Source organism: Prionailurus viverrinus, chromosome B3, assembly GCF_022837055.1.
Source record: "Prionailurus viverrinus isolate Anna chromosome B3, UM_Priviv_1.0, whole genome shotgun sequence".
NCBI lineage: Eukaryota > Metazoa > Chordata > Mammalia > Carnivora > Felidae > Prionailurus > Prionailurus viverrinus.
This window is the reverse complement of record NC_062566.1, coordinates 19,305,701-19,449,479: the sequence shown is the minus strand read 5'-3', so window position 1 is coordinate 19,449,479 and position 143,779 is coordinate 19,305,701. Positions and strand designations below refer to the sequence as shown.

General features: G+C 46.3%; 1 protein-coding gene, 1 long non-coding RNA gene, 19 other non-coding genes and 1 pseudogene across 21 annotated transcripts; all 22 read right to left on the bottom strand.

Annotated features, from left to right (window-relative positions):
* Positions 1–47,014: 47,014 nt before the first annotated feature.
* On the bottom strand, positions 47,015–123,574 carry LOC125168024 (uncharacterized). The gene is made up of 37 exons (XM_047863007.1): positions 123,414–123,574; positions 123,057–123,198; positions 120,786–120,917; positions 118,156–118,290; positions 115,521–115,655; positions 112,682–112,816; positions 112,312–112,404; positions 109,841–109,975; positions 109,471–109,563; positions 107,000–107,134; positions 106,630–106,722; positions 104,159–104,293; positions 103,789–103,881; positions 101,318–101,452; positions 100,948–101,040; positions 98,477–98,611; positions 98,107–98,199; positions 95,636–95,770; positions 95,266–95,358; positions 92,795–92,929; positions 92,425–92,517; positions 89,954–90,088; positions 89,584–89,676; positions 87,113–87,247; positions 86,743–86,835; positions 84,272–84,406; positions 83,902–83,994; positions 81,431–81,565; positions 81,061–81,153; positions 78,590–78,724; positions 78,220–78,312; positions 60,118–60,250; positions 57,895–58,012; positions 49,725–49,808; positions 49,141–49,282; positions 48,276–48,379; positions 47,015–47,594 (listed from the first exon to the last, which is right to left on the bottom strand). Exons 1-32 carry the CDS (start codon positions 123,572–123,574, stop codon positions 60,218–60,220), a joined length of 3,702 nt encoding a protein of 1,233 aa, XP_047718963.1. The 3' UTR covers positions 47,015–47,594; positions 48,276–48,379; positions 49,141–49,282; positions 49,725–49,808; positions 57,895–58,012; positions 60,118–60,217.
* LOC125169262 (uncharacterized) lies at positions 73,574–73,658 on the bottom strand (annotated as a pseudogene).
* Positions 78,244–78,337, bottom strand: LOC125169259 (small nucleolar RNA SNORD116). The gene has a single exon (XR_007153575.1). It is a non-coding gene; the product is annotated as a small nucleolar RNA SNORD116 (small nucleolar RNA).
* Positions 81,085–81,178, bottom strand: LOC125169258 (small nucleolar RNA SNORD116). Its single transcript, XR_007153574.1, has one exon. It is a non-coding gene; the product is annotated as a small nucleolar RNA SNORD116 (small nucleolar RNA).
* Positions 83,926–84,019, bottom strand: LOC125169257 (small nucleolar RNA SNORD116). Its single transcript, XR_007153573.1, has one exon. It is a non-coding gene; the product is annotated as a small nucleolar RNA SNORD116 (small nucleolar RNA).
* On the bottom strand, positions 86,767–86,860 carry LOC125169256 (small nucleolar RNA SNORD116). The gene has a single exon (XR_007153572.1). It is a non-coding gene; the product is annotated as a small nucleolar RNA SNORD116 (small nucleolar RNA).
* LOC125169255 (small nucleolar RNA SNORD116) lies at positions 89,608–89,701 on the bottom strand. The gene has a single exon (XR_007153571.1). It is a non-coding gene; the product is annotated as a small nucleolar RNA SNORD116 (small nucleolar RNA).
* LOC125169254 (small nucleolar RNA SNORD116) lies at positions 92,449–92,542 on the bottom strand. The gene has a single exon (XR_007153570.1). It is a non-coding gene; the product is annotated as a small nucleolar RNA SNORD116 (small nucleolar RNA).
* LOC125169252 (small nucleolar RNA SNORD116) lies at positions 95,290–95,383 on the bottom strand. The gene has a single exon (XR_007153569.1). It is a non-coding gene; the product is annotated as a small nucleolar RNA SNORD116 (small nucleolar RNA).
* Positions 98,131–98,224, bottom strand: LOC125169250 (small nucleolar RNA SNORD116). Its single transcript, XR_007153567.1, has one exon. It is a non-coding gene; the product is annotated as a small nucleolar RNA SNORD116 (small nucleolar RNA).
* On the bottom strand, positions 100,972–101,065 carry LOC125169249 (small nucleolar RNA SNORD116). Its single transcript, XR_007153566.1, has one exon. It is a non-coding gene; the product is annotated as a small nucleolar RNA SNORD116 (small nucleolar RNA).
* Positions 103,813–103,906, bottom strand: LOC125169248 (small nucleolar RNA SNORD116). Its single transcript, XR_007153565.1, has one exon. It is a non-coding gene; the product is annotated as a small nucleolar RNA SNORD116 (small nucleolar RNA).
* Positions 106,654–106,747, bottom strand: LOC125169247 (small nucleolar RNA SNORD116). The gene has a single exon (XR_007153564.1). It is a non-coding gene; the product is annotated as a small nucleolar RNA SNORD116 (small nucleolar RNA).
* LOC125169246 (small nucleolar RNA SNORD116) lies at positions 109,495–109,588 on the bottom strand. The gene has a single exon (XR_007153563.1). It is a non-coding gene; the product is annotated as a small nucleolar RNA SNORD116 (small nucleolar RNA).
* Positions 112,336–112,429, bottom strand: LOC125169245 (small nucleolar RNA SNORD116). The gene has a single exon (XR_007153562.1). It is a non-coding gene; the product is annotated as a small nucleolar RNA SNORD116 (small nucleolar RNA).
* On the bottom strand, positions 115,177–115,270 carry LOC125169244 (small nucleolar RNA SNORD116). Its single transcript, XR_007153561.1, has one exon. It is a non-coding gene; the product is annotated as a small nucleolar RNA SNORD116 (small nucleolar RNA).
* LOC125169243 (small nucleolar RNA SNORD116) lies at positions 117,831–117,923 on the bottom strand. The gene has a single exon (XR_007153560.1). It is a non-coding gene; the product is annotated as a small nucleolar RNA SNORD116 (small nucleolar RNA).
* On the bottom strand, positions 120,446–120,538 carry LOC125169242 (small nucleolar RNA SNORD116). The gene has a single exon (XR_007153559.1). It is a non-coding gene; the product is annotated as a small nucleolar RNA SNORD116 (small nucleolar RNA).
* On the bottom strand, positions 123,081–123,172 carry LOC125169260 (small nucleolar RNA SNORD116). Its single transcript, XR_007153576.1, has one exon. It is a non-coding gene; the product is annotated as a small nucleolar RNA SNORD116 (small nucleolar RNA).
* Positions 123,575–125,700: 2,126 nt separating the features above from the next.
* Positions 125,701–125,793, bottom strand: LOC125169261 (small nucleolar RNA SNORD116). The gene has a single exon (XR_007153577.1). It is a non-coding gene; the product is annotated as a small nucleolar RNA SNORD116 (small nucleolar RNA).
* A 7,425-nt stretch (positions 125,794–133,218) lies between these two features.
* Positions 133,219–140,264, bottom strand: LOC125168181 (uncharacterized). Its single transcript, XR_007153037.1, has 3 exons — positions 139,873–140,264; positions 136,463–136,600; positions 133,219–135,418 (listed from the first exon to the last, which is right to left on the bottom strand). It is a non-coding gene; the product is annotated as an uncharacterized LOC125168181 (long non-coding RNA).
* On the bottom strand, positions 135,884–135,950 carry LOC125169361 (small nucleolar RNA SNORD109A). The gene has a single exon (XR_007153665.1). It is a non-coding gene; the product is annotated as a small nucleolar RNA SNORD109A (small nucleolar RNA).
* Positions 140,265–143,779: the final 3,515 nt, after the last annotated feature.

Genomic DNA, 143,779 nt, shown 5'->3' with positions numbered 1-143,779 from the left:
AACTGAGGGTTGATGGGGGGTGGGAGGGAGCGGAGGGTGGGTGATGGGTATTGAGGAGGGCACCTTTTGGGATGAGCACTGGGTGTTGCATGGAAACCAATTTGAAAATAAATTTCATATATTGAAAAAAAAAAGATAAATAAGGTTTAGGGATCTAAAACACAGCAGAGTGATGATAATCATACTGTGTGTATTACATACTTAAAAGTTGCTAAGAGAATAGATCTTAAATGTTCTCACCACAAAAGAGAGATGGTAATTATGTCACATAATTGATGCAGGCTAATTATGTCACATAATTTAGCTAAGGCTAAAGTGGTAATCATTTTGCAACATATAAGTGTATCAAATCAATACTTAAACTTACACAATGTTACGTGTTGACTATATCTCAATAAAGGTGGGGAAAATAGAAAAAAATGGAGAGGCTCAGTAGTGTATTCTGATTTTCACATGGATTTTATCTTTAAATTTAGGAAATGCTTAAATAAAAGTGTGAAAAACAATGGAGGACTCACTCAGCTTCTGAGTGCAGTATTTACCTTCTCCAAGTTCACCTTCTGTAGAAATATTTCAAGGACTCTTGCCATCAGTCCCTCATGTTGGGTTTCCAAGATACAAAAAATAGCCTGGGTTGTTGCAGGAAGAGTAGATTTGGATTTGTGAGGATTTGTTGCTTACTGATGTGGGGGTTACCATTTTGCCTCCATTCTGCCTTTTCAATTAGTCAACCAAAGGCAACAATTGATGTAGAATCCAGTGTGCATCCCAATGTATAAAGCTTTAGAATGAAAACAGCAGAGCACTTCAGGAAAGTTTTCTGGATATCTCCAAAATACTTGAATTTTTAGGATAGTTCATCTTAGTTGGGGAAAAGGACATATGGACTCTTAACATGTTCCATTCTTTCAGCAGTCTTGGATACATTCTAAAAAAGATTTGAATTGCTGGATTTACAAAAGAATAGGGCTGTTATACTGTATATCAAAATGAAAAATAAGTTGGTTTCCATGGCACTGTAGTTTCAGTTCCAATTTTGCCATTTATTAGCATAACTGTTTTATTCCATTTTTTTCAGTTTACTAGGGAAAACACAGTCAAACTTGATGCTTTAATTCTGACAGTGTCTTATCCAAATTTTCAATGACTATTTGTTTTTTTCTTAATTATATCTGCTTTCATAGCTATGTTTTCTTAGCCTAAGACACTACTACATCCCCCCTTAAGAATGGCACCTATGCTGGGTGTCACCTAATTTTTTATGTTGTCAAGTTTCCTTCTGACCCAAGTCATGGTATTTCCATTATAGACCTATTCGATCCTGAAAATTCTCACTAGGGTTGGAATTCTTTTTTTTTTTTTTAATTTTTAACGTTTATTCATTGTTTGAGGGACAGAGAGGGAGTGGGGAAGGGAAAGAGAGTGGGAGACACAGATTCTGAAGGAGGCTCCAGGCTCTGAACTGACAGCATAGAGCCCGATGTGGGGTTCAAACCCATGGACCATGAGATCATGACCTGAGCCAAAGTCGGATGCTTAACCGACTGAGCCACCCAGGCACCCCAGAATTCTTTTTTTATTCCAAAAATTCTTTACTCTTCTTTTTCTTTGAAGAAAGAAAGAAAGCTTTGATTTTATTGTCAGTTATTTAGTGATTCATCACTGAAATATAACTCCCAGTGTTTTTGCCAACAAGTGCCCTCCTTAATGTCCATCACCCATTTAGCCCATCCCCCCCCAAAATGCTCCAGCATCCTTCAGTTTTTTTCTCTGCATTTAACAGTCTCTTATGGTTTCCCTCCCTCTCTGTTTTAATCTTATTTTTGCTTCCTTTCCCCTATACTAATCTGTTTTGCTTCTTAAATTCTACATGTGACTGAAATCAGATATTTCTTTCTCTGACTGACTTATTTCACTTAGCATAATACACTCTAGTTCCATCCACGTTGTTGCAAATGGCAAGATTTCATTTTTTTGATCACCAAGTAATATTCCATTGTGTATATGTATCATATCTTTTTTATCCATTAGTCAGCCAATGGACATTTGGGTTCTGTCTATAATTTGGCTATTGTTGACAGTGCTTCTATAAACCTCAGGGTGCATGTGCCCCTTTGAATCAGCATTTTTGTATCCTTGGATAAATACCTGGTAGTGCAATTGCTGGATCATAGGGTAGTTCTATTTTTAATTTTTTGAGGAACCTCACTAGTGTTTTCCAGAGTGGTTGCACCAGTTTTCATTCCTACCAGCAGTGTTGGCATTCTTAAGCCCTTGTGACAAAGTAGATTAGAGTTTGGGAAGATTCAGTAAAGTTAGTCTGGATAGTTTTCATGTATCCCTAGTGTAAAATTTCAGAAAGTACTCTTCTTCAGTAGTCTTTATTTAAGAGGACAGGAGTAGGAGAGAAGTCAAAGTTGAAGACTGTATTTCTTGGGCACTATTGCTAAATAGTAAAGAGTATACCAAGAATATCCTAATTTTATTGTTTGTTACATCCACGGGCAAACAAATATAGGGCTGTCAATTCTTTGGCTATAATTGTCAAGAGACTTAAATATTCATAACCCCAAAATGATCCATAAAAATAGAAAAACTGAAGTAATGTAAAAGGGATGATTTGTCTACTTGAGCATTCAGACCCTAGCAAATATTGCAACATAGAAATGCCAATGAATCATAAAAGTGTCTTAATTTTCAGTTAAAGCAAGCTCAGATGAAAAGTAAAATTCTTCTGTTGAAAGTCCCATCATATACATGACCCAGGGTGAAAAGGACACCATAATAATATTCATGTTGTTTGAAAAAATAAACCTAAATGCCTTAGAAGCAAGTCTTTACTAGTTTAAAAATCAATTTAGAATTTTTCAGTTACCAAAGGTAGCCCTAATTCATGTAATGGTGTACATCATTCCAGTCAAATTACCGGAATATACAATATAAAAAAGAAGTGCAGTATAATTTCCAAAAATTATGAGAATGATGCACCAAAATCCAGTTAATATAAAAGTATTTCTCACTTGGAAGGAGACAGGAAGAGATGGGTGGAACAAGTTTCTCACAGGGGATTCATTATAAAAATACCTTTATTAGAATTTTTAATAAAGCTAAGAGCCCCCTCCTCCACTTCACATTCTGGGATTATCATTTCTGCTGAGCGCCAATGTAATACTAGTGAGCATGATTTTTCAGTTATCAAGACATCAAGACATCATCATTCATTCACAGCATAGTATGTCCTACACCTATAAATTCTTTGTCCTGAAAACTCTTATTAGATAAGGCATCATTAATCTCTGTTCCCAAGTGGATAGGATATATGAGAAATTCAGTGCAAGGCAACTGTGTATTTAATGGTGACTCAGGGGAAGCAGGCTAAATGGTTCTTTTCTCCATTTGTATTTGTCCACAAGGACAGTGTTGGAACAGGAGTCAAAGTCATGTCTGCATTGTTCAAGTGTTACTCTGTGATTTCTACATAAGGGGTATTTGTTGTCCTTAGTAAAAAAAAAAGCCATATTCCTTTTAATATAGAGCAGAGTTTCACTAAACAGTCAAGTCAAAGCAAATAAAGTACCTTGGTCTCAAAACCTTCCAGGAGCATTTATATAGAAACAGTATCTTACTATTAACTAGCTCTTTGCTGTATCTTCCAGGAAGCCAGACCAGAAAAAACTGGCATTTCTCACAGCATATTTTTTCCTCCTAAGGTAAACCTAATGATTTCATGTGATAATAAGAAGCTAGATATCAGGTATCAGCATTCTTATAATTTTATTCTATCTCATGTATCACGGGCAAAGCATATACCTAAATCTCAAACTTCTGGCTGCAATTTCCAAGGTCCTTCAATTGTGATTTGTTCATTTATGATCCACAAATTTCACAGCACCTTAGAGAACTCAAAATAATCTAACAGAAAAAAAATCTATATATAAATTTAGATACAACCCAATAATGTATCATAGAAATAATATCAATGAATTATAAGATTTTTCAACAACAATCAAAGCAAAGCTTCAGGTATTAACTTCTCATGAGGATATCATCTATGTGATTCACTCATGGAGAAAAATTAGCCATAATAAAACCTATGTTTCCTTAAAGAATTAACCTAAACATCTTAGAGACTACTCTTTCTTAGTCTGTAAGTATATTTGTAATTATGTCTCTCTGTAATTATTTAAAGGAATTCAGATTAATTTTTATGTTTGGTAATTATCATTTTACCCATTTTTCATACCTGTTGCTACTGCAGTTTTTGTTTTCAACTCAACTCTGTAAACCATGGATAATTTATCCCTGTGCTAAAAAAGATTTTAGCTTAGCTCTTTGGCTTTTTATTCCACACAGATTAAGTATTTATTATACATTCCTCTGCAGCCCAGAATTTGTAAAACAGCATTGTTCTTATTGGTTTAACTTCAACAAATGTGTTCATCATGTAAGTGATATTTCTATTTTCTTCAGAACTTCCCTTCATGGGTGAAACATATCATTTAATTTTCCCAGGATAAGAAAAAGTACTGAGGACAGCTCCCCTGTAGATGCTCTTCCCCATCTGCTATGTAACTCTCCCCATTTGTATTTCCCTTGTATGGCTTGAAAATGAGACTATTTTTTTTTCATATTGATGTCTAATGTGCATAGAACCAACTATTGAACACACCATTCTTTACTTGCAACAGTAGCACTTTATTATAAGTAAAGTAATCGTATATCCATTGATCTGATTATAGAGTATTTTTCCCCCACTGGACGAGTTTTCTATCTTTTGTCAGTAAATAATCTTAACTGCCATAATCTTACAAAAACCTTTAAAATTTTGTCATTTAATTCATGAAATTTTGTTTATTTTCATCAAGATGACTTTGGGATTTTTGGATCTTTGTATTGTATATAATTCTTGAAATTACATTGACAATTTCCAAAAAAACTTAACAGGATTTGGATTTGGATTTGGATTTGGAATGGTATTACATTGTATCTTTAAAGTTAAAATGAATTTGGGGAGGGAACTAATATCTATATGTAACTGAACCTGCCAATTTAAATATGTTATATCCCTTCATTTGTAAGATATTACTTACTTTCTTTCAGAGATGTTCTGTAATATTATATGTAGGTCTTTTCCTATGCAATTGATGTTTCTGATATTTCTGAAAGTGTTATATTTGTAAATCTTCATTTTTTAATTGGTTGTTATTTCACGTAGAAGTGCATATCATTGTAGTTATTTGCTTATTAATAAAATTTGCTAAACTAAGTCCTAAATTTAATTTTTCATGTTCATATTATTTTAGTAGATGATATATTAGATAGATGTTAGATAGATTGATAGATTATACACACACACTATTTTATTGTCTATAAATAAAGAAATTTATACCTTTCCATTTCTAATCCTTATACATTGTTTATTCCTTTTCCATAACTTATTACATTAGGACATCCAGTATAGTGTTGAATGGAAATGGTGACAGAAAATTATTTATTCCCAATCTCAGAGGAAAAGCTGTCAATGTCTTCATTATCAATGATTTTGCAATTTACTTCTTTTGTAAATTATTTTATCTCATTAAATAATTTTGTTCAATTACTAGTTCCCATGAGATTTATGAGGAATAGCTTTTGTACTTTATAAAATAATTTTTTCTTTATTTTTCAGATGATCATATGTTCTCCCTCTTTTGTGTTCTATGATGAATTACATTGAATGGCTTTTAATGATTTTTTAAAATAAACTCATTTTAAAATAGTTTTAGATTTATAAATGAAAGTTGTGAAGATAGAATAAACAGTTCCAAAATATACCATACCTTATTTCATCTAGTATTAACATCTTATATTCGTATGGTATATTTGTCCTACAACTAATCGATATTGACACATTATTATTAACTAAAGTATATATTTTATTCATATTTATATTGTTTTTACCTAATGTCCTACTGCTGTTTCAAGATCCTATACAAGGTGTCACACTACATTTAGTTTTAATGTCTACTTAGGATCCTCTTGACTGTAACATTTTTTTCAGACTTTCCTTTTTTTTCTTAATTTTTATTTCTTTGTTTGTTTATATTTTTTTAAGTAGACTCCATGCCCAACACAGGGCTTGAACTCATGACCTGGAGATCAAGAGTCACATGCTCTACCGACCAGCCAGCCAGGCACCACAGATTTTACTTGTTTTGATGATCTTCACACTTCTTAGAATTGATCAAGTTTTCTGTAGAGTGTCTCTCAAATGGGCTTTGTTTAATTATTGTCTCATGATTAATACTGGGGTGCGGGTTTTGCGGAGAAAGATCATGAAGGTAAAGTACCATTCTCATCATATCATATCATATCATATCATATCATGTCAAGGGCACATATTATCAAAATGATTTATCACTATTTATTTTAGTCTTTATTACCTGGCTGAAGTAGTGTTTGTCAGGTTTCTCCACTGTGAAGTTACTTTTTCTTCCACCTGCAATTTTCATATTGTATTCTTTGGAAGGAAATCACTATGCAAGCCCACATTTGAGGAGTGAAGACAATGATTATTTTTAATTCTTCTGCACAAGCAAATTGTCTATTCTCCCCAATTTATTTCTTCATTTTTAATATTAGTATCAATTCACAAATATCTATTATTTACTTTGGGTAAAGTAAAATAAATAATAAATAAAGTAAAATAAATGCCATTTATTTTGTTCAAATTGTTCTAGCTTTCTTTGACAATAAGAAGCCCTTTTGGTTGCTTCCTGTGTCACTCAGACATGTGTGTGTGTGTGTGTGTGTGTGTGTGTGTGTGTGTTTAGCACTTCTTTACTTTCTGGTACTGTAAGTTGTTCTAGGTCATCTTTTATATTTCTTGTCCATTCATAGAATCAGCCATTTATTTTTAAGAATCCCTGGTTTGTTTTATGGGAGATTGGTATTAGAAACCAAGATCTGTGTTTTTGATGTGCCTTTTATTACTTAATTGCCATTTCTTTCTCAACCAACAGAGAAAGGAAATATGTATATGTACAATAACTGCATATATAAATATTTATATGGGTAGTCATATACACACACAAATATGAGTTATTCTGAGTTAAACATGACTTATACTGATGTTTCTACCTCAAATCCATTATCACATGAATTATTCTAAGCTCTCCTTGCTTATCTGTAACCTTCTACCCCAGTGAGAAAAGACACCATCTGCCAACCATTTACTTAATTGTTCACTTCCAGTGTGTGTATACAATGCTTTCAAAGTTGTTAACCTAAACAACCATGAGAAACAACTTTATCAAATACAGTGTTAATGTAAAGTGAGAGACAACTTTAACACAGTACTATGTACAGTCACTTTGCCTTTAGTCTTAGATTCCATTGAGTCCCCTAGTTACTTAAATCAGCACCTTTTCCTTCCAAACCCATCAAGCGAGGTTGTTTTATACATTGATAATGCAGTAGGTTACCTTTTTTTTTTACATTCTGTATTTATCTTAGGATCCCTTAACCACTTTTTAATTTGCATATATTAGTGCTGTAAACTTCTATGGGTTTTGACAAATGCATAGGGAGATACACACACACACACACACACACACACACACACACATATGCCACTACACCATACAGAATAGATTCACTGCTTCCTATCTATTCAGGTTTTAACCTCCCACTGCCAACCATGTATATGATTACTGTAACTTTAGTTTTGCTTTTTTTGGAATGTTATATAAATGAGAGCACACTATGTATCCTTTTCCAAATGGCTTCTTTACCTAGAAAAATGCATTTAAGATTCATCTGTGTCTTTTTTGTAGATGTTGATATTCCACAGTGTTTTTTTTATCCATTCACCTATGAAGTATCTCTTAGTTACTTCTAGTTTTGGGCAATTACAAATAAAGCTTTTCTAAATATGCATGTGGCAGTTTCTGTGTGAATATGTTTTCAACTCATTTGGGTAAATACCTAGGAGCACAGTGGCTGGTTGGTCAAACATTTGGCATTCTAAGAACTTCCACACTGTCTTCCAATGTGGGTGTCCCATTTTTTATTCTCATAACGAATGAATGATTGTTTCTGTTGCTTGCATCCTCACCAATGATTTACACCGTCAGTTGTGTGGATTTTAGCCATTTTTTTTTCAGGTGTGTAATGTGTTTTTTTGTTGTTGTTTAATTGGCATCTCCCTAATGATAGATAATGTAGAGCACTTTTCCATATTGTTACCATCCATCTGTATATTTCTGTGGTGAGGTGTTTATTTATATCTTTTGTCCATTTTAAAATAAATTGTTTATTTTCTTATTGCTGAGTTGTAAGAGTTATTTACATATTTGGATGAAAGATCTTTATCAGATATGTGTTTTGAAAACATTTTGTCACAAATCTGTGTCCTGTCCTTTCATTAACAATGTATTTTGCCAAAGCAAAGATTTTAATTTTAATACATCCAACTTCCTTTTTATCCATCCTTTGTTCTTTTGGTGTCATAGCTAAAAACTCATCACAAAGCCCAAGTTTACAAAGATTTTTCTCATTTTTTTCCTAGAGGTTTTATAGTTTTGGATTTACATTTATTTCTATGGCTTATTTTGAGTTAACTTTTGTGAAACATTTAAGGTCTGTGTCTAGGTCCCCTTTTCACATATAGATATCCCCTTGTTCTAGCATCATTTATTAAAAGACTATTCTTTATTCATGGAATTAGTTTTGTTCTCCTGCCAAAGATCAGCTAGCTATATTTGTGTGTATCTATTTCTGGGGTTTCTGCTCTGTACTATTAATTGATGTGTTTATTCATTTCTCAATACCATGTTGTCTTGATTATTGTAGATTTATAGTAAAAGTCTTGAAATAAGGTAGTATGAATCCTACAAATTTGTTCTTTATATTGTGTTCGTTAACCGTTGGAACCCTCAGATTCCTTGGAATTTCCTGTACAATCATGTTATCATTAAATACAGTTTTCTTTATCACATTTTAAATCTGTATGTCTCTTCACCCCTTTTCCTGTCTTATTGCACCAGATAAGTCTTCCAGTATGATGTGGGATAGGAGTGTTGCAAAAGGATATCCTTGCCTTTTCCCTGAAATTAGCATAAAGTCTCTCACTGGTAGATCTCATGGTAGTTATAGAGTGTTTAGATTTCCTTTATCAAATTTAGAAAGTTTTCTTGTATTATTAGTTTTATTAAAGTTTTATTATGAATGAGTGTTGGATTTTATCAAATGTTTTTACAATACCTACTTAAATAATCATATGATTTTTCTTTGATAGACTTTTGATGTGATGGATTACATTGATTGACTTTTGAATGTTAGAAAAGCCTTGCATACTTGCAAGAAATTCCACTTGGTTGTATAATTTTTTTCCCTATACATTGTTGGGTTTAATTTGCTAATATTTTGTTGGTGATTGTTACATAAATACTCATGACAGATACTGGTCTATAGGTTTCCTTTCTTATAATGTCTTTGTCTGATTATGGAATTAGGGTAATAATTGTTTCATTTGATGAGTTAGCAAGTGTTCCTTCTCTTTAAATATTTTGGAAGTAATGGTGGAGAATTGGTATTATTTCTTCTTTTAATGTTTTGTAAATTTCACCAAGAAAAGTATCTGGGCTTGATGCATTCCTTTTGGAAGTTTATTACGTGTTAATTCAATTTCTTTAATTCATTTAGGGCTATTCAAGATATGCATTTTGCCTTGTGTGAGTTTTGGTAGTTTTTGTCTTTCAAGAAATTGGTCTATTTTATCTAATTTTTCCAATTTGTGGGGCATAGGGTTGTTCTTAGCATTTTGTAATTATCTTTTTAATATCCATGGAATCAGAACTGATAAGTCTTATTTCTGATACTGGTTATTTGTGTTCTTGTTCTCTCTCTCTCTCTCTCAGTCTCTCTCTCTGTCTCCTTATTTCTTCTCCCTTTGCTTAGCCTGGTTAGGTATTTAGCAATATTATTGATCTTTTAAAAGAACTACCTCTTCTCTTAAAAATGGAGAACAAACAGAGGGTTACTGGAGGGGTTGTGGGAGGGGGTATGGGCTAAATGGATAAGGGGAGTTAAGGAATCTACTCCTGAAATCATTGTTGCACTATATGCTAAATAGGATGTAAATTTAAAAAAGAAAATAAATATAAATAAATAAATAAAAGAACTAGCTCTTGTTTTTATTCATTTTCTCTATTGTTTTCCTGTTCTTAATTTGACCTATATTTTAATTTTTATTATTTATTTTCATCTATTTGTTTTAGGCTTAAAGTGTTATTTCCTTATTTGTAAGGTAGAAAATTAGATTATGGATTTTAGATTTTTCTACTTTTCTAATCATTAATTTAATATTATTTTTTTCCCAAATGCATTGCTGTAGATACATCCTACAAACCATGATAAGTGGTATTTTTATTTGGATTTAGTTCAAAATACTTAAAAAAATTTTTTCTAATGGCTTTTCCTCTGATATACCTGTTGCATAGTAAGTGTACTGTTTAATTCAAATATGTAGGAATTTTCCAGCTATACATTTCTTTATTGATTTTTAATTTTAATCCATTATTGCCAAAGAACTTACTTTGTATTTTTAATATTTTAAATTTGTTAAAGTCTGTTTTATTGCATATAACATGATATTTTTTGGTGAATGTTTTATATGAGCTTTAGAAGAATGTGTATTCTCATTGATAGATGGAGTAATCTGTCGGTTGACAAATAATTGATAGTGATATTTATATCGCCTATATCCCAAATGCTTTTTTTGCCTATTTAATCAATTATTGCCAAGCAGATGTTGAAGTCTCCAAATTTAATAATGAATTGCTTACTTTTACTTTTAGTTCTTTCAATTTTTACCTCATGTATCTTGACATGATGTTTTGAGGCATACACTTTTATGATTGCTATGTCTTCTTTAATGATTGGTCTTTTATCATTATGTAATGCCATCCTTCATGCCTGATCATCTTCCTTGTTCTGAGATTTTCTTTGTCTGAAATCAATATAGTTTCTCAAGTTAGCTTTTGATCAGTGTTATCATGGTATATCTTTCTGAATCCCTTTACATTCATCCTATCTAAATTTTTAATTTTAAAGTAGGTTTCTTGTTGAATGGGTATTGAATTTCTATATTGTACAACTGAAACTAATATTACAGTGTATGTTATTTAACTGGAATTTAAATAAAAACTAAACCTGTTGGGATGAGCACTGGGTGTGGTATGGAAACCAATTTGACAGTAAATTTCATATTAAAAAAAGAAAATAAAGCAAGAAACAATCTTCAAAAAAACAAATATAAACTAAAACCAAGGTAATAACCTTATCTCAAAGGAAAAAAAAATAGGTTTCTTGTAAGCAACAGTTAGTTGAGTCTTGTTTTTCTTAATCCATTCTGACAACCTTTGTCTTTATTTTTAAATTATATATATACACATATATATATATATACACACACACACATATATATACATATATGTGTGTGTGTGTATATATATATATATGTGTGTGTGTGTGTGTATATATATATATATATATATATTTGAGAGAGAGAGAGCATGCAAGCAGGGGAAAGGGGCACACAGACAGAGAGAGAGAGAGAATCTTAAGTAGTGTGGGTCCACACCCAACATGGAGCCCAACATGTGGCTCAACTCCATGACTGTGGGATCATGACCTGAGCCAAAATCAAGTCGGACGCTCAACCAACTGAACCACTTAGGCACCCTATCTGCCTTTTAATTCAAGATATTCATAGTTAGTGATACTTTGACTTCTTTTCTGCCAATTTGGATGCCTTTTATTTCTTTTTGTTGTCTGATTGCTGAGATTAAGACTTCCAGTACTATATTAACGGTAATGATGTGAGTGGACATCCCTGTTTAGTTCTTGATCATAGGGGAAAGGCTCTCAGTCTTTCCCCATTGAAAATAATATTAGCCATGAGTCTTTAGTATATGGCCTTTATGATGTTGAGGTATGTTCCATCTATCTCTACTGTGTTGAGGGTTTTTATCAAGAATTGGATGCTGTGTTTTTTCAAATTCTTTTTCTGCATCTATTGAGAGTAACATTGTTCTTATCTTTTTTTTTAGTAATGTGGTGTATCAAGTTGATTGATTTGTGAATATTTTAAAATATTTATTTATTTTTGAAAGAGAGAGAGATGGAAAGGGAAAACATTAGTGGTGGAGCATCAGAGAGGGGGACAGAGGATCTAAAGCAGGCTTTGCACTGACAGCAAAGAGCCCAAAGCAGGGCTTGAACTCATGAACTGTAGAATCATGACTGAAGCCAAAGTCAGACACTTAACTGACTGAGCCACCCAGATGCCCCAATTTGTGAATATTGAACCAACCCAGGAATAAACCCTGCTCTAAAATGATTATTGTTATAGTTGGATTAATATTTTCTATGTTTACAACTTTTTTAGTCATTTATTTTTTTTTACTGCCTTCTCTGCTTTTAGTTGATCCTTTTATAAGGTTATATTTTATCTTCTCTCTTAGCATATCAATTATTTTTTTTTCTTTTTGATTTTTTCCACTGGTGTTCCTAGAATTCACAATGTACATTTTCAACTAATCCAAACTCACTTTCAAATTACACCATACCACTTCATATGAAGTGCAGGTGCCTTATATCAGATGATTCTCAACTTATCCATCTCATCTCTTATGATATTGCTGTAATTTACTTTATTATCCATATGGCATAATCACCCAGTATATTAATATTATTACCTTGTAAACATTTAATTATTTAAGAACGATGAAATAATAATTTCATTTTATCTCCTTTATTCCTTCTCTGATGGTCTTTTCTTTATGAAGACTCACATTTCTAACCTGTAGAATTTTTATTTTGCCTGAAGAACTTATTTTTATTTAATTTCTTGTAGGGCAGGTCTGTTGGCAAGAATTCCCTCATTTTTGGCATATCTGAGAGTATTTATTTCTCCTTTACTTTTGAAAGATAATTTCGCTAATAAAGAGTTCTAGAGAGATTATTTTTCCTGCAACACTTCAAACATTTCACTTCTCTTCTTACTTTCATGATTTCTGATGGGAAGTCCACTATAATTTACAGTAACTCTGTACAGATAAGCATTGTGGATTTTTCCTAGCTCTATTCATGATTTTCCTTTGACTTTGTGTTCCTACAGTTGAATATTATATTCCCAGGTTTTATTGTTGTTGTTGTTTTCATTTTTTCTCTTCTTTTTATTTTATGAGCTCCCTGCATCTGTAGTCTGAATGATCTATTGGTCATTCATTTTGGAACACCCTTAACCATTATTAATTCAAAAAATCTTTCTGCTCTGTACTTTCTCAGCTCATTCTAGCATTCTAGTTATGTCTGTTACACTTTTGTTCAACAGCTCTTGGATGTTATGATCTGGCTTTCCATTATTTTCTTCTCTTTGCATTGCATTTTGTTAAATTTCTATTAATTATTATTCAAGCCCACTGATTTTTTCTTCTACAGTGTTGAGTCTAGTGATGGGTCTGTTAAAGCATTCTTTATTTAGGTTACAGTGGTTTGAATTTTTTTTATTCGTTTATTTATTTTTGAGAGGCACAGAGAGACAGCATGAGCTGGGGAGGGCCAGAGAGAGAGGGAGACACAGAATCAGAAGCAGACTCCAGGCTCCAGTCTCTGGGCTGACTCGAACTCATGAACAGCAAGATCATGACCTAAGCCGAAGTTGGGCACTTAACCAACTGAGCCACTCCTAGATTACAGTTATTTTGATCTCAAGTATTTACTTTTGGTTCTTATAGTTTTCATCTCTCTGCTTACATAACTTATCTGTTCTTCTATTTTGCCTTTTTCCATAAGAGCCCTTAACATATTAATCATAGTTATTTTAGGTTCCCTATTTGATAAATCCAACATATGTGCCCTGAGTCTGGTTCCACTAATTGCTTTGTCTCTGCAGACTGTTTTCTCCCCTCATCACATGGAATGAGTTGTATTTTTGTTGTTGTTGCTTCTTGTTTTTGAGTTGTATCTGGTATCAGGGATTGAGATAAATAACCCTTTAGTATGATATTTATTGTAATCTGACTAGGAGTTTTTCTGTTTAATGATTGCTGTTGGTAGAGGTATCAATAATGTCAAACTCCTTTAGTGTGTTCTTTCTCTCTCTCTCTCTTTCATTCTGGGCTCCTCTGCTTTTTCTGAGAGAGTTATTTTTCAGTTTTTTCAACTGTAATCCACTGTCATTATGCTGAAAACTGTGGGATGGTAAACTGTGGGGGAATTTAGTAATCCAAAACTTTTTGAATAAGTCTGTTTTTGTGCACCTGTGTGTTTTGGTTGTGGCCTTCATGAGTATTTCTCCAGTATCATATCTGTTTTTTTCTTCTTGTCTTCTGTTTTCCCTGACTCTAGTGTCCCCATCCATTTCCTCAAAGCACTAACCTCTGTTGACTTGTGTATTTGTGTGTGTATGCATTTTCTGATTGGTAAGATAGGATGGCTAGAATAAGATGGAGTGAGAGGAATACCCTTCCCTCAACTGGGATAAGAGTTTTCCCAAGTCTTTCTCCTGGATATTAGACTTTTGTTGTGGAAAATTCTCTGGGTATATGTCACAATAATTACTCTTCTCTTCATCCCAGAGTCATTAAGGGGTCTTTATCAAATCTTTACCATTGTAAATTTGTGGGGTTCTTGTAGGTAAAGTCCCCAGAAGTGTGGAAATTCCCAAAAGTCTTTCCTTTTAATTCTAGTCCACACTCAGTCCACCTACTTATCTAAATTGTCATTTAAGTTTTCTTATCAATTTGTGGCTTCCATTTTGACAAAGAATATCTCACCTATATCTCAGTGGGTGACTGTATCTCCAAATTTTGGGGTGTTGGTTTTCCCTGCAGCCTCAGATCTCTGATAGATCCAAGGGAAGTATTGGTTTTTCAGTTTGTTCACCTTTAACTGGTTGCAAGGACAGAAATGGTGGCTTACAGCTCTTCACATGTTAGAGTTGAAACCAGAAGTCTTGAATAATTTTTTTAACATTAAGGAAATATTTCATTACTTAAGTAAACCCAAAATGGCTCTGATGCATTTAAAAATATTTTATTTAATTAATGTGTAATATTATTGCATTTCAGATGTTTGCTTCTGTATTCATAGTAGCCATATTCTATAAATTTAATTTTAACTGTTATTTTCTGGTTTGGTTACTAGAATTAAGCTAGTCTGAGAAAATGATAGTTAATATAGTTTTTCTTGGGGAGCCTGAGTGGCTCAGTCGGTTGAGCATCAGACTTTGGCTCAGGTCATGATCTCACAGTTCATGAGTTCCAGCTCCACCTCAGGCTCTGTGTTGACAGTTCAAAGCCTAGAGCCTGCTTCGAATTCTGTTTCTTCCTCTCACTTTTCCCCTCCCCTGCTGGCTCTCTCTCTCTCTTTCTCCCCCTCAAAAATAAATAAAAATATTTTTAAAAAGTAAAAAACATAGTTTTTCTTAAATACTTATAAAAATTCCCTAGAGTATTTAGGTCTGGAATATTCTTGTTTGGAAAGATGTCTTTGTCTTTAACAGATATAAAATAATCTATATTTTCCATTTTTTAAAGTTTTTATTTAAATTCTGGTTGGTTAACATATAATATTAGGTTCAGGTGTATAATTTAAAGACTCAACACGTACATACAACACCTGGTGCTCATCACAACAAATGCACTCCTTAATAACCATCACCTATTTAATCCACCCCACACCCACCTCCTCTCTGGTAATCATCAAATGGTTCTCTTCCATTTCATTTTGTGATTTTTTCGCTAGTTGTATTTTAATTCCCCCCACTTTATTAATGATTTTTAAATAACTGGGAAAAATTCCTCTTCAAATTTTCTTTATGTTTTAAAATTTTTAAGTTAGGAGATTTTCCAATAATCTACAAAGACAAATAGATCATCGAGATGACTATGAACATTGTTCTGTGTTTTTTACATTTTACCAGGTTTTGATAGTGAGATGAAAATGCTACCCTTGACTAAAAGACACTATACATACGTACAAAATTAGCAAATTCTGCTATCACCCAAAAAACAGGATTTCCCAGTACTCAGGAAGCTACTAAAAAGGTCAAAACTTGTTTTAGAAAAATCCCACTGCAATCAGCAAATACTACTTTAACTGACCTACTATATAATTGTTTCAATTATCTCCATTTGCCTTTGATGAAATAAAACCAATCCAATCAGCTCCATCCTTATCTTACCTAACCAAAATACTGCTTATTATAAATTTAACCTAAATTCCACACTTTCTCAGGATTCTATATAATATTGCTTCTTTCTTCAAGAAGCAAGAAGTTGAAATTTTTCTTGCAGTTTCTCCCTTACCTGATCAATAAGTTGAACTAATTTAGCTCCTGATTTTCAAAGTTGAGTTAATTTTTATTTCTTTTGCAGAGTCAGGAAATTGGGATTCATGCAGGAAAAGTAACAGTCCAAAATCTGTATTCTCAGCATGCTTACACTCTAGTACAAGTAACCAATAAGTTAAAAATATTAAATATACTTTATACTAGATGATTAGTGTCCAAAGTCATGGAAAGACATATAAATAAACTTAGGAAATAAATAGAGGATTTAATATGCAAATAAAAACTAGAATGAAAACTTGTGACATTATCAGATCTACAACTCACTAAACATATTGAAAGAGTTTTATAATACAAACAAAATCAGAGATCAAACTACACCCTCCCATTCCAGACAGTTGTAAACACTAAGTACACTGGAAAAATAATTTGTCCTGCATTAGTTGAAAATCTAAAAGAAAAAAATGAAATAGAAAATCTATGGGTGCCTGGGTGGCGCAGTCGGTTAAGCGTCCGACTTCAGCCAGGTCACGATCTCGCGGTCCGTGAGTTCGAGCCCCGCATCAGGCTCTGGGCTGATGGCTCAGAGCCTGGAGCCTGTTTCTGATTCTGTGTCTCTCTCTCTCTCTGCCCCTCCCCCGTTCATGCTCTGTCTCTCTCTGTCCCAAAAAGATAAATGTTGAAAAAAAAAAAAAAAAAAAGAAAATCTAGGTGCTTAAATCAAGAACTTAATTATCCATTTTATCTTAAAAGTCAAAAGAAACTTTATTATTAAAGTAAAAAAAAACTTTCTTTAAATATTAGAGGATAAATTTACAATTTTTCCAGTTGTATGGGTGCCACAATGTTAATTTTAAAAACCCATTATTACTCTTCTTCCTCAGAAATTACAAATAATTTAGGTGGTAGATTTATCCAATAATCCTCAGCTGTTCCCCATGTCCCAGACTATCAGAAATTACCCTCAGATTTTTAATTGAATTATTTTATTATACTGTAATACCATAACTACTTACTTGATAGGTAGGTGCTTACTGTGAAAATGGAATTGCAAATTAAACACTCTGGATGGTATAAGCTTCAAGACTTTGAAGACTCCCTTCTTCATAAAAAGTCCCTAGATAATTGGCAATTGATTTACTACTACTTTTGTATCTAAATCAATCCCAAAATTACGATCTCCAGGAACTGGGGTGCCTGGGTGGCTCAGTCAGCTGAGCCTACGACTTCGGCTCAGGTCATGATCTCACAGTTTATGAGTTCGAGCCCCGCATCAGACTCTCTGCCTTCAGCGCAGAGCCTACTTCAGTTCCTGTCTCCTTCTCTCTCTGCCCCTTCCCCAGCTCGTGCTTTCTGTCTCAAAAGTAAATAAAAATACCAAAATAATAAAAAAATAAATAATGAAAAAAGATCTCAAGGAAATACTCAATATTTTTGTGCACAAAAATTTCTAATAAGTAGGGTTATCTGGAATAAACACAATAAGGTTTAGATTTATCTATATAAACTGCTACCCAAACTTGCAAAACATCATCTATAACCTGGAACTAAAAGGGACTAAAAACAAAAGCCAAAAACTTGTACCAGTTCTTATACTTTTACTCTCCAATTTCAAAAACCCATTAGGTGGATACATTGTTCCAGACCTCATAGCCATGTGCAAAAATAGTCATTTCCTGTTTCCCTACATCACACCAAAATACCATTTTATTTTCAGTGACTCCTTGAGGCTGTACACGCTATAGTGGTAGATTTGTGTTCTTTTTTTGTTAGTTTCCCTTTGGATCAAAATAGTCTATACTTGTTTGTAAATCCAGGAAAATCAACAGTATATTTGTACTCAAAGGAAAATCTTCCCAGATGGCAGAAATCATTGCACTCCACAAATCTGGTCAGAGATAAGAATGTTAAGTATACTTTGACTGTAGTCCATGGTTTTGGAATGCTTTGTAAATAAACACTGTTTTTCTCTCAGGAGAAGATTCAATGGAGAATAGTCAGCAAATCTACAATAGCCAAATTATGGAAAGATCCCAAATGTCTATCAACTGATGAATGGATAAAATGAATGGTATACACACACACACACAATGGAATACTACTCAGCGATAAAAAAAAATGAAATCTTGACATTGGCAGCAATGTGAATGGAACTAAAGTGTATTATACAAAGTAAAATAATTCAGAAAGAGAAAGTCAAATATCATGATTTCACTCATATATAATTTAAAAAACACAACAGATGAACATAGGGGAAACGAAGGAAAAATAAAAACAGGGAGGGAGGGAAACCATAATAGACTCTTGAGAACAAATTAGGAGTTGCTAGAGGGGAGCTGAGTGAGGAGATGGGCTAAATCGTTGATGGGAATTAATGAAGGCACTTGTTGGGATGATCACTGGGTGTTTATGTAAGTGATGAATCACTGGGTTCTACTCCTGAAACCAATACTACACTGTATGTTAACTAACTTTAATTTAAATAAATAAATTTTAAAAAAGAATGGTCAGCAAAATAACCTTTTAATCCTCTGAAAGTTTCTGAAGAATTGGCTATAATAAAAAGGAAAAATTCATAAAAAGGGATACCATGAAAGCTAAAAAAAAATGCCCCACCAGGTACTAAGACCCATTCCTCATTATTAAATATTTTGAGAGGCTCAAACGGGTTATTATAGAATACCATACATTGGTTCAAGTGTCAGTAAAGAGTTACCAGAGGTAAATTACATGAGAATAACTTCTGATGCTTAGTAGTGCCAGAGGACTTCAAATGGAAAATTGCAAAAATTTAATATAAACTTATTCCCCATAGCAAGGACAAGTTGGCTATTGTGCTCGGTCAACATTGGTGGATAAAATGTACTAAAATTACTAAAAGTGTGTGTGGTGTATGTCTCATGTGTCATTATTTATAAAACTGTAGAGGTGAGACATGGGCAAGAGCTAAATACTCCGGGTTCTTTGAACACTTGCAGATTTCATAAATACCTTCTGCAATGCATTTTGATTATATGTTGTAATTGATTCTTTGGGGGGGGGGTGGATTAAAACCTTGTTGGAGACTTCTAGATTTGCTAGTAGCAATATATTACATTGGATTTTGTGTTCCCCAAATATCCTTATAATAGTGGGCACAAGCACAACCATTTTACTGAGACTATTATTAGAGAGTTCTGTACAGCTCTACCAGTCATATAGTAACCTTATTGTCCGTACCACTCAAATCTTCATGAAAGAATAAACAGAAGTCTTAAGCTCATATTCACAAAATTCTCAGAGACTCTCAAACTCCCATTGTCTAAGATTTGCTTAAATGGCAATAAATGTAACTTCTGGACTTCACTGAAGTTTTCCTTTTGAGTTAATAACAGGACAACCTATGAGTCTTGGAATACTACCTCTGCTTCTAGACTCTGCACTATTCTAAGTAATCTTGGCCATATATCGCAGGCAACTTAGTCAACCATCCAGTTGTAATTATAAAACTTTCTACAAATTTGTAAACAAGCAATGTGGACGAAGCTCTTGGTGTTATGACAACTTTATTAGAATTCTCAGAGACCAGCTTACTAAAGTATCTGTTTTGACTCAGTGGCAATAGCCACAGTAACTAAAATAGTGAAAACTGCTGGCTTGATTTTAGATTAGGACCGCCTATAAAACCATGAGGTACAAATAGCCCTTCCTCAATATTCTCCTAAACAACGATTAAATTTTAAAGATCTGGTTTAAAACTTAGGAGAAAAAAAGCCTTCAAACTCCGAAAGGACCAATTAGGCATGGTTAAAACTAGTTCAGAAGTAAAATTTCATCAGGCTGTTAGATCAATGTCTCTCATTCAAAGAGGGATACACCATCTTAAATCATTGCTGGAGGCTTCAAGCTGAGAAATCTTAGGAAGTAGATGGTCTTTGGAGGAAAATGACTTTTACCTAAGACCTTGAAATTGAGTAGATGATTGTATGAAATGTAGACAGCTTCCACTCAAGACCCGCAGAACAGTATTATAAATTGACATGTTTTAATCTGCATTCTTTCATTCTTTTCTTATTTATTTTCAGGTTACATTTAACTATGTTAGTTATAAAACATTTGTTATTTATATTTTATTTATTTTGCATTTTAGTTACTTTTTAGTATAAGTCTAATGATTTATGATTTATGTATGAAGTGGTTAATGCATGCAATAAATTGACTGTTGGGTTTGTACACATTTTCCTTTGTGAGACACCTAATTTCTCTTTTTTCCAATTCCTGAAAATAAATCAGTAACTGAGGCTTAACAAATATATGGCAAGGCAAACACAACAACATGATAGACAGAAATTTAAAAATGCCTATCTTATACCTGGAAAATAAGTTTCTTGTGTCTACCTAAAAGTACTGGATGATCTCTGGTGGAAGTCAGTTTTTGTAACTAAAATTTCACAGAACTAGAACTTGCATGAGAACTTGAGAGCAGATAGTATTTATATGGAGGTATCTAAATTTCTCATTTATAAGATCCACTGCAATTTCTTTTGTTTTAGATCTACAAATGGTATTGATAAGATAAATTTTATTGTCTGGCACTAAACTATTCTTGACAAATAATACTGAAACATTACAGCTTTACAATCCATAGAAATACTTTGGTTTTAAACAGATCATTGGGTAACTCTGAAAGACTTATACTGGATTAGTGAAACAAAAGTCTTCTGGGCTATGTCCTCTACTCTAGCATATGTGCTGCTTAAGTGAGCAATGTCCTGTACTCTGCACTGGAGCTTGTTACCTTGGTAAATTAAAGTCTGCCTTCAGGGGTGCTTGGGTGGCTCCGTTGGTTAAATGACACTGGATTTTGACTTAGGTCATGATTTCACAGTTGTGAGATCAAGTCCTGCATTAGGCTCTGCGCTGACAGCAAGGAGCCTGCCTGGGATTCTCTCTCTCTCTCTCTCTCTCTCTCTGCCTTTCTCCCACGTGCCTTCTCTTTCCCTCTCCTTTTCTATAAATAAATAAATAAATAAATAAATAAAAAGTTTTTAAAAAGTCTGCCTTCATTATAGTCTCTGACATCACCAAAGTTCTATTTTGGACAATTAATTTCTCTTTTAAGGAGAAGAGAGCCTTATATAACTTAATTCTAGAGAAGGAAAAATTAGTCCTTAATGTGAGATCTGAAGACCTACCATTAAAGGGGAATTCTGTATTTTTTCTTTTCTCTTCAAGCCCCTCCATCCCTGCACCCCAAATGAAAGACCCACCTTCAGTGAACCTTCAAACTGTGCATTCTTTTTTGATATACTGTTGGGACTCTGCCAAGGTGGACTTTCTCTTGCTCTCAAAAGACAGCATTGTACTTTTGATGATATTTTTCAGGAGCCAGCATTTGAAATACATAACATAAATAATTATTTTTAAATGTATGTTTCCACAAAGAGTCACAAGTAATATTTATTGAACACATAATGCACCAGATACTGTTCTAAAATAAATCTTTCACCAACAGACCTCATTTAATTTTGGTAATTGTTAACAAATCTCACCTCTCACCACAGAGACAACAAAGAAGAGATGGTAAATGGGATTTTGAATCTAGACAATGCATTCTAGTATCCATTTCCTTAAAAGTATGCATTTGCATCTATTAATACATTTTATTTTCATGATTACAGAGAGTCTTACCCTTTTGCCCATGCTTTTTTCTCCACTGACTAAAAAAATTTCTGTCTCATACTACAGTATCCACAAATACTTTAGGGTGAATAGATTTAAAACATATTCCATGTTGGTACACTTAGTGATATCTGAGAACACAGATTTGAATCCAGTAGACAAAATTAGACTAATACGTATGCTACTTAGTAATTATCTTGTTTTTCTTATATTTTTAATGAAGGAAACATTTAGGTTCATGCTAAAGTTTATATGGAAGAATTACACAAATCAGCAACCACAAGTACTAGAATAGACTTGCTACCATAAAGTTGTCGTTGATGATAATGATGATGATGATGATATTATTCTTATATCACTTTCACCCCAGTTCTTTTCTTTCCTGTATGATTTATTAAGTGGTATATTCCCTAACTTTCTTCAGCTTGTTCCTGGTTATTTAGTAACATAAAAAAATCTGTATTATGGTTTTAGTTTTATTTCTTTTTTTTTAATGTTGAAAGTTGTTCTCTGAGTTTCTGGAGCTTATAAATAAACACTAAGTGTTTAATACATCTTACCCAGAAGTAGAAATTAAAAGGGAAAAGGAAAAGTAGGTAGAGTTTATGAGGGAGTAAAATCATATTATTATTCTAATGGGAATTCTTCTCAAATGTTGGAGGTAAGCTTATCTGCCACTAGGTCAAACTATGTTCCAGATCAACTTTTTTGATCTCTAAATATTGGAGTTTTTCTTTAATTAGATAATTTAAGCCCTGGGTGTGTGTGTGTGTGTGTGTGTGTGTGTGTAGATAGATAGATGATAGTGGATGATAGATAGATGCATATTAGAAAGATGACAGATGGGGATAAAGTATGTGGCTGGTACAGGACCTCAACAAATGGTAATAATAAGATAGTATTATCACATTTACCTCTGCATCTATTTGCTTATTCGATATAGAATATAAACCAAACAATAATCAAATTAATAATAATTAAACAATAGCAAAAATAAAATAATTGCGTCAGTTTAAGCACACATAGTATTATGTTTTCAACTTTCTTCACTTATAATTGGTTAAAAAAAGATCCATTTTTGGCTTAAAAATCAAGTCTCATCATGATTTTAGCTATGGTCTCTCTCCTGATACAACTCTTTCTTTCATAAATATAATAAATATGAGAAACTTCAAGCAGAAGGTAGGCAAAAAATTATTTTGCCCATTTATTCGATCATTTATATATTTTTGGTGATTAATTGAACAGACAAACATTGCTGTAGCATCTCTTCTATGTCTGGTATTGTACCAGACACAGGAAGAATACAACTCTTTCTCTGGCTGCTTCCATGGAGTTTAGAATAGTGTTGATAGCCAATATGAAGCTGTTGATGCCCTTTTACTCTATACATCACTTGCATCTCTGATACTCACTCCAGGTAAGTTTTTTTATTCTATCTTTTGAACTTACACTTTTATGCATACTCACTAAAACACTAAAGAATGGAATATATATATATATATAGCAATTGCACATTTATGAATTTCTATACAGCTTTTTATTTGTTTGTATGTATAATATATATATTACTGAATATATATATTATAAATAATTATATATATATATAATTATGTGTATGCAATTGCCCATTCCTTCAATTATTCAATAATAAATCATCCAAAGTACTGAAGTTGCATTTATTAAGAACATATCATGATCACAAAATGTGGGAAGCACTTAGAATGAAAAAAGAATATAAAGGAAGCTTATAGATTACCTAAGATGATAAAAATGTTGACAGTAATTTAAATAAAAAAATGACAACTGGGTGAAATTACAAACAGCTCTAAAAATAATGATTTGAATTTTTCCTGAAGTTTTATTTACAGGATATATTTCTAATTTTTTAAAAAAGTTTTATTTGCTTATTTTGAGAGAGGGAGCATAAGCAAGGGAGTGGCAGAGACAGAGGGAGAGAGAGAATCCCAAGCAGGATCCATAATGTCAGCCGGAAGCCCAACATAGGGCTCAAACTCATGAAACATGAGACCGTGACCTGAGCTGAAATTAAGAGCCACTTAACCGAGTCACCCAGGTTCCCAAATATTTTTTTTAAATTTATATCTTTAATTTTGTTAATAATGAATGTAATTTTTCTCCAGAGTAGAGGAAGGTTAGCCCTTCCCAGAAGAGTGTGGAACATGGTGAAGTGAGTTTCCCATGGTCTCACAACAGATATTGATGTCTTTTACAGAATTTTCAGGAGAGGAAACAGAGACAAAAAATACTCAGCAATACCACTTTTAATTGTATAAATAAAACATTCAATTAATGCCATTTCCCATGTGGCCAACCCAGGACACAAGTAACTCCTTCAAGTTGAAACTTGCTAATGTTGCATTTATATGCCTGCCACTAAAATTTTAAAACCTATACTCTAACTACAATTAGAGAAATGGATGAGGCCCCAATATTTTTCTTTAATTGGTACTGTTTTCATTTATATGTATGAAACCCTTCCATTTGTAGTACAGGCTAATAGAATAGCCTATTTATTTTTAAAAATTTTTTAAATATTTATTTCTCTTTGAGAGAGAAAGAACGTGAGTGGGGGAGGGGTAGAAAGAGAGAGGGAGACACAGAATCTGAAACAGGCTCCAGGCTCTGAGCTGTCAGCACAGAGCCTGACATGGAGCTCGAACCCAGGAATGGAAAGATCATGACCTAGGCTGAAGTCGAATGCCCAACCGACTGAGCCACCCAAGCACCCCACTAATAACCTATTTCTATATCAGATATGTGGTTTCCTTCTCAAATTCTTTCATTTTAAGTGTTAGAATATGAAATGGTAATTTAATTTTACACACACAATTCTACAACTGCCTGAAGAGTATCACTGAAGTGGAAAATGGGGAGATATCGGGGCTCACATAATTAAATGCAAAATAATAAAAGGACAGAATAATAATTTATGTGTCTCATACACATTATTTTCTTCACTCCTCTCATTCAATTGAGGAAGTTCTACCATATTCTAATATCCTATGTCTAACTGAATAGCCTTTCCAGTGGAAAACTGGTAATTATTTTGAAATAATGCCAAGCAGTGCATTAATATAGCTTTTTGGATATTCATGGATTGGGGCCTTAGAGTCTTTATCAAAATATATAATGTTATTAAGGGTATGTTAACTATTCATGAGGGTGCTGACATGAATAAATAAGTGTCATTCCAAGTTGCTTTTCTAAATTCAGACAATAGCATACAAATTTCTGGAGAAGCCTTTTCTTTCTACAAAATGTAAGAAGCCTGAGAACCAAATGGTCATGGAGATAGAAAACTTTCAGTAGACATATTCTTCCCCAAAAGTGAGATTAGAAATATTTATCAATATCTCCCTATACATGATCCTTTCTTTAATGGAAGGTATACATCACTAGCCCTTAAAACAGTCCACTTAGTAGGTCATTGCCCCAGAAATAAAGTGATGTTTAAATACTATCCTTTATTACCCATTTCTGCACCCTGAGTCCAAGGCAGAAAGAACCACTTTCTCTCTAAAGATGGAGTCATAATTTAAGCACCATCATTGGTAGTGGTGCCTAATGATGTTTCCTATCCCAAGGTGTTCCCTCAATCAAACCACCCATTAGCCTGGAGCTGTAAGGGAATTGTATATACAAATTAGAAAACTAAAGCCTAACCACAAAAGAATATCAATTCCTTGATTCATTGATAAAATGAATTTCTAAGTCATTATAGTACACAAAGAAGGAACTCTCTACCACTGTCACTATACATCTTCTAAGCCCACTAGAAAACTAAGTTCTTCCCCCAAGGCAAGACAGGGACATCTAGATTAATTGACCAATTAATTCATTTCAGTTGAAATTCATTAATGTTGTCCATCAGGCTATAATGAATATTTGGTGGTATGTGGATTTGTTTGATCATGTAAGCTGGTAGTAATTATTAATGTAATGTATATGGTCACAAAGGCTTGTATTGAGCACTTGGCACACTAATGGTTGGTGGTGGCACTTATACACTATAGTTGCCCGATCATGTTTACAACTCACTTCCTTTCCTTTTCTGTTAGGGAACATTCTTTTCCAGACTATGAAATACTGCTAGAGAGCTGATAATCATGGGGTGCCATACCTCTGCTGGGGTTATGACCAAACTACGCAGAGTCAGTAAATATCTTTCTGAATCAATCTAGGTCCATTCCTCCATTCTTGGACTTCTATATAGTGAAGGGAAGAGAAAAGTTCACATTTTACTATGCTTACAAAGATAACTAAACCTAGAGCTTCAAATTGCTTTTCCAATAAGATAATTAAAAAAAATACTGTAGGATTAAGCAAAGCCAAGAAACATAGAACTAAGAAATGGAAAGAAAGCACAAGGCCAGATTATTCTTTAGATCAAACTCCTGTATTCCTCTGAGACTGAAGATAGACTCAGTATGGTTAGAAAAACTTATGAGCTCCCTTGTCCTTCTTTAAGATACTGGGTTGTATATCTTTCATTAATAACTGAGAGATATGAATGATAAAACAATTATGAGAAAAAACAAAGTGGTAAAAATATTAAAGCTTAAGAATGATGTTATTTCCAGAGTTCTCCTTGAACAATTTTTACTTAGAACATCATACTGGTAATAGAGAGAGAGAGAGAAAGAGATAAAATAGTGATATGAAGGTGGTACCATAGAGCAAGAGGAGACAATCAAATTCTCTTTGATATGTAATTAATTGTTGATCATATGGTATCTAGTGCTGCGAAACAGAATCAGATGAAATAATTTTAATAATTTAACTTTGTGTAATTTAATGTAGTTGTACAAATAACTGAATAAACTTGTACAAATATAATATGTGACCATGGGATTAAACTTTCTATTTATGCCAACAAAGAGAAACTAGAGTGTGGACAGCATCAAGGTATAATGATTAGGTCAATAGTTCTTCAGTTAAGATATATATAGATAAAAATATTGCCTCAACCAGTTACTATAATAACTATCATTATTGCTGCCATCCCCAGCATCTGTTCACAGCCGCATTATGTCCCAAACTTTCTAAGCTGCTTTATTTACATAAAGTAATTTACTATTTAAAAGAGCAAATGGTGGTATGAGTGTCCTCATTATTTAGCCATATATAAAAACATGTATATGGTATCAAATGTATAGTATTGTAATATATATCTTCTGGGATAATTGGAAATCTTTTTTTAGTTTTTTTAACTTGTATTTATTTTCACTTATTGATTTTATTATTACATTACATACACCAATATTCAATTATAAATAGTGATAATGTCGATATCTTTGTTTAGTTTTTTAGTTATTTTTACTTATTCAACTTCTGCCTAGTTATGAGTCACAAAAGACAATTATGTTTTTAAAATTATATTTAATGTCCTTTGTTCTCTAGAGTTTGAAACATACAAATGTACTCAAAACTTTCTGTAGCATCCTCATGCAAATATTTAATTTAGAAACATCTTTGTGGATTCACTTTTTTTTAAATGAAATTTATTGTGAAATTGGTTTCCATGCAACACCCAGTGCTCATCCCAACAGGTGTTCTCCTCAATCCCCATCACCCACTTTTAAAATGCAAGTTTTATAAACATTTAAAAGCAAAGAATCTACCAGTTTTAAGTGTGCCACAAAAACATTTATAATACTCATTATTACATAAATAAGGAATTTGTAGACATGTGCTATTTCCTTCTTTCAAACAAGGAAGCCTCTATGAAGTTGATCAACTAAAAAATTTGTACAGTGAAGGAAACAATGAACAAACTAAAATGTAGCCTATGGAATGGGAGAAAATATTCGCAAATGACATACCTGATAAAGGGTTAGTATTCAAAATCTATAAGGAACTTATCAAACTCAACACCCCAAAACCAAACAACCCAGTTAAGAAACAGACTGAAGACATGAATAGACATTTTCCATAGAAGCCATCCAGATGGCTAACAGAGACATAAAAAGATGCTCAGCATCACTCATCATCAGGAAAACACAAATAAAAACCACAATGAGATACGACCTCACACGATTCAGAATGACTAAAATTAACAACACAGGAAAAAAAATAACTGGTGTTGGAGAGGATAGAGAGAAAGAGGAGTCCTATTGCCCTGTTGGTGGGAAGCAAACAAGTGCAGTTACTCTGAAACAGTATGGAGTTTCCTCAAAAAAAAAAAAACCTAAAACTAGAACTACCCTATGATCCAGAAATTGCACAGTTAGGTGTTTACCCCAAAGATACAAAAATACAGAGTCAAAGGGATACATGAACCACAATGTTTATAGCAGAATTATCAATGATAGCCAAACTATAGAGAGAGCCCAAATATCCATGGACTGATTAATGGATAGAGAGGTTGTATATATATACAATGGAATATTAACCCTCACAAAGAATGAAACCTTGCCATTTGCAATGATGTGGATGGAGGTAGAATGTATAATGCTAAGCAAAATAAGTCAATTAGAGAAAGACAAATACAATATGACTTCACTCGTATATGGAATTTAAGAAACAAAACAGATGAATATATGTGAAAGGGGGACATAAAAAAGACTAGAGGGAAACAAATCACATGTGATGATTAACAATAGAGAACAAACTGAATGTTGATGGAAGGTTGTGGGTGGGGAATGGGTTAGGTGGGTGATGGTTATTAAGGAGGGCATTTGTGATGAGCACTGGGTATTGTATATAAGTGATGAGTCACTGAATTCTACATATGAAACCAATATTGCACTATATTTTAAGTAAATGAAATTTAAATTAAAAAATAAAAAAATAAAAAAGGAGCAAACAAACATTGTTTCACCATATAATTTAAAGGCATGTAAGCAGCCTAATCAAAACACACAAGCAACATATTTTCTTTTTTATTTTTCAACGTTTATTCATTTCTGAGAGAGAGAGACAGAACGTGAGCAAGGGAGGAGCAGGGAGAGAGGTTAGACACAGAATCTGAAGCAGACTCTAGGCTCTGAGCTATCAGCACAAAGACCAATGTGGGGCCTAAGCCCACAAACCTGAGATCATGACCTAATCTGAAGTCGGATGCTTAACTGACTGAGCCACCCAGGTGCCCCAAGGAACCTATTTTTTAAATGAATAGAATGGAGGAAACGTAAGTTATATAAAAATAATCAAAGTGAAATGAAATATCACAAACCACTTAAAAATAATTATAAAATGGCAAATGCAAATAAAAATAATATCCCCTATTACATAAGAATAATAAGTTATTTAAAAATCATATTAAGTAAAAAAACACAAAAAATGTTTTATTAAAAAAAGACAAGTCTGAGACTAACAGGATATTTAAACAGAAAAATAAGATACTCTTGATAAAAGGTATAATCAAGAGTTGCCATCTTGTGTCCCTGTAGGTGTGCACCTAATCTCAGCTAGTCTGCCGGTGACACACTGAGCATCAATCCTAGCCCCTTCCTCAGTTCCATTTCCACTCCAAGATGAAAGAAACTATCATGAACCAGGAGAAACTCCCCAAACTGCAAGCACAAGTGTGCATTGGTGGGAAGGGAACTGCTCCCCCAAAGAAGAAGGTGGTTTGTAGAACAGCTACAGCAGATGATAAAAAACTGCAGTTCTTCTTACCTTTGTTAAGGTTAAGTCATTATGTTCACAACCTAAGGATCCACTTTAACAACCCTAAAGTTCAGGCATTCCTGACAGCAAACATTTTCACCAATACATGCCATACTGAGACAAAGCAGCTGACAGAAAAACTACCCAGTATCTTAAGCCAACTTGATGCACACATTCTGTCTAGTTTAAGAAGACTGGATGAAACTCTACTCAAAAAAAATCCATGGATGGAAAAGCAACACTTGCTGCCAGAAAGGATGTTGATAATGAAGTTCTAGATCTTGTGGAGAATTTAGATAAACCTTCTAAGAATGAAACAAACTGAATTAAGTCACCTTCTGAAGAAGATAAAAGTTGAAGAAGTTACTGGGAGCTGCTATTTTATATTATGATTGATTTTTAAATTTTTATTAATGAATCTGATAAAATCTAGATCTTGAATATTTTTAAGCCCACACCCCTTGGACACTGCAGCTCGTGGCAGTTTTTGCTTATACACATTTCATTCTTCATAGGTACTTAAGCTGAAGAAGCCTAGGAATAAAGCTTGAATCAAGGTTAATAAAGTTCTTTGCCTAGCATATAGTTTTATTTTTTAAAATTTCATTGACACTGATTTGTGCAGAGATTGCAAAGTTGTTTATAGGAAGCTAATCACAGCATGCAATATGTCTAGTAAACTTTGGTGACATTTGATTAAAGATTTTATAACTTATTTTTAAGTTTATTTATTTGAGAGAGACAGAGAGAGTGCAAGCAGGGGATGGACACAGAGAGAAGGAGAATCCCAAACAAGTTATTCACTGTCAGCACAGAACATGTTGTCGGATTCCCTCCCATGGACCATGAGTTCATGACCTGAGCTGAAACCAAGAGTCAGTCACTTAACTGACTGAGTCATCCAGGCGCACCTAATTAAAGATTTTGAATGGCAGTATAATGTAACAAAGGTGGTATAAAATTCTCATATTTTAAAACTTCTCTCCAGAAGTCCTCAGGCTATTGTGGTTTATCTAATGAGTATAATTATAAAATGACAAAAAGGTATGGACAAAAAGGTATAATACACACACACACACACACACAAAATTACTGACCCCATTAAAGATAAATATTATACCATCAAATTCTATAGAGCAAAAATTGCAGAAAATCCATGGGATTTAAGTAAAACAACAGAGAAAATTTAAAACACTACTCAGTTTTTGACCAATCAAGGAAATTACAAACAAGAGTATAGTTAAAGTAATTATCACTATAGTTTGCTTTAGGGCCACCATGTTGCTATTTGTTTTCTATAGATCCTTGTATATTTTGTTCCTCCCTTTATTATTTTCTGATTTAGTTTTGGTTAATAAATTATTTTTATCCTTATATTTTAATCCTGCTATTGGCTTTTTAGCTATAGTTCTGTACAATTTTTTGTATTTGTTTATGGGTATAGTATGCATATTCAGGTTATCAGGGTCCGCATAGAGTTTATGTAGTACAGCTTTATGTAAAGTATGAGAAACATGCATTACTATAGTTACATCATCCTTGCTCTATCTTATGTACTATTGTGATGCAGATTGTATTTATATATGTTACAACACCCACAAGCCATTATTATAATCTTAGGTTTTTTTTTTTTTTTTTTTTTTTTTTTTTTAAATTTTTTTTTCAACGTTTATTTATTTTTGGGACAGAGAGAGACAGAGCATGAACGGGGGAGGGGCAGAGAGAGAGGGAGACACAGAATCGGAAACAGGCTCCAGGCTCTGAGCCATCAGCCCAGAGCCCGACGGGGGGCTCGAACTCACGGAGTGTGAGATCGTGACCTGGCCGAAGTCGGACGCTTAACCGACTGCGCCACCCAGGCGCCCCTAATCTTAGGTTTTAATGATAGTAATAACATAGTTTTCAAATATTGAAAGAAAAGATAAAATCATGTATTTTATTAACCAACATATATCTTAAATTATTTTTCTCCTTCCTTTTCCCTTTTCCCAAGATTCCAATGACATTTATGTCAATAGTAAAATATCTAAGATGGCTCAGATGTGGTATTAACAGATAAGGACTTTAAGCAACTCACTAAAATGTATTTAAATATTTGAAGGAAAAGATTCTCATAATGGATTAATATATAGGAATATAAGCAGAGAAACGGAAATTACAAAAATGAACAAAATTAATATTCTAGAACTAAAAAAGAAAAATACAGAAGTAAAATATTTAAAGTAAAATTGGAAAATGGATAATAAATAGACTTTTATTTCTAGTGAAGCAGAGAATAGTGAACCAGAGGCCAGATCAATAGAAATAACTGAGTTGGAAATTTCAAAAAAATATTTTAAAAAATGAACACAATATCACTAATGTGTACAAAAATAAAGTAGTATTCTAACATAGACATAGTTGTAGTCCACGATGAGAAGAGGGCCTGGTAAGGGGGAAAAATACTGGAAAAAACAATGGCTGAACGTATCTCAAATTTCAAGAGGAATATCAGTCTACAATCAAAAAGTTTGGTGAACACCAAACAAGATAAATACAAAGAAAACCACACTTAAATACAAAGATAAAGAAAAACCTTAAACAGATACACAGGAACACAGATACAATAAATAAACATAAATAATGATTCAAGGATGAATGAATTCTCAAAACATCGGAGGCCAGAAAGCAATAAAATGCCATGCTTAAGGTGCTAAAAGAATAAAAAAATGTCCAACTATAACTGTATATTCAATAAAAATGATATTAAAATATTTTTCAAACAAATAGAAGGTGAGAAAATTTGTTGTTAATACACTACCACTGCAAGAATACTAAAAGAAGTTCTTCAGGCTGAAGAAAAAGAGAAGATGGAAACAGAAAAAAAAGAAAAAGTAGAAATGACAATCATATAAGTAATTACAAATATATTCTCAATTTACTTAAAATACTGATTGCAGAAAGGAAAATTTTAATATATAGATTTGATAGCATATGTAGACATAAAATATGGTGAGAACAAAGGACAAAGGAGTACTAAGTATAACTACTTTGCTGAAAAGTTTTTTACACTTTAAATTATACACTTTAAATATTATACAATATTAACTCTAAGACTAACATAAGTTAAGCTACCTATTATAATCCATATGGGAACCCCTAAACAAAAATACATAAAAGTAGAGCTAAAATATAAGAGACTCATGTCATCTATGAAGAGTGAAAGTTTGACTTATTTACCAATTTGTATGCCTTCTATTTCTTTTTGTTGTCTGATTGCTGAGTCTAGGACTTCCAGTAATATATTGAACAACAGTAGTGAGAGTGGACTTCTCTGTTATGTTCCTGCCCTGCTAGAACTAATATATGAATTCAGCAAATTCACAGGATATAAAATCAATGTACAGAAATTGGTTACATTTCTATACACCAATAATGAAGCGGCAGAAAGAGAAATCAAGGAATCAATCCCATTTACAATAGAACTAAAAGCATAAGATACCTTGGAATAAACCTAACCAAGGAGGTAAAAGATCTGTATGCTGAAAACTATAGAGAGTTTATGAAAGAAATTGAAGAAGACACAAAGAAATAGAAAAGCATTCCATGCTCATGGACTGGAAGAATAAACATTGTTAAAATGTCTATACTACCCAAAGCAATCTATACATTCAATGCAATCCTATCAAAATAACACCAGCATTATTCACAGCTAGAACAAACAATACTAAAATTTGTATGGAAACACAAAATACCTGAATAGTCAAAGCAATATTGAAAAAGAAAAACAAAACTGAAGGCATCCCGATTCAAGATTTCAAGTTGTATTACAAAGCTTTAATCATCAAGATAGTATGGTACTGGCACAAAAACAGACACATAGATCAATGGAACAGAATAGAAAACCCAGAAATGGATCCACAACTGTACAACCAACTAATCTTTGACAAAGCAGGAAAGAATACCTAATGGAAAAAAGTATCTTCAGCAAATGGTGCTGAGAAAAGTGGACAATGACTTGCAGAAGAATAAAAGTGGATGGCTTTCATACACCATACACAAAAATACATTCACAATGGATGAAAGACCTCAGTGTGAGAAAGGAAACTATCAAAATCCTAGAGAAGAAAATAGTCAGCAACCTCCTTGACCTCAGCTGCAGCAACTTCTTACTTGACATGTCTCCAGAGGTAATGGAACCAACAGCAAAAATCAAATATGAGACTTCATAAAGATAAAAGCTTCTGCACAACAAAGGAAACAATCAACAAAACTAAAAGCCAATCGATGGAATAGGAGAAGATATTTGCAAATGACCTATCAGATAAAGGGTTAGTATCCAAAATCTACAAAGACTTTACCAAACTCAACATGCAAAATTCCTCCAAATAATCCAGTGAAGAAATGGGCAGAAGACAAGAATAGACACTTTTCCAAAGAAGACACCCAGATAGCTAACAGACACGTGAAAAGATGCTCAACATCATTCATCATCAGAGAAATACAAATCAAAACCACAATGAGATACAATCTCATACCTGTCAGAATGTCAGAATGTCTAAAATTAACAACTCAGGAAACAACAGATGATGGCAAGGAGTTGGAGAAAGGGGAAACTTTTGCACTGTTGGTGGGAATGCAAACTGGTGAAGCCACTCTGGAAAACAGTATGAGAGTGCCTCTAAACATTAAAAATAGAACTAGCCTATGATCCAGCTATTGCACTACTAGGTATTCAAAGTATACAAAAGTGCTGATTTGAAGGGGCACATGCACCCCAATGTGTATAGCATTACTATCAACAGTAACCAAAGTATGGAAAGAGCCCATGTGTCCATCAACTGATGAATGGAGATATATATGTATATACGTATATATACATACACACACACACACACACACACATACACACACACACACACACACACACACATATATATATATATATATAATGGAATATTACTTGGCTATCAAAAAGAATGAAATCATTCCATTTGCAACAATGTGGATGGAACTAGAGAGTATTATGCTAAGCAAATTAAGGCAGTCAGAGAAAGTCAAATATCATATGACTTCACTCACATGTAATGAATGTAAGAAACACAACAGTTGAGCATAGGGGAAGGGAAGGGAGAGGGAGACAAACCATAAGAGACTCTTAAATACAGAGAACAAACTGAAGATTGCCAGAGAGGAGGTGGGTGGGAAGATGGGCTAAATAAATGATGGGCATTAAGGAGGGCATGACACTGGGTGTCATATGTAAGTGATGAATCACTGGGTTCTACTCCTGAAACCAGTACTACATTGTATGTTAACTAACTTGAATTCAAATAAATAAATTTTAAAAAGAAAGAAGTAACAGGTAAATAGAGAAGTTGATATAGAATACTAATATACATTCCATTAGTTCAATAATTTTGTAATTATTTAATTATTTGCAAAAAGAAGGAAGCAAAGCAGGGAGAAAGGTGTAAACTAAAAGGGACAAATAGGGGAGAAAAGTAGGTAAATAATAGGCATAAATCCAAATATATCAACAGGTATATTTAATGTAAATAGACCAAAAGATTTCAAAAGATTTAAAAGACATTGATGGTTAAACTAGATAAAAATTAAGACTCAGCCATATGCACTCTACAAGAGTTACACTATAAATATAAAGACACAGATTAAAAGTAAAAAGGTGGAAAGACATATCAGACAAGTGATAATCATAGGAAAGTTTGTATTACTATTCTAACACAAAGCAAACTTCAAGACAATGAATATATCTAAAATAAAGGGAAACATAATAACAAGAAAAAATACATTAAGAAGTCATGATAGTCATAAAAGTGTAATAAATAAAACGTCTTCAGATACATAAGAAGCTAATGAGACTTCTTACTATAAAACGTCCCCTGTGGCAAGGGAATTAGAACAAAAATAAACTATTGGGACTTCATCAAAATAAAGTGTCTGCACAGCAAAGGAAAAAATTCAACAAAACTAAAAGTCAACCTATGGAATGGGAGAAGATATTTACAAATGACATATCAGATAAAGGGTTAGCATCCAAAATATATAAAGAATGTATCAAACTCAATACCACAAAAATTAATAATCTGATTAAAAATTAACAGAAGAGATAGACATTTTTTTCAAAGAAGACATACAGATGGCCAACAGACATATAAAAAGATGGTCTCATCATTTATCATTAGGGAAATAAAAATCAAAATTACAATGAAAAATCATTTCACACCTGTCAGAATGGCTAAAATTAACAACACAATAAACAACAGGTTTTGGGAAGGATGTGGAGAAAGGGAAACACCCACACTTTTGGTAAGAATACAACCTGGTAGAGCCACTGTACCCACTGTAGAAAAAAGCATGGAGATTCCTTGGACTACCTTACGACCCAGCATTGCACTACTAGGTATTTACCCAAAGGATACAAAAACACAGATTCAACAGGACACTCTGATGTTTATAGCAGTATTATCAGCAATAACCAAACTATGGAAAGAACCCAAATGTCCATCAATGGATGAATGGGTAAAGATGTATTGTGTGTGTGTGTGTGTGTGTGTGTGTGTGTGTGATGGAATATTACTCAGCCATCAGAAGTAATAAAATCTTGCCATTTGCAATAACATTGATGGAGCTAAAGTATATTATGCTAAGTGAAATAAGTCAGAGAAAGACAAACACCATATGATTTCACTCATATGTGGAATATAACAAACAAAACAGATGAATATAGGGAGAGGGGGAGGAGAAAGAGGGAGGCAAATAATAAGACTGTTAACTATAGAGAACAAACTTAGGGCTGATGAAGGGATGTGGGAGGGAGATGGGCTAAATGGTTGATGGGTAATAAGGAGGGCAGTTATGATGAGCACTGGGTGTTACATATAAGTGATGAATCACTAAAATCTACTCTTGAAACCTATACTACACAATATGTTAACTAACTAGAATTTAAATACAAACTTGAAAATAAATGAATAAATATAAACAAACATGGAAGAAAAAAAATACATTAGGGGGTTAAGAAGGTGGAGGAGTAGGGAGACCCTAAGAATGTCTCATCCCTTGAATACAGCTAAATAGTTATCAAATCATTCTGAACACTTAATAAATCAATCAGATGTCTAAATGAGCAAAAACTTTGAGACTACATATAGGAAAGAGACCATCATTTGGAAGGTAGAAAGTGTAGAGCGTTTACAAGGGAATATATTACTCTGGATGCAGCTACTGGGAGGGAGCCTGCTTACAGAGGCAAAGTAGTAAAAGCATCTGAGTACTTCTACTACTTTTCTTCTGCATTTCTCTATTAGTGGGAAGTGCCAGGCATAAAAGTGTTCAAGTGGTAAAGAGGTGTAGAATACCAGGAGTGACAGCATGGTCTGAGAATCCCTTGAGTCACAAGAAAGATGGGATATGCCAACATGCTGTGCTGTTTCCAGGGATAAGAGAGGGGACTCATTCTGGCTGACAGCAGTAAGCAAGTGTGTCGGCCTTCTTCTTTGTTTTGACTTAAACTCTGAACAGCCACACAGGCCCACCACTGTTTTCACTTGGTCAGGCAAAAGTATGGCAAGACTCTTCCCAAGAGGAACAGTGTGGGTCTACACTGTAGGAATCCCTAAAATTTGGAGTTTTGAAACTCAGACATGCTCCTGAGATTTAAAAAAAAAAAAAGCTTGGACACAGGAAAGGTGAATGTGGGGTTCTGATGAAAACTGGGGACACAAGAGGGGTAATTAATTGCTCTTCTGTGAGGACTTCCTGACTGTGGATGGTGCTAACTTCCAGCTCCAGAGATATAGAGCAGGGCACAGCCAAAGTCATTCTGCCCTTCAGAACTGAAAGCCTTCAGGGAGCAAAATGGCACCACCTAGTGTAGGCAAGAGCCACTTAGGCCAAGCCCTGCCCCGCCTGCACCCAGGAGGCACATTTCCACTGATATAAGACAGCCTGAAAATCAGCATCCCACAGAAATACATCCCTCCTGCAGAAGAGCAGCAGAAATAATTTGCATTCACCAAGTCTACTGATAATAGACTTCAGCTTTAGGGGAAATAGGATCTAACTTCTGTTTTACTTTTATTCTTTATTTTTTTTTTTTACTATTAGTTTTTCACTTATTTTCTTAGTTTTTTTATATTCCTTTTTTTTTACTTTCTACTATTATTATTTTTATTTTATTCATTATTTTATTAATTGTACTTATATTTTATTATTTATTATTGTTAATATTGCTTGTATTTATTATTTCATTAATATTGTTTTAATTTTAATTTAATTTAATTTAATTTAATTTAATTTAATTTAACTTTATTTTATTTATTTTTGGATCTAGAATCTTTTAACAAGCAGACCAAAACACACCCAGGATGTAGTTTTGCTTTGTTTTGTTTGTTTCTTTGCTTTTCGTTTGTTTCCTTTTCCTTTTCTTTCTTTGTTCTTTTCTTTTCCCGAAAAACTGATCAGATGGAAAAACTCATTCCAAAAGAAAGAACAGACAGAAGAACTCATGGCCAGGGATCTAATGAACCCAAATATAAATAAGATTTCTGAACTAGAATTTAAAAGCACAATTATAAGAATACTAACTGGGGTTGAAAAAAAGCATAGAAGACACCAGAGAATCTCTTCGTACAGAGATTAAGAACTAAGATCTAGTCAGGTTGAAATTAAAAATGCTATAAATGAAATGCAATCTCAAATGGATGCCATAACAGCAAGGATGGATGAAGTAGAGCAGCAAATCAGTGATATAGAAAATAAACTTATGGAAAATAATGAAGCTGAAAAGGAAAACAAAGGCACAAAGGTCACAGTACAAGGCCTAGAGAACTCAGTAACTTATTAAAGAATAACATTTGTATCATAGGAGTCTCAGAAGATAAAGAGAGAGAAAAAGTGGCAGAAGGTTTATGTGAGCAAAGTAGAGCTAAAAAACTTCCCTAATCTTGGGAAGCACACAGATAATAAAATCAAAGAAGCACAGAGACCTCCCATTAAATTCAACAGCAGCTGACCATCACCAAGGCATATATCATGGTCAAATTTACAAAATACACAGACAAGGAAAGAATTGTGAATGCAACAGGGGAAAAAAGTCTTTAACCTCCAACGGAAGACAGGTCAGCTTTGCAGCAGATCTGTCCACAGAAACTTGGCAGGCCAGAAGGGAGTCACAGCATATATTCAACGTTCTGAATGGGAAATATACAGCTAAGAATTCTTTATCCAGCAAGGCTGTAATTTAGAATAAATGGAGCGGTAAAGCGTTTCCACTAAACTAGCTTTGCAAGAAATTTTAAGGGGAACTCCTTGAGTGAAGAAAAAAATAAAACAAACAAAAAATACCAAAAGCAAGAAAGACAAGACCAGAAAATATTAACATTACCAGAAACACCAACTCTACAGGCAAGACAATGGCACTAAATTTATATATTTCAATATTCGCTCTGAATATAAATGGACTAAACACTCCTATCAAAACACATAGGGTTTCTAAACTGATAAGAAAGCAAGATACATCTATATGTGGCCTACAAGAGACTGATTTTTGACCTCAGGGACCTGCATATTGAAAAGTGGGGAGATGAGCAAACATATATCACACTAATGGATGTCAAAAGAAAGCTGTAGTAACCATACTTACATCAGACAAAGTAGACTTTAAAACAAAGATTGTAACAAGAGATGAACAAGGGCATTATATCATAATTAAGGGGTCAATATCTAACAATTGTAAATACTTATGCCCCCAATTGGAAAAGCCAAATGTATAAATAAATTTTAAAAATAACATGTAGAAATTCATTGATAATAACACAACAATAGTAGGTGACTTTAACACCCCACTTACAGCAAGGGCAGATCATCTAAACAGAAAATAAACAAGGAAACAATCTCTTTGAATGAAACACTGGATCAGAATAATTTAAGACATACATTCAGAGCATATCATCCTAAAGCAGCAGATTACACATTCTTCTCAAGTACACATGGAATATTCTCCAGAAGAGATCCCATACTGGGTCACAAATCAGCCCTCAACAGGTACAAAAAGATCAAGATCATACCATGCATATTTTCAGGTCACAACATTATGAAACTTGAAATAAACCACCAGAAAAAAATTTGGAAAGCCCTAAAATACATGGAGATTAAAGAACATCCTACAAAAATGAATGGGTTAACCAGGAAATGAAAGAAATTGAAAACTCATGGAAGCAAATGAAAATAAAAACACAAAAATCCAAACACTTGGGGATGCAGCAAAGGCAGTTTTAAGAGGAAAGTATATTGAAATACAGGCCTATCTCAAGAAGTAACAAAGTTCCCAAATACACAACCTAACCTTACACCTAAATGAGGTAGAAAATGCCAGCAAATAAAACCTAAAACCAGCAGAAGAAGGGAAATAATAAAATTAGAGCAGAAATAAATGATATATAAACAAAAAGAAAATACAGTAGAAAGTAAGAGCTTGGTTCTTTGAAAGAATAAACAAAATATATAAACTTCTAGTCAAAAAGAAAAGAGAAAGGACCCAAAAAAGAAAATAGAAAGGACCCAAATAGATGTAATCATGAATGAAAAAGGAAAGATCACAACCAACACCACAGAAATACAAACAATAATAAGAGAATACTATAAAAAATTATATGCCAACAAACTGTGTATCTGGATGAAATGGAAAAATTCCTAGAAACTCACAAATGACCAAAACTGAAACAGGAAGAAATAGACAATTTGAACAGACCCATACAAGCAAGAAATTGAATTAATTATAACAATTCTCCCAACAAACAAGAGTCCTGGGCCAGATGGCATCCCAGGGGATTTCTACCAAACATTTAAGGAAGAGTTAATACCAATTCTTCTCAAAGTGTTCCAAAAACTAGAAATGGAAGAAAAACTTCCAAACTCATTCTATGAAGCCAGAATTACCTTGATTCCAAAACCAGACAAAGACCCCACGCAAAAGGAGTATTACAGGCCACTTTTCCTGATGAAAATGGATGAAAAAATTCTCAACAAGATACTAACAAATTGAATTCAACAGTATATTAAAATAATTATTCACTATGATCATGTGGGATTTACTCCTGGACTGCAGAGCTTGTCCAATAGTTGCAAATCAATCAACATGATACACTACAGTAATAAAATAAAGGATAATAACCATATGATACTCTCCTGTCAAAAAATGCAGAAAAAAACATTAAAACCCTCAAGAAAGTAGGGATAGAAGGAACTATCTCAACATCATATAGGCCATATATGGAAGACCCATAGCTAATATCATCCCCAATGAGGAAAAACTGAGACCCTTTCTCCTGTGGTCAGGAACAAGACAAGGATGTCCATTCTCACCATTACTATTTAACATAGTACTGGAAGTCTTAGCCTCATCAGTCAGAAAACAAAAAAAATAAATAAATAAAGGGAATGCAAAAAGGCAAGGAAGAGGTAAAACTTTCTATTTCCAAATAACATGATATTCTATGTAGAAAAACCAAAAGACCACTCCAAAAAATTGCTACTACTAAGAAATGAATTTAGCAAAGTCACACGATATAAAATCAAAGTGCATAAATTTGTTGAATTTCCATACACCAATAACGAAGCAATAGAAAAAGAAATCAAGGAATCAATCCCATTTACAATTGCACCAAGAACAATAAGATACCTAGGAATAAACCTACCTAAAGAGGTAAGAAATCTGTATGCTGAAAACTAAAGAACACTTATGGAAGAAATTGAAGAGGACATAAAGAAATGGAAAAGATTCAATGCTCATGGATTGGAAGAACAAATATTATTAAAATGTTTATACTACCTAAAGCAATCTGCACATTTAATTCAATCCCTATCAAAATAACACCAGAATTTTCACAGTTAGAACAAAAAATCCTAAAATTTGTATAGAACCACAAAATTCCCTGAATAGCCAAAGCAATCCTGAAAAAGAAAACAAACCTAGAGGCATCTCAATTCCATATTTCAAGCTATATTACAAAGCTGTAGTCATCAAGACAGTATGCTACTGGAACAAAAACAGACACATAGATCAATGGCACAGTACAGAAAACAGAAATGGACCCACAACTATATGGTCAACTCATCTTTGACAGAGTTGTAAAGAACATCCAATGGAAAAAAGACAGTCTCTTCAACAAATGGTGTTGGGAAAACTGGACAGCGACATGCAGAAGAATGAAACTGGACCACTTTCTTACACCATATACAAAAATAAAATGAAAATGAATGAAAGACCTAAATGTGACAGGAAGCCATCAAAATTCTAGAGAGGAAAACAGGCAGCAACCTCTTTCACCTTGGTCATAGCAATGTCTTACTAGTCTTGCCTTCAGAGCCAAGGGAAACAAAAGCAAATATGAACTATTGGGACTTCAAGATAAAAAGCTTCTGCACAGCAAAGGAAACAATCAACAAAACCAAAAGGCACCCTACAGAATGGGAGAAGATATTTGCAATATATCTGATAAAGGGTTAGTATCCAAAATCTATAGAGCTTATTGGGACACCTGGGTGGCTCAGTCTTTTGCATCCAACTTCAAGTCAGATCATGATCTCGCAGTTTGTGATTTTGAGCCCCACTTCAGGTTCTGTGTTGACAGCTCAGATCCTGGAGCCTGCTTCAGATTTTGCACCTCCCTCTCTCTCTGCCCTTCCCTTGCTTTCTGTCTCTCTCTCAAAAATAAACATTACAACTTTTTAAAAAAGAGCTTATCAAACTCAACAACCAAAAAAACCAAAATAATCCAGTTAGGAAATGGTCAGAAAACATGAATAGACATCTTTCCATAGAAGCCATCCATATGACTAACAGACCCATGAAAATAGACTCAACATCACTCATCATCAAGGAAATACAAATCAAAACCACAATGAGAAGTCACCTCATACCTGTCAGTATAGCTAAAATTAACAACACAAAAACAATGGGTGCTGTCAAGAATTAAGAGAAAGGGGAACCCTCTTGTACTTTTGGTGGGAAGCAAACAGTTGCAGCCACTCTGGAGATTATTATGAAGTTTCCTCAAAAAACTAATATAGAACTACCCTATGATCCAGCAATTGCACAATTAGGTATTTACCCAAAGGATGCAAATACAGATTTGAAAGTGTATATACACCACAATGTTTATAGACAAATTATCAACAATAACCTAACTACAGAGAGAGCTCAAATGTCCATCGACTGATCATGGATAAGGAGGATGTGGTATATATATATCAATGGAATATTACTCAGCCATCAAAAAGAATGAAATATTGTCATTTGCTATGACATGGATGAAGCTGGACTATATTATGCTAAGTGAAGTAAGTCAATCAGAGGAAGAAAAATACCATATGATTTCACTCATCTGAGGAATTTAAGAAAAAAAACAGATGAACATATGGGAAGGAGGGAATAAAAGAGAAGAAAGGTAAACAAACCACAAGTGATGATTAAAGATAGACAAAAAACTGAGGGTTGATGGAGGGATGTGGGTGGGAGATGGGTTATATGGGTGATAGGTATTGAGGATGGTGCTTGTTATGAAGAGCACTGGGTTTTGTATGTAAGTGATGAATCACTGAATTCTACTTCTGAAACCAATATTGTACTGTATATTAACTAACCAAAATATAAATAAAAAGTTAAATTTGGAAAAATAAACAGAAATTTTACCAAGAAGATTTATACCTGGCAGCTAACCTCATGAAAAATTGTTTATCTTTTTAAGTGACCAAGTTGAAAATTGAAGGCACAATAAGATACCACCTCACACCCACTGAAATAGGTAAAACTTAAAAGAAGAATATTTAATTTTAATAGTGATGGATATTAGCTGAAAATATCACAGACTGTCTGAAAGTCTAAAATACTTCCAAATATTTAATATACATTTTGGCAGTTCCTTATGAAGTTAAACAAAATCTATCCTATAATCAATCACATTCCATTTTTAGGCAATTACGGAAGAGATCTGCTAATATATTCAAAGTAGCTAAAAACTGAAAAAAACCCACAAATGACCATCAACAGGAGAATGGGTATGCAAATTGAAATATGCCCATTCAATGGAATGTTTTTCTGCAATTAGAAAGAAAAATTTAAAAATCTACTGATACTGGGAATAACATGGATGAATTCCAATATGATTATGATGAGTGGATGGAGCTAGACACATACTGTGTGTTTCCATTTATATTAATCTCAAGAACAGATAAAACTAATGTATAACACTAAAAATCAAAACATTGTTTCCTATGAGAATTAAATGTGGCTAGAAGGAGGCAATAGGGGAGGTTCTCAAGTAATAAAAATATTCTACCTCCTGAATAAGGTACTAATTACATGGGTATATAATTAACATGAAGACACTTTGGCAAACTATTGATAATGGTGGAACCTGGGCTCCTGGTGCAAGTTTATCATTCTTTTCTCCTTATACTCTGCATGTTTCCCTGTGTTCACAGTGAGTAGTTTTATAAAATTCACAATAGAACATATCTTCATTACAAAAGAAAACAAGTGAATAAATGGATTATACATGTTTAAGAATTTATTTAGAAAATGCAAAGAACTACAGAAAAATATATAAATAAATTAAAACTGTTAAAAAAACACACTGATAAGTTGTATCAACAAGCTGATTGGGGGAGAAGAAAAGGATCAACTAATGATGCTAAAAATCCACGAGTCAGACTTACTTCATTTAAAAAAAAGGCATAGCAAAACAAACAAAAACTGGAATGAAAATGGGTATCAGTTGAAATGAGAAATTAAGAGAGTGATGAAAGAACCCTTTGTATAACTTCACGTTACTTTGTTGGAAAATCTGCTTGGATTGTGATGTTCTAGGATAAACCAAGTTAAATATAAGATGCAAGACATAAAGCAAACAGTCACTATAGAAAAAAGTGAGAAAATTTTATAGATAGCCTCAGTTCTACTTCAAACCACCAGAAGAAAGGACAGTTCAGATTATTTAATTGATGTTCACTTAGCCATTCATATTAATGCTAAAGGTTTTCAACCCATTCTATAGCACAGAATATCCTCAACATTAATTTAACACGACCAGAAAATCTGATATAAAACCATGACAAAAATAGGACAGAAAATTATGGATCAACTTCATTTAATAGTATACTTGCAAAAAGTCCAAATCAAACTAAGATATGCATAATTTAGTAGTAAATTTAGAGCAAAACATTTTTTACCAAAACATTTTTACCAAATTATTAATTCAATGAATAAAATAAAGTTTCAATAATATAATTATTTCACAATAATAAAAGTTTAATTGAAGAATTAACATGAAGAGCAATTTTTTTAGGAAAAAACATTTATTACATTACCACCTGGTTTTGATGAAGTTTCTTAAAAATATAAAAGGTGGGAAACTTACCTAATATGATACACAAAAATATCTCAAATTTAAAATTCAAATATTGCATTAATGATTGAGACCACCTAAATAAAAATAACTTACCTATTAAGTTTAGGACCTTATACCACCCCTAGCAGAGTCCTATACACAAGATAGAACTACAAACCAATAAATACATTGACAGTTTTCCCATCTAAACTATAGCTCTTCTATTATTGAAAATATCTTACTCATGTAGGCAAACAGCTTATTTATCAGACAAAAATTTTGATTATCTACACTCCCATCAAGGACCTCATGTTACTCTTTTACCAATCTTAAACTATTGTATGCCAAATTTTGTCCATTCTTAACCATTTCCATTTTTTGAAAAACCCACCTCAAACCACATCAACCCAGACCCCAAAGCTTACTTTTGAAACACTACTAAACGTTGTCAAAGTGGTGTTTTCCCTTGCTGCAGTAAGTTTACTTAGTCACTCAGCTTTTCTTGATCATCGTTCTTTCTTGCAGTCTTTTTGGTTAATAGACCAGCAACAATATACTGGTCAAACCCAAGGTTTGATTAAATCAAGGGTGGGTAAAAGTTCCACATTTGTTTAAGTGCTCTGAAAGTACCAGTCAGTGAACATTATCAACATAATTAAATCAAGATCACTTGGAAGGAGCAAATCAAAATGATCAGTATTTGCAAATGATTTGGTATGTACTTTGACAAAATCTGAAAAGTCATGAGAAGAGTAAGGTGACCAACTTCCCCCCCAAAACAAAATTTTCAGATTTAGAAAAAATATCAAGTAAGAAAGTAAACTTAAAAAAAATCACAAATTGAAAATGCTAACAGTAATTAAAATTGCTGAATAAAAAGAAAGACATACCTTGTCCTTGGATAGGAAGACTTATATTACTAAAAACCAATTCCCCCTAAATTAATTTACTTAAGTTGATGAAATTGCAGTCTAAACTGTAATTTCTTCCAACGAGAAGACACGTGAGACAGGAGGCAGAAGAAGAGACACACATATCCACAGAAAAAAAATGGTGCCAGTCACAGATGAAATACAGCATATGTGCAAGATGGCATTACATATAAATGGGCAATTATTGGCAAATAATCGCAAGTAATGGCAAATAACTTGGCAACTTTAAGATTTCAAATCAAAAAAATTTCTCATGATTTAAGAATTTGAATAAAAGAAACACAAAAGAATAAGAAGTTAACATAGGTGAACGGTTTTATGAAATCAGTATAAATATTTTTTCCAAAATGACATGAAACTCAGAAGCCATAAAAGCAAACATGGTTATACTTGGACATATAACAATCATACACATTCTTACAACAAAAATGAAGTATAAAAGTGCATAAAAATATCTATAATGCTTCACAATCCAAAACTTATTCTCCCAGTAATAAATGAGCTCTTCAAAACCAGAAATCTAAACCCCCACCCCCAAAATTGGACATAAAGAGGAAATTAAAGAATACAGATGGCTAATAAACATGAAAAAATGATCAAACTCAAAAACAAAAGAAATACAGTTTAAGACAATAGTTTGGGCTATCACATTGGCAAAAAAATTAAATATTTATAAAATCCATTATCTGTGAAGTTGTGGGGAAAGCTGGCAATCTCATTCATTGCCATTTGAGGATAAAGTTGTCACCACATTTTAAGGAAATCTTGTAATAATTTGAAATGTGCATATCCTTAATCCCAGTATTTGAACTGCTAAGTAATTTATTATGATATAATAGACAAGTGCAGAATTATTGATAGGGAGTTTCATTGCACAGAAATTTGGTGCTAACATAAATATCTATGAATGAGAAATGCTTATAACATTTAATTATATTTCACCTATAAAACAGTCATGCAGTCATTCAACAAATGACACAGATGTGTATTACTGAAATAGAAAAGGGTATTAAAACTGTTAAATGAAAGACAATTTGCAGAAGAATGTGTACAATATGGCCCTACTTCCAGAACCCCTCAAAATAGTTTGTGTGTATGTGTCTGTGTGACTGTATGTGTGCATCTATCCACTTAAAGAATGCACACAACTCCTTTAATAGAAGAAAACTTTGGGGGGGTAGAATTGGGAGGGAGGAGGGAACTTAATTTATATATTATATATTTAGATACACTTTGAAGTTTTGAAAAAAAAATTGTGTAGTTTCTTTTCAATATATCCAATATTTAAATTTTACCATACGGCAAATGGAAATTATAAATATATTTATGGGAGCACTGAGCAATTCCATCATTTTGAGATTCTTGTGCAATAATATTTCCTCTACTGAGGCTCCTGGGATTGAGTCAAGTGGCAGCAAGGGAAACAGTCACCATGCCCAAATTAAAGTCTCATCGATGATATCCCAACATGAGCATTTCTCAGTTAAGCATTTCTTATCTGCAGGAGGTGTCCACTGCAACACAGGAAAGAGACGAGTCTCCAAGCATAAAGAAGACTGTATCATTGTTTTGGTGAAGCTTGTAGTAGAAGTAATGGCACCCTCAGTAATAAATCCACCTCACATTTGTGGTCATCACCTGCAAGGATACAGGAGGGAAAATTGGCAAAGCTGTGGGACTTTTCTAAGGAGCTTATTGGGGGCTATGAAATTCTTATATACTCTACCTGTACATATCCTAGAATGAATCTACCCAGGGGACACACAGAAAGCCACATTTTCAGCTGCTGGGTCCACATTGGCCAGACAAATTACTTTAAATCTCCCTAAATCAAACATCAGTGCTACTTTTTCTTCCTTGCTGGGCTAAAAAGTGATAGGCACCTCCAACTATCTCAGATTTTTATCTCTTTCCCTCTGTATTGGCTTCTTAAAGTTCTAGGTCACTCATTCATTTGACCAATTATTTCAGAAGAAAATAGTTGTCTTCCCTCCAGTCTAATGGTTTTTGAGAACGACTGAATCTCATGAAACTGACTCTGTTAACACATTGGATCCAGCCAATTAGGAGCTTAGTTTATTGGATAAGAAAAGTTAAGAAAATCTTTCTTATTAACCATAACTATACTAACTGAAATGTAGAAAATCTATGAATGTATATAAGAAAAGCTGTATCTCTTAACTCACTATGCATTCTGGCCCTTGAAGTCAACTAGAATATAACCAGAAGTCATTAATCTTCAGAAAATTAACATCTAAGTTTCTGCCCAGACATGGTTGCCCCTAGAAAGCAAGGAATATTCTGAAAAAAAAACCTTACCTTCAGAGGGTAGCATTTGGACAACAGCCCCTTTGTCTGAAGAGTCTTGTTTCAAGGCTTTACTGGTATCATTCACTTCAAATGAACTCCCAAGAAGTGATCTTCTGAGGGGAAAAAAATGAAAAATTACACTTCCAATGAAAAAGGTAATTCAGCTGGAGGCTGGGAAGTTATTCTTTGGTACTCTTTATTGATTTTATTTGGAAGCTGCTTCTTAACTCTCACACAACTCAGAAACTATAGCTAGCTGCACCATAGCTCTATACATTTCAGTATAAGCATATTATGTCAGAGCCCTTATCTCTTGTGCATTTCCAAAATTGACTGGATTGCCTGAATCCCACTGAACATTATGTCTCTTTTTCCCCCATCATTTATTATTTTCTGCTTATTTGTCCACGCTACTTACAAAATCACTCAGTATAATCTATTTATGTATCTATTCTCAGTAAAAGTTTATTGAGAACATATTCCATGCCTGGAAATCTATAATTACTTGTACCACAAAAGTAAACTAAAAATGTCAGGCCATAAGAAATTAAAAGCCCATTTGATGAATCAAGCACAGAAATAAAGACCTGAGAAGTAACTTAGTAAATGGTCTCTTAGAGGTAGATACAGTTTTAGGACTGTTGAGGGTTTAGAGTTGTTGAGAAAGTCCTCCATTTAGGGATACCTGTTATTACCCACAGCTATAACTCCTAGTTACTGTAATGCCCACTATTAACTGGATATTAGATGGGCTTTTAATAATATTTAGCTACAACCAAATGTTATCAAGCTTAAGAAGAGGGAGATCTATCAGATCCTATCCATCTTGGGCTTTTTTCCAGTAAACATGATGTCCCTGATAATACAGTCATACCTGCAAGGGTGTCCAAAAGACCACAGGTAGGAATGGAGAATCACTGACTTAAAATTAAGTTGTTATCTTACTCTCTGGAGATAGAATTCAAGAAAGGCAAAGGCATAGACAATTTCTCTTCCCTTTTAGGCCCCATCATTACCTGGCAGGGGGAAACAAGAGGAAAAATAACATTTTAAGACAAAATATGCATACATAGTATAAATTTTACCTATATGTACATATAAACTATATATATTTTTAAATATTACACAAACGCATGTACATGTAATCTAATTTAACAACAAAACGTGCACAAATTGTGGGTATAGTGCTATACAGACTGGAAAGAGTGGATATTGCTAAGTTCTTGTGTGTCACATGCACAGCCTTCAAACATGCATTGCTCTTCCTTCCACCTGACATTGAATAGACCCAAAAAATGGCTGGCTAGTAATTATTTTATCAAGGTAAAATATTCTTTTTCTATTAAGGCTATATGTTATCAAACATACACACACACACACACACACACACACACGTGTGTATATATATATATATATATATATATATATATCTCAATAAAAACATGGTTTTTCTATTACCATCTCATGAAGTCCAAGAGAAGCTCCCACAGTTCCATTGACAAAAGAAAATTGTTTCTAGCTTATCAATTTTCACAAGACCATCTTTAAAAGAAAATATGCATGTCAATAATATCTAAATATTTGGAAGGATTGGATTAAACTAAATATCTCTTTTATAATAACAGTCTAATATTTACTCCAAAGCAATAATCTCGTGAAAGGATACATTCCTGTGCAAGAATCATAAATGTTCTAACCACTCTTCATCTAAAAGAATTCATAAATACAATATTTTTATCTATGATTGTGAAGAAAGCTCATACTGTAAATCATCAGTTTTAAACAACTTCAATAAAACAATAAAGTATAGGTGTTATAAAATGAAGAGTACACTTCATTAATATATTCAGAGTATCCTCAAAATTGCACAGAACAATGGCTTACATTTGATTTTCTGATCTCAAATTTGCTGATTACTCAGTAAAAAATAAAGAATTGTGTGTATCCTAAAGCAATGTCCTAACAATGTTTTTCTGAAGTCATCTGCAGAACACCATATCTCAACTTTAATCAAATGTATTTAGGTTTCTTTTTCATCATGTCAACCATTAAAATATCTTGAAATACTAGCTTTATGTAAAGGTATAAAATTTTAAAATTTATATTAAAGAAAAAAGTAGGCAAAAATCATAATTGTTAAAACATGCTTTTGTCTTCAGAATATAAACATGCTGATGTAATATTGTCTTATTTCATTTCCTGTTTCCTGACAAGTTTAGAAACATTTATCATAATGTAGCAGCTTATACTTCTATTTTCAAACACATTTTCCCCAAAATAATCTTACCTAAATTTTCAATTACAGATATTTTAAAGATGCTATTTTTATAAGATCTACATATTTCATCATATATTGGCATACATGTTAGTAGCTCTAGATAATTTGTTTCCAATAGAACTTTGGCTCCTGCTGAACTAAGGTTTATAAATCCTGGGGCCAGAGTAATAGTATATCACTGTGCATACATAATTCTCTCGTCTAAGAGTAAATTTGGTCCCGAAAATTGCTGTTGGAAAATGCATGAATATGGACGTTAGAGTTTTCTTAAAGTCCTAATGGAAGACAGTAGACTTTCCCTTCAAAGGAACCATAGAGACACAGTTCTTCAAAAAGTATTAATATCTAAGTTAGGATAATGTATCATGGAAGAGAAAGATATTAGGTGAGTCTAAATGGGAAAAGAAACACAATCTTCTAAAATTACTGTCTCTGCAAAGCCTGTTACTACTGAGGAAATCTTGGCAAAGTATAGCAACTGCTCTGGCTTCTATTACACTTGATTCTTACACAGTTAGATGACAGAAATATATTAATTTCTTTAGACTTGTATGACAGTGTGTCTCAACCTTTTTTTATTATCATGTGATTGGATATCCTTTTTAGACATTTTCCCCTAGTTTTCAATCCTCCCCCCCACCAATTTTAATACCACAAATATTCTGTATATCTGCTTATTTGTGTATGTGCATGGTGACTGTTTGGAGGGCCATAAACCACTATAATATTTAAGATTTCTTTTGCTCCCAAGAATTACTTTTCACCTCAGAAGTATGACATCAACTATGTTGAGAATCATGGTGTATAGTAATTTGAGAAAAATAACTAAACAGGTAGGAAGCATATAGAGTCTTCCAGCTTATCATGAAATGTGTTTGGGGTAGTTTCCCATTCTCTTCTAATGCTCATACTCAACAGGACACACTACTGAGGGCTCAGAGATGTTCTCTCAATCCCATATCTCACTTTGGTCCAATATAATCTTTATGCCTGAAAAAGGAACTATGCCTTTATGCTTTGGGCTAAGCACATAAATGTCAAAAATTCTAGAATACACAGGAATGAAAATCATGGAGGACTCACCATATTATTAATGTATACATGTGATGTGATTACAAAAGTTCTCATAAAATAGATTAAATTATTGGCTAGTTAAATATTGGCTAAAAACATAGATAAATATGAATGAGTGATATTATATTGTCAAGGGAACTTCTGGAAGATTTGCAGAGATAACCATTGTTGACGATGGAAATCTAAGTATCAGTGTTTAGTTGCTGAGTCCTAAGTGCAACTAAAACCTTGGATTCCTCCATATCCATCTCCCTTCAAGAAAACACGAGACATTTCTAATGGAGTCCACAGTCAGTAGTGATGCCCCTCTTTCATTCCTAACTCTAGTTATTTATGTCTTCTCACTTTGTTTCTTGTTCAGTCTAACTAAAGGCTTGTCAGTTTCATTAATCTTTGCAGAAATCCAACTTTTGGTCTCATGGGTTTTCTTCCTAGTAATTCTTGGTTTTGTTTTTATTTCATTGATTTTTGCCCAAATATTTATTATTTACTTCCTTTCACTTGATTTTCTAGTTTAATTTTTTTCTTATTTTTTAAAGCGAAAGTTTAGGTTATTTATTTGATGTTTTTATATTTACTCTTTTCTGATAGTCATTTAAAACTATAAATTTTCTAGGGCACCTGGGTGGCTCATTTGGTTAAGCCACCAACTTGATTTTGGCTCAGGTCATGATCTCACGTTTTGTGAATTTGAGCCCTGAATCAGTCTCTGCACCAGGCTCTGCACTGATGGCACAAACCTTGCTTCAGATTATCTTTCTCTTCCTCTCTCTTCCCCTCACTTGCTCGTGCTCTCTCAAAATAAATAAACTTAAAACAATTTTTAATGTTTATTTTTGACAGAGAGAGAGGCACAGAGTGTGAGCAGGGGAGGGTTATTTTTGACAGAGAGACAGGGAGACACATAATCCAAAACAGGCTCCAGGCTCTGAGATGTCAGCACAGAGCCCAACGTGGGGCTCGAACTCATGAACCATGAGATCATGACCTGAGCCAAAGCCCGAAACCCAACTGACTGAGCCACCCAGGCACCCCTTAAAATTTTTTTTAAAACTGTAATTTTCTTCTAAGCATCTCTTTTTATGTATCCCATTCAATTCTAAATGTTTTCTAGGGTTTTTTTTCATGATTTTATCTTTGACCAATTGGTTCTTTGAAGTATGTTAATTTTCAAATATTTGGTGATTTCCCAGATTTATTTGTTTTGATTCCTAATTTAATTCCCCTATGGCTATAGACCATACTTTACATGATTTTAATATTTTTAAATTCATTGAGTCTAGTTGTATGATGTAGCATATGGTCTATGCTGGAGAATACTCCAGATGTTTTTGAAAATAGTTTGTTTTCTGCTGTTGCTGAGTGTGTATATGTGTGTGTGTGTGTGTGTGTGTGTGTGTGTGTGTGTATCAGATCAAATTTATTGGTAAGATTGCTCAAGTATGCTATAACCACACTGATTCTCTAATTGGTCTGTCAATTATTAAGAAGAAGGTACTAAAGTGTCCAGTTATTATTACTGAACTATCTACTTATCCCTTCAACCATGTCTGTTTTTCCTTTGTTATTTGAGGCACTGTGGTTAGCTGATTATGTTTTATATCTATCTATCTATCTATCTATCATCTACCAATCTATCATATATCTGATTAATTAAACCATCTATCACTATATAATATTCTTTTTCATTTCTAATAATAGTTTACATTAATGTCTGTTTTCTCTGATGTCAGAATAGCCATTCCAGTTCCTTTTTGGGTATTCCTTGCGTAATACAGCTTTATCCATCATTTTAGTTTCAAACTGTTTTTGTATTTCATTCTAAATTGTATCTTTCATAAATAATATATAGCTATTTAATTTTTGATGGAATCTTTCAGTTTCTGTCTTTTAAATTTAATATAATAGTCATAGGGTGGGATTTATGTTTGCCATTTTTCTTTTTTTGATGTCTTACATCTTTTTGGTTCCTATGTTCATTCTTAGCTGCTTTCTTTTGTTTTAAGTAAGTATTTTCCTATTACACTGTTTAAATTCTTTGTACTTCTTTTAATATTTTTGAGTTATTATTGAGGACTCATCCTACTCTTTATAAAGTATATTTTAAATTATCAGAATTTCAGGTTAACAGTAACTTCGTTATATAGCATTTATATGTCTTGAACTCAGTTTCAGAAAAGTGCTTCTGTCACTCATGTTTTCCATATATTCCAACAGATAAATTACTGATGCTATCATTTATCCAGGCATGTTTATAACCATGACTATGAGCATGAAATAGGTGACATAAACTAAACACTAAGGATTCTGACATCACTGGACACTGTGATCATGTTTTGAAGTCAGAGAGACCAGCAAACACAATCAATAGCTGGCTAGCATAGACAGAATCTCACTGTCATTTGGATCATTATAGTTCCTTAAAAGAATATCAGTATTCTTGGGACAAAATGCATACCTACTGCTTAATTTTCATACATTTGTTATCACATAACATAGAAAAGAAAGGCAAAAATCCATAATCTCTTTTAATTTTGACCATCTAACAGCCCTCAAGGAATCAATAATCACTGAGAAAATTATGCAGCTCAGACAAATGTGTAAATGGCTCATGTGTAGGTACAACCATTTCTCAAATTTTCAGAACTACCATGAGAGTGCATCATTGCATTTCTTCTCAGATAAGAGAGCTGGTAAAAGTGACAAAATCAACTGTTCTTTGGTGAGATGGCAAGAATTCCATGAAATTACTATCTTAACTTCCAACCTACAAATCACAAGGACAATCAGAGGAGCTGAAAAAGAAAAACTTTTATATTCAGTGTTTATTGATAAGAGGTTATAAGTAATTACATACATTCATTGACCATGACAAGAAAAAAGTATACTTGTTCCATGGAATAGAATAGTATACAAAGTTATTTGTGCTAAGACCTAGTCAAAGTTTCTCCAAAGAATTCTAAGCATCATTCATCAAAACTAGGATCTCCCTTTAAACAGAAATGAACAGACCAAAGTAATATGAATATTAACGATTAAAATTATAAGAACTTGAAATGCAATAATTTCACCATTAAAAATATTCAATGCAGGGGCACCTGGCTGGCTCAGTTGGTTAAGCATCCAACTTCAGCTCAGGTCATAATCTCATGGTTCATGAGTTTAATCCCCGTGTCAGGCTCTATGCTAACAGCTAGGAGCCTGGATCCTGCTTCAGATTCTGTGTCTCCCTCTCTTTCTGCCCCATTCCCTGCTTCCACTCTGTCTTTCTCTTTCAAAATATAAATAAACATTAAAAAATTTAAAAAATATTTAATGCAGTATGTACTTGACTCCATCACTCAAATGTCTAGAAAAATTCTCTTTGGGTGACAAGAAATCAAACACTATGAATTCTTGTGACTGGATTAACAAGCAAATTAAGATACTCTCTGAGACATTCTCATACATAGAAACCATTGTTCAGCTTCCATTATGTTTCCTTTATCTAAAAAAATAATTGGTAACTAATGACTTAATATCTTTTGAATTGACTATCTAATTTACCTCAATGGACTATGCCTTACAAGATTGCAGCATATAAGGAAATCAGGTGAATGGCTTAAGGGTAGACAAAAACATAACTCATTGGTCTCAGTACTCATGTGCTGGTCCCCCAGTGTCTGATTATCATGAGTCTATGGTTGCTGCCAGCCAAGCATTCACAGAGTACCATGTCATTCCTAAATTAGATATTTATAGATCTCCGTACAACTCAATCAGCTTAGGTTTCAAATACCACAGACCTGGCTTGTACTACTACCTGACAAATATATGTATTTGCCTTACAGGATCCTTCAGCAGACTTCAACTCACAGAAGTGATTGTCACTCATTTTGTTCAGATTCCACATTTATAAAAGGGACGCTGATCCTAAGATATGTGGTAGACACTGAGTACTCCAGATTCCGTCTCCCTGGGACACACCTATACCATTTAATCATGGAGACTGGTCATCACAGTCAATGACTCAATCTCACAACTGATTAGTACAATCAGAGTTTTACTGTCATATGAATGTTAGAATGTCCTAAGAGGAATGTCAGTATTTTCAGGACAAAATACTAATGTTAGAATTCCTGTTGGAATTCTTTCAAGAAAAGGGAATAAACTCATATGAGACCCAGCTAGTGTTCTTGTCAACCTGTGGAAACAGAGTAAAAATATGGAAAGATGTGTATACACATCCTTTTGTCAAACATTCATAACACAGAAAGGATTATAATACACCTTCATATCAAAAGAACTCATGTTACTTAACTAGGACGTTTCTGTTGTTATTCAAAAAGAGAAGTCATAAAAATCTTGGAAATAAAAGAGACAAAATATTGGATGGCTCACTGATAATTAAGAAGTCACATTGGATTAACAGCTACTTCACAAAACCAATTATCTACTTAATTACAGATAAGTATTTTACTTAAAAAGCCATAAAAGTACATTTATTTAAAATTGATTATAACCCTTGGAGTGCATTGGTTTGTTCCATTCCAGAGAAAAGGAACAGATAAAAATGACAAAATCAGCACTTCTTTGCTACAATGGTGAGTATTCTATGACATTCATAAAATTATTCCATTCTACAAAAGCACAGAGGAAATTTAAAAATTTGTGAAATAACCTTCCCAGTTGAATGGTTACTGATGAGAGGTAGTTAAGGAATTAACCATATATTCCCTTGACTACATAACTAGAAAAATTATGCTTTTCCTCAGAAAAGGTGGTAGAGAAAGTCAAATTTCTAATACATCGGTCTCAAGGTATTAGATCCAGAGCACCCCCAGCATTACTCACTACGATTATAACTTATCTTTATGCATATAAACCCATTGATGGAATATAAACATTATCCAATTATATCAACATAAAACTTAAATAATTAGAAATTTAATAATTTCATGTTAAAATGTTTAATGAAATACCTAGTTTAATCTATCATGAAATATCTAGAAAATTTCTTCCTGAGTGACAAGAAAAAGAAAAAAAAAGTTCTAATCCCTGCGACTGGGCTAGCAGGCAAATTAAAACATATAAGATCATCCAATAAATATAATCTATTCTTCAATTTTCCCATAATTATTCTATTTAAGAGATAAATGACTAGCAAAAAATGAATAATTTCTAATTGACTATCTAATAAGGCCTAAACATGTTGATTCTCACAAATGACTATGACTAAAGAAATGGTGTAAATAGCTCATGTGTAGGCACAACTATTTCTCACAGTGTTCACTATTCATGTGCTGGTTCTCCACAGTCTGTTTACTGTGGGCTTATGAAGGCTACCAGTCAAGCACTCAGAGTTGGCATGTCATTCCATAATAGTTATTTATTGCCTCTGTACAATTCATTTCCACTAGCATTCATCAGCATGCTAGTTTTCCAATGCTATAGTCTTTTTTATTTGGTACTATGTCCTGACCAAATTGAATTCTCCTCCACTTTTTTTTTTTCTGTCTAGCATTATGGTCCCTGTGCTGGACCTCAGCTCACAGAAGTGATTTTGTCATTCATTTTCTTCCCATGTCAACAAGACCCATTTTTGAAGTCATCACTGATCCAAGCACATTTGCAAAAGGGATTTTGATCCTGATATAAAAAGGCAGACATTAAGAAATTAGGATTGTCTCACTAGGACACACTGAATCATACTATTCAATTATGGAGACTAGCCACTACTGTCAAGGACCCAGCCTCATTACTAACTAACTTAGCCAAATTCTTATCATTAGAGTGTTATAATTCACTGAGAGGAATGCCAGTATCTTCGGGGAAAAATGCTTACCAGCAAGAAAATTCCCACTGACGCTTGAGGATGGGAGGCAGAATTTTTCCTAACACTTTTTTCATTTCATGTCTCAAGGGGAAGAAATAAAAGATTTTATATGAAACTGAGTTCTTAGTCCATGTTGATCTGCTAGCATAGAATAAAATTAGGGAAAAATGAGAAGCATACACATCCATCTGTATCATGTACAACACAAGAGGTTTAGTATACATAAGTATATATAATACTATCTTTCAAGTAAGATCTTCTGATATTATTTAATAGAAGAAGCATACAAATTCTGGGGGCGGGGGGAAGTACACAGAATCCTCAGATGACCAAGGTTATAAAGGCCTCACATTGTTTGTATTAACAGATTCTCAAAATCATTTGTAATTTTGTTTGCTAAAGATAAATCATAGAATGTAAATAATAATAAATAATAAATTTTATTAAACATGCAATGTTACCTCTGGAGTGCACTATTCTGATTATTCCCATAGAAGTGAGCTGGTAACAAGTAACAAAATCAGTAGTTCATTGGAGCAGTAATAGGAATTCCATCCAATTCCACTATCACCTCTAAATCTATAAAAAATATACAGGGAAATTAGAAACTTTGACAAACAAAACCACCATAATTGGAAATTTATTAATAACAAATTATAAAAAATAAACTATAGTCACATGACTATCTATGTAACAACAAAATTTATGCTCAGTACTTGAAACAGGGAAGCATTGAAGGTCATAAGACCTTGGTCTCAAAGTTTCCCCAAATGGCCTCCATCAGCATCAGGCATTAAAGCTAGGATGTCCCCCCATCTTGCACTGTTGGTAGGAATGCAAACTGGTGCAGCCACTCTGGAAAACAGTGTGGAGGTTCCTCAAAAAATTAAAAATAGACCTACTCTATGACCCAGCAATAGCACTGCTAGGAATTTACCCAAGGGATACAGGAGTACTGATGCACAGGGGCACTTGTACCCCAATGTTTATAGCAGCACTCTCAACAATAGCCAAATTGTGGAAAGAGCCTAAATGTCTATCAACTGATGAATGGATAAAGAAATTGTGGTTTATATACACAATGGAGTACTACGTGGCAATGAGAAAGAATGAAATATGGCCCTTTGTAGCAACGTGGATGGAACTGGAGAGTGTGATGCTAAGTGAAATAAGCCATACAGAGAAAGACAGATACCATATGTTTTCACTTTTATGTGGATCCTGAGAAACTTAACAGAAAACCATGGGGGAGGGGAAGGAAAAAAAAAGAAAAAAAAAGAGGTTAGAGTGGGAGAGAGAGCCAAAGCATAAGGGACTCTTAAAAACTGAGAACTGGGGCGCTTGCGTGGCTCAGTCGGTTAAGCATCCGACCTCGGCTCAGGTCACGATCTCACGGTCCGTGAGTTCGAGCCCCCCGTCGGGCTCTGGGCTGATGGCTCAGAGCCTGGATCCTGCTTCCGATTCTGTGTCTCCCTCTCTCTCTGCCCCTCCCCCGTTCATGCTCTGTCTCTCTCTGTCTCAAAAATAAATAAACGTTAAAAAAAAACAACTGAGAACTGAGGGTTGATGGGGGGGTGGGAGGGAGGGTAGTATAGGTGATGGGTATTGAAGAGGGTATCTTTTGGGATGAGCACTGGGTGTTGCATGGAAACTAATTTGACAATAAATTTCATATAATAATAAAAAAAGAGACCAAAAAACCCAAAAAAACCCAAAAATAAATAAATAATAAAACTGGATGTTCCCTTCAATGTTAACTATGAAGCTTACTAACAAAATATGAATATTAGGCAGTAAAATCTACCTAAAACACCAAGAATTAAAAATGTAATCATTTTATAATTAAAAATGTTTAGTGCAGCATCTACTAAGGTCCACAGCCCAAATGTCTATTAGGGTGACAGAGGGAAAAATGTGCTGCAATTCTTGTGATTTCATAAGCAAGGAGATTAAAACATGCTTTAAGAAGTTTTGACAAATATAAACTACTCTTCAATTTACACATTTCTTTTACTTAAAACATAAATCAGTAAACACACATATCCTTTATGTTAATTACCTAGTTGATCTCAATCAACTTCTCCTCACTCTGAAGATTTTGGCATGTAAGAAAAATGTGTGAATGGCTCAAGGGTAGGCATAACCCCTGGTCTCTCTCCTCACATTCTGGTTCTCCAGGGTCTGGTTACTATGAATATATGGATGCTGCCAGCCAGGCACTCAAAGAGTTGTCATGTTATTCCTAAATCAGAAATTGATAGATCTCTGTATAGTTCATTATCCTTAATGTATGCAATCAGGATAGAATTCAATTACTATAGGCCTATTAGTAACACCAGCTGACCAAACTGAACCCCTTCCCACATTTTTGCCTAGTATGGTGTCTTGTGCTGGACTTCAGTTCACAGAAGTGACTTTCTCACTCATTTTGTTCAGATTCCAATTAGAATCATTGTTCCAGGCACACTTAAAAAAATCTTGATCCTGACATATATGACAGACATTGAGTACCCCAGATTATTTCACCCCGAGACACACTAAACCATAGTATTTAATCATGGAGACCAGTCATCACAGTTAATGATCTGGCTTCATGGCTGACAAGCACAGGCAGAGTCATAACGTAATAGGAGTGCTACAGTGTATTGAGAGAAGTGTCAATATCTTCAGGACAAAATGCTTACTGGTGGTAGAATTCCTACTGGTTCTTGAGGATGAGATGGTAGAATTATTCCCAATACTTTGTTCCTTGTCACATCTCAAGAGGAAGGAGATACTTTTTATTCATATGAAACCAAGGTTTTGGTTCACATTAACCTGTGGAAATAGAGTAAAAATATGGAAATATTAGAAGTATACATGTCCATTTGTCAACCGTGGAAAAGACTGGATGGCTCATCATGTACCTGCATGTAAAATATACTAATTGATTACTAGGATTTTTCTGATATTATTAGAAATGAGACAGAAGCCTCAGATGACTCAGCAAGTTATTAAACCTCACATTTGTTGGATTCATAGAGTTTTTGCAAAACCAATTACATTATTGATTAGTTAAAAAGTGTTTTTAAAGGAGTGCACTTGCTGCAATGAGCACGGGGTGTTGTGTAGAAGTGTTGAATCACTATATTGTACACCTGAAACTAATATCACACCATATGTTAGCTAACCTAGATTTAAATCAAAAGTTAAAAATAAAAATGATTCATGAAAAATAAATTTATTAAAAATTGCAATGTTAACCCTGGAAATCAGTGTTCTGAACATTTCCAGAAGAGGAAATTTGTACAAGTAACAACATCAGCAATTCAAATGGTGTGGCAGGAACAATTTTAAGCAATTCCAATGTAATTTCCAATCTATTATGCTTGGAGTAAATTATGGAAGTTGAAAATAAAAACTTCCTAATTGAAAGTTTACTATTAACAGGTTACAAGGAATTAACCATAGATATGCACGTGACAACCTACATTACAAGAAAATTATAGTCACTCCTGAAGCAGAAGTCATCTTTTATTTAGAAGATACTGAGGTCAAGGTTTTGCCAATTATTCCCCTTAGGATCATTCATTATAACTATAATCCATCTTTATTTTTTAAATTTAAATTCAGGTTAGTTAACATATAATGTAGTATTGGTTTCAGTAGAATTCAGTGATTCATCACTTGCATATAACACCCAGTGCTTATCCCAAGTGCCTTTCTTAATGCTCATCATCCATTTAGCCCATTCCACCACCCAACCCCCTCCAGAAACTCTACGTTTGTTCTCTGTATTCAAGGGTTTCTTATGGTTTGTCTCCCTCTCTGTTTTTATCTTATTTTTTCTTCTTTTCCCCATGTTCATCTGTTGTGTTTCTTAATTTCCACATATGAGTGAAATCATATATTTACCTCTGACTTATTTCACACTCTAGTTCCATCTATGATGTTTCATATGGCAAGATTTCATTCTTTTTGATCACTGAGCAATATTCCATTACACACACACACACACACACACACACACACACACACCTTTATATGTTCATAAGTCTATGGATATTTGAGCTCTTTCCATAATTCGGCTATTGTGGACAGAGTTGCTATAAACATTGGGGTGTATGGGCCCCTTCAAATAAGCATTTTTGTATCCTTGGCATAAATATGTGCTAGTGCAATTGCTAGTTTGTAGGGTAGTTCTATTTTTTTAATGTTTTAAAATTTATTTTGAGAGGGGGGAGGAGCAGAGAGAGAGGGAAAGAGAGAATTCCAAGCAGGCTCCATGTTGTCTGTATAGATCCTGATACAGAGCTTGATATTATGAACTGTGGGATGATGACCTGAGTTGAAACCAAGAGTCCTGAGCCACCCAGGTGCTCTGGGGTAGTTCTATTTTTCATTTTTAAAAGAACCTCCATACTATTTTCCAGAGTGGCTGCGCCAGTTTGCATTCTCACCAACAGTGCAAAAGTTTTCCCTTTTCTCTGACTCCTCGCTATCATCTGCTATTTCCTAAGTTTGTTTTAGCCATTCTGACAGGTGTGAGGTGCTATCTCATTTTGGTTTTGATTTGTATTTCCTTGATGATGAGTGATGTTGAGCACCTTTCCACGTGTCTATTAGCCATCTGGATGTCTTCTTTGGAAAAGTGTCTATTCATGTCTTCTGCCCATTTCTTCACTGGATTATTTGGGGGTTTGGAGGCTGATGAGTGTGATAAGCTCTTTACAGATTTTGGATACTAACCATTTATCTGATAGGTCATTTGTAAATATCTTCTCCCATTCCATCACTTGGCTTTTAGTTTTGTTGACTGCTTTGTAGTGCAGAAGCTTTTATCTTTATGAGGTCCCATTGTTGATTTTTGGTTTTGTTTTCCTTGCCTCTGAAGATATGGGTAGTAAGATGTTGCTGTGGCTGAGGTCAAAGAGGTTTCTGCCAGTTTTCTCCTCTAGGATTTTGATGGTTTCCTACCTTACATTTAGGTCTTTCATCCATTTTGAGCTTATTTTTGTGTATGTGTAAGAAAGTGGTCCAGTTTCTTCTGCATGTATCTGCCCAGTTTTCCCAGCACCATTCGTTGAAGAGACTTTTTTCCACTGGATATTCTTTCCTGCTTTGCTGAAGTTGGCCATACATTTGTGAGTCCGTTTGTAGGTTCTCTATTCTGTTCCTTTGATCTATGTCTGTTTTTGTTCCAGTACCATACTGTCCTGATGATTACAGCTTATGGTTTGCCTCCATATTGTGATGCCTCCAGCTTTGGTTTTCTTTTTCAACATTACTTTGGCTCTTTGGGGTCCTTTCTGGTTCCATACAAATTTTAGAATTGTTTGTTCCAGCTGTGAAGAATGCTGATGTTATTTTAACAGAGATTGCATTAAATGTGTAGATTGCTTTGGGTAGTATAGATATTTTAACAATATTTGTTCTTCCCATTCCTGAGCAAAGAATGTGTTTCCATTTCTTTGTGTCTTCTTCAATCCTTTCATAAGCTTTCTATAGTTTTCAGCATATATATCCTTTACCTCTTTGTTTGGTTTATTCCTAGATATTTTATGGCTTTTGGTGCAATTGTAAATGGGATCAATTCCTTGATTGCTCTTTATGCGGCTTCATTATTGGTGTGTAGAAATGCAATGGATTTCTGTATATGGATTTATATCCTGTGACTTCATTGAATTCGTGTCAGTTCTAGCAGTTTTTTGGAGTCTTTTGGGTCTTCCACATAGAATGTCATGTCAACTATGAAGAGTGAAAGTTTGGCTTCTTCTTTGCCAATTTGGAAGCCTTTTATTTCTTTTTGTTGTCTGATTGATGAGACTAGGGCTTCCAGTACTATCTTGAACCACAGTGGTGACAGTGGACATCCCTATTGTGTTCTTGACCTTAGGGGAAAAGCTCTCAGTTTTTTCCCTTTGAGGATGATATTAGCTGTGGATCTATAATCCACATTTAAATACACATAAAATTGGCTGGGGAAATATTAGCAAATGAAATCTACCTTGAATACCAAGAACTGGAAATTAATTATTTCATGATTTTAAAATGTTTTATGTAGCATCTACCTGAATGCTTTACTCTAATGTCTAGAAAATTGCCTCCTGGCTGATAGCAAAAAACAACTATTCCACTTCCTGTGACTGCAACATCAATCAAATTAAAACACTCTAAAACATTCACAGGAATAAAACCAACTTTAAAATTACCAATTGTTTATTTTATTTAAGAGATAAATGCCAAATAAGAGTCATAAGTTCTTCAAATAAGCTATCTAATTGACATCAATAGACTGCTTCTTATTAAGCATATTGTAGCATCTAAGTAAATAGCATGAATGTCCTACATAGGCACAACCATTTTCCACTGAGATAATTACTCATGTGCTTGTTTTACATGGTCTGTTTAGTATGAGTATATGGATACTACCTGTGAAACAAATAGAATTTTATCATTTTACCCAACAATTAGATATTTATAGACAACTATAATTAACTGCAATTAACTTTGCTTAATATGTAGTCAGGTTAGCTTTCAAGTACTCTGTTGGTACTACTACCTGACCAACTGAATTCTTTACACAGTTTTAGCCTTGCATGGTCCCTATTCTGGAGCTCAGCTCATAGAAGTGACTTGTTATTCATTTTCTTCAGATTTATATAAGATCCACTTTTTTTGAAGTCTTTATTGATATGGGCATATTTATAAAATAGATCTTTAGAATGGCTATGTGACAGACACTCAAGAACTCAGGATTCTATCACCCTGAGAAATGCTTACCCAGCCCCATGGCTGACCAGAGTAGCCAGTATTATTGGAGTGTTACTGAAGTATTATGATTCCCTAAGAGAAATGTCAGCACTTTCAGGACAAAATGATTACTGATGTTAGAATTCCCACTGGCCCTTGAGGATGGGAGGCAGAATTATTCCCAACAGTTTCTCTCATGTCATACATCAAGGAGAAGGATTAAACTCATATATATGAAACCTAGTTTTTGGCCCACACCTACCTTTGGTTAAAAAGTATAAATGTGGAAATATGAATGGCATATATGACCATTTGTCAAAGTTGCATTAGGCAGGAGTACTCACTATGTACCTTTCTGTAAAAATACACTAATTTATTATTACTATAGGATATTTCTGGTTATTCAAAGTAGAAGAAAGAGTAAAATCTGAAAAATAAAGGAGACTGAAACTTCACATATTCCCACAATTATTAATGCTAATAATAGTTTGTATTAACCAACTATACACTAATTGAATTAAATTTGGATTACTTAAAAAATAATAAGACAACAGAGATACATAAATTTGCTACAAGTTTGGTGTTAAAATTAGGAGTATATTGTTTTTTCCCTTCCCAGATAAGGGATCACTTCAAAATCAGCACTTCATTGGTGCAGTGATGAGATTCCATGGAATTCTGATACTACACTCTATCTACAAAGTATATAGGAAGATAGAGAAGTTGCAAAACAAAATTTTCCTAATGGAATATTTAGTTATAAAAAATTATAAGAATTCTTCATGGATATTCATTGGGTCATCTGATGACAATTGTTATGCTCACAATTTTGATCTCAACAGTACAGAAATAATTTTTTCTAAGATATTTGCCTAAAAATTTCCCCAGTAAATTCACTGAGAAATGATTTATTATAACTATGGTGTTTGTCTACACACATTAGAAACCCATTTATGATAAATGAAAGAGGATAATGTAATTCATGTAAGAATACAAGAATTTAAAATATGACTCTCACATATAAAAATGTTTAATCTACCATGTAGTTGAAGCCATCACTCAAAAGTATATGAAATTTCTTGCTTAGATCATAGAAAAAAACAAAGAAAACAATATGTAATCAACTGTTCCAATCCTAGTATGTGGGTTGACAAGGAAATTAAAATATACTGTGAGGATTCAACATAGAGTGCCTACTCTTGAAACACACATTGTTTTACTTAATAGAAAATGATAAGTAAAATTTCATAATATCTTTGGATTTTGACAATCTAAGCTCACTAAAGACACCCATCATCACTCAGAAGTTTCCAGCAGCTCAAACATGTGAATAACTTAAGTGTAGTCACAAACATTTCTCATGGGACTCATTATTTATGTGGTGGTTCCCCAGGGTCTACTTATGACACATGTGTAAACACTGGCAGTCAAGTACACAAAGAGTAGTTATATCATCCCACAGTTGGTTATATACATCTTTTTACAACTCATTTCCTCTAGACTATGCCAGCATGTTTGTTTTACAATACCATAGCATTTTTAAAATAACATTTGCTGACCAAACTGAATTCCTTTCCACATTTTTACTCAGCATGATTCATGGACTAGACCTCAGCTCATAAAATTAATTTTTGTTACTCACTTTGTTCATATTCCAACAAAATCCATTTGTGGAGTCATCATTTATCCAGGCACACTTATAAAAGGGACCATTATAATGAGATATATGGCATACACTAGAATTCAGGATTCTGTTATACTAAGAGACATTGATCAACACTAAATTAATCATGGAGACCAGAATCACTGGTGACCACATTTCTGAGTAGAATAACCAGAGGCTCATTGTCACTGAAGTGTTACAATACCTTGAGAGGTATTCCAGTATCTTCAGGACAAAATGCTTACCGATGTGAGACTTCCCACTGGCCCTTGAGGATGTTTTGGCCTAACTATGCCTGAAGTGCTTCTTCATGTAATATTTTATATGAAACCCATCTCTGTCCACCTTGAACTATATAGTAATAAAGTGTATATATATATACATATATATACATGTATATATATGTATATATATATGAGATAATGACTATTTTTCAACCAAGCAAAAGATGGTAAGATTCACTGTTTACCTAAATTTAAATTTAACTTTATTAATTAATTTGCTTGGATAGTTTTAAATACTATATTAAGAAGAAAAGAGAAAAAAAATTCTGGAAATAAAAAAAGACAGCATGAATGGCTCACCAGATTATTAATGCTCCACAGTATAAATAGAATGAGAACATAAAATAAACATATACCAATAAAAGATTAAAACAAGGATTTAGTTGTCTAACAAGTATTTAAATTTAGTGATGATAAACATGTTCATATTATAACTAAAAATATGTGGAACAAAATAAAATTAAGCCAATGTCACATAAGTAATAAGAATCTTAAAAAAGAGAGAGAGAAACTTTATAAATGAAAATGATATAAAAATCTCATAGGATAGTCTCATTATTAGTCTTAACATAAGAGGAACATATTAAGTGAACTTAGTATGAATCAATAGATTTTATTCAATCTTGAAAAAAAAGAAAATAATCTAAAAACACTTGGGGTATCTGGGTGGTTTGGTTGGTTAAGTATCCGAGTTCAGCTCAGGTCATGATCTCACAGTTTGTGGGTTCAAGCCCCATGTCAGGCTGTGTCCTGTCAGCTCAGAGCCTGGAGCCTGCTTCATATTCTGTGTCTCCCTCTCTCTCTGCCTGTCACCAACTCATTCTCTCTCTCATTCTCTCTCTCTCTCTCTCTCTCTCTCTGTCTCAAAAGTAAATAAACGTTCTAAAAATTTTTTTTAAAAACATATAAAATCACAGTGCAGAAGACGGTGGTGTAGTAGGGGGGCCCAAATCTAGTCTCATCACTTGAACAGAGCTAGATCAACATCAAATCATATTGGACACCTAAAAAATTGATTTGAGGATTAAGAGAACATTCTGCACAATTTTAGGGAGACAATGTGGCAGGTATATGGTGCAGAGAAGGGAATTGGGGAAGAGAAAAGGTGTGGTGCTGTAGAAGGGTAGGAGCCATTTTTGCAGAGAGGAGAAGGAAACAGAGTGAGAGAGAGCAATGCATTGAGTTTTCACAAGAAAAGCACTCCCTCAAAACCATTGATGGGGGAATAGTGAAAAACTGACTATTACATGCTTTTATAAACAGTGAAACTCAATTTCTGAGTTCTTAAAAGTCTGCACCATTTGCTGGAGTGTATCCAGGCTGGTTGTGGTTTTCCTGGGGAGAAAAAAGGGGAAGCCCAGGAGTGGATATCAGACAGTGTGGTGTGGGGATCCCTTTGGTTGAACTGGGGGAGAAAGTTACCCTTCTTGGAGAGCATTTGAAAGAGGGTATAATGCCTCTCCAAGGACAAAAGACTTGGCTGGTGCCTTTAAGTGAACATTCAACCACAGGGTACACAGGTGTGTGCAGAGGGCAGATAAAGTGGCTGCAGCTTTTTACTGTGTTTCACCATAATCTCCAGGTACCTGTGTGGCCATGCAACGGATTTTCTGAGACAGAACAGTGCCAAGCACAGTGCTGTAGGGATCTCCTCTGGAGGGTAGAGTGGGTCCATGTCTTTCTGGGTCCCATGCCTTGCTGGGTCCCAGATTGGGGTGTTGAACCCTACCACTGCAAGCAAGGAGGATATCTGCAGAGGACTGACCAGTCGGGAAGAGCAGCTAAAACACATCAGCAGAGCGCACACAGCATGCACCAGAAACACTTCCTGAACTGACAGGCACTGGACAGTGTATAAGCCATTTTTAATATAGCAGTGCTGTCAGGTGCAGGAAACATAACAAGCATTAAAAACATGCAGACACAGAAATTTATAAAAAAATGACAAGACAGAGAAATTCTCCCCCAAAAGAAAGGTCAAGAAAAAAACACATCCAGGGACTTGCTCAAAACAGATGTAAGTGATAAATCTGAATAATAATTTATTTATTTTATTTATTAAACAGTTAATGTTTATTTTTGAGAAAAAGAAAGACAGAGTATGAGTGTGGGAGGGACAGAGAGAGAGGAAGACATAGAATTCAAAGCAGGCTCCAGGCTCTGAGCTGTCAGCACAGAGCCTGACGTGGGGCTTGAACCCATGAACCACAAGATCATGACATGAGCTGAAGTTGGACACTTAACCGACTGAGCCACCAAGGTGCCCCAAATCTGAACAATAATTTAGAACAACAGTCATAAGACTGCTACCTTGGCTTGAAAAAAACATAGAGGGCACCAGAGAGTCACTTGTTACAGATATCAAAGACCTAACAACTAGTCAGGAAGAAATAAAAATTGCTAAAACTGAGATGCAAAACAAACTGAATAAAGTGACGATGAGGATTGAAGAAGCAAAAGACAGAATAGGTGATATGGAAGATACAATTATGGAAAATAATGAAGCTGAAAAAAGAGGGAATGGAAATTATTAGGTCACAAAGGGAGAATTAGAGAATTAGGTGATTCCATGAAATGAATTGATATCCATATCATAGGAGTCCCACAAGAAGAAGAGTGGGAAAAAGGGGCAGAAGTTTTATTTGAACAAATTATTGCTGAGAAGTTCCCTAACCTGAGGAAAGATACAGGCATTCAAGTCCAAGAGTCACAGAGAATTCCCATCAAAATTAACAGAAACAGGTCAACACTATGATATATCATAGAGAAACTTGCAAAATACAAAGATAAAGAGAATTCTGAGAGCAGTTAGGGACAAAAAGTTCCTTAATCTATAAAGGTAAACACCTAAGGTTACCAGCAGACCTATCTACTGAAACTTCGCAGGTCAGAAGGGAGTGGCAGGAAATATTCAATGTACTGAATAGAAAAATTATGCAGCCAAGTATTTTTTACCTAGCAAGGCTGTCATTCAGAATAGGAGCGGTAAAGACTTTCCCAGACAAATGAAAACTAAAGGAGTTTGTGATCACTGAAGCAGCCCTGCAAGAAATTTTAAGGAAGATTCTCAGTGGAGAAAAAAAAAAGACCAAGGCAACAGAGACAATAAAGAACAAGAGAAAAGCACCAGAAACACCAACTTTATGGGCAACACAATGGCACCAGCTTCATCCTTCAATAACCATTCTGAATGTAGATGGACTAAATGCTCTAGTCAAAAGACATAAAGTTTCAGAATGGATAAAAAACCAAGGTCCATCTATATTGTACCTGAAAGAGACTCATTTTAGACCTGAATACATCTGCAGATTGAAAGTAAGGGGATGGAGAACCATCTATCATACTAATGGATGTCAAAAGAAATCATAGTAGCCATACTTATATCAGACAAACTAGACTTTAAAACAAAGACTGTAAAAAAGACAGTCTCTTTAACAAATGGTGCTGGGAGAACTGGACAGCAACATGCAGAAGGTTGAAACTAGACCACTTTCTCACACCATTCACAAAAATAAACTCAAAATGGATAAAGGACCTGAATGTGAGACAGGAAACCATCAAAACCCTAGAGGATAAAGCAGGAAAAGACCTCTCTGACCTCAGCCGTAGCAATCTCTTGCTCGACACATCCCCAAAGGCAAGGGAATTAAAAGCAAAAATGAATTACTGGGACCTTATGAAGATAAAAAGCTTCTGCACAGCAAAGGAAACAATCAACAAAACTAAAAGGCAACCAATGGAATGGGAAAAGATATTTGCAAATGACATATTGGACAAAGGGCTAGTATCCAAAATCTATAAAGAGCTCACCAAACTCCACACCCAAAAAACAAATAACCCAGTGAAGAAATGGGCAGAAAACATGAATAGACACTTCTCTAAAGAAGACATCCGGATGGCCAACAGGCACATGAAAAGATGTTCAACGTCGCTCCTTATCAGGGAAATACAAATCAAAACCACACTCAGATATCACCTCACGCTAGTCAGAGTGGCCAAAATGAACAAATCAGGAGACTATAGATGCTGGAGAGGATGTGGAGAAACGGGAACCCTCTTGCACTGTTGGTGGGAATGCAAATTGGTGCAGCCACTCTGGAAAGCAGTGTGGAGGTTCCTCAGAAAATTAAAAATAGACCTACCCTATGACCCAGCAATAGCACTGCTAGGAATTTACCCAAGGGATACAGGAGTACTGATGCATAGGGGCACTTGTACCCCAATGTTTATAGCAGCACTCTCAACAATAGTCAAATTATGGACAGAGCCTAAATATCCATCAACTGATGAATGGATAAAGAAATTGTGGTTTATATACACAATGGAATACTACGTGGCAATGAGAAAGAATGAAATATGGCCCTTTGTAGCAACGTGGATGGAACTGGAGAGTGTGATGCTAAGTGAAATAAGCCATACAGAGAAAGACAGATACCGTATGGTTTCACTCTTATGTGGATCCTGAGAAACTTAACAGAAACCCATGGGGGAGGGGAAGGAAAAAAAAAAAAGAGGTTAGAGTGGGAGAGAGCCAAAGCATAAGAGACTGTTAAAAACTGAGAACAAACTGAGGGTTGATGGGGGGAGGGGTGGGAGGGAGGGGAGGGTGGGTGATGGGTATTGAGGAGGGCACCTTTTGGGATGAGCACTGGGTGTTGTATGGAAACCAATTTGACAATAAATTCCATATATTGAAAAAAATAAAATAAAAAAAATAAAACAAAGACTGTAACAAGAGATGAACAAGGGCATTATACCGTAATTAAGGGTTCTATCCATCGATATCTCACAGTTATAAATATTTATGCCCCCAACTTGAAATACCCAGATATATAAATTGATTAATAGTAAACATAAAAACCCATTTATAATAATAATACCATAATAGTAGAATACATTAATATCTCACTAATAGCAATGAACAGATCATCTAAGTAGAAAATAAAGAAGGAAACAATGGCTTTGAATGACATACTGGACAATATGGTCTTAACAGATACATTCAGAAATTTCATCCTAAAGCAGAATACACATTCTTCTTTTTTTTAAAAAAAATTAACATTTATTTATTATTGAGAGACGGAGAGACAGAGCATGAGTATGGGAGGGGCAGAGAGAGGGGGAAACACAGAAACTGAAGCAGGCTCTAGGTTCTGACCTGTCAGAACAGAGCCTGATACAGGGATTGAATTCACAAACTGTGAGACCATGACCTGAGCCGAAGTCAGATACCCAACTGACTGAGCCACCCAGGCATCCCTTGAATACATATTCTTCTGAGGTACACATGGAACATTCTCAAGAATAGATCACATACTGGGTCACAAATCAGCCCTCAACAGGTACGAAAAGATCAAGATCACATCATACATATTTTCAGATCACAACACTATGAAAGTTGAACTCATTCACAAGAAAAAATTTGGAAAGCCCTCAAATATATGGAGGTTAAAGAGCATCATACTAAAAATGAATGGGTTAACTAAGAAATTAAAGAATAAATAAAAAATACATGGAAAGCAAATGAAAATGAAAACACGACAGTCCAAACCCTTTGTGATGTATCAAAGTCAGTCTTAAGAAGAAAGTACATTGCAATCAGGCCTATCTCAAGAAGCAAGAAAGATCCCAAATATACAACTTAACATTATGCCTAAAGGAGCGAGGAAAGGAGCAGCAAATAAAGTCCAAAGCCAGCAGAAGGAAATAATAAAGATTAGATCAGAAATAAATGATATAGAAAGAAAAAACAGTAGAATCGATCAATGAAAGTAAAAGCTGGTTTTTTGAAAGAATAAAATTTATAAGCCCTTAGCCAGAATTATTATAAAGAAAAGAGAGAGGACCCAAATAGATAAAATCATGAAGGAAAGAGAGATCACAACCAACACACAGAAATACAGTTATAAGAGAATACCATGAAAAAATTATATGCCAATAAACTGGACAATCTGGAACAAAGGGAAAAATTCTTAGACACTCACACACTACCAAAACTCAAACATGAAGAAATATATAATTTGAACAGTCCCATAACCAGCAAATAAATGGAATCAGTTATCAAAAATCTCCCAACAAACAGAAGTCCAGGGCCAGATGGCTTCCCAGAGGAATTCTACCAACCATTTAAAGAAGAGTTAATATGTACTCTTCTCAAACTGTTCCAAAAAAAAAATGGGGGGAAAGCTTCCAAACTCATTCTATTAAGTCGACATTAACTCGATTCCAAAACCAGAAAGCGACTCCACATAAAAGGAGAATTATGGGCTAATATCCCTGATGAACATGGATGCAAAAATTCTCAACAAGATACTAGCAAAAAAAAATTCAACAGTACATTAAAAGAATTATTCACCATGATCAGGTGGAATTATTCACCATGATCAAATAGGATTAGGTCTCTCATGCCCCTATTCCATGAGCCATTCTCATGGCAATGGTTTCCCTGCTTTCCATGAGGTGGTGCCCACTGCCTTCCAGCAGAAAATCCCTTCCCTTAGGGAAGTGGATTGGGATGGCTACACAAACGAAACCCAACTCTCCCCAAAACACCTTCAGCCCCACACCAATGGGAGGCAGGTGGTGGGGAGGGAAAGGACATTTGTTCACAGAATCAACCTGCCTGTTGGATCACAGCCAGGCACCATGAAAGCAACCACCTGCTGGTGTCATCTACACCCACAATGAAACAATTCACACCCCAAGATAATAAGCATCCTGCGTGATTGTCATTGAACCTACATCAGGGATCCTTATCTATTATGGGCCTCCCATCAGGGAAAATCTGGGACAGTGGAAGAATCACCCACCCATCCTTCCCTGAGGAGCCATACAGAAACCTTCCTGAGAAGTGTCTAGCCATATCCATCTCTGCCTCAGACTGATAACATCACCCCTGGCCATAGCCCCATGATGTCACTCCCATGTCCCTGTAACCATGATCATGGCCACCTCCTATAGAACCCTCTCTCCCAAAAGGTTCAGTCAGCTTAGTTGGTGTCAACCTCCCAAGACCCAAAGCTCCCTGAGTCTGCCCAACTGACACAAGAAGCTACCTGTCCTAATCTCAGGGAGAAGCTGTGAAGGGGGAGTTGTCTGGGATTGGCCTCATACCCTTCTCTTATCTATATAAACCTTCTGAGCCCTTAAAAGGACAAGGAAATAAAGCGGTGGGGATAGGCCCTCAATGGCTTAAAGGCAGCCCAAATGCGGGCTAGTGGGTAAGCTGAACTGTCATATGTACCCTCGCCAGCTCCTCTAAGGGGTGCCAGATGTGTGCACTCTGATGGCCCTGGTTCCCCCAGATAATCCCTTACAGATGGGAGCAGGGTCTCCCCCTGACAGTGAGCCTTTCCTGCCTAAAGGGGGCCACTTGCATACATTATACACACTCGCAGCGGCCACCAAAGCTAATGAACGGCATGTGTCCCTCCTGTGTGTTCACTGTCAGACTCACATGCTAGACATCAGTTTCAATGAGGGTGATGGTAAGGATTCCTTACTTATTTTGTTCAAATGTCCAAAGGATGCATATCATCATCAATCCAAGCACATTTAAGGGCATTGAACATTTAACATTGCTGGACACCACCCAAGGACAGCTGAGGAGTTCAAACATGTTGGCCCTTGGGGGAACCCCAGGGCCAAGCCCCCAGGGAACAAGAGGAGTCAGGCCCAGGAATGGGTAGGCAGCTTGGTGTGCCCTGGAAAGAAAACCAGTAGGATTTGGCAGAGAAGCACTGTTTAACACCACGATGACTGTGCCCACATGACCACACAAAACATGCCCTGTGCCTACTGGGGAGTCATGGCTGGCTGGCATCACATTTTACACAGTATAGGCCTAGCTGACTATCCCTGATATCTGCATCCTGCTTATTCCACCTGGGAAGTGATGAGAAGAGACAACACAAGCTTCAGAAAGTCACACAGGTCCATAGGCATCCAGGGGAGTGACACCCACTGGGACCACTCTCTCTATCTCTCCCTATGATTCGTGGGCTCCTTCCATGCATGTGGGGCACATGTCCAAACATGGATGTATCCAGGCATGGATTTGGGCTGATGCACCAATCCCGGGCAAAAGTGCTGTACATAGAATCTATTCCTATCCTCACACACCACATATCGGCTCCCGAACCCAATACCCAAGGCCCAATGTGGACCATGTCTACCTTGTCCTCCCATGGGATGTTCCCCAGACCAGAGCCCCTCTACCCAAAAGCAACTCCCCTCCAAGGAAGTACCTAGCAACTTGCATAACCAAACAGGAAACACTTAAACAGCTTCAGGGCATAAAACCAGTCAGCTCTTTCCCCCAATCTGAAATTTCTCATGCCACCATTTTAAGAGCCTTTCTCATGGCATTGAACTCCCTAATTTCCACTTCCCCACTGCCTTCCAGAGGAAAATCCCTACTTTAAGGGAACTGGATAGGGATTGGCAACACAAACTAAACAATTGTCTCATCAAAACACTTTCAAGTCCATGTCAATGGTAGGCATATGGGGGGAGAGGGGAAGAGTGGAGGAAAAGACATATGTCCACAGAATCAACACACTACTCAAACCACAACTGGGAACCATGAAGATGATCACGTCCTGGTGCGTATACCCACTGTGAAACACTGTACACCCCAAGATAACAGGCAGCCTGCATTATTTTCACTGAATACACACTAGAGATCCATGTCTATTACAGACATCCAGCCATGGAATGCCTGGGACAGAGGCAATTCACACAACATTCCTAATAGAGGAGCAATATAGGTATATCTTACCCAGATGTGTCTAGCAGTCTCCATATATGCCAAAGTCTAATTGAATCACCACCAACAATAGCCCTGTGATATAAATCCCATATACCTGTAACCATCAAGATGGCTAACTCCTTCAGGAACCTCTTTCAGAAAATGTGCAGGCTTCCAAAATACCCTCTGTGAGAAAAAAACCAAAACACTACATTTGTCCAACCAAAAGCCAGTGTAAAACTCGACTGAACCCAGGGCTCATTCCACACAGGGAACTGACATGGCCACAGGAAGCAGGTTTGGGAGCGCCAACCTGGAAGGAAACATGCAAAACCTTAGCTTCTTGGTCCACAGGAGGCTGCTCATGCCTACACCACAGGCCCCGCTAGCACTCTCCTCAAAATTGACTCCTACACTGGGGGCAGGATCCTTCAGCTAAGACAGCCACCAACACTTTGGCCTTTGCAGGGATCCAGCCTGTGGCATGCGATGTGGGCTCTGTCCTGCCAATAAGTAACATCAGCATGGCCCACACAGAGCTCAAGGGCTGCAGCCCCACAGGCGAGGCACAATGATAGGAGAACACATCTCCTTCACAAGGAAATGCGGACCTTCTCCAAGTTCCTGGTACGGCTGGGGCACTGAACCTCTTGGGAGATCACTCAGGTACCCGTCCTGCTGGTAGGCTCCCAGGAGAGACGTCTCCACCCCACCCAACAAGATGTGACACACCTGTGTCTGAGTCCAACGGACTGTCCCAGAGTAACACTTGCACCTCGCCAGATCCCTGCGTGAGGAGAAAAGATCTCCAAAGTAAAGTTTGACTGAGACACCTGGAGCAAAACCAGCCAGATATATGTTTTCAGCTAGCCCCAGTTTCAGGCATGAAGAACACCACCACTGACCACCATTCCATGGGAACACAGATGCCAGGAGCACACACAAGTCAGGGACCTCTGCTCCATACATATGCAACCTGAAGACCTGAGAAGGCACCTGAGAAGGCACCTGAGAAGGCACCTGAGAAGGGTGGAGAAATCGCATTCACGTGTGAGAAACATACCCAGGTCCTCAGCTTGCCACACCGGGAAGAACGAATTTGTGACTACACCTTGTGTCTGCCTGTCCTGTCCCTCTGTCCCTTTGGGCTGCCTTCAGATGGGCAACATGCCACATATACAGGGGACTATGTGAGCAGGTGCATGTGCCTGTCTGTGAGTTTGGGTGTGTGTGTGTTTGTGTGTGTGAGTGTACAGGTTGTGTCTGAGTCTGTTCAGTGGTGTGGTTGAGAGAGGGTGTTTTTGCTCATCTAGGGAGGTCTCCATGCATGCAAGAGCTTACTCGGTGTGCAAATCCATAACTTGATGTCCTGCCACAAAACAGCACAAGACATATTTCCTTGCAAATCAAAGTTCACCTTTGATCTCTAGGGGTGGCTGAAACTGGCCAGTGATTCCCTCTCTTAAAGCACTGTTGCCAGGCATAGCACACCAGTATCTACACCCCTCCTCTCCTGCCGCTGGTAACCATGACAACGTGGACTGTGGAGGCCAGCAAGCCATCACACTGGAAGCACACTTGAATGAACCTCAGCAGTCAGTGGAAAACCGAAACATCCCAAAGTAAGGCTGGCAAACCTCCGGTGTGGGCAACTAGGCAGAAGCCTAGGCATAGCCATGTGAGGCAGCCAAAGGATTATAGGCCAGGTGCCCATACTTATCCATTTTGACAAAACACCCTCTGCAGCAACGAAGCACATGGCTTCCCCACCAAATGTCAGTACACAACCCCAATGAAACCAGGGTGCAATCTCAGCCAGAGAACCGGCATGGCCAAGGCCAGTGGACTTCAGGGCCTAGAGCTGTGAAGAAACGAGAAATCTATTGGCTGCCTAGTCCAGAGAAGCCTGATCAAGCCTACATGGATAGTCTCTTCAGCACTTCCAAAAAACAGACCCACACATTGGGGGCACAATTCTTCAGTGAGGAAAACCACCAATGCATTGGTCGTTGAAAGGACACAGGCTATGGCATAAGACGTGCGCCCTCTGCCTACGACCAGGAACAGTGGAATGGCCCTCACAAAGCTCAAGTGCTGCAGCCCCGCAGGTGAGAGGTACACTGCACTTGTTGGAAGATAACATGTCTTCTTCACAGGTGGGGGGACCTCTCCGAAGATTCCCATCCAGCAGGGGCATTGCGCCTAGCATCACAGAACATAAGCCCCCAGTGTGCTGGTAGGTTCCTGCAGAAAAGTGCCCACTCCACCTAAAAGTATGGGAGACACCCGTGCCCAAGTTCAACAGAAACTCCCAGAGTAACAGTGTCATGTCACCAGCATTATAACAAAGGAGACATTGTCACAAAGGCAGGACTGACCAGAGATAGGTCTTCATCCAATGCCACACTTACACTCATGAAGAACACCACCAATGAACGCAGATCTTTAGGGCACAAAGGGAAAGGAGAGCACACAGCAGAAGGACTACAGTACAAAAATCATGTACACTGAAGCCGGGACATTGAGCCATGGTTTGTCATCCACATCAAAAGCCAGATTTCAATCAGGAAACCAGGAAGGAACTGGGAACAAAATGTGACACTAGTAAAGTGAAGGCAGATAGAATCACCAAGAATTTGGGACTCTGCTTTCCCTACCATTAGTATCCAGGCGAAGGGCATAACAAAGACATGACGGGAACCGGAGGCATTAAGAAGTGTAGTCATAGACACATTGTGGAGAAACCTGAAACAGATTCCCAAGAAATAACCAACGACAAGAGTGTCTAAAGACATGTCCCAACAACTGAGATGTAAGCTGCTCCGGGTACAAGAGGGAGAAAAAGGGCTCGCCCAGGGATCGCGCTGGTTCAGACTGGAGTTCACAGGCAACCCACGGCCTGCCAGGCTTGCCACGCTCGGCCCCTCAACACACACCGCCGCGCGCTTAGGCCCGCACAGCCGTCCGGGCCCTCGCAGGCCCCAGCCCTCGACTCCCAAGGGCCGGTGCCACCAGACCCGCCGTTGAAGCCCTAGGCCTTGGGGGACCGGCTGCCCCACTCGACCCCAGTCGCCAGCCACCGCCCGCGGGCCCTGCCAGCCAGGTCCCTGCCCGCGGCTCCCAGGGCCCGTGCCACAGACACGCCTGTGAAGTCCTAGGCCTTGGGCACCAGCTGCCCCACTCGACCTCAGATGCCGCTCATTGCCCCCAGGCCCTGCGAGCCGTGGAAAGCCTGCTAAGGCGGGGAAACGGCTCCCTGACCCGGAGACACCCCGCGAGCCTCTCCCAGGCGCAGGCCGTGGGTGCTGGTGCTTGAAGCAGTGCGGCCAATGGGAAGCCTGCTGTCCCTGACGCTTACCTTCCCTGGGGCGGACAACGTGCTGGACCTCAGTTTCGATGAGAACGACGGGAGGGAGTTCTCACTCATTTTGTTCAGCTTTTCCAAGGAATGCTGTTGAGGGAGTCATCATCGATCCGAGCACATTCAGGGCCGCCTGGCCGGCTGACCCAGGCGGGGGCCGGGTGGCTCAGCGGGGCAAGCCGAGGGACTCAGGGTCCGCCCGGTGCCCGGGCCGTGCAGAGCCGCGCCACTGAGCCAGAGGAACGGACAGGCCCCTCTGGGAGCAAAACCCCACACGCCCAGCGGGCCACCTGCACTGGCGGCCTCTCGGGCAGCCCCGGGAAAGCCTAAAGCCAGGGGCACTAGCTGACACCCAGGGAAGGCTTACCGTCCGGACGCTCCCGTCAGCAAGGTGCCCGTTCCGGGCCACACTTCTTCCGGCCGTACGGCAAACCACAGGCACTCGGGGGCCGGGGAGGCCTTCTTCTCTCGGCCGACCGCGAGCCTGGCGTGGCCACTGCACCTGAGAGAGGGGGAGCAATCGCCCGCGGGCGTGACCAAGCTACCCAGGGGCTCCGCTCGCCACGCCGGGCAGAACGAGTCCGTGACTACGCCTTGCGTCTGTCTGCCTGTCCTGTCCCTCGGCCCCTTGGGGCTGCCTGCGGACGGGCAACAAGCCACGGGCGCAGGGCACTGTGGGAGCAGGCGCGCGTGCCTCTTCGTGCGCACGGAGGGTCGTGTGGGCTGGGAGGCTGGGTGGGCTAGGGGGTGTAGGGGGCTGCTGGGCCGGGCGGCCTGGGTGGTCCCTGCAAGGGCACGCGTGCCTGGTGCGCAGGTCCTGGCCCCGGCGTCGCGCCAAGCGACGGCACAGGCCCGGAGGCCTTGCACCCCAGGGAGCCGCGCTGGACGCCTCTGGGCCACTGACGTTGGCCAGGCTTTCCCCCTCCCAAACACTCTCTGGCCACGCGGTGCCCACCGACCTCCACACGCATCCGTTCCCGCCGCTGCCCACCCATTCCACGTGCACCGTGGAAGCCAGCACTGGATGGAACCTCAGGGGTCCCAGGAAAACCCAAAAACTGCCCACAGGGAGTCTGGCCGCCCTGGCCCGCAGCCTACGGGGCAGAGGACGAGGCAGAGCCCTCCCAGGCGGCCAGGGGACAAACGGTGCCCCCACCTCTCCACTCTGCCAGAAGGGCCGGGGCGGCTAGGCTGCACGGGCCCGGCCCCCAACTAACGCCGGCGCCAAAGCCCACCGAGCCGCGCGCGCGTTCTCTACCAGGGTGGCGGCGCGGCCACGGCCCCTGGGCGCCAGGGCCCCGGCCCGCGAGGGAACGAGCATTCCCTGGGCGGCCCGCTCCGTGGGAGTGTGTTCCCACCTGCATGGAAATTCCCTCCCGCGAACTCTGCCAAATGGACCCCGCCGCCGACGGCCGGAAGCTGCGGGGAGGGCAGCCGCAGACAGGCTTTGACCTTTGCGAGGTTGCGGCCCGCGGCAGGCGACGCACGTGGCCCCCGCCCACGGCCCAGGAACACCAGCGTGGCCCTCACAGGGGACACAAGGGCTGCAGCCCCGCAGGCCAGGGCCACAGCGAGAGGAGATCACGTCGCCCTCGCAAGGGGGGACGGACCTCTGCCAAGCGGCCCGCGGGGCCGAGGCACCGCGCCTGGCCTCAGGGCCCGCAGACCCGCGCCTGCCTGCCAGGTCACCGCAGAGGAATCTGCGGCCCACCCGAGAGGACGGGAGACACACTGTGCCCGACTCCAAGGGACAGTCCCTCCCGGGGTGTCACTTTCGCCTCACCAGCTCCGTGCCCGAGGGGACGGTGCCTCCGTGGCAGGCTCTGCCCGGGGCGGGGGGTAGCTTCTGTGGCCGGGGCCCTGTGGGAAGCCCCTGTTGAAAGGCCACCACCCCTGGGCACCCTTCCTCCGGAGACCAGAGGCAAGGAGGGCCCTGAGGAGGGGGAGCGCCGTGGCACACCGGTGCACCCTGAAGCCGGCCCTGGGAGCCCCTAGCTTTGCCATCGACGGGAGGAGGCCGCAGGCCTCCGCGTAACCCACGACGGACGTGGGAACGCAACGAGGCACCAGGGCTGAGCAGGCCCGGGCACTCCCCCAGGGCGCGGTCCCCTCCGGACCCCGGACCGTGCCATTACCGTTCTGGCCTTCGGCCGGCACGCCATGCCGACTTCGCCCTGGCCCCGAAGCGCCGGCGCCACTCGCCGCCTTGTGTGGCCGCCGGGCGGGGCCGATGTTTCCAACCTGGCCGGTGCCGCAGCCCGGCCTCTTGCCTTGGCCCAGAAGCCCGAGCCAGGGGCCGCTCCACGTACGTCAGTGAGAGAAAGGGCTCGTCCAGGGATGGCCGCCGCCTCGGGCTGGGGCTCCCGCGCCCCCCACGGCCTGCCAGGCTTGCCACGCTCGGCCCCTCAACACACACCGCCGCGCGCTTAGGCCCGCACAGCCGTCCGGGCCCTCGCAGGCCCCAGCCCTCGACTCCCAAGGGCCGGTGCCACCAGACCCGCCGTTGAAGCCCTAGGCCTTGGGGGACCGGCTGCCCCACTCGACCCCAGTCGCCAGCCACCGCCCGCGGGCCCTGCCAGCCAGGTCCCTGCCCGCGGCTCCCAGGGCCCGTGCCACAGACACGCCTGTGAAGTCCTAGGCCTTGGGCACCAGCTGCCCCACTCGACCTCAGATGCCGCTCATTGCCCCCAGGCCCTGCGAGCCGTGGAAAGCCTGCTAAGGCGGGGAAACGGCTCCCTGACCCGGAGACACCCCGCGAGCCTCTCCCAGGCGCAGGCCGTGGGTGCTGGTGCTTGAAGCAGTGCGGCCAATGGGAAGCCTGCTGTCCCTGACGCTTACCTTCCCTGGGGCGGACAACGTGCTGGACCTCAGTTTCGATGAGAACGACGGGAGGGAGTTCTCACTCATTTTGTTCAGCTTTTCCAAGGAATGCTGTTGAGGGAGTCATCATCGATCCGAGCACATTCAGGGCCGCCTGGCCGGCTGACCCAGGCGGGGGCCGGGTGGCTCAGCGGGGCAAGCCGAGGGACTCAGGGTCCGCCCGGTGCCCGGGCCGTGCAGAGCCGCGCCACTGAGCCAGAGGAACGGACAGGCCCCTCTGGGAGCAAAACCCCACACGCCCAGCGGGCCACCTGCACTGGCGGCCTCTCGGGCAGCCCCGGGAAAGCCTAAAGCCAGGGGCACTAGCTGACACCCAGGGAAGGCTTACCGTCCGGACGCTCCCGTCAGCAAGGTGCCCGTTCCGGGCCACACTTCTTCCGGCCGTACGGCAAACCACAGGCACTCGGGGGCCGGGGAGGCCTTCTTCTCTCGGCCGACCGCGAGCCTGGCGTGGCCACTGCACCTGAGAGAGGGGGAGCAATCGCCCGCGGGCGTGACCAAGCTACCCAGGGGCTCCGCTCGCCACGCCGGGCAGAACGAGTCCGTGACTACGCCTTGCGTCTGTCTGCCTGTCCTGTCCCTCGGCCCCTTGGGGCTGCCTGCGGACGGGCAACAAGCCACGGGCGCAGGGCACTGTGGGAGCAGGCGCGCGTGCCTCTTCGTGCGCACGGAGGGTCGTGTGGGCTGGGAGGCTGGGTGGGCTAGGGGGTGTAGGGGGCTGCTGGGCCGGGCGGCCTGGGTGGTCCCTGCAAGGGCACGCGTGCCTGGTGCGCAGGTCCTGGCCCCGGCGTCGCGCCAAGCGACGGCACAGGCCCGGAGGCCTTGCACCCCAGGGAGCCGCGCTGGACGCCTCTGGGCCACTGACGTTGGCCAGGCTTTCCCCCTCCCAAACACTCTCTGGCCACGCGGTGCCCACCGACCTCCACACGCATCCGTTCCCGCCGCTGCCCACCCATTCCACGTGCACCGTGGAAGCCAGCACTGGATGGAACCTCAGGGGTCCCAGGAAAACCCAAAAACTGCCCACAGGGAGTCTGGCCGCCCTGGCCCGCAGCCTACGGGGCAGAGGACGAGGCAGAGCCCTCCCAGGCGGCCAGGGGACAAACGGTGCCCCCACCTCTCCACTCTGCCAGAAGGGCCGGGGCGGCTAGGCTGCACGGGCCCGGCCCCCAACTAACGCCGGCGCCAAAGCCCACCGAGCCGCGCGCGCGTTCTCTACCAGGGTGGCGGCGCGGCCACGGCCCCTGGGCGCCAGGGCCCCGGCCCGCGAGGGAACGAGCATTCCCTGGGCGGCCCGCTCCGTGGGAGTGTGTTCCCACCTGCATGGAAATTCCCTCCCGCGAACTCTGCCAAATGGACCCCGCCGCCGACGGCCGGAAGCTGCGGGGAGGGCAGCCGCAGACAGGCTTTGACCTTTGCGAGGTTGCGGCCCGCGGCAGGCGACGCACGTGGCCCCCGCCCACGGCCCAGGAACACCAGCGTGGCCCTCACAGGGGACACAAGGGCTGCAGCCCCGCAGGCCAGGGCCACAGCGAGAGGAGATCACGTCGCCCTCGCAAGGGGGGACGGACCTCTGCCAAGCGGCCCGCGGGGCCGAGGCACCGCGCCTGGCCTCAGGGCCCGCAGACCCGCGCCTGCCTGCCAGGTCACCGCAGAGGAATCTGCGGCCCACCCGAGAGGACGGGAGACACACTGTGCCCGACTCCAAGGGACAGTCCCTCCCGGGGTGTCACTTTCGCCTCACCAGCTCCGTGCCCGAGGGGACGGTGCCTCCGTGGCAGGCCCTGCCCGGGGCGGGGGGTAGCTTCTGTGGCCGGGGCCCTGTGGGAAGCCCCTGTTGAAAGGCCACCACCCCTGGGCACCCTTCCTCCGGAGACCAGAGGCCAGGAGGGCCCTGAGGAGGGGGAGCGCCGTGCCACACCGGTGCACCCTGAAGCCGGCCCTGGGAGCCCCTAGCTTTGCCATCGACGGGAGGAGGCCGCAGGCCTCCGCGTAACCCACGACGGACGTGGGAACGCAACGAGGCACCAGGGCTGAGCAGGCCCGGGCACTCCCCCAGGGCGCGGTCCCCTCCGGACCCCGGACCGTGCCATTACCGTTCTGGCCTTCGGCCGGCACGCCATGCCGACTTCGCCCTGGCCCCGAAGCGCCGGCGCCACTCGCCGCCTTGTGTGGCCGCCGGGCGGGGCCGATGTTTCCAACCTGGCCGGTGCCGCAGCCCGGCCTCTTGCCTTGGCCCAGAAGCCCGAGCCAGGGGCCGCTCCACGTACGTCAGTGAGAGAAAGGGCTCGTCCAGGGATGGCCGCCGCCTCGGGCTGGGGCTCCCGCGCCCCCCACGGCCTGCCAGGCTTGCCACGCTCGGCCCCTCAACACACACCGCCGCGCGCTTAGGCCCGCACAGCCGTCCGGGCCCTCGCAGGCCCCAGCCCTCGACTCCCAAGGGCCGGTGCCACCAGACCCGCCGTTGAAGCCCTAGGCCTTGGGGGACCGGCTGCCCCACTCGACCCCAGTCGCCAGCCACCGCCCGCGGGCCCTGCCAGCCAGGTCCCTGCCCGCGGCTCCCAGGGCCCGTGCCACAGACACGCCTGTGAAGTCCTAGGCCTTGGGCACCAGCTGCCCCACTCGACCTCAGATGCCGCTCATTGCCCCCAGGCCCTGCGAGCCGTGGAAAGCCTGCTAAGGCGGGGAAACGGCTCCCTGACCCGGAGACACCCCGCGAGCCTCTCCCAGGCGCAGGCCGTGGGTGCTGGTGCTTGAAGCAGTGCGGCCAATGGGAAGCCTGCTGTCCCTGACGCTTACCTTCCCTGGGGCGGACAACGTGCTGGACCTCAGTTTCGATGAGAACGACGGGAGGGAGTTCTCACTCATTTTGTTCAGCTTTTCCAAGGAATGCTGTTGAGGGAGTCATCATCGATCCGAGCACATTCAGGGCCGCCTGGCCGGCTGACCCAGGCGGGGGCCGGGTGGCTCAGCGGGGCAAGCCGAGGGACTCAGGGTCCGCCCGGTGCCCGGGCCGTGCAGAGCCGCGCCACTGAGCCAGAGGAACGGACAGGCCCCTCTGGGAGCAAAACCCCACACGCCCAGCGGGCCACCTGCACTGGCGGCCTCTCGGGCAGCCCCGGGAAAGCCTAAAGCCAGGGGCACTAGCTGACACCCAGGGAAGGCTTACCGTCCGGACGCTCCCGTCAGCAAGGTGCCCGTTCCGGGCCACACTTCTTCCGGCCGTACGGCAAACCACAGGCACTCGGGGGCCGGGGAGGCCTTCTTCTCTCGGCCGACCGCGAGCCTGGCGTGGCCACTGCACCTGAGAGAGGGGGAGCAATCGCCCGCGGGCGTGACCAAGCTACCCAGGGGCTCCGCTCGCCACGCCGGGCAGAACGAGTCCGTGACTACGCCTTGCGTCTGTCTGCCTGTCCTGTCCCTCGGCCCCTTGGGGCTGCCTGCGGACGGGCAACAAGCCACGGGCGCAGGGCACTGTGGGAGCAGGCGCGCGTGCCTCTTCGTGCGCACGGAGGGTCGTGTGGGCTGGGAGGCTGGGTGGGCTAGGGGGTGTAGGGGGCTGCTGGGCCGGGCGGCCTGGGTGGTCCCTGCAAGGGCACGCGTGCCTGGTGCGCAGGTCCTGGCCCCGGCGTCGCGCCAAGCGACGGCACAGGCCCGGAGGCCTTGCACCCCAGGGAGCCGCGCTGGACGCCTCTGGGCCACTGACGTTGGCCAGGCTTTCCCCCTCCCAAACACTCTCTGGCCACGCGGTGCCCACCGACCTCCACACGCATCCGTTCCCGCCGCTGCCCACCCATTCCACGTGCACCGTGGAAGCCAGCACTGGATGGAACCTCAGGGGTCCCAGGAAAACCCAAAAACTGCCCACAGGGAGTCTGGCCGCCCTGGCCCGCAGCCTACGGGGCAGAGGACGAGGCAGAGCCCTCCCAGGCGGCCAGGGGACAAACGGTGCCCCCACCTCTCCACTCTGCCAGAAGGGCCGGGGCGGCTAGGCTGCACGGGCCCGGCCCCCAACTAACGCCGGCGCCAAAGCCCACCGAGCCGCGCGCGCGTTCTCTACCAGGGTGGCGGCGCGGCCACGGCCCCTGGGCGCCAGGGCCCCGGCCCGCGAGGGAACGAGCATTCCCTGGGCGGCCCGCTCCGTGGGAGTGTGTTCCCACCTGCATGGAAATTCCCTCCCGCGAACTCTGCCAAATGGACCCCGCCGCCGACGGCCGGAAGCTGCGGGGAGGGCAGCCGCAGACAGGCTTTGACCTTTGCGAGGTTGCGGCCCGCGGCAGGCGACGCACGTGGCCCCCGCCCACGGCCCAGGAACACCAGCGTGGCCCTCACAGGGGACACAAGGGCTGCAGCCCCGCAGGCCAGGGCCACAGCGAGAGGAGATCACGTCGCCCTCGCAAGGGGGGACGGACCTCTGCCAAGCGGCCCGCGGGGCCGAGGCACCGCGCCTGGCCTCAGGGCCCGCAGACCCGCGCCTGCCTGCCAGGTCACCGCAGAGGAATCTGCGGCCCACCCGAGAGGACGGGAGACACACTGTGCCCGACTCCAAGGGACAGTCCCTCCCGGGGTGTCACTTTCGCCTCACCAGCTCCGTGCCCGAGGGGACGGTGCCTCCGTGGCAGGCCCTGCCCGGGGCGGGGGGTAGCTTCTGTGGCCGGGGCCCTGTGGGAAGCCCCTGTTGAAAGGCCACCACCCCTGGGCACCCTTCCTCCGGAGACCAGAGGCCAGGAGGGCCCTGAGGAGGGGGAGCGCCGTGCCACACCGGTGCACCCTGAAGCCGGCCCTGGGAGCCCCTAGCTTTGCCATCGACGGGAGGAGGCCGCAGGCCTCCGCGTAACCCACGACGGACGTGGGAACGCAACGAGGCACCAGGGCTGAGCAGGCCCGGGCACTCCCCCAGGGCGCGGTCCCCTCCGGACCCCGGACCGTGCCATTACCGTTCTGGCCTTCGGCCGGCACGCCATGCCGACTTCGCCCTGGCCCCGAAGCGCCGGCGCCACTCGCCGCCTTGTGTGGCCGCCGGGCGGGGCCGATGTTTCCAACCTGGCCGGTGCCGCAGCCCGGCCTCTTGCCTTGGCCCAGAAGCCCGAGCCAGGGGCCGCTCCACGTACGTCAGTGAGAGAAAGGGCTCGTCCAGGGATGGCCGCCGCCTCGGGCTGGGGCTCCCGCGCCCCCCACGGCCTGCCAGGCTTGCCACGCTCGGCCCCTCAACACACACCGCCGCGCGCTTAGGCCCGCACAGCCGTCCGGGCCCTCGCAGGCCCCAGCCCTCGACTCCCAAGGGCCGGTGCCACCAGACCCGCCGTTGAAGCCCTAGGCCTTGGGGGACCGGCTGCCCCACTCGACCCCAGTCGCCAGCCACCGCCCGCGGGCCCTGCCAGCCAGGTCCCTGCCCGCGGCTCCCAGGGCCCGTGCCACAGACACGCCTGTGAAGTCCTAGGCCTTGGGCACCAGCTGCCCCACTCGACCTCAGATGCCGCTCATTGCCCCCAGGCCCTGCGAGCCGTGGAAAGCCTGCTAAGGCGGGGAAACGGCTCCCTGACCCGGAGACACCCCGCGAGCCTCTCCCAGGCGCAGGCCGTGGGTGCTGGTGCTTGAAGCAGTGCGGCCAATGGGAAGCCTGCTGTCCCTGACGCTTACCTTCCCTGGGGCGGACAACGTGCTGGACCTCAGTTTCGATGAGAACGACGGGAGGGAGTTCTCACTCATTTTGTTCAGCTTTTCCAAGGAATGCTGTTGAGGGAGTCATCATCGATCCGAGCACATTCAGGGCCGCCTGGCCGGCTGACCCAGGCGGGGGCCGGGTGGCTCAGCGGGGCAAGCCGAGGGACTCAGGGTCCGCCCGGTGCCCGGGCCGTGCAGAGCCGCGCCACTGAGCCAGAGGAACGGACAGGCCCCTCTGGGAGCAAAACCCCACACGCCCAGCGGGCCACCTGCACTGGCGGCCTCTCGGGCAGCCCCGGGAAAGCCTAAAGCCAGGGGCACTAGCTGACACCCAGGGAAGGCTTACCGTCCGGACGCTCCCGTCAGCAAGGTGCCCGTTCCGGGCCACACTTCTTCCGGCCGTACGGCAAACCACAGGCACTCGGGGGCCGGGGAGGCCTTCTTCTCTCGGCCGACCGCGAGCCTGGCGTGGCCACTGCACCTGAGAGAGGGGGAGCAATCGCCCGCGGGCGTGACCAAGCTACCCAGGGGCTCCGCTCGCCACGCCGGGCAGAACGAGTCCGTGACTACGCCTTGCGTCTGTCTGCCTGTCCTGTCCCTCGGCCCCTTGGGGCTGCCTGCGGACGGGCAACAAGCCACGGGCGCAGGGCACTGTGGGAGCAGGCGCGCGTGCCTCTTCGTGCGCACGGAGGGTCGTGTGGGCTGGGAGGCTGGGTGGGCTAGGGGGTGTAGGGGGCTGCTGGGCCGGGCGGCCTGGGTGGTCCCTGCAAGGGCACGCGTGCCTGGTGCGCAGGTCCTGGCCCCGGCGTCGCGCCAAGCGACGGCACAGGCCCGGAGGCCTTGCACCCCAGGGAGCCGCGCTGGACGCCTCTGGGCCACTGACGTTGGCCAGGCTTTCCCCCTCCCAAACACTCTCTGGCCACGCGGTGCCCACCGACCTCCACACGCATCCGTTCCCGCCGCTGCCCACCCATTCCACGTGCACCGTGGAAGCCAGCACTGGATGGAACCTCAGGGGTCCCAGGAAAACCCAAAAACTGCCCACAGGGAGTCTGGCCGCCCTGGCCCGCAGCCTACGGGGCAGAGGACGAGGCAGAGCCCTCCCAGGCGGCCAGGGGACAAACGGTGCCCCCACCTCTCCACTCTGCCAGAAGGGCCGGGGCGGCTAGGCTGCACGGGCCCGGCCCCCAACTAACGCCGGCGCCAAAGCCCACCGAGCCGCGCGCGCGTTCTCTACCAGGGTGGCGGCGCGGCCACGGCCCCTGGGCGCCAGGGCCCCGGCCCGCGAGGGAACGAGCATTCCCTGGGCGGCCCGCTCCGTGGGAGTGTGTTCCCACCTGCATGGAAATTCCCTCCCGCGAACTCTGCCAAATGGACCCCGCCGCCGACGGCCGGAAGCTGCGGGGAGGGCAGCCGCAGACAGGCTTTGACCTTTGCGAGGTTGCGGCCCGCGGCAGGCGACGCACGTGGCCCCCGCCCACGGCCCAGGAACACCAGCGTGGCCCTCACAGGGGACACAAGGGCTGCAGCCCCGCAGGCCAGGGCCACAGCGAGAGGAGATCACGTCGCCCTCGCAAGGGGGGACGGACCTCTGCCAAGCGGCCCGCGGGGCCGAGGCACCGCGCCTGGCCTCAGGGCCCGCAGACCCGCGCCTGCCTGCCAGGTCACCGCAGAGGAATCTGCGGCCCACCCGAGAGGACGGGAGACACACTGTGCCCGACTCCAAGGGACAGTCCCTCCCGGGGTGTCACTTTCGCCTCACCAGCTCCGTGCCCGAGGGGACGGTGCCTCCGTGGCAGGCCCTGCCCGGGGCGGGGGGTAGCTTCTGTGGCCGGGGCCCTGTGGGAAGCCCCTGTTGAAAGGCCACCACCCCTGGGCACCCTTCCTCCGGAGACCAGAGGCCAGGAGGGCCCTGAGGAGGGGGAGCGCCGTGCCACACCGGTGCACCCTGAAGCCGGCCCTGGGAGCCCCTAGCTTTGCCATCGACGGGAGGAGGCCGCAGGCCTCCGCGTAACCCACGACGGACGTGGGAACGCAACGAGGCACCAGGGCTGAGCAGGCCCGGGCACTCCCCCAGGGCGCGGTCCCCTCCGGACCCCGGACCGTGCCATTACCGTTCTGGCCTTCGGCCGGCACGCCATGCCGACTTCGCCCTGGCCCCGAAGCGCCGGCGCCACTCGCCGCCTTGTGTGGCCGCCGGGCGGGGCCGATGTTTCCAACCTGGCCGGTGCCGCAGCCCGGCCTCTTGCCTTGGCCCAGAAGCCCGAGCCAGGGGCCGCTCCACGTACGTCAGTGAGAGAAAGGGCTCGTCCAGGGATGGCCGCCGCCTCGGGCTGGGGCTCCCGCGCCCCCCACGGCCTGCCAGGCTTGCCACGCTCGGCCCCTCAACACACACCGCCGCGCGCTTAGGCCCGCACAGCCGTCCGGGCCCTCGCAGGCCCCAGCCCTCGACTCCCAAGGGCCGGTGCCACCAGACCCGCCGTTGAAGCCCTAGGCCTTGGGGGACCGGCTGCCCCACTCGACCCCAGTCGCCAGCCACCGCCCGCGGGCCCTGCCAGCCAGGTCCCTGCCCGCGGCTCCCAGGGCCCGTGCCACAGACACGCCTGTGAAGTCCTAGGCCTTGGGCACCAGCTGCCCCACTCGACCTCAGATGCCGCTCATTGCCCCCAGGCCCTGCGAGCCGTGGAAAGCCTGCTAAGGCGGGGAAACGGCTCCCTGACCCGGAGACACCCCGCGAGCCTCTCCCAGGCGCAGGCCGTGGGTGCTGGTGCTTGAAGCAGTGCGGCCAATGGGAAGCCTGCTGTCCCTGACGCTTACCTTCCCTGGGGCGGACAACGTGCTGGACCTCAGTTTCGATGAGAACGACGGGAGGGAGTTCTCACTCATTTTGTTCAGCTTTTCCAAGGAATGCTGTTGAGGGAGTCATCATCGATCCGAGCACATTCAGGGCCGCCTGGCCGGCTGACCCAGGCGGGGGCCGGGTGGCTCAGCGGGGCAAGCCGAGGGACTCAGGGTCCGCCCGGTGCCCGGGCCGTGCAGAGCCGTGCCACTGAGCCAGAGGAACGGACAGGCCCCTCTGGGAGCAAAACCCCACACGCCCAGCGGGCCACCTGCACTGGCGGCCTCTCGGGCAGCCCCGGGAAAGCCTAAAGCCAGGGGCACTAGCTGACACCCAGGGAAGGCTTACCGTCCGGACGCTCCCGTCAGCAAGGTGCCCGTTCCGGGCCACACTTCTTCCGGCCGTACGGCAAACCACAGGCACTCGGGGGCCGGGGAGGCCTTCTTCTCTCGGCCGACCGCGAGCCTGGCGTGGCCACTGCACCTGAGAGAGGGGGAGCAATCGCCCGCGGGCGTGACCAAGCTACCCAGGGGCTCCGCTCGCCACGCCGGGCAGAACGAGTCCGTGACTACGCCTTGCGTCTGTCTGCCTGTCCTGTCCCTCGGCCCCTTGGGGCTGCCTGCGGACGGGCAACAAGCCACGGGCGCAGGGCACTGTGGGAGCAGGCGCGCGTGCCTCTTCGTGCGCACGGAGGGTCGTGTGGGCTGGGAGGCTGGGTGGGCTAGGGGGTGTAGGGGGCTGCTGGGCCGGGCGGCCTGGGTGGTCCCTGCAAGGGCACGCGTGCCTGGTGCGCAGGTCCTGGCCCCGGCGTCGCGCCAAGCGACGGCACAGGCCCGGAGGCCTTGCACCCCAGGGAGCCGCGCTGGACGCCTCTGGGCCACTGACGTTGGCCAGGCTTTCCCCCTCCCAAACACTCTCTGGCCACGCGGTGCCCACCGACCTCCACACGCATCCGTTCCCGCCGCTGCCCACCCATTCCACGTGCACCGTGGAAGCCAGCACTGGATGGAACCTCAGGGGTCCCAGGAAAACCCAAAAACTGCCCACAGGGAGTCTGGCCGCCCTGGCCCGCAGCCTACGGGGCAGAGGACGAGGCAGAGCCCTCCCAGGCGGCCAGGGGACAAACGGTGCCCCCACCTCTCCACTCTGCCAGAAGGGCCGGGGCGGCTAGGCTGCACGGGCCCGGCCCCCAACTAACGCCGGCGCCAAAGCCCACCGAGCCGCGCGCGCGTTCTCTACCAGGGTGGCGGCGCGGCCACGGCCCCTGGGCGCCAGGGCCCCGGCCCGCGAGGGAACGAGCATTCCCTGGGCGGCCCGCTCCGTGGGAGTGTGTTCCCACCTGCATGGAAATTCCCTCCCGCGAACTCTGCCAAATGGACCCCGCCGCCGACGGCCGGAAGCTGCGGGGAGGGCAGCCGCAGACAGGCTTTGACCTTTGCGAGGTTGCGGCCCGCGGCAGGCGACGCACGTGGCCCCCGCCCACGGCCCAGGAACACCAGCGTGGCCCTCACAGGGGACACAAGGGCTGCAGCCCCGCAGGCCAGGGCCACAGCGAGAGGAGATCACGTCGCCCTCGCAAGGGGGGACGGACCTCTGCCAAGCGGCCCGCGGGGCCGAGGCACCGCGCCTGGCCTCAGGGCCCGCAGACCCGCGCCTGCCTGCCAGGTCACCGCAGAGGAATCTGCGGCCCACCCGAGAGGACGGGAGACACACTGTGCCCGACTCCAAGGGACAGTCCCTCCCGGGGTGTCACTTTCGCCTCACCAGCTCCGTGCCCGAGGGGACGGTGCCTCCGTGGCAGGCCCTGCCCGGGGCGGGGGGTAGCTTCTGTGGCCGGGGCCCTGTGGGAAGCCCCTGTTGAAAGGCCACCACCCCTGGGCACCCTTCCTCCGGAGACCAGAGGCCAGGAGGGCCCTGAGGAGGGGGAGCGCCGTGCCACACCGGTGCACCCTGAAGCCGGCCCTGGGAGCCCCTAGCTTTGCCATCGACGGGAGGAGGCCGCAGGCCTCCGCGTAACCCACGACGGACGTGGGAACGCAACGAGGCACCAGGGCTGAGCAGGCCCGGGCACTCCCCCAGGGCGCGGTCCCCTCCGGACCCCGGACCGTGCCATTACCGTTCTGGCCTTCGGCCGGCACGCCATGCCGACTTCGCCCTGGCCCCGAAGCGCCGGCGCCACTCGCCGCCTTGTGTGGCCGCCGGGCGGGGCCGATGTTTCCAACCTGGCCGGTGCCGCAGCCCGGCCTCTTGCCTTGGCCCAGAAGCCCGAGCCAGGGGCCGCTCCACGTACGTCAGTGAGAGAAAGGGCTCGTCCAGGGATGGCCGCCGCCTCGGGCTGGGGCTCCCGCGCCCCCCACGGCCTGCCAGGCTTGCCACGCTCGGCCCCTCAACACACACCGCCGCGCGCTTAGGCCCGCACAGCCGTCCGGGCCCTCGCAGGCCCCAGCCCTCGACTCCCAAGGGCCGGTGCCACCAGACCCGCCGTTGAAGCCCTAGGCCTTGGGGGACCGGCTGCCCCACTCGACCCCAGTCGCCAGCCACCGCCCGCGGGCCCTGCCAGCCAGGTCCCTGCCCGCGGCTCCCAGGGCCCGTGCCACAGACACGCCTGTGAAGTCCTAGGCCTTGGGCACCAGCTGCCCCACTCGACCTCAGATGCCGCTCATTGCCCCCAGGCCCTGCGAGCCGTGGAAAGCCTGCTAAGGCGGGGAAACGGCTCCCTGACCCGGAGACACCCCGCGAGCCTCTCCCAGGCGCAGGCCGTGGGTGCTGGTGCTTGAAGCAGTGCGGCCAATGGGAAGCCTGCTGTCCCTGACGCTTACCTTCCCTGGGGCGGACAACGTGCTGGACCTCAGTTTCGATGAGAACGACGGGAGGGAGTTCTCACTCATTTTGTTCAGCTTTTCCAAGGAATGCTGTTGAGGGAGTCATCATCGATCCGAGCACATTCAGGGCCGCCTGGCCGGCTGACCCAGGCGGGGGCCGGGTGGCTCAGCGGGGCAAGCCGAGGGACTCAGGGTCCGCCCGGTGCCCGGGCCGTGCAGAGCCGCGCCACTGAGCCAGAGGAACGGACAGGCCCCTCTGGGAGCAAAACCCCACACGCCCAGCGGGCCACCTGCACTGGCGGCCTCTCGGGCAGCCCCGGGAAAGCCTAAAGCCAGGGGCACTAGCTGACACCCAGGGAAGGCTTACCGTCCGGACGCTCCCGTCAGCAAGGTGCCCGTTCCGGGCCACACTTCTTCCGGCCGTACGGCAAACCACAGGCACTCGGGGGCCGGGGAGGCCTTCTTCTCTCGGCCGACCGCGAGCCTGGCGTGGCCACTGCACCTGAGAGAGGGGGAGCAATCGCCCGCGGGCGTGACCAAGCTACCCAGGGGCTCCGCTCGCCACGCCGGGCAGAACGAGTCCGTGACTACGCCTTGCGTCTGTCTGCCTGTCCTGTCCCTCGGCCCCTTGGGGCTGCCTGCGGACGGGCAACAAGCCACGGGCGCAGGGCACTGTGGGAGCAGGCGCGCGTGCCTCTTCGTGCGCACGGAGGGTCGTGTGGGCTGGGAGGCTGGGTGGGCTAGGGGGTGTAGGGGGCTGCTGGGCCGGGCGGCCTGGGTGGTCCCTGCAAGGGCACGCGTGCCTGGTGCGCAGGTCCTGGCCCCGGCGTCGCGCCAAGCGACGGCACAGGCCCGGAGGCCTTGCACCCCAGGGAGCCGCGCTGGACGCCTCTGGGCCACTGACGTTGGCCAGGCTTTCCCCCTCCCAAACACTCTCTGGCCACGCGGTGCCCACCGACCTCCACACGCATCCGTTCCCGCCGCTGCCCACCCATTCCACGTGCACCGTGGAAGCCAGCACTGGATGGAACCTCAGGGGTCCCAGGAAAACCCAAAAACTGCCCACAGGGAGTCTGGCCGCCCTGGCCCGCAGCCTACGGGGCAGAGGACGAGGCAGAGCCCTCCCAGGCGGCCAGGGGACAAACGGTGCCCCCACCTCTCCACTCTGCCAGAAGGGCCGGGGCGGCTAGGCTGCACGGGCCCGGCCCCCAACTAACGCCGGCGCCAAAGCCCACCGAGCCGCGCGCGCGTTCTCTACCAGGGTGGCGGCGCGGCCACGGCCCCTGGGCGCCAGGGCCCCGGCCCGCGAGGGAACGAGCATTCCCTGGGCGGCCCGCTCCGTGGGAGTGTGTTCCCACCTGCATGGAAATTCCCTCCCGCGAACTCTGCCAAATGGACCCCGCCGCCGACGGCCGGAAGCTGCGGGGAGGGCAGCCGCAGACAGGCTTTGACCTTTGCGAGGTTGCGGCCCGCGGCAGGCGACGCACGTGGCCCCCGCCCACGGCCCAGGAACACCAGCGTGGCCCTCACAGGGGACACAAGGGCTGCAGCCCCGCAGGCCAGGGCCACAGCGAGAGGAGATCACGTCGCCCTCGCAAGGGGGGACGGACCTCTGCCAAGCGGCCCGCGGGGCCGAGGCACCGCGCCTGGCCTCAGGGCCCGCAGACCCGCGCCTGCCTGCCAGGTCACCGCAGAGGAATCTGCGGCCCACCCGAGAGGACGGGAGACACACTGTGCCCGACTCCAAGGGACAGTCCCTCCCGGGGTGTCACTTTCGCCTCACCAGCTCCGTGCCCGAGGGGACGGTGCCTCCGTGGCAGGCCCTGCCCGGGGCGGGGGGTAGCTTCTGTGGCCGGGGCCCTGTGGGAAGCCCCTGTTGAAAGGCCACCACCCCTGGGCACCCTTCCTCCGGAGACCAGAGGCCAGGAGGGCCCTGAGGAGGGGGAGCGCCGTGGCACACCGGTGCACCCTGAAGCCGGCCCTGGGAGCCCCTAGCTTTGCCATCGACGGGAGGAGGCCGCAGGCCTCCGCGTAACCCACGACGGACGTGGGAACGCAACGAGGCACCAGGGCTGAGCAGGCCCGGGCACTCCCCCAGGGCGCGGTCCCCTCCGGACCCCGGACCGTGCCATTACCGTTCTGGCCTTCGGCCGGCACGCCATGCCGACTTCGCCCTGGCCCCGAAGCGCCGGCGCCACTCGCCGCCTTGTGTGGCCGCCGGGCGGGGCCGATGTTTCCAACCTGGCCGGTGCCGCAGCCCGGCCTCTTGCCTTGGCCCAGAAGCCCGAGCCAGGGGCCGCTCCACGTACGTCAGTGAGAGAAAGGGCTCGTCCAGGGATGGCCGCCGCCTCGGGCTGGGGCTCCCGCGCCCCCCACGGCCTGCCAGGCTTGCCACGCTCGGCCCCTCAACACACACCGCCGCGCGCTTAGGCCCGCACAGCCGTCCGGGCCCTCGCAGGCCCCAGCCCTCGACTCCCAAGGGCCGGTGCCACCAGACCCGCCGTTGAAGCCCTAGGCCTTGGGGGACCGGCTGCCCCACTCGACCCCAGTCGCCAGCCACCGCCCGCGGGCCCTGCCAGCCAGGTCCCTGCCCGCGGCTCCCAGGGCCCGTGCCACAGACACGCCTGTGAAGTCCTAGGCCTTGGGCACCAGCTGCCCCACTCGACCTCAGATGCCGCTCATTGCCCCCAGGCCCTGCGAGCCGTGGAAAGCCTGCTAAGGCGGGGAAACGGCTCCCTGACCCGGAGACACCCCGCGAGCCTCTCCCAGGCGCAGGCCGTGGGTGCTGGTGCTTGAAGCAGTGCGGCCAATGGGAAGCCTGCTGTCCCTGACGCTTACCTTCCCTGGGGCGGACAACGTGCTGGACCTCAGTTTCGATGAGAACGACGGGAGGGAGTTCTCACTCATTTTGTTCAGCTTTTCCAAGGAATGCTGTTGAGGGAGTCATCATCGATCCGAGCACATTCAGGGCCGCCTGGCCGGCTGACCCAGGCGGGGGCCGGGTGGCTCAGCGGGGCAAGCCGAGGGACTCAGGGTCCGCCCGGTGCCCGGGCCGTGCAGAGCCGCGCCACTGAGCCAGAGGAACGGACAGGCCCCTCTGGGAGCAAAACCCCACACGCCCAGCGGGCCACCTGCACTGGCGGCCTCTCGGGCAGCCCCGGGAAAGCCTAAAGCCAGGGGCACTAGCTGACACCCAGGGAAGGCTTACCGTCCGGACGCTCCCGTCAGCAAGGTGCCCGTTCCGGGCCACACTTCTTCCGGCCGTACGGCAAACCACAGGCACTCGGGGGCCGGGGAGGCCTTCTTCTCTCGGCCGACCGCGAGCCTGGCGTGGCCACTGCACCTGAGAGAGGGGGAGCAATCGCCCGCGGGCGTGACCAAGCTACCCAGGGGCTCCGCTCGCCACGCCGGGCAGAACGAGTCCGTGACTACGCCTTGCGTCTGTCTGCCTGTCCTGTCCCTCGGCCCCTTGGGGCTGCCTGCGGACGGGCAACAAGCCACGGGCGCAGGGCACTGTGGGAGCAGGCGCGCGTGCCTCTTCGTGCGCACGGAGGGTCGTGTGGGCTGGGAGGCTGGGTGGGCTAGGGGGTGTAGGGGGCTGCTGGGCCGGGCGGCCTGGGTGGTCCCTGCAAGGGCACGCGTGCCTGGTGCGCAGGTCCTGGCCCCGGCGTCGCGCCAAGCGACGGCACAGGCCCGGAGGCCTTGCACCCCAGGGAGCCGCGCTGGACGCCTCTGGGCCACTGACGTTGGCCAGGCTTTCCCCCTCCCAAACACTCTCTGGCCACGCGGTGCCCACCGACCTCCACACGCATCCGTTCCCGCCGCTGCCCACCCATTCCACGTGCACCGTGGAAGCCAGCACTGGATGGAACCTCAGGGGTCCCAGGAAAACCCAAAAACTGCCCACAGGGAGTCTGGCCGCCCTGGCCCGCAGCCTACGGGGCAGAGGACGAGGCAGAGCCCTCCCAGGCGGCCAGGGGACAAACGGTGCCCCCACCTCTCCACTCTGCCAGAAGGGCCGGGGCGGCTAGGCTGCACGGGCCCGGCCCCCAACTAACGCCGGCGCCAAAGCCCACCGAGCCGCGCGCGCGTTCTCTACCAGGGTGGCGGCGCGGCCACGGCCCCTGGGCGCCAGGGCCCCGGCCCGCGAGGGAACGAGCATTCCCTGGGCGGCCCGCTCCGTGGGAGTGTGTTCCCACCTGCATGGAAATTCCCTCCCGCGAACTCTGCCAAATGGACCCCGCCGCCGACGGCCGGAAGCTGCGGGGAGGGCAGCCGCAGACAGGCTTTGACCTTTGCGAGGTTGCGGCCCGCGGCAGGCGACGCACGTGGCCCCCGCCCACGGCCCAGGAACACCAGCGTGGCCCTCACAGGGGACACAAGGGCTGCAGCCCCGCAGGCCAGGGCCACAGCGAGAGGAGATCACGTCGCCCTCGCAAGGGGGGACGGACCTCTGCCAAGCGGCCCGCGGGGCCGAGGCACCGCGCCTGGCCTCAGGGCCCGCAGACCCGCGCCTGCCTGCCAGGTCACCGCAGAGGAATCTGCGGCCCACCCGAGAGGACGGGAGACACACTGTGCCCGACTCCAAGGGACAGTCCCTCCCGGGGTGTCACTTTCGCCTCACCAGCTCCGTGCCCGAGGGGACGGTGCCTCCGTGGCAGGCCCTGCCCGGGGCGGGGGGTAGCTTCTGTGGCCGGGGCCCTGTGGGAAGCCCCTGTTGAAAGGCCACCACCCCTGGGCACCCTTCCTCCGGAGACCAGAGGCCAGGAGGGCCCTGAGGAGGGGGAGCGCCGTGGCACACCGGTGCACCCTGAAGCCGGCCCTGGGAGCCCCTAGCTTTGCCATCGACGGGAGGAGGCCGCAGGCCTCCGCGTAACCCACGACGGACGTGGGAACGCAACGAGGCACCAGGGCTGAGCAGGCCCGGGCACTCCCCCAGGGCGCGGTCCCCTCCGGACCCCGGACCGTGCCATTACCGTTCTGGCCTTCGGCCGGCACGCCATGCCGACTTCGCCCTGGCCCCGAAGCGCCGGCGCCACTCGCCGCCTTGTGTGGCCGCCGGGCGGGGCCGATGTTTCCAACCTGGCCGGTGCCGCAGCCCGGCCTCTTGCCTTGGCCCAGAAGCCCGAGCCAGGGGCCGCTCCACGTACGTCAGTGAGAGAAAGGGCTCGTCCAGGGATGGCCGCCGCCTCGGGCTGGGGCTCCCGCGCCCCCCACGGCCTGCCAGGCTTGCCACGCTCGGCCCCTCAACACACACCGCCGCGCGCTTAGGCCCGCACAGCCGTCCGGGCCCTCGCAGGCCCCAGCCCTCGACTCCCAAGGGCCGGTGCCACCAGACCCGCCGTTGAAGCCCTAGGCCTTGGGGGACCGGCTGCCCCACTCGACCCCAGTCGCCAGCCACCGCCCGCGGGCCCTGCCAGCCAGGTCCCTGCCCGCGGCTCCCAGGGCCCGTGCCACAGACACGCCTGTGAAGTCCTAGGCCTTGGGCACCAGCTGCCCCACTCGACCTCAGATGCCGCTCATTGCCCCCAGGCCCTGCGAGCCGTGGAAAGCCTGCTAAGGCGGGGAAACGGCTCCCTGACCCGGAGACACCCCGCGAGCCTCTCCCAGGCGCAGGCCGTGGGTGCTGGTGCTTGAAGCAGTGCGGCCAATGGGAAGCCTGCTGTCCCTGACGCTTACCTTCCCTGGGGCGGACAACGTGCTGGACCTCAGTTTCGATGAGAACGACGGGAGGGAGTTCTCACTCATTTTGTTCAGCTTTTCCAAGGAATGCTGTTGAGGGAGTCATCATCGATCCGAGCACATTCAGGGCCGCCTGGCCGGCTGACCCAGGCGGGGGCCGGGTGGCTCAGCGGGGCAAGCCGAGGGACTCAGGGTCCGCCCGGTGCCCGGGCCGTGCAGAGCCGCGCCACTGAGCCAGAGGAACGGACAGGCCCCTCTGGGAGCAAAACCCCACACGCCCAGCGGGCCACCTGCACTGGCGGCCTCTCGGGCAGCCCCGGGAAAGCCTAAAGCCAGGGGCACTAGCTGACACCCAGGGAAGGCTTACCGTCCGGACGCTCCCGTCAGCAAGGTGCCCGTTCCGGGCCACACTTCTTCCGGCCGTACGGCAAACCACAGGCACTCGGGGGCCGGGGAGGCCTTCTTCTCTCGGCCGACCGCGAGCCTGGCGTGGCCACTGCACCTGAGAGAGGGGGAGCAATCGCCCGCGGGCGTGACCAAGCTACCCAGGGGCTCCGCTCGCCACGCCGGGCAGAACGAGTCCGTGACTACGCCTTGCGTCTGTCTGCCTGTCCTGTCCCTCGGCCCCTTGGGGCTGCCTGCGGACGGGCAACAAGCCACGGGCGCAGGGCACTGTGGGAGCAGGCGCGCGTGCCTCTTCGTGCGCACGGAGGGTCGTGTGGGCTGGGAGGCTGGGTGGGCTAGGGGGTGTAGGGGGCTGCTGGGCCGGGCGGCCTGGGTGGTCCCTGCAAGGGCACGCGTGCCTGGTGCGCAGGTCCTGGCCCCGGCGTCGCGCCAAGCGACGGCACAGGCCCGGAGGCCTTGCACCCCAGGGAGCCGCGCTGGACGCCTCTGGGCCACTGACGTTGGCCAGGCTTTCCCCCTCCCAAACACTCTCTGGCCACGCGGTGCCCACCGACCTCCACACGCATCCGTTCCCGCCGCTGCCCACCCATTCCACGTGCACCGTGGAAGCCAGCACTGGATGGAACCTCAGGGGTCCCAGGAAAACCCAAAAACTGCCCACAGGGAGTCTGGCCGCCCTGGCCCGCAGCCTACGGGGCAGAGGACGAGGCAGAGCCCTCCCAGGCGGCCAGGGGACAAACGGTGCCCCCACCTCTCCACTCTGCCAGAAGGGCCGGGGCGGCTAGGCTGCACGGGCCCGGCCCCCAACTAACGCCGGCGCCAAAGCCCACCGAGCCGCGCGCGCGTTCTCTACCAGGGTGGCGGCGCGGCCACGGCCCCTGGGCGCCAGGGCCCCGGCCCGCGAGGGAACGAGCATTCCCTGGGCGGCCCGCTCCGTGGGAGTGTGTTCCCACCTGCATGGAAATTCCCTCCCGCGAACTCTGCCAAATGGACCCCGCCGCCGACGGCCGGAAGCTGCGGGGAGGGCAGCCGCAGACAGGCTTTGACCTTTGCGAGGTTGCGGCCCGCGGCAGGCGACGCACGTGGCCCCCGCCCACGGCCCAGGAACACCAGCGTGGCCCTCACAGGGGACACAAGGGCTGCAGCCCCGCAGGCCAGGGCCACAGCGAGAGGAGATCACGTCGCCCTCGCAAGGGGGGACGGACCTCTGCCAAGCGGCCCGCGGGGCCGAGGCACCGCGCCTGGCCTCAGGGCCCGCAGACCCGCGCCTGCCTGCCAGGTCACCGCAGAGGAATCTGCGGCCCACCCGAGAGGACGGGAGACACACTGTGCCCGACTCCAAGGGACAGTCCCTCCCGGGGTGTCACTTTCGCCTCACCAGCTCCGTGCCCGAGGGGACGGTGCCTCCGTGGCAGGCCCTGCCCGGGGCGGGGGGTAGCTTCTGTGGCCGGGGCCCTGTGGGAAGCCCCTGTTGAAAGGCCACCACCCCTGGGCACCCTTCCTCCGGAGACCAGAGGCCAGGAGGGCCCTGAGGAGGGGGAGCGCCGTGCCACACCGGTGCACCCTGAAGCCGGCCCTGGGAGCCCCTAGCTTTGCCATCGACGGGAGGAGGCCGCAGGCCTCCGCGTAACCCACGACGGACGTGGGAACGCAACGAGGCACCAGGGCTGAGCAGGCCCGGGCACTCCCCCAGGGCGCGGTCCCCTCCGGACCCCGGACCGTGCCATTACCGTTCTGGCCTTCGGCCGGCACGCCATGCCGACTTCGCCCTGGCCCCGAAGCGCCGGCGCCACTCGCCGCCTTGTGTGGCCGCCGGGCGGGGCCGATGTTTCCAACCTGGCCGGTGCCGCAGCCCGGCCTCTTGCCTTGGCCCAGAAGCCCGAGCCAGGGGCCGCTCCACGTACGTCAGTGAGAGAAAGGGCTCGTCCAGGGATGGCCGCCGCCTCGGGCTGGGGCTCCCGCGCCCCCCACGGCCTGCCAGGCTTGCCACGCTCGGCCCCTCAACACACACCGCCGCGCGCTTAGGCCCGCACAGCCGTCCGGGCCCTCGCAGGCCCCAGCCCTCGACTCCCAAGGGCCGGTGCCACCAGACCCGCCGTTGAAGCCCTAGGCCTTGGGGGACCGGCTGCCCCACTCGACCCCAGTCGCCAGCCACCGCCCGCGGGCCCTGCCAGCCAGGTCCCTGCCCGCGGCTCCCAGGGCCCGTGCCACAGACACGCCTGTGAAGTCCTAGGCCTTGGGCACCAGCTGCCCCACTCGACCTCAGATGCCGCTCATTGCCCCCAGGCCCTGCGAGCCGTGGAAAGCCTGCTAAGGCGGGGAAACGGCTCCCTGACCCGGAGACACCCCGCGAGCCTCTCCCAGGCGCAGGCCGTGGGTGCTGGTGCTTGAAGCAGTGCGGCCAATGGGAAGCCTGCTGTCCCTGACGCTTACCTTCCCTGGGGCGGACAACGTGCTGGACCTCAGTTTCGATGAGAACGACGGGAGGGAGTTCTCACTCATTTTGTTCAGCTTTTCCAAGGAATGCTGTTGAGGGAGTCATCATCGATCCGAGCACATTCAGGGCCGCCTGGCCGGCTGACCCAGGCGGGGGCCGGGTGGCTCAGCGGGGCAAGCCGAGGGACTCAGGGTCCGCCCGGTGCCCGGGCCGTGCAGAGCCGCGCCACTGAGCCAGAGGAACGGACAGGCCCCTCTGGGAGCAAAACCCCACACGCCCAGCGGGCCACCTGCACTGGCGGCCTCTCGGGCAGCCCCGGGAAAGCCTAAAGCCAGGGGCACTAGCTGACACCCAGGGAAGGCTTACCGTCCGGACGCTCCCGTCAGCAAGGTGCCCGTTCCGGGCCACACTTCTTCCGGCCGTACGGCAAACCACAGGCACTCGGGGGCCGGGGAGGCCTTCTTCTCTCGGCCGACCGCGAGCCTGGCGTGGCCACTGCACCTGAGAGAGGGGGAGCAATCGCCCGCGGGCGTGACCAAGCTACCCAGGGGCTCCGCTCGCCACGCCGGGCAGAACGAGTCCGTGACTACGCCTTGCGTCTGTCTGCCTGTCCTGTCCCTCGGCCCCTTGGGGCTGCCTGCGGACGGGCAACAAGCCACGGGCGCAGGGCACTGTGGGAGCAGGCGCGCGTGCCTCTTCGTGCGCACGGAGGGTCGTGTGGGCTGGGAGGCTGGGTGGGCTAGGGGGTGTAGGGGGCTGCTGGGCCGGGCGGCCTGGGTGGTCCCTGCAAGGGCACGCGTGCCTGGTGCGCAGGTCCTGGCCCCGGCGTCGCGCCAAGCGACGGCACAGGCCCGGAGGCCTTGCACCCCAGGGAGCCGCGCTGGACGCCTCTGGGCCACTGACGTTGGCCAGGCTTTCCCCCTCCCAAACACTCTCTGGCCACGCGGTGCCCACCGACCTCCACACGCATCCGTTCCCGCCGCTGCCCACCCATTCCACGTGCACCGTGGAAGCCAGCACTGGATGGAACCTCAGGGGTCCCAGGAAAACCCAAAAACTGCCCACAGGGAGTCTGGCCGCCCTGGCCCGCAGCCTACGGGGCAGAGGACGAGGCAGAGCCCTCCCAGGCGGCCAGGGGACAAACGGTGCCCCCACCTCTCCACTCTGCCAGAAGGGCCGGGGCGGCTAGGCTGCACGGGCCCGGCCCCCAACTAACGCCGGCGCCAAAGCCCACCGAGCCGCGCGCGCGTTCTCTACCAGGGTGGCGGCGCGGCCACGGCCCCTGGGCGCCAGGGCCCCGGCCCGCGAGGGAACGAGCATTCCCTGGGCGGCCCGCTCCGTGGGAGTGTGTTCCCACCTGCATGGAAATTCCCTCCCGCGAACTCTGCCAAATGGACCCCGCCGCCGACGGCCGGAAGCTGCGGGGAGGGCAGCCGCAGACAGGCTTTGACCTTTGCGAGGTTGCGGCCCGCGGCAGGCGACGCACGTGGCCCCCGCCCACGGCCCAGGAACACCAGCGTGGCCCTCACAGGGGACACAAGGGCTGCAGCCCCGCAGGCCAGGGCCACAGCGAGAGGAGATCACGTCGCCCTCGCAAGGGGGGACGGACCTCTGCCAAGCGGCCCGCGGGGCCGAGGCACCGCGCCTGGCCTCAGGGCCCGCAGACCCGCGCCTGCCTGCCAGGTCACCGCAGAGGAATCTGCGGCCCACCCGAGAGGACGGGAGACACACTGTGCCCGACTCCAAGGGACAGTCCCTCCCGGGGTGTCACTTTCGCCTCACCAGCTCCGTGCCCGAGGGGACGGTGCCTCCGTGGCAGGCCCTGCCCGGGGCGGGGGGTAGCTTCTGTGGCCGGGGCCCTGTGGGAAGCCCCTGTTGAAAGGCCACCACCCCTGGGCACCCTTCCTCCGGAGACCAGAGGCCAGGAGGGCCCTGAGGAGGGGGAGCGCCGTGGCACACCGGTGCACCCTGAAGCCGGCCCTGGGAGCCCCTAGCTTTGCCATCGACGGGAGGAGGCCGCAGGCCTCCGCGTAACCCACGACGGACGTGGGAACGCAACGAGGCACCAGGGCTGAGCAGGCCCGGGCACTCCCCCAGGGCGCGGTCCCCTCCGGACCCCGGACCATGCCATTACCGTTCTGGCCTTCGGCCGGCACGCCATGCCGACTTCGCCCTGGCCCCGAAGCGCCGGCGCCACTCGCCGCCTTGTGTGGCCGCCGGGCGGGGCCGATGTTTCCAACCTGGCCGGTGCCGCAGCCCGGCCTCTTGCCTTGGCCCAGAAGCCCGAGCCAGGGGCCGCTCCACGTACGTCAGTGAGAGAAAGGGCTCGTCCAGGGATGGCCGCCGCCTCGGGCTGGGGCTCCCGCGCCCCCCACGGCCTGCCAGGCTTGCCACGCTCGGCCCCTCAACACACACCGCCGCGCGCTTAGGCCCGCACAGCCGTCCGGGCCCTCGCAGGCCCCAGCCCTCGACTCCCAAGGGCCGGTGCCACCAGACCCGCCGTTGAAGCCCTAGGCCTTGGGGGACCGGCTGCCCCACTCGACCCCAGTCGCCAGCCACCGCCCGCGGGCCCTGCCAGCCAGGTCCCTGCCCGCGGCTCCCAGGGCCCGTGCCACAGACACGCCTGTGAAGTCCTAGGCCTTGGGCACCAGCTGCCCCACTCGACCTCAGATGCCGCTCATTGCCCCCAGGCCCTGCGAGCCGTGGAAAGCCTGCTAAGGCGGGGAAACGGCTCCCTGACCCGGAGACACCCCGCGAGCCTCTCCCAGGCGCAGGCCGTGGGTGCTGGTGCTTGAAGCAGTGCGGCCAATGGGAAGCCTGCTGTCCCTGACGCTTACCTTCCCTGGGGCGGACAACGTGCTGGACCTCAGTTTCGATGAGAACGACGGGAGGGAGTTCTCACTCATTTTGTTCAGCTTTTCCAAGGAATGCTGTTGAGGGAGTCATCATCGATCCGAGCACATTCAGGGCCGCCTGGCCGGCTGACCCAGGCGGGGGCCGGGTGGCTCAGCGGGGCAAGCCGAGGGACTCAGGGTCCGCCCGGTGCCCGGGCCGTGCAGAGCCGCGCCACTGAGCCAGAGGAACGGACAGGCCCCTCTGGGAGCAAAACCCCACACGCCCAGCGGGCCACCTGCACTGGCGGCCTCTCGGGCAGCCCCGGGAAAGCCTAAAGCCAGGGGCACTAGCTGACACCCAGGGAAGGCTTACCGTCCGGACGCTCCCGTCAGCAAGGTGCCCGTTCCGGGCCACACTTCTTCCGGCCGTACGGCAAACCACAGGCACTCGGGGGCCGGGGAGGCCTTCTTCTCTCGGCCGACCGCGAGCCTGGCGTGGCCACTGCACCTGAGAGAGGGGGAGCAATCGCCCGCGGGCGTGACCAAGCTACCCAGGGGCTCCGCTCGCCACGCCGGGCAGAACGAGTCCGTGACTACGCCTTGCGTCTGTCTGCCTGTCCTGTCCCTCGGCCCCTTGGGGCTGCCTGCGGACGGGCAACAAGCCACGGGCGCAGGGCACTGTGGGAGCAGGCGCGCGTGCCTCTTCGTGCGCACGGAGGGTCGTGTGGGCTGGGAGGCTGGGTGGGCTAGGGGGTGTAGGGGGCTGCTGGGCCGGGCGGCCTGGGTGGTCCCTGCAAGGGCACGCGTGCCTGGTGCGCAGGTCCTGGCCCCGGCGTCGCGCCAAGCGACGGCACAGGCCCGGAGGCCTTGCACCCCAGGGAGCCGCGCTGGACGCCTCTGGGCCACTGACGTTGGCCAGGCTTTCCCCCTCCCAAACACTCTCTGGCCACGCGGTGCCCACCGACCTCCACACGCATCCGTTCCCGCCGCTGCCCACCCATTCCACGTGCACCGTGGAAGCCAGCACTGGATGGAACCTCAGGGGTCCCAGGAAAACCCAAAAACTGCCCACAGGGAGTCTGGCCGCCCTGGCCCGCAGCCTACGGGGCAGAGGACGAGGCAGAGCCCTCCCAGGCGGCCAGGGGACAAACGGTGCCCCCACCTCTCCACTCTGCCAGAAGGGCCGGGGCGGCTAGGCTGCACGGGCCCGGCCCCCAACTAACGCCGGCGCCAAAGCCCACCGAGCCGCGCGCGCGTTCTCTACCAGGGTGGCGGCGCGGCCACGGCCCCTGGGCGCCAGGGCCCCGGCCCGCGAGGGAACGAGCATTCCCTGGGCGGCCCGCTCCGTGGGAGTGTGTTCCCACCTGCATGGAAATTCCCTCCCGCGAACTCTGCCAAATGGACCCCGCCGCCGACGGCCGGAAGCTGCGGGGAGGGCAGCCGCAGACAGGCTTTGACCTTTGCGAGGTTGCGGCCCGCGGCAGGCGACGCACGTGGCCCCCGCCCACGGCCCAGGAACACCAGCGTGGCCCTCACAGGGGACACAAGGGCTGCAGCCCCGCAGGCCAGGGCCACAGCGAGAGGAGATCACGTCGCCCTCGCAAGGGGGGACGGACCTCTGCCAAGCGGCCCGCGGGGCCGAGGCACCGCGCCTGGCCTCAGGGCCCGCAGACCCGCGCCTGCCTGCCAGGTCACCGCAGAGGAATCTGCGGCCCACCCGAGAGGACGGGAGACACACTGTGCCCGACTCCAAGGGACAGTCCCTCCCGGGGTGTCACTTTCGCCTCACCAGCTCCGTGCCCGAGGGGACGGTGCCTCCGTGGCAGGCCCTGCCCGGGGCGGGGGGTAGCTTCTGTGGCCGGGGCCCTGTGGGAAGCCCCTGTTGAAAGGCCACCACCCCTGGGCACCCTTCCTCCGGAGACCAGAGGCCAGGAGGGCCCTGAGGAGGGGGAGCGCCGTGCCACACCGGTGCACCCTGAAGCCGGCCCTGGGAGCCCCTAGCTTTGCCATCGACGGGAGGAGGCCGCAGGCCTCCGCGTAACCCACGACGGACGTGGGAACGCAACGAGGCACCAGGGCTGAGCAGGCCCGGGCACTCCCCCAGGGCGCGGTCCCCTCCGGACCCCGGACCGTGCCATTACCGTTCTGGCCTTCGGCCGGCACGCCATGCCGACTTCGCCCTGGCCCCGAAGCGCCGGCGCCACTCGCCGCCTTGTGTGGCCGCCGGGCGGGGCCGATGTTTCCAACCTGGCCGGTGCCGCAGCCCGGCCTCTTGCCTTGGCCCAGAAGCCCGAGCCAGGGGCCGCTCCACGTACGTCAGTGAGAGAAAGGGCTCGTCCAGGGATGGCCGCCGCCTCGGGCTGGGGCTCCCGCGCCCCCCACGGCCTGCCAGGCTTGCCACGCTCGGCCCCTCAACACACACCGCCGCGCGCTTAGGCCCGCACAGCCGTCCGGGCCCTCGCAGGCCCCAGCCCTCGACTCCCAAGGGCCGGTGCCACCAGACCCGCCGTTGAAGCCCTAGGCCTTGGGGGACCGGCTGCCCCACTCGACCCCAGTCGCCAGCCACCGCCCGCGGGCCCTGCCAGCCAGGTCCCTGCCCGCGGCTCCCAGGGCCCGTGCCACAGACACGCCTGTGAAGTCCTAGGCCTTGGGCACCAGCTGCCCCACTCGACCTCAGATGCCGCTCATTGCCCCCAGGCCCTGCGAGCCGTGGAAAGCCTGCTAAGGCGGGGAAACGGCTCCCTGACCCGGAGACACCCCGCGAGCCTCTCCCAGGCGCAGGCCGTGGGTGCTGGTGCTTGAAGCAGTGCGGCCAATGGGAAGCCTGCTGTCCCTGACGCTTACCTTCCCTGGGGCGGACAACGTGCTGGACCTCAGTTTCGATGAGAACGACGGGAGGGAGTTCTCACTCATTTTGTTCAGCTTTTCCAAGGAATGCTGTTGAGGGAGTCATCATCGATCCGAGCACATTCAGGGCCGCCTGGCCGGCTGACCCAGGCGGGGGCCGGGTGGCTCAGCGGGGCAAGCCGAGGGACTCAGGGTCCGCCCGGTGCCCGGGCCGTGCAGAGCCGCGCCACTGAGCCAGAGGAACGGACAGGCCCCTCTGGGAGCAAAACCCCACACGCCCAGCGGGCCACCTGCACTGGCGGCCTCTCGGGCAGCCCCGGGAAAGCCTAAAGCCAGGGGCACTAGCTGACACCCAGGGAAGGCTTACCGTCCGGACGCTCCCGTCAGCAAGGTGCCCGTTCCGGGCCACACTTCTTCCGGCCGTACGGCAAACCACAGGCACTCGGGGGCCGGGGAGGCCTTCTTCTCTCGGCCGACCGCGAGCCTGGCGTGGCCACTGCACCTGAGAGAGGGGGAGCAATCGCCCGCGGGCGTGACCAAGCTACCCAGGGGCTCCGCTCGCCACGCCGGGCAGAACGAGTCCGTGACTACGCCTTGCGTCTGTCTGCCTGTCCTGTCCCTCGGCCCCTTGGGGCTGCCTGCGGACGGGCAACAAGCCACGGGCGCAGGGCACTGTGGGAGCAGGCGCGCGTGCCTCTTCGTGCGCACGGAGGGTCGTGTGGGCTGGGAGGCTGGGTGGGCTAGGGGGTGTAGGGGGCTGCTGGGCCGGGCGGCCTGGGTGGTCCCTGCAAGGGCACGCGTGCCTGGTGCGCAGGTCCTGGCCCCGGCGTCGCGCCAAGCGACGGCACAGGCCCGGAGGCCTTGCACCCCAGGGAGCCGCGCTGGACGCCTCTGGGCCACTGACGTTGGCCAGGCTTTCCCCCTCCCAAACACTCTCTGGCCACGCGGTGCCCACCGACCTCCACACGCATCCGTTCCCGCCGCTGCCCACCCATTCCACGTGCACCGTGGAAGCCAGCACTGGATGGAACCTCAGGGGTCCCAGGAAAACCCAAAAACTGCCCACAGGGAGTCTGGCCGCCCTGGCCCGCAGCCTACGGGGCAGAGGACGAGGCAGAGCCCTCCCAGGCGGCCAGGGGACAAACGGTGCCCCCACCTCTCCACTCTGCCAGAAGGGCCGGGGCGGCTAGGCTGCACGGGCCCGGCCCCCAACTAACGCCGGCGCCAAAGCCCACCGAGCCGCGCGCGCGTTCTCTACCAGGGTGGCGGCGCGGCCACGGCCCCTGGGCGCCAGGGCCCCGGCCCGCGAGGGAACGAGCATTCCCTGGGCGGCCCGCTCCGTGGGAGTGTGTTCCCACCTGCATGGAAATTCCCTCCCGCGAACTCTGCCAAATGGACCCCGCCGCCGACGGCCGGAAGCTGCGGGGAGGGCAGCCGCAGACAGGCTTTGACCTTTGCGAGGTTGCGGCCCGCGGCAGGCGACGCACGTGGCCCCCGCCCACGGCCCAGGAACACCAGCGTGGCCCTCACAGGGGACACAAGGGCTGCAGCCCCGCAGGCCAGGGCCACAGCGAGAGGAGATCACGTCGCCCTCGCAAGGGGGGACGGACCTCTGCCAAGCGGCCCGCGGGGCCGAGGCACCGCGCCTGGCCTCAGGGCCCGCAGACCCGCGCCTGCCTGCCAGGTCACCGCAGAGGAATCTGCGGCCCACCCGAGAGGACGGGAGACACACTGTGCCCGACTCCAAGGGACAGTCCCTCCCGGGGTGTCACTTTCGCCTCACCAGCTCCGTGCCCGAGGGGACGGTGCCTCCGTGGCAGGCCCTGCCCGGGGCGGGGGGTAGCTTCTGTGGCCGGGGCCCTGTGGGAAGCCCCTGTTGAAAGGCCACCACCCCTGGGCACCCTTCCTCCGGAGACCAGAGGCCAGGAGGGCCCTGAGGAGGGGGAGCGCCGTGCCACACCGGTGCACCCTGAAGCCGGCCCTGGGAGCCCCTAGCTTTGCCATCGACGGGAGGAGGCCGCAGGCCTCCGCGTAACCCACGACGGACGTGGGAACGCAACGAGGCACCAGGGCTGAGCAGGCCCGGGCACTCCCCCAGGGCGCGGTCCCCTCCGGACCCCGGACCGTGCCATTACCGTTCTGGCCTTCGGCCGGCACGCCATGCCGACTTCGCCCTGGCCCCGAAGCGCCGGCGCCACTCGCCGCCTTGTGTGGCCGCCGGGCGGGGCCGATGTTTCCAACCTGGCCGGTGCCGCAGCCCGGCCTCTTGCCTTGGCCCAGAAGCCCGAGCCAGGGGCCGCTCCACGTACGTCAGTGAGAGAAAGGGCTCGTCCAGGGATGGCCGCCGCCTCGGGCTGGGGCTCCCGCGCCCCCCACGGCCTGCCAGGCTTGCCACGCTCGGCCCCTCAACACACACCGCCGCGCGCTTAGGCCCGCACAGCCGTCCGGGCCCTCGCAGGCCCCAGCCCTCGACTCCCAAGGGCCGGTGCCACCAGACCCGCCGTTGAAGCCCTAGGCCTTGGGGGACCGGCTGCCCCACTCGACCCCAGTCGCCAGCCACCGCCCGCGGGCCCTGCCAGCCAGGTCCCTGCCCGCGGCTCCCAGGGCCCGTGCCACAGACACGCCTGTGAAGTCCTAGGCCTTGGGCACCAGCTGCCCCACTCGACCTCAGATGCCGCTCATTGCCCCCAGGCCCTGCGAGCCGTGGAAAGCCTGCTAAGGCGGGGAAACGGCTCCCTGACCCGGAGACACCCCGCGAGCCTCTCCCAGGCGCAGGCCGTGGGTGCTGGTGCTTGAAGCAGTGCGGCCAATGGGAAGCCTGCTGTCCCTGACGCTTACCTTCCCTGGGGCGGACAACGTGCTGGACCTCAGTTTCGATGAGAACGACGGGAGGGAGTTCTCACTCATTTTGTTCAGCTTTTCCAAGGAATGCTGTTGAGGGAGTCATCATCGATCCGAGCACATTCAGGGCCGCCTGGCCGGCTGACCCAGGCGGGGGCCGGGTGGCTCAGCGGGGCAAGCCGAGGGACTCAGGGTCCGCCCGGTGCCCGGGCCGTGCAGAGCCGCGCCACTGAGCCAGAGGAACGGACAGGCCCCTCTGGGAGCAAAACCCCACACGCCCAGCGGGCCACCTGCACTGGCGGCCTCTCGGGCAGCCCCGGGAAAGCCTAAAGCCAGGGGCACTAGCTGACACCCAGGGAAGGCTTACCGTCCGGACGCTCCCGTCAGCAAGGTGCCCGTTCCGGGCCACACTTCTTCCGGCCGTACGGCAAACCACAGGCACTCGGGGGCCGGGGAGGCCTTCTTCTCTCGGCCGACCGCGAGCCTGGCGTGGCCACTGCACCTGAGAGAGGGGGAGCAATCGCCCGCGGGCGTGACCAAGCTACCCAGGGGCTCCGCTCGCCACGCCGGGCAGAACGAGTCCGTGACTACGCCTTGCGTCTGTCTGCCTGTCCTGTCCCTCGGCCCCTTGGGGCTGCCTGCGGACGGGCAACAAGCCACGGGCGCAGGGCACTGTGGGAGCAGGCGCGCGTGCCTCTTCGTGCGCACGGAGGGTCGTGTGGGCTGGGAGGCTGGGTGGGCTAGGGGGTGTAGGGGGCTGCTGGGCCGGGCGGCCTGGGTGGTCCCTGCAAGGGCACGCGTGCCTGGTGCGCAGGTCCTGGCCCCGGCGTCGCGCCAAGCGACGGCACAGGCCCGGAGGCCTTGCACCCCAGGGAGCCGCGCTGGACGCCTCTGGGCCACTGACGTTGGCCAGGCTTTCCCCCTCCCAAACACTCTCTGGCCACGCGGTGCCCACCGACCTCCACACGCATCCGTTCCCGCCGCTGCCCACCCATTCCACGTGCACCGTGGAAGCCAGCACTGGATGGAACCTCAGGGGTCCCAGGAAAACCCAAAAACTGCCCACAGGGAGTCTGGCCGCCCTGGCCCGCAGCCTACGGGGCAGAGGACGAGGCAGAGCCCTCCCAGGCGGCCAGGGGACAAACGGTGCCCCCACCTCTCCACTCTGCCAGAAGGGCCGGGGCGGCTAGGCTGCACGGGCCCGGCCCCCAACTAACGCCGGCGCCAAAGCCCACCGAGCCGCGCGCGCGTTCTCTACCAGGGTGGCGGCGCGGCCACGGCCCCTGGGCGCCAGGGCCCCGGCCCGCGAGGGAACGAGCATTCCCTGGGCGGCCCGCTCCGTGGGAGTGTGTTCCCACCTGCATGGAAATTCCCTCCCGCGAACTCTGCCAAATGGACCCCGCCGCCGACGGCCGGAAGCTGCGGGGAGGGCAGCCGCAGACAGGCTTTGACCTTTGCGAGGTTGCGGCCCGCGGCAGGCGACGCACGTGGCCCCCGCCCACGGCCCAGGAACACCAGCGTGGCCCTCACAGGGGACACAAGGGCTGCAGCCCCGCAGGCCAGGGCCACAGCGAGAGGAGATCACGTCGCCCTCGCAAGGGGGGACGGACCTCTGCCAAGCGGCCCGCGGGGCCGAGGCACCGCGCCTGGCCTCAGGGCCCGCAGACCCGCGCCTGCCTGCCAGGTCACCGCAGAGGAATCTGCGGCCCACCCGAGAGGACGGGAGACACACTGTGCCCGACTCCAAGGGACAGTCCCTCCCGGGGTGTCACTTTCGCCTCACCAGCTCCGTGCCCGAGGGGACGGTGCCTCCGTGGCAGGCCCTGCCCGGGGCGGGGGGTAGCTTCTGTGGCCGGGGCCCTGTGGGAAGCCCCTGTTGAAAGGCCACCACCCCTGGGCACCCTTCCTCCGGAGACCAGAGGCCAGGAGGGCCCTGAGGAGGGGGAGCGCCGTGCCACACCGGTGCACCCTGAAGCCGGCCCTGGGAGCCCCTAGCTTTGCCATCGACGGGAGGAGGCCGCAGGCCTCCGCGTAACCCACGACGGACGTGGGAACGCAACGAGGCACCAGGGCTGAGCAGGCCCGGGCACTCCCCCAGGGCGCGGTCCCCTCCGGACCCCGGACCGTGCCATTACCGTTCTGGCCTTCGGCCGGCACGCCATGCCGACTTCGCCCTGGCCCCGAAGCGCCGGCGCCACTCGCCGCCTTGTGTGGCCGCCGGGCGGGGCCGATGTTTCCAACCTGGCCGGTGCCGCAGCCCGGCCTCTTGCCTTGGCCCAGAAGCCCGAGCCAGGGGCCGCTCCACGTACGTCAGTGAGAGAAAGGGCTCGTCCAGGGATGGCCGCCGCCTCGGGCTGGGGCTCCCGCGCCCCCCACGGCCTGCCAGGCTTGCCACGCTCGGCCCCTCAACACACACCGCCGCGCGCTTAGGCCCGCACAGCCGTCCGGGCCCTCGCAGGCCCCAGCCCTCGACTCCCAAGGGCCGGTGCCACCAGACCCGCCGTTGAAGCCCTAGGCCTTGGGGGACCGGCTGCCCCACTCGACCCCAGTCGCCAGCCACCGCCCGCGGGCCCTGCCAGCCAGGTCCCTGCCCGCGGCTCCCAGGGCCCGTGCCACAGACACGCCTGTGAAGTCCTAGGCCTTGGGCACCAGCTGCCCCACTCGACCTCAGATGCCGCTCATTGCCCCCAGGCCCTGCGAGCCGTGGAAAGCCTGCTAAGGCGGGGAAACGGCTCCCTGACCCGGAGACACCCCGCGAGCCTCTCCCAGGCGCAGGCCGTGGGTGCTGGTGCTTGAAGCAGTGCGGCCAATGGGAAGCCTGCTGTCCCTGACGCTTACCTTCCCTGGGGCGGACAACGTGCTGGACCTCAGTTTCGATGAGAACGACGGGAGGGAGTTCTCACTCATTTTGTTCAGCTTTTCCAAGGAATGCTGTTGAGGGAGTCATCATCGATCCGAGCACATTCAGGGCCGCCTGGCCGGCTGACCCAGGCGGGGGCCGGGTGGCTCAGCGGGGCAAGCCGAGGGACTCAGGGTCCGCCCGGTGCCCGGGCCGTGCAGAGCCGCGCCACTGAGCCAGAGGAACGGACAGGCCCCTCTGGGAGCAAAACCCCACACGCCCAGCGGGCCACCTGCACTGGCGGCCTCTCGGGCAGCCCCGGGAAAGCCTAAAGCCAGGGGCACTAGCTGACACCCAGGGAAGGCTTACCGTCCGGACGCTCCCGTCAGCAAGGTGCCCGTTCCGGGCCACACTTCTTCCGGCCGTACGGCAAACCACAGGCACTCGGGGGCCGGGGAGGCCTTCTTCTCTCGGCCGACCGCGAGCCTGGCGTGGCCACTGCACCTGAGAGAGGGGGAGCAATCGCCCGCGGGCGTGACCAAGCTACCCAGGGGCTCCGCTCGCCACGCCGGGCAGAACGAGTCCGTGACTACGCCTTGCGTCTGTCTGCCTGTCCTGTCCCTCGGCCCCTTGGGGCTGCCTGCGGACGGGCAACAAGCCACGGGCGCAGGGCACTGTGGGAGCAGGCGCGCGTGCCTCTTCGTGCGCACGGAGGGTCGTGTGGGCTGGGAGGCTGGGTGGGCTAGGGGGTGTAGGGGGCTGCTGGGCCGGGCGGCCTGGGTGGTCCCTGCAAGGGCACGCGTGCCTGGTGCGCAGGTCCTGGCCCCGGCGTCGCGCCAAGCGACGGCACAGGCCCGGAGGCCTTGCACCCCAGGGAGCCGCGCTGGACGCCTCTGGGCCACTGACGTTGGCCAGGCTTTCCCCCTCCCAAACACTCTCTGGCCACGCGGTGCCCACCGACCTCCACACGCATCCGTTCCCGCCGCTGCCCACCCATTCCACGTGCACCGTGGAAGCCAGCACTGGATGGAACCTCAGGGGTCCCAGGAAAACCCAAAAACTGCCCACAGGGAGTCTGGCCGCCCTGGCCCGCAGCCTACGGGGCAGAGGACGAGGCAGAGCCCTCCCAGGCGGCCAGGGGACAAACGGTGCCCCCACCTCTCCACTCTGCCAGAAGGGCCGGGGCGGCTAGGCTGCACGGGCCCGGCCCCCAACTAACGCCGGCGCCAAAGCCCACCGAGCCGCGCGCGCGTTCTCTACCAGGGTGGCGGCGCGGCCACGGCCCCTGGGCGCCAGGGCCCCGGCCCGCGAGGGAACGAGCATTCCCTGGGCGGCCCGCTCCGTGGGAGTGTGTTCCCACCTGCATGGAAATTCCCTCCCGCGAACTCTGCCAAATGGACCCCGCCGCCGACGGCCGGAAGCTGCGGGGAGGGCAGCCGCAGACAGGCTTTGACCTTTGCGAGGTTGCGGCCCGCGGCAGGCGACGCACGTGGCCCCCGCCCACGGCCCAGGAACACCAGCGTGGCCCTCACAGGGGACACAAGGGCTGCAGCCCCGCAGGCCAGGGCCACAGCGAGAGGAGATCACGTCGCCCTCGCAAGGGGGGACGGACCTCTGCCAAGCGGCCCGCGGGGCCGAGGCACCGCGCCTGGCCTCAGGGCCCGCAGACCCGCGCCTGCCTGCCAGGTCACCGCAGAGGAATCTGCGGCCCACCCGAGAGGACGGGAGACACACTGTGCCCGACTCCAAGGGACAGTCCCTCCCGGGGTGTCACTTTCGCCTCACCAGCTCCGTGCCCGAGGGGACGGTGCCTCCGTGGCAGGCCCTGCCCGGGGCGGGGGGTAGCTTCTGTGGCCGGGGCCCTGTGGGAAGCCCCTGTTGAAAGGCCACCACCCCTGGGCACCCTTCCTCCGGAGACCAGAGGCCAGGAGGGCCCTGAGGAGGGGGAGCGCCGTGCCACACCGGTGCACCCTGAAGCCGGCCCTGGGAGCCCCTAGCTTTGCCATCGACGGGAGGAGGCCGCAGGCCTCCGCGTAACCCACGACGGACGTGGGAACGCAACGAGGCACCAGGGCTGAGCAGGCCCGGGCACTCCCCCAGGGCGCGGTCCCCTCCGGACCCCGGACCGTGCCATTACCGTTCTGGCCTTCGGCCGGCACGCCATGCCGACTTCGCCCTGGCCCCGAAGCGCCGGCGCCACTCGCCGCCTTGTGTGGCCGCCGGGCGGGGCCGATGTTTCCAACCTGGCCGGTGCCGCAGCCCGGCCTCTTGCCTTGGCCCAGAAGCCCGAGCCAGGGGCCGCTCCACGTACGTCAGTGAGAGAAAGGGCTCGTCCAGGGATGGCCGCCGCCTCGGGCTGGGGCTCCCGCGCCCCCCACGGCCTGCCAGGCTTGCCACGCTCGGCCCCTCAACACACACCGCCGCGCGCTTAGGCCCGCACAGCCGTCCGGGCCCTCGCAGGCCCCAGCCCTCGACTCCCAAGGGCCGGTGCCACCAGACCCGCCGTTGAAGCCCTAGGCCTTGGGGGACCGGCTGCCCCACTCGACCCCAGTCGCCAGCCACCGCCCGCGGGCCCTGCCAGCCAGGTCCCTGCCCGCGGCTCCCAGGGCCCGTGCCACAGACACGCCTGTGAAGTCCTAGGCCTTGGGCACCAGCTGCCCCACTCGACCTCAGATGCCGCTCATTGCCCCCAGGCCCTGCGAGCCGTGGAAAGCCTGCTAAGGCGGGGAAACGGCTCCCTGACCCGGAGACACCCCGCGAGCCTCTCCCAGGCGCAGGCCGTGGGTGCTGGTGCTTGAAGCAGTGCGGCCAATGGGAAGCCTGCTGTCCCTGACGCTTACCTTCCCTGGGGCGGACAACGTGCTGGACCTCAGTTTCGATGAGAACGACGGGAGGGAGTTCTCACTCATTTTGTTCAGCTTTTCCAAGGAATGCTGTTGAGGGAGTCATCATCGATCCGAGCACATTCAGGGCCGCCTGGCCGGCTGACCCAGGCGGGGGCCGGGTGGCTCAGCGGGGCAAGCCGAGGGACTCAGGGTCCGCCCGGTGCCCGGGCCGTGCAGAGCCATGCCACTGAGCCGTACCATCGGACAGGCCCCTCTGAGTTGCAAATCCTACTTTCCCTTCCGACCACCTTCATTCGCTGCTTCTCAGGCGTTTTTTGGAAAGCCTAAATCCAGCAGCAACACTGACACTCTAGACGCCTTACCGTCTCGGTGCTCCTTTCGTGAAGTTGTACATAGTGGGCCACACTTCTTCCGGGAGATACGCTAGCCACGGGCTGTCGGGGGCCAGAGATGCATTCTTCTCTCAGTCGACGGCGAGCTTGGCATGTCGACTGCACCTGAGAAAAGTGGAGCAATCACCCATGGGCATGGGCAATTTACCCAGGGGTTCCAGTCTCCACACAGGGCAGAAGGAATCCATTACCATGACTTGCCCTCTCTGCCTGTTCTTTTCCTCTGTCCTTTGGGGCAGCCTGCAGATATGCAAGAAGCTGTGGGTTCAGGGGACTGTAGGAGCACGAGCATGTATCTCTTCATGTGCATGTAGGGTCTGAGTGCACTGGGAGGTTGGTTTAGGAGGCATGTGTTGCCACTCCGCCGTTTGAGCCTGTTGCCCCCCAAGAGCAGGCCTGGTGTTACGATCCTCGCCCTGGCGTCCCACCATACAACGGCACAGGACTGGTGGCCTTGCACACCAGGGAGCCACGTTTGATGCCTCTGGGCCACTAACATTGGTTAGGGTTTCCCTCTCCCAAAGCCACTCTGGCCAAGCAGTGCCCTTGGCCCGGACATGCATCCTCTTCCTCCACTGGCCACCCTGTCAACGTGGACCGTGGACTCCAGCACAGGATGGAAACTCAAGGGTCCAAGGAAAACCTAACAACTACCCACAGTTAGGCCGGCCACCCTGGCCTGCAGCTACGGGGCTGAAGCCAAAGCTGAGCCCTCCGAGGCACCCACACAACAACAGGTGCATTTCTTCTCCACTCTGCCAGAATGCCCTGAATGGCTAGGCTACATGGTCCTAGCCTCCACCGAATATGGTGCCAAATGCGACCGAACCATGGGCGCTTTCTTGCCCATGGTGTCAGTAAGTCCAGGGCAAGTGTGCACCAGGGCCCTAGGCTGCAATGGAACGAGCATCCCCTGGGCTGCCCATCCTCAGGAGTGTGTTCCTGTTTTCACAGAAAGTCCCTTCGTTGCCCTTATCCCAACGGACGCCCCCGTCAGTGTCAGGATGCTCCAGGGACGGCAGCTGCCCCCAGGCTTTGGCCTTTGCAAGGATGTGGCCCTCTGTAGGTGACGTGGCCCATTCTGACAGGCCAGGAACACCAGCGTGGCCCTCACAGAGAGCGCTAGGCTATAGCCCCACAGGACAGGGTCACAATGAGAGGAGAATACATCTCCTTCCCACGGGGAGGCAGATGTCTTCCAAATAGCCCATGGGGCCGAGGTACTGGGCTTGCCCTCAGACCTCGCAGGCCTGTGCCTGACCGCAAGGCCATCGCAGAGTAGTCTGCAGCCCACCAGAGAGGACATGAGACACACTGTGCCCGAGTCCAAGTGAGACTCAGAATATCCCTTTTACCTCACCAGTACCGTGACAAGGAGACAAGGTCTCTGGCCGGGGTAGCTTCTTTGACCAGAGCCCTGCTGAAAGCCCCGAGGAACACAACCACTGAGTACCCTTCCTCAGGACTCAAGAAGCCAGGAGGGCCCTCAAGAGGGGGACCGCCGTGCCACACCCATGCACCCTGAAGCCAGCCCTGGGAGCCACACTTTGCCATCGTCAAGAGGAGGCCTGAGGCCTCTGCAGAACCCATGAAAGACCTGGGAACGCTATGACACACTTGAGCTGAGTAGGCTCATGTGGTCTCCCAGGGCTCAGCCCTTTCTGGACTGTGCCATTACTATCCAGGCAAATGGCCAGCACAGAAACTTGTATTCTGCCCTGGGCACGAAGTGCTGGCACTGTTTGCCACCTTGTTTGTCGCCTGGTAGGGCTGAGGATGCCACGCTGGCAGGTACTGCAGCCTGGCTTCCTGCTTTAGCCCACCAGCCAGAGTAGGTGCCTGCTCCACATACGTCAGGGAAAGAAAGGGCTCATCCAGGGATTGCTGCTGCCTCGGGCTGGGCCTCTGCACCCCCACCCACAGGCCAGGCAAGCTTGCCATGCTTGGCCTCTCAACACACACTGCCACGAGCTTATGCCTGTGGGGCCATCCTGGCCTACACAGGTCCCAGCCCTCGACACCCCAGGCTGGTACCACAGACACACCTTTCAAGTCCAAGGCCTTGGGGACCAGCTGCTCCAGTGACCCCAGTCGCCAGCCATTCCCCTCAGGACCTGCATGCCTTGGAAACCTTGCTCAGGTGGTAAATGCCTCCCTGACCATGAGTCCCCCGTGAGGCTCACCTAGGCAGAGGCTGTGGGTGCTGGTGCTTGAAGGACTGTGACCAAGGGGAAGCCTGCTGTCCCTGACCCTTACCTTCCCTGGGGTAGAAAACGTGCTGGACCTCAGTTTCGACGAGAAAGACGGTAGGGAGTTCTCACTCATTTTGTTCAGCTTTCCAAGGAATGCTGTTGAGGGAGTCATCATCGATCCGAGCACATTCGGGGCCACCTGCACAGCCGACCCTGGTGGGCCAGATGGCTCAGCGGGACAAACTGAAGGACTCAGGGTCTTCCCGTGGCCCAGGACGTGCAGAGCCATTAAAGGACAGGCCCCTCTGGGTTCAAAACCCCACATGTCCTGCCAGCAACCTTCCTTAGTGGCCTTTTGGACAGGCTTGCGAAAGCCTAAAGCCAGCGGCACAACTGATACGGAGATGGCTTACCGTCTTCTCGCTCCAGTCAGCAAGGTGCTCGTCGCAGGCAACACCTCTTCCAGCAGTCCCGCCAACCACAGGCACTCGGAGACCAGGGAGGCCTTCTTCTCTCCACCAATGGCGAGCCTGGTGTGTCCACTGCACCTGAGAAAGGGGGAGCAATCACCCGCGGGCGTGACCAAGCTACCCAGGGGCTCCGCTCGCCACACAGGTCAGAAGGAATCTGTGACTATGCCTTGCGTCTGTCTGCCTGTCCTGTCCCTCGGCCCCTTGGGGCTGCCTGCAGACGGGCAACAAGCCACGGGCGCAGGGCACTGTGGGAGCAGGAGCATGTGCCTCTTCGGTGTGCTGGGAAGCTGGGCCAAGGGGTGTATGGGGCTGCTGAGCTGGGAGGCCTGAGTCCCTGCAAGGGCATGCATGCCTGGTGTGCAGATCCTGGCCCCGGTATCCTGCCAAGCAATGGCACACGCTCAGTGGCCTTGCACACCAGGGAGCCATGTTGGATGCCTCTGGGCCACTAACGTTGGGCAGGTTTTCCCTCTCCCAAAGCCACTCTGGCCAAGCAGAGCCCTCTGGCCCAGACACGCATCCTCTCCCACCACGAGCCACCCTGTCAACGTGGACCGTGGACGCCAGGACAGGATGGAAACTCAGGAGTCAAAGGAAAACCCAACAACCACCCACAGGGAGTCTGGCCGCCCTGGTCCTCGGGCTACGGGGCAGAAGCCAATGCAGAGCCCTCCAAGACGGCCACACGACAACAGCTGCCCGCTTCTCTTCACTCTGCCAGTATGCCCTGAGTGGCTAGGCTACACCGGTCTTGTCCCCACTGAATCCAGTGCCAATCCTGACCAAACCACAGGCGCTTTCTCGCCCGGGGTGTGGGCGAGGCCAGGTCCAGTGTGCGCCAGGGTCCCAGGCACAAGGGAAATAGCATCCCATGGGCTGCCCAGTCCAGGGGAGTGTTTCCCGATTGCACAGAAAGTCCCTCTGGTGCCCTCCGCCCAACACAGGCCCCTGTCAGTGGCAGGATGCTCTAGGGAAGGCAGCTGCCCACAGGCTTTGGCCTTTTCAAGGATGTGGCCCTCTGCAGGTGACGTGGCCCCTTCCCACGGCCCAGGAACACCATTATGGCCCTCACAGAGAGTGCTAGGCTACAGCCCCACAGCCCAGGGGCACACTGAGAGGAGAACACATCTTGTTCCCAAGGGGAAGCTGACCTTTTCCAAGCGGCCCATGGGGTCAAGGTACTACACCTGGCCTCAGAACTCTCATGCCCGCCTGGCTGCCAGGCCACCACAGAGGAATCTGTGGCCCACCCAAGAGGACGTGAAACACACTGTGCCCGACTCCAAGGGAGAGACCATCAAAGAGTATCACTTTTGCCTTACCAGCAAGGTGCCAAGGAGACAAGGTTTCTGTGGCAGGCCCAGCCAGAGTAGCTTCTTTGGCCAGGGCCCTGCTGAAATCCCTGAGGAACACCTTCCTCCAGAGCCCAGCAGCCAGGAGGGCCCTCAGGATGGAGACCGCCGTGCCACACCAGTACACCCTGAAGCTGGCCCTGGGAGCTACACTTTGCCATCCACAAGAGGAGGCCGCAGGCCTCCACGTAACCCACGACTGACCTGGGAACGCAACAAGACACCAGGGCTGAGCAGGCCCAGGCACTCCCCCAGGGCGTGGTCCCCTTTGGACCGTGCCATTACCTTCCAGGCCTTTGGCCGGCACGGCATCCTGACTTCCACCCTGGGCCTGAAGCACTGGCACTGTTTGCTGCCTTGTGTGGCACCTGGCAGGGCCGATGTTCCCAACCTGGTAGGTCCCACAGCCTGGCCTCTTGCCTTGGCCCAGAAGCCCAAGCCAGGGGCTGCTCCACGTACGTCAGTGAGAGAAGGACTCATCCAGGGATTGCTGCTGCCTCGGGCTGGGGCTCCCGGGCCCCCCATGGCCTGCCAAACTTGCCATGCTTGGCCTCTCAACACACCCTGCCATGAGCTTATGCCCTGGGGCCATCCTGGCCTACACAGGACCCAGCCCTCGACACCCTGGGCCGGTGCCACAGACATGCCTTTCAAGTCCAACGCCTTGGGGACCAGCTGTCCCAATGACTCCAGTCATCGGCCATTCCCCTCAGGACCTGCATGCCTTGGAAACCCTACTCAGGTGGTAAATGCCTCCCTGACCATGAGCCACCAGCGAGGCTCTCCCAGGCGGAAGCCATGGGTGCTGGTGCTTGAAGGACTGTGACCAAGGGGAAGCTGTCCCTGACGCTTACCTTCCCTGGGGTAGACAACGTGCTGGACCTCAGTTTTGATGAGAAAGACGGTAGGGAGTTCTCACTCATTTTGTTCAGCTTTCCAAGGAATGCTGTTGAGGGAGTCATCATCGATCCGAGCACATTTGGGGCCACCTGCACAGCCGACCCTGGTGGGCCGGATGGCTCAGCGGGACAAGCCGAAGAACTCAGGGTCTGCCCACCGCCCGGGCCGTGCAGAGCCTTGACACTGAGCCAGAGGAATAGTCAGGCCCCTCTGGGATCAAAACCCCACACGCTCTGGGGGCAACCTTCATTAGCGGTCTCTTCGACAAGTTCCCGAAGTGTAAAGCCAGCAGCACAGCTGACGCTGGAGATGGCTTACCGTCTGGGTGCTCCTGTCGGTAAGATTCCCATAGCAGGGCACACCTTTTCCAGCGGTCCTGCCAATCACAGGCACTTGGGGGCCAGGGAGGCCTTCTCTCGACCGACGGCGAGCGTGGCCTGTCCAATGCACCTGAGAAAAGAAGAACAATCGCCCGTGGGAGTGAGCAAAGTACCCAGGGGCTCCCCTCACCACACAGGATGGAATGAATCCATGACCAAGCCTTGTGCCTCTCTGCCTGTCCTGTCCTTCAGTCTTTTGGGGCTGCCCGCGGATGGGCAAGAAGCTGCAGGCGCAGGGGACTGTAAGAGCAGGAGCGTGTGCCTGTTCCTGTGCATGGAGTGTCAGTGTGTGCTGGGAGTTTTGGCTAGGGGGCATGTGTGGCCGCTCTACCATGAGGGCCTGGGGCCTTGCAAGAGCACCCGTGGTGCACAGATCTTAGTCCCAGTGTCCCGCCAGGCAACGGCACAGGACCAGTGGCCTTGCACTCCAGGGAGCCATGTTGGATGCCTCTGGGCCACTAACATTGGGCAGGGTTTCCCTCTCCCAAAGCCACTCTGGCCAAGCAGCACCCACCAGTCCAGACACGCATCCTCTTCCGCCACTAGCCACCTTGTCAATGTGGACCATGGACACCAGCACAGGATGGCAAAACCACCCACAGGGAAGCTGGCTGCCCTGGCCCACAGGCTACAGGGCCGAAGCCAACACAGAGGCCTCTGAAGTCACCACACAACAAGAGCTGCCCGCTCCTCTCCACTCTGCCAGAATGCCCTCAGCGTCTAGGCTACACGGGCCTAGCCCCCACCGAATCAGGTGCCAAACCCAACTGAACCACAGGCACTTTCTTGCCCGAGGTATTGGTGAGGCCAGGGCCAGTGGGCACCCAGGCCCCGGCCCACAAGGGAGCGAGCATTCCCTGGGCTGCCTGGTCCATGGGAGTGTGTCCCCACCTGCATGGAAAGTCCCTCCAGCGCCCTCCATCCAATGGACGCCCCCATCAGCAGAAGGATACTCCAGGAAGGGCAGCCTCCCATGGGCTTTGGCCTTTGCAAGGATGTGGCCCTCTGCAGGCGATGTGGCCCCTTCCCACAGCCCAGAAACACCAGCGTGGCCCTCACAGAGAGCCTTAGGCTGCAGCTCTGCAGGCCAGGGACACACTGAGAGGAGAACACATCTCCTTCCCAAAGAGAGGCAGACGACTGCCAAGCGGCCCATGGGGCCGAGGCAAAGCGCCTGGCTTCAGAGCTAGCAGGCCACTGCCTGGCTGCCAGGCCACCACAGAGGGGTCTGCGGCCACCCGAGAGGATGTAAGACACACTGTGCCAAATAAGGGACAGAATATCCCAGAGTATCACTTTCACCTCACCAGCTCTGTGCTGAGCAGACAAGGTCTCCGTGGCACACCCAGCCGGGGTAGCTTCTTTGGCCAGGACCCCACTGAAAGGCCCAAGGAACACCACAAATGGGTGCCCTTCCTTGGGAACCCAGGGGCCAGGATTGCCCGCAGGAAGGGGAACGCCATGCCTCACCTGTGCACTTTGAATCTGGCCCTGGGAGCCACGTGTTGCCCTCTGCAATAGGAGGACTGATGCCTCTGTGGAAACCATGAATGACCTGGGAACTCAACAAGACACCTGAGCTGAGCAGGCCCGTGCGGTCTCCCAGGGCGCAGCCCTCTCTGGACTGTGCCATTACCATCCAGGCAAATGGCCAGCACAGCAACTTGTATTCCGCCCTGGGCATGGAGTGCTGGCACTGCTTGCTGCTTTGTCTGTTGCTGGGTAGGGCCGAGGATGCCAAGCTGGCAGGTGCCACAGCCTGGCTTCCTGCCTTAGCCCACCAGCCCAAGCCAGGAGCCCACTCTATGTATGTCAGTGAGAGAAAGGACTCATCCAGGGATCTCCATTGCCTCAGGCTGGGGCTCCACGCCCCCACCCTTGGACCAGGTAAGCTTGACATGCTTGGCCTCTCAACCCACACCTCCACGAGCTTATGCCCCAGGGTCTGTTCTGGCCTAGTCTCCAGCCCTTGGCTCCCCGTTCTGGTGCCACAGACATGCCTTTGACTCCGAGGCCTTGGGGTCCAGCACCCCACTGACCCCAGACACCAGTCATTGCCCTCAGGACCTCTGTGCCTTGGAAACCCTGCTCAGGTGGTAAATGCCTCCCTGACCATGAGTCCCCCGCAAGGCTCACCTAGGCAGAGGCCATGGGTGCTGGTGCTTGAAGGAGTGTGACCAAGGAGAAGCCTGCTGTTCCTGACGCTTACCTTCCCTGGGGCAGACAACGTGCTGGACCTCAGTTTCGATGAGAAAGACGGTAGGGAGTTCTCACTCATTTTGTTCAGCTTTCCAAGGAATGCTGTTGAGGGGTCATCATCGATCCGAGCACATTTGGGGCCACCTGCACAGCTGACCCATGTGGGCCGGGTAGCTCAGCAGGACAAGCCGAGGGACTCAGGGTCCACCCGCAGCCCGGGTCATGTAGAGCCACACCACTGAGCCAGAGGAATGGGCAGGCCCCTCTGGCATCAAAACCCCACACGCCCTGCTGGCAACCTTCACTGGTGGCCTCTCGGGCAGGCCCACAAAAGCCACGGTACAAGCTTAAACTGGGGAAGGCTTACCGTCTGGTCACTCCTGTCGGCAAGGTGCCCATAGTGGGGCACACTTCTTCTGGTGGTCCCGCCAACCACAGGCACTCGGGGGCCAGGAAGGCCTTCTTCTCTTGGCCAATGGCAAGCCTGACATGTCCACTGCACCTGAGAAAAGGGGAACAGTCACCCATGGGAGTGAACAAGGTACCCAGGGCCTCCACTCGCCACACAGTGCAGAAGGAATCCATGACCAAGCCTTGCGCTTCTCTGCCTGTCCTGTCCCACGGCCCCTTGGGGCTGCCTGCGAATAGGCAAGAAGCCGTGGGCACAGGGGACTGTAGGAGCAGGAATGTGTGCCTCTTCTGTGTGGAAGGTCAGTGTGCGCTGGGAGGTTGGGCCAGGGGTGTGTGTGGCTGCTCCGCCGTGCAGGCCTGGGGCCCTCCACGGACACACCTGGTGCACAGATCCTGGCCCCGGAGTCCTGCCACGCAACAGCACAGGACCGGTGGCCTTGCACACCACGGAGCCTCCTTGGACAATTCTGGGCCACTAACATTGGGCAGGGTTTCCCTCTCCCAAAGCCACTCTGGCCAAGAAGTGCCCACCGGCCCAGACACCCATCCACTCCCACAGCTGGCCACCCTGGCAACTTGGACGCCAGCACGGGATGGAAACTCAGGGGTCAAAGGAAAACCCAAAAACTGCCTGCAGGGAGGCTGGCCGCCCTGGCCTCCAGGCTATGGGGCAGAGGCCAACGCAGAGCCCTCTGAGGTGGCCACATGACAACAGGTGCCCACTCCTGTCCACTCTGCCAGAATGACCTGAGCAGCATGGGCCTTGCCCCCACCAAACACTAGTGACAATCCCGACTGAACTACAGCCGCGTTCTAGACCAGCGTGTCAGCAAGGCCAGGGCCAATGGGTGCCAGGGCCCTGGCCTCCAAGGGAACGAGCATCCCCTGGGCTGCCCAGTCCATGGGAGCATGTTCCTGCCAGCATGGAATTACTCTCTGGCACCCTCTGCCCAACAGACTCCCCTGTTGGCCGCAGGATGCTGCAGCGTGGGCATCCGCAGACAGGCTTTGGCCTTTGCAAGGATGCGGCCCGCTGCAGGCAACATGTCCCCTTCCCATGGTCCAGGAACACCAGTGTGGTCCTCACAGTGAGCACAAGGGCTGCAGCCCCACAGGCCAAGGGCACAGTGAGAGAAGACATCTCTGTCACAAAGGGAGGCCAACCCCTTCCCAACTCCATGTGCTGCCATGGCACTGTGCCTGGCCTTGTAGCTCTCAGGCCCCCGCCCGGCTGCGAGGCCACCACAGAGGAGTCTCCAACCCACCAGAACAGACATGGAACAACTGTGTCAAGTCCAACAGACAGAACCTCGTAGAGTAACTCTTTCACCTCCCCAGCTCTGTGACCGCAGAGACAAGGTCTCCATGGCAGGACTGGCTGGCAATAAGTTCTTCATGCAGGGCCCACTGAAAGGCACTGCTGCTGGGTGCCCTTCCTTGGGAGCCCCAGGGCCAGGAGTGCACACAGGAGTGGGACCGCAGTGGCTAATCTGTGCACCCTGAGGCCGGCCCTGGTAGACATGCTTCACCCCCTGAGAGGAGGCCTGAACCTTCCCAGGAACCCACAACTGACCTGGGAACACCATGAGACACTAGATCTGAGCAGGCCTCTGGAATCACCCAGGGTGCAGTCCTCTGCAGACCGTGCCTTTACCGTCCAGTCCAATGGTCAGCACAGCATCTTGACTTCCACCCTGGGCCCAAAACACAGGCATTGCTTGCCAAATTGTGTGTGGACCGGGATTTATTCCCAAGGTGGCACGTGTTGCAAACCAGACTTATGCCTTGGCCCACCACCCCAAGCCATGGGCCACTCCACATACGCCAGCGAGGGAAGGCGCTCATCCAGGAATCCCATCTGGCTTGAGCTGGGGTTCCCCGCAAGGCTAGGCAAGCTCCCATGCTTGGCAACTCAACACTCTCGGCCATGAGCTATGCCCGAGGTGCCATCCTGGCCCACACAGGTCCCTGCCCTCGGCTCCCAGGGCTGGCATCAAAGTCATGCCATTGAAATCCTAGTAGGCCTTGGGGACCAGTTACCCCACACGACCCCAGACACTGGCCATCCCCCTCAGGACCTGCGAGCCCTGGATGTCCCAGTAAGGTGGGGAAACAGTTCCTGGACCGTGAGCCCTCAGGAAACCTCTCCCATGCTGAGGTCCTCGGTGATGGTAGTTGAAAGAGTGTGACCCAGGGGAAGCTGCTGTCCTCACACTTATGTTCCCTGGGGCAGATAACGTGCTGGACCTCAATTTCGATGAGAATGACTATAGTGAGTTCTCACTCTTTTTGTTCAGCTTTCCACGGAATGGTGTTGATGGAGGCATCATCAATCTGAGCACATTTGGGGCTGCCTGGCTAACTGAACCAGGCAGGCTGGGAAGCTCGGAGAGATAAGACTATGGCCTCAGAGTCTTCCAGAGACATGAGCCAGGCAGAGCCACACCACTGAGCCAGTAGGACTATCAAGCCCCTCTAGGAGCCAACTCTACACACGTGGAGAAAAATCCTTGGGATTCTCTCTCTCCCTTTCCTCTTTCCCTTCTCATGTACATGCTCTGTTACTTTCACAAAATAAATAAATCAAGTTTAAAAAAATTAAAGATGCCCTAAATAAATGTAAAAGAGATATCATAATTATAGACTGGCAGATTCAACATAGGAAAATTGTTCATTATACCCAAAGTTTTCTAAAGATCTTATGCAATAGCTATTAAGATTAGAGCAGAATTTTTTGTAGATATAGGCTGATTTAAAATATATATATATATTTGCATATATATATATATATATATATGCAAAGGTATAACCAAAGCAGTTTTTGATAAGGAAGAATTATGTTAGAGAAATCAAACTATAGTTAAAAAAATATTATAAATATACATTAATCAAGGAGTAGGCACAGAGATGTATAGGACAGATTTCAGAAACGGATCCATATAAAATGTCCATTTGTTTTTTCACAAAAATACAAGAAGAACTCAATTTGCTTATCAGCAAATGGTGTTAGAATAATTATCATACAACACCAAGGACAAAACAAAAACAAAAAATCAAAACAAAGCCTCAAACTAATCCTCACACCATATACAAAAATTAACTCAAGATAGGCATGCCTGAGTAGCTTGGTAAACTAAGCATCCAACTTTGGTTCAAATCATGATTTCAAGGTTCATGGGATCGAGCACATCAGGGTCTATACTGACAGCTCAGAACCTAGAGCCTGATTCAGATTCTGTGTCTCCCTCTCTCTCTGTCCCTCCTCCACTTGCACTCTGTCTCTCTCTCACACACACAAATAAACACTGAAAAATCAATTCAAAATGAATATAGGTCTAAATTATACACCTTTATGAAACACTAAACTATAAGAGATATCCTAAGAGAAAATCCTTATGACCTGGAGTTAGCTATTAAACATGCAACCAAAAATATAAACCTATCCTGTGAGAAATACACTGTTAGAGGATGAAAACAATAAGCCGCAGACTATGAAAAAATACTTAGAAATCACGTATCTAACACAAAAAACTTTCATGGTATATGGCGAACTCTCTAATTTCAGCATAAGAAAATAACAATCCTGTTAGAAAAAGAGCAAAAATATAAACTGAAACTTAAAGAAGATACATGGGTGAGAAGCACAAAATGAATGTCCAATATCATTATTCATTAGAATGGTGCACACATTTTTTATTTTATTCTCAAATTATTATCTAAATTCTAGTTAACATGCACTGAAGTACTGGTTTCAGGAGTAGATTTCAGTAATTCCTCACTTACATACAACAGCATAATAAGTGCCCTCCTTAATACCCATCACCCATCTGGCCCATCCTCCTCAACTTCTCTCCATTAACACTCAGTTTGCTCTCTAAGAGTCTCTTGCAGTTTCTTTACCTCTCTCTTTTTTCTTCACCTCACCTCCCAAATGTTTATCTGCTTTGTTTCTTAAATATCACATGAGTGAAATCCTGTGATACCCGTCTTTCTCTGACTTCACTTGCATAATACATTAGTTCCATCCACATTTTTGCAAATTGCAAGATTTCTTTCTTTTTGATGGCAGAGTAATGTTCCATTTTACACACACACACACACACACACACACACACACACACATTCATTCATTCATTCATCTTTGGGCTCTTTCCATAGTTTGACTATTGTTGAAAATGCTGCTATAAACATCAGAGTGTATGTACACTTTTAAATCTGTATTTTTGTATACTTTGGGTAAATAGTAATGCAATTGCTATGTTGTAGGGTGGTTCTATTTTTTTGAGGAACCTCCCTTTTTGAAAGTGGCTGCACCAGTTGGCATTCCCACCAACAGTGCGATAGGGTTCCCCTTTCTCCTCATCCTCGCCAACATCTGTGGTTTCTTGTGTGGTTTAATTGTGGCCGTTCTGACATGTGTGAGGTGGTATTGCATTATGGTTTTGATTTGTATTTCCCTGATGAGCATCTTTTCATTTGTCTGTTAGTCATCTGGATGTCTTCTTTGGAAAAATGTCTATTCATGTCTTCTGCCCATTTCTTAACTGGATTGTTTTTTAGGTTCTGAGTTTGATAAGCACATTATAGATTTTGCATACTAGCCTTTATCAGATAGGTCATTTACAAATGTCTTGTCCCATTCTGTAGGCTGCCTTTTATTTTTGTTGATTTTTTTTCTTGACTGTGTAGAAGCTTTTAATCTTGATGAAGTCCCAACAGTTTATTTCTCCTTTTGTCTCCATTGCATCTAGTGATGTGTCTAGGAAGAAGTTGCTATGGCTGAGGTCAAAGACATTGGTGTCTATGTTCTCCTCTTGATTTTCATGCTTTACGGTCTCACATTTAGCTTTCACCCATCTCGAATTTATTTTTGCGTATGGTATAAGAAAACAGTCCAGTTTCATTCTTCTGCTTCGTGCTGTCCAGTTTTCCCAAAACCATTTGTTGAAGAGACTGTCTTTTTTTCCATTGGATATTCTTTCCTGCTTTGTTGAAGATTACTTGAAAATATAGCTGTGGGTCCATTTCTGGGTTTTCTATTCTGTTCCATTGATGTATATGTGTCTATTTTTGTGCTAGTACCATACTGTCTTGATGACTACAGCTTTGTAATATAGCTTGAAGTCTGGAATCATGATGCCTCCAGCTTTTCTTTACCTTTTCAGGATTGCTTTGGAAATTTGTGCTGTGTGTGTGTGTGTGTGTGTGTGTGTGTGATTCCATACAAATTTTAGGATTATCTGTTCTAGATCTGTGAAAAAATGTTGGTGGTATTTTAATAGGGATTGCATTAAACGTGTAGATTGCTTTTGGTAGTATAGATATTTTAACAATGATTGTTCTTCCAACCCATGAACACAGAATGTTTTCCATTTCTTGATCTTCAGAGAGTGTGGGTAGCTCAGTCAGTAGAGCATCCAACTCTTGACTTTGGCTCTGGTCATAATCTCAGTTCATGAGTTCAGGCCCTACATCAGACTCTGCACTGATAGTGTGGAGTCTGCTTGGGATTCTTTCCCACACCAACCCCCGCTCTCTGCCTCTTCCTTTCTTTCTCTATTAACTAATTAAAAAAATACAAAGTACAGATCTTCTACCTCTTTGGTTAGGTTTATTCTTAGGTATCTTATGGGTTTTGATGTCATTGTAACTGGGATTGATTCTTTTATTTCTTTTTCTGCTGCTTCATTATTTGTGTATACAATTCAACATATTTCTTTTTTATTTCTTTAACATTTATTCATTTTTGAAAGGCAGAAGAGAGACAGAGCGTGAATGGGGAAGGAGCAGAGAGAGAGGGAGACACAGAAACAGAAGCAGGTTCCAGGCTCCGAGCTATCAGCACAGAGCCCAACGCGGGGCTCGAACTCACGGACCATAAGATCATGACCTGAGCCGAAGTCAGCCACTTAACTGACTGACCCACCCAGGCGCCCCTAAAATTCAACATATTTCTGTATGTTGATTCTATATCCTGTGACTTTGCTGAATTCAAGTGTTAGTTCTATCAATTTTTTTGGTGGAGCCTTTTGGGTTTTCTACATTGAGCATCACATCATCTGCAAATAGTGAAAGTTTGACTTCCTCCTTGCCAATGTGCATCTCTTTTATTTCTTTTTGTTTGAGTACTGAGGCTAAAACTTCCAGGACTATGTTAAATAGTACTGGTGAGACTGGACATCCCTGCCTTTTTCCTGACCATAGGGTTCTTATCCTTTATTTTACCAATGTGGTGTATTACACTGATTGATTTGTGAATATTGAACCAGCCCTGAAAGCCCAGGAATAAACCCCACTTGACTTTGGTGAATAATTCCTCTAATGTACTGTTGTATTTGATTTTCTAGTATCTTGTTGAGAATTTTTGCATCCATGTTCATCAGGGATATTGGCCTGTAATTCTCCTTTTTAGTGGGGTCTTTGGTTTTGGGATCAAGGTAATGCTAACTTCATAGAAGACTTTTGGATGTTTTTCTTCCCTTTATATTTTTTGGAACAATATGAGAAGAAAGGTATTACCTATTCATTACTTTTTATTAATTTATTTTTTTAAATTTACATCCAAGTTAATTAGCATATAGTGCAACAATGATTTAAGGAGTAGATTCCTTAATGCCCCTTACCCATTTAGTCTATCCCCCTTCCCACAACCCCTCCAATGACCCTCAGTTTATTCTCCATATTTCAGAGTCTCTTATGTTTTGTTCCAGGTATTACATCTTCTTTAAATGTCTGGTAAAACTGCCTTGGGAAGTCATTGGGCCCTGGCCTTTTGTTTATGAGGAGATTTTTTTTAACATTTTATTTATTTTTGAGAGAGAAGAATACAAACAGGGGAGGGGCTGAGAGACAGGGAGACAGAAGATCTGAAGCAGGCTCTGCACTGACAGCAGCAAGCCTGATGTGGGGCTCAAACTCACAAACTGTGAGATCATGACTTGGGCCAAAGTCGATACTCAACCAACTGAGCCACCCAAGGGCCCCTATTGGGGGATTTTTGATTACTGATTCAATTTATTTGCTGTTTATGGGTCTGTTACAATTTTCTATTTCTCCTATTTCAATTTTGGTAGTTTGTATTTTTCTAGAAATATTCCCATTTCTTCCAAATTGCCCTTCCAAAGTTTATTTGTATATAATTTTTTATAATATTCCCTTATGATCATTTGTATTTCTGTGGTATTTGTTGTAGTATCTCCCCTTTCATTTGTGATTTTATGTATTCGGGTCCTTTCTCTTTCCCTTTTGAAAATTCTGGCAAGGGGTTTATCAATTTTATTAATTCTTCATAGAACCAGCTCTTAGTTTCATTGATCTGTTCTGTTTTTTGTTTGTTTCTATATCTTTTATTTCTGCTCTAATCTTTATTATTTCACTTCTTTGGCTGCCTTTAAGCTTTATTTGCTGTTCCTTTTCTAGCTCTTTTAGGTATAAAGTTAGATTGTGTATTTGATACTTTTCTTCCTTATTGAGGCAGGCCTGTATTGCAATATACTTTCCTTTTAGGACTGCCTTTACTGCATTCCAAAGATTCTGGACTGCCATATTTTCATTTTTATTTGCTTCCATGTACTTTAATTGCTTCTTTAATTTCCTGATTGACCCATTCATTCTTTAGTAGGATGCTATTTTTTATGTTATTTATTTATTTATTTTGAGAGGTGGGGGGGTTGCATAGGGAAGAGACAGATAATCCCAAGCAGTCTCCACACTGTCGGCACAGAGCCCAACATAGGGCTTGGTCCCAAAAATCACTAGTTCCTGACCGGAGCCAAAATCAAGAGTCAGGCACTTAAATGACTGAGCCATTTTAGCCCCTAGCTTCCATGTATTTGTGGTCTTTCCAATTTTTTTCCTTGTGGTTGACTTCCAGTTTCATAGTGTTGTGGTCTGAAAATATGCACAGAATGATCTTGATCTCTTTGTACTGGTTGAGGGCTGATTTGTGACCCAGTGTGTGATCTATTGTGGAGAATGTTCCATGTGCACTGGAAAAGAATGTGTAAGAATCTGTTTCTTAGGATAAATTGACTGTAGGGGAAAAGTTCTTATTTTTTCCCCACTGAGGATGATATTACCTGTGGGTCTCTCATATATGGCCTTTATGATGTTGAGGTACCTTCCCTCTATCCCTACTTTGTTGAGGGTGATTATCAAGAATGGATGCTGTATGTTGTCAAATGCTTTTCTTGAATTTTCTTGTATCTGTTAAGTACATCTGGTCCAGTGTGTCATTCAAAGTCACTGGTTTCTTGTTAATTTTCTGGCTAGATTATGCACACACATTTTAAAATGGCTAAAGTAAGGGGTGCCTGGGTGGTTCAGTCAGGTAAGCATTTGACTTCCACTCAGGTCATGATCTCACAGTTCATGGGTTTGGGCCCCACATCAGGCTCTGAGCCATCAGCACAGCCTGCTTCAGATTCTGTCTCTCCCTCTCTCTCTGCCCCTCCCCTCACTTGCACTCTGTCTCTCTTTCAAAAATAAATAAATACTAAAAAATGTTTAAATGGCTAAAGTAAAACATATTGACTCATAAAGTGCTCATAAAGATGCAGAGCAACAGGATGTCCTATGCATTTCTGTCAGGAATATAAAATGATCCCAAAACTTAGGAAAATATTTAGGCAGTTTCTATTAAATTAAACATACTCACCACACAATATAGCAAAACTCAATAATGAATATTTACTGTATAGAAAATGTTGGCAAAATATTTCCCAATGGCCAACTGCCACTTTTGTAAGTAAAGTTTCATGGGAACACAGCCACACTCATTAATTTAAGCTGCAGTAACTGATATGTGTACTCTGTGACAGGGACTGTATGGTCCTGAAATCTAGACAGTGTATTATCTGACACTTCAAGAAAAAGTTTGCTGATCCCTGCTATTGAAAACAACTTAGGTTTGCAGAGAAACCTATAGATGAATTTTCATAGCAGTTTTACTCATAATAGACCCAAACTGGAAACAACGCGAATGCCATTCAATGGATGAATGGATAAATAAATGGTGTACATCCACATAATGGAATATTGTTCTACAATAAAAAAGAGACTATTGATTCAAACTATAGCTTCAATGTATCTCGGGGGAATGATGCTTAGTGAAATATCCTAAAAGTTATATTAGGTATGATTTCATTTATCTAACATTCCCAAAAGACAAAACCATAGGAATAGAGAAAATTAATTAGTGTATACCAGGAGTAGGATATAACTGTAAAGGGATAAGGAAATTTGGGGAGTTAAAGGACAAAATACACAACAGTTCTGTATACTGATTTTGGTCATCAATACAATAATCCACACATGTTAAAACTCAAAGAAATATACATCAAAATAAAAAAAAACAGAATTTATAATAACTTAAAAAAGATTTTGATGTCAAAAGTAACAAGAATAAAATACCTTCAATATTAAGACTTCTGAATACCTAAGCACATTATCATAAGAGAAAAATGGATATGTAAATAAACACATGAAAAAATACTCAAGTATATAAAAAATGTGAATAAATAAATACTACCTGATATTATTTGCTGAAATGCCTGTGTAAAAGAGATAACACTCTTTTTGTAAAAGCTAGCTCTATGCCCAATGTGGGGCTTGAACTCACAACCCCAAAAATCAAGAGTAGTAAACTCCAGTGACTGAGCCAGCCAGGTGCCCCAAAGAGAGACTCTTGACACACCCTAAGAAAATCAATCATCAGACCCCAGGTAACACACAATCTATAGGACAATATTCCTAGAAGTGTATTAACCAATATTTAGACTAGTTTTATTTCATATTTCAAACTTTCAATTGAAGTATAATATAGATACAGCAAAGGGCATGCATTAAACTATAGAAATCAATAAATTTGCATCTTCCAAAAACAGCAGGTAATCAATAAACATATCCAGAAACAAACACTACCAGCATTTCAGAAACCACCCAGGTATCTTTCTCCATGACTATCTTTAACAGATATTATCTTCTTTGACCTATGTGTTAATTTTTACTATAGTTTTATAGTAAGCCTTAAAATAACATAGTGTAAAGTCTCTGACTTTATAAGTTTTTCAGGATATCTTTTGCTATTATAGTTGTTTTACCTTTGACATTAATTTTAGAATGACCTTGTTGATATCTACAAAGAAATTGCAATATTTTTTATTTGGATTATATTGAATCTACAAATGAAATTGGGGTAACTGACAGTTCCACTATTTTGAAACTTCTGACCCATAAACAGAATATATCTCTACTTTTATTTAGGTTTTCTTTGATAACTTGATCAGTGTTTTGCAAAGATATTGTACATATTTTATTGCATTACAGAAGTCCCTCATTTCTTGTGCTATTATAAATGGGATTTATCTCAAAGTCCAATTGTTTGTTGCTATTATATAGTAATATAATTGACTTGTATATTGGCCTTGTATCTTGCAAACTTGCTAAACTAAGTTTTCAGTTCTGGGAGTGTTATTGTAGGCTCTTTGGGATTTTCTAACATAAGTAATTGAGTTTTCTGCAAAGAAATCTTTGTTTCTTACTTTGTGATCTTTATGCCTTTATTTACATTTCTTGCCCTGTTGCATGGTCATTACTGTACAGAACAATATAAATAGAAGTGATGGGAGAGGACATTGTTGTCTTGTTCCCAGTCTTGGAAGAAAGTACTTAGAAAAAAACACATTGGGTAGCACACTTTTAATACCTACCCTTAACAGCATAAATATTATATGTTGATATACTTCGGTACCTGGAGATAGCAGCTATGCACTGCAAACATACATTAATGTAAGTATTATATAAATATACAGATAGTAAAATCTAAAAGCAGGTATTTGTAGGATATTTATTAAACCAAATTATGTGCTAGTATTCCTTTCATTTACATTCATTCTCAATTTTTTTCTCATTTTTTTTTTAATAATGGAAGTTTTAGAGTCCATTTCAGTATCTGGTAGGGCTTTTTTATTTTCTGATTTTACAATTATTAGTGTTCATGGCTATTTTATTCATTATTATTGAGTTCATTTGAATTGTCTTGCTAGATTCTGGAGAAATAAATACACACATTAAAATATATACATACATAAACACATATATAAGCATAAAGAGAACACAAAAACAATTTCTCATTGAAACAATGTATGACAAGAACTTTATCAAGAAAAAAACCATTTACCTATTCCCAAAGTATGAACACCAAGCTCAAGGTAACATAAAACCTTCTATGTAATCATGCCAAGGAAGATACAGACTATTTCCCTTATTGATGGATGTTTCAAATTTAACAGAAAATAATGATTAATAATTTAATATATGAAATTTCATTATCTATCCACCTGATTAATTCAACCTAATATCTTTTATGAGACAAATATTATATGGAAAATTGAACTGTTTTGTGTTTTAGAAAAACTTTATTGTGTTTGGGTATTTATCATTTAAATGAAGGCCTTAGAAAGAGCTCATAAAATTTAGCATATAATTGTCCACATCAAAAATATCTAATTAATGTAAAATCTCAATGATGAAAAAAGTAGCAATAATGATCCATAATGATCTTATAAATCTGACCAAAATGATCTGACTATGATAATCTTAATCATGGGGTCAACATTACAAAACCATCGTAATTTTTAAGGGAACTTCCAAGCATACCTTAATTCATAAAATAGTATTTCACTGCAATACAAAACAAAACAAATAAACAATTTTCCAAAGTTCTTCATTTGTTAATCCACACAAAACTCTGATAAAGTAAAATTTACAATTTGGAAATGAGGGTGGATACACTCACCAAATAAAAGGACACATTATGAAGATATTCTCCAGAAAGTCATTGAAAAGATGAACACAGAGACCTTAGGGTATGGCACAGATCACATGACATATGAATTTAAAGAAAGCTGGTATAGTTACTCACTGCTCTTCTTAGAAGTGGAGGACTTCATTCCACCCCGTCTAACTCAGAAAAACATGACAGAAAGAAAAGCAAAGACACAGTCTCTGAAAAATTTCTACAGTGAAAAATAACAAATACTAAAATTGATTCCATTGTCAATATTTAATATAGGTATGCAGTGTTCCCTTCTTTCAGCCAACACTAGTGAAACTTTCAGTACTCATCACAGTTGCTTGACCTCTTAATTCAACCTTTCTTTTGTTTCCTCATTTATTACTTAAGAACATATTTCCTATATACTAATACCTACATACAACTCTCCATTCAAAGTGAACAAAATGAAGCAAGTTTTGGGTCATACAGTATATCTAAAGTTTCATACTGCTTCATGACATAGAAGGCTAATGCCTTGCACCAAAAGAAATAAAAGGCATGCTCACAGTGGTATTGTGTTGTCACTTAGGATCATCAAATACAGCCAGGCTCTGAGAGTCTTATTTGTCCTATTAGAGGGCCACTCATCTGGACCTCAGATTGACATCTGGAATGAGTCCCTCAGCATCCTCAGACAATTGTGCTCATCATTGATCCAGACAAACATCCTCCCAAACAAATAAGCATTTCCATAGCCAGGCTTATTTTCTTCAGTCTTATCTACTGAATTATAAAGTAAATGTGTAATGGATAGTTTATTTAGTATCTAAATAATGAAACTCGAAAGGTACATAGGGCAAAAAAAGCATATTTTTCTAATAAAATTACATAAAATCTATTGGGAAAATAAAAAAAATTGTCAACTGAAATTTCAAGGAGTAATGGGGAAGTATTTACAAATGTGGTAGCAAAAAAGGTGTGATTATAGTAGAATATGAGTAGAAACATTTGGAAAATACTCTTGATTTTCCAGTAATAAAAATATAAATAAGTATTTTGGCACATTTAATTATCTCTACAAGATAATTTGCATATATATCAATGATTCCCTGAGATTATTCAGGTTTCTTCAAAGAGATTTTTTTTACTTAATGAAGGAAATTAATAATAATGAATATTTAAGAAACTAGGCACTTGTGGGGGAGAAACCTATTATAAAAATATTCTACCTTGGGACTCTGAAATAATGAGCCTAGAATCCCGAATTTCTGACATCACTGTCCACAAATCCTGTGTGATTTCAAAAGCATCAGAATAGCTGTTCATCTCTTTTCCCTGAAGTATGGTAAGTTGTTCCAGTCTTTGACCTGCAGCAAAACACCACAAATAATATAAATAAGATCATAAAATACATGAAATTCATTGATTCTGTAGTGATCACCATACATGCATCCCCACACTTCTAACACTTGCCACATAAATCACAGCTGCTTGGTCCTTTGCCATCTTTGCCATCTTTGCCATCTCATTTCTTCATTTATTTCCTCTTTGAATTATTCACTCTGTAAATAGTCAACAATCCTGTCTACTATGGAAATTAGTGCCACGGCAATTTTCTCTTTGAGAAATTCTAAAATTATATTCTACCAAATAAAGACTTGATGAAAATGCTCTTTGGTGGGTAAAATGAAGAGCACACGACAAGGGTGTTGTGAGCCTTATATGTGGGAAGTAATAGATAAGAACTTTGAAAATCTATTACAAACAACATAAAAACTGATGAAACAATGGTAAGAATAAAAATAACAGATGGAAAATTTCATAAGATAATGGAAATTATAAAAAACAAATGGAAAAGAACATCATAAAGGCAAGACATAAGAGGACTAATATGGAATAAGCACGGCTGATCCTTATTTAACAGAGAATGCAATCCTGGGAATTCATGGATAGGCTAGCAGAGGTCTTTGAAGGATAAATTCAAGTGAACTGGGGAACTCGAAGTGTTAGGAACAGGAGCTGGACTTCAGAGGCTATACAACGTTTCATTCCATTTAATTAAAAACATTTTTTTAATGTTTATTTACTTTTGAGGGAAAGACACAGAGAGACAGAGGCAAGAGCAGGGGAGGGTCAGAGAGAGGGATACATAGAATCCGAAGCAGGCTCCAGGCTCTGAGCTGTTAGCACAGAGCCTGATGCAGGGCTTGAACTCACAGACCCCAAGATCATGACCTGAACTGAAGTCAGATGCTTACCCGACTAGGCCACCGAGGTGTCCCTGTTTGATTCTACTTGAGTGACATTTTGTTAAAGACAAAACTATAAAAACAGTGTTGTAAGAGATTATGGAGTCGAATGAGGGTTGACTACAGAGTGTCGACAAAGAGGATTTTAGGGGCAATGGAACCCCTCCATATCAAAATTATGGTGTTTTATATACTATTCATTTGTCACAACCCATATAACTGCACATGACAAAAAATTAAATTTAATGTAGGTAAAATAAAAATAAATTATATAACAAGTAGAAATATAAACTTGAAAACAGTCTGGGACAGAACACTGGGACTAGTGTTCATAATACCCACTGCACACTCCTGTGTATTAAACCTGTATATTTATTAGCAGGCACATATGCACAGGAACACCATTTAACCAACAAACAAGATATTCGTAGATTAAATGTTTAATACATACAAGAGTGGTATAATTCAAACACATCGAATTGCAGGCTAGCTCTAAAATAATAAGTAGAAGACCACCCTCGTTTGTTTAGAAAAGAAACAGTGTACTCTTCACCAACAGTGACTTTGTTTTTCATTTCTTCAGATTTTTCACAATGTATGAATGTACAATCCAAGCATTATCATTCAAAAGGACACTTTTCACTTGCTGCTTGTGAGAAGGGATAGACCCTGAAGTCATTCATGAAATCACACTAAAAAACATACATAATGTAACATAAAATAACCCTAAAACATACTGAACCACTTGGTTGATGCACCACATTAACCATGAAGCCCACAAGAGGAAGTTTTTCATTGCAGATCTACATGAATATTATGAAGAAAACCAGTATAATTTCTGTGGCAAAATTCTACTCTTCTGAACAATCCCTACTATCCTTGAGTATTATTTAATTCATTTTTTCTAGATACCTGTTCTATATCTTAATGTTATAAGGCAAGGAAATGCTTTTTATTCAAACCTACATTGATTCCATAACATTTAAACCTGAGAATACAAAAGCAAAAATGTGCAATGATGAAAAACATATACACCCATTAAATCAACAAGGTGTGAGGAAATAGACTTCAACTGTGTATATCACACTTATTCAATTTAATTAATTATGTCTACAATAAGAATTTCCACCAATATTCAACAGAATATTAACTGTGCACAGATGCAACAAATATGATACTAAACATTCTGGTCAGGCAATTCCTCAAAATAGTAACATAGATTTACCATATTCTCACCCCTAAAAAATAATTTTAAAAAATACGTATATACAAAAGCCTCTATATAAATGTTCATAGCAAAGTTGTTCGTAATAAACAAAAAGTGAAAACGCAAATATCCACTAAATGATAAACAGAAAAGCAAAATCTGATATATCCATACAATGGGATATTGCTCATCCATAAAAAAGGAATGGGGATCTGATACCTGATCAACATGGCTGAACTGTGCTAAGTAATACCTGTATGCACCTGCATTTGAACCAAATACATTGCAAGCTATGATTCTCTTTTATCCCCTAAATCATTTTAATTTCTTCAAAACAAGGATTTTCTACTACATAGCTACAGTATTGTTATCAAAGTTGGTAATTAATATCTGCCTTATATAATACTATAATTTATTTATGAACTTTTTTAGAATTTTTCATTTTCCCTTTAATGTCTTTTATAGAAATCCTGAATCAATATTGTATTCAGTTTTCATATCTATTTAGTCTAACTTAATCTAGAATACTTCCTCAGTAATATTATGTTTAAAGACTAAATCCCAGTGTTTTTGTGGAGGGTTTTTTTTTTTTGTATAATATCATGCCAGCTGAATCTAATATTTTCTCCAGAGTTGATTCACATTTATTCACTTTTGTCTGAGATACTACAGAAATAAGGCTAGGTTCTTCTGGTGCTTCCTATAGTGATGCCAGATGATTCCATCACTAATGGTATTATCTTTTATCTCTTACTTAATTCAGGTAGTGTCTACCAGGTTCTCCACCACTAAGTTATCTTCTCTTTGTAAATAATAAGTATATCATGGAGGAGATAATAACAATCTATAAAAGTATCTCCTCAAACTTTCTCCAAGAAGTTTTAGCATCCTTTGATGTTTCCTGGTTGAAACAATTATTATGATCATTCCCAAATATTTTATATCATTTCTACCACATTTATTACAACTTTATGTCTAATGGGACTTCAGTTTCTACACTACTTATCCATTCATTCACTCGTTCATTCACAGATTAATGTTATAAACATCATTATTATTAACCAGTTCTTTTCATTCTTAAAGAGATTTTACATGTTCACACATCTCTGAATTTTATCAGTCAAAACCAGAGATGGCTCACTGCTCAGTGTCCAGCAGTCCTCTTCAACAGACGCAGCCTTACCCATCTATGAAAGCTTTCTCCTTCTGTACTTCTACTCCTCCTTCGGTTTCCACGATGTTCCAGAGCCCCAACTGGGAGTATCTTAAGTAGTCCATTTCCCCTCAAAATACCAGAAGATAAAAAGGCAAAGTTAGAAACTATAAACCAATTTTTCTAAACATAATCTAGCCACTGTTGTGGCATAGTCAGGCAGAATTTGTCACAATTCTCTTTATTATTTTGGCCAACATTTTAGCTATTAGCTATGAGTTGATAATTATACTTGCAAAACACGAAGTGTGCACTTTAGAAAAGGGTTAGAATGAATGGAGATAACTGGGGGAAAGTGAACTGATTATGAAACATATAGTCAAAGGAGATAGTTTAGAATCCAGACTACTTGGTCATAAATTACACACACAAAATATTCCAATATGAGATTATAACATTTAAGTTTCTTTTTTTTTAAATTTTTTTTTCAACGTTTATTTATTTTTGGGACAGAGAGAGACAGAGCATGAACGGGGGAGGGGCAGAGAGAGAGGGAGACACAGAATCGGAAACAGGCTCCAGGCTCTGAGCCATCAGCCCAGAGCCTGACGTGGGGCTCGAACTCCCGGACCGCGAGATCGTGACCTGGCTGAAGTCGGACGCCTAACCGACTGCGCCACCCAGGCGCCCCAATAACATTTAAGTTTCTATCAGTGGGGGATTGTTTCTTCACTCTGAGATCCTCACTGGCTTTCCCCCTACTATCTGCAGTATTTATGTTTGGATATTGCCTATCATTATATCTCTTCCAAAGGTGGTTTCTTCCATTTAGTGACACTCTTCCTGTTGGCCATTGGTTTGTACTTTGAACTGTGCTCCCATGGGATCCCAGAGCTCTATCTATGAAGTGGTTTCTGCTGAGGAAGACAGTATCCCATCTCCTAAGCACTGCCTCCCCATATTTCCAGAGATTATTGTCTGTAGCTTTACACAATGGAATTTTCCACAAACCAATATCTTGGCATAATTTTCTCCTATTCTTACAATATCTCAATACTTATACTTTTTAGCATGAGGAATTGCACTGGAAAATTCTTATGGCTCTGACCTTAAAAACACAGGGAAAATGAATATAACCTCAGAAATATGCATTCTTCCCCAAAACATTGTTTTACTCAATGGATTAGGCAAAATACAAGCATTTTTAATTATCTTCCAATGGCTGTTATACCATAGGGTTGTGGGTTTTTTTTTTTAAGTTGAAAGTAATAGTATGAATCACATAATCAAACACAGCCTATTTAAACAATCAGCCTCAGTTTCTAGCACAGACTGTTTCTATTTTATTTTTTAAAAAGTAATAAATATCTGTACAATTACTATTAGCATTGAGATAGTTCATGAAAGCATTTATCTTGGCATTTGGTACCTACACTAACAACCCAATAAATGCCATTTGTAATTGAAATACATGTATTTGAAACCACACACACGCACACACACAAACACAAAAATGAAATAGCAAAATAATGACCAGAACTCATTATCAACATTTTAAAATATTCTTCCTATAAAATTGGTTTATTGACCGTATCTGCACAATCACATTTGTATATCATTTTACAAGAATGAAATACAATGTTATTGCCTCAAACATACTTGGTACTCAATAATGGGTATATAAAGTCTGGGTTTTCACACCAATTAATTTAAACATACATTACCAGATAGAATAGAATATAAACAGGTTGAATAAATGTATCAACATTAATTTACTTAAAATCATGACTTTAGATAAACAGGTTACTAACAATTTTACAAGTACAACTAAGCCTGTAATGATTATCCTTGAGTTTACATACATCTTTGAACACTTAAGTAAATTTTTAAAAATAAAATTGTTAGTCAAAATGTGCTAATTTCCATCTATTTTCCACTGTCTTCTGGAAAGATTATAAAACACCAGGACGGCCAAATTTTCCATGGTTGGTTAACAGATATAACTTTTAATCTGATAGGTGAAAAAAGACAATTGTTGACTTATTGCATTATGGGTGTGTGTGTGTATGTGCAAAAATACATTTAATTTTATTATATATTTATAATACTTTATAATTACTTCATATATATTTGTTATAAAGATTGGTATGCTTGAGCATATTATATGCTCTTGGCCATTCACAATGCTTATCTTTTCTGAATTATTCCTATCTATATCCCAATTATGTACTGGGATGCTTATCTGAGTGAGGCTTTCATAGAATATTAACACAAAATTGGTCATATAAATTTTAAGTAAATATATATTTTATTTGACTTCAAAAACAGAAATAGCCCAACTGTAATTTTAAGTTACCAGATTTTAGAGACTTTTTCTCGTCTAACCCCTCCATGCAGTTAACATGAGAAAACAAGAGTAAACTTGGAAAACGTGTACTGTTGACTATTTCAAGTTTTTATAAACTAGGTTAAATAATAGATTTAGAATATATGAATCCTGTTCTGGGATGCTGAAACAATTACAACTTCTCAGATGAAATCAGAATAGACTAAAGTCATTGCATAAGGAGTCTGGATACAATGAAGGAAGCTCAGAGATACCATTTTGATTCAAACTATGCTGAAGGAGAAAAGAAATCAGGCAAGATTTTGGTCACAAATTCCTTGGCAACCTTACAGATGGAATATGAGAGAAATACATTCAATTTTGAAATATAGTTTATTGGTTATAACAGGAAAGGAGTTCATGTCACTCTAATTCTTTATACAGTGCTGGTTTTACATTGTTTAGATTATGGTGGAATGTAACACTCATAGGACTCTCTTGTGAAGAAAATATGGCAAAGGAGGGAAAATAATTTTAATGAAAATAAAATGGAGAAGTAATTCTTAGATATTTTTACTATGTGTCTGAGTTAATCTGATCATAGTTCAGGTTCTTGTTTAACCAATGCTATAGTTCAGGAATTGGTAATTCAAGCCCATAGGCTGCTGTTGTAAACAGTTTTACTGGAATACGGCAACACTTACTCAATTACACACTGTGTTTATCTGCTTTCATACTACAACAGCAGGATGGATTAATTGCAACAGAGATTATACAGCCTGAAAAAGTAAAACTGTCATTTGCTCCTTTACAGAAAAGATTTGCCAATTCATGGTCTAGTATAATACAGACTGAGGCAATAATTCCAAGTAATTAAAACTTGATTATTAAAATATGGAAGGCTGGAAAAGCAGAGTCATTATATTTAGTTTAAATTTTCCCATTTCCAGCCAATAGGATGAGGAAGCTTTGTTCTGATTTTCTGAAATCAAGTATAGTAATAAGGCCAGAATTCTTTCTGGGTAGGTCTCTGACTTAATGGCCCTCAGTAGTCATGCTCTCTTTTTGCTTTCTCTTTCTATACAACATCACCAAAGAGACCACTGTTACCACTGTCCACACACATGCAAAGTAACTCCCTTGGTCCTCCATTTCTATGTTCTTCTGCCTCTTATAACTATATATCCATCCTGCCATAAGATACATAGACAGGCAGGGGTGCCCAGGTGGCTCAGTGGGTTGAGTGTCTGACTTCAGCTCAGGTTAGCATCTCACAGTTCATGAGTTAGATCCCTGGATCAGGCTCTGTGCTGACAACTTAGAGCCTGGATTCTGTGTCTCCACCACTCACCTAACCCCTCCACCACTCACACTATCTCTCTGTCTCTCTCTCAAAATAAACATTTAAAAAAAGATATATAGACAGGCAGATACATAGATAGATGATAGGAAAACAAGTAAGATGGAGTAAGATGGATGATAGATTATTGATAGGTCGAGATATACTACAGGCAGATTATGGAAAATAAATCGATAGGTAGATAGATGGATGAGAGATAAAAGTAGAATTGGGCAGAATTTAAGAATCATTAACATAAGACATAACAACAT

Bases quoted from the DNA above. Each gene is read 5' to 3' on its own strand.
- LOC125168024 (XM_047863007.1), bottom strand. From the start codon at position 123,574: ATGGGTGACTGTTCCCCTTTTCTCAGGTGCAGTGGACATGTCAGGCTT. The intron at 115,656-118,155 runs GTAAGCCATCTC...CACTTTTCTCAG, and splicing joins CTGACTGGAGCGAGAAGACG to GTGCAGTCGACATGCCAAGC. The intron at 101,041-101,317 runs GTAAGCCTTCCC...CTCCCTCAACAG, and splicing joins CTGACGGGAGCGTCCGGACG to CATTCCTTGGAAAAGCTGAA.